At 38.3% G+C, this 144,179-nt stretch overlaps 9 protein-coding genes and 1 long non-coding RNA gene across 21 annotated transcripts; 6 read left to right on the plus strand and 4 right to left on the minus strand.

The window, feature by feature from the left end:
* Window positions 1–230: 230 nt before the first annotated feature.
* On the plus strand, window positions 231–28,042 carry LOC107219867 (vacuolar protein sorting-associated protein 13). 5 transcript variants are annotated; one of them, XM_046735723.1, is made up of 60 exons: window positions 231–899; window positions 3,393–3,479; window positions 4,280–4,477; window positions 4,772–5,004; window positions 5,155–5,299; window positions 5,382–5,628; window positions 5,862–6,096; window positions 6,155–6,272; window positions 6,809–7,055; window positions 7,196–7,450; window positions 7,559–7,658; window positions 7,799–8,038; window positions 8,160–8,346; window positions 8,627–8,712; window positions 8,972–9,098; window positions 9,281–9,525; window positions 9,603–9,740; window positions 10,013–10,154; window positions 10,695–10,912; window positions 11,132–11,284; window positions 11,371–11,505; window positions 11,764–11,936; window positions 12,170–12,465; window positions 12,618–12,754; window positions 13,170–13,464; window positions 13,623–13,897; window positions 14,018–14,140; window positions 14,263–14,365; window positions 14,528–14,674; window positions 14,801–15,000; window positions 15,086–15,223; window positions 15,301–15,420; window positions 15,583–15,759; window positions 15,912–16,094; window positions 16,417–16,578; window positions 16,641–16,798; window positions 16,932–17,052; window positions 18,158–18,334; window positions 19,451–19,675; window positions 19,790–20,005; window positions 20,680–20,724; window positions 21,039–21,104; window positions 22,052–22,255; window positions 22,427–22,564; window positions 22,640–22,786; window positions 22,861–23,009; window positions 23,093–23,204; window positions 23,403–23,641; window positions 23,791–23,953; window positions 24,089–24,305; window positions 24,443–24,618; window positions 24,998–25,117; window positions 25,225–25,337; window positions 25,581–25,894; window positions 26,034–26,155; window positions 26,357–26,526; window positions 26,846–26,960; window positions 27,137–27,268; window positions 27,366–27,533; window positions 27,737–28,042. In XM_046735723.1, exons 1-60 carry the CDS (start codon window positions 800–802, stop codon window positions 27,782–27,784), a joined length of 10,020 nt encoding a protein of 3,339 aa, XP_046591679.1. In that variant the 5' UTR covers window positions 231–799; the 3' UTR covers window positions 27,785–28,042. The 5 variants fall into 5 exon arrangements, with proteins under 5 accessions (XP_046591679.1, XP_046591680.1, XP_046591682.1 ...); XM_046735724.1 differs by lacking the exon at window positions 21,039–21,104; XM_046735726.1 differs by lacking the exon at window positions 18,158–18,334.
* Window positions 28,043–29,042: 1,000 nt separating this feature from the next.
* Window positions 29,043–31,970, minus strand: LOC124293705. The gene is made up of 2 exons (XR_006903584.1): window positions 31,848–31,970; window positions 29,043–31,761 (listed from the first exon to the last, which is right to left on the minus strand). It is a non-coding gene; the product is annotated as an uncharacterized LOC124293705 (long non-coding RNA).
* Window positions 31,544–36,461, plus strand: LOC107219869 (1-acyl-sn-glycerol-3-phosphate acyltransferase alpha). 2 transcript variants are annotated; one of them, XM_046735729.1, is made up of 5 exons: window positions 31,544–31,723; window positions 31,948–32,197; window positions 32,737–33,052; window positions 33,208–33,373; window positions 33,571–36,461. In XM_046735729.1, the coding sequence occupies exons 2-5, from the start codon at window positions 32,145–32,147 to the stop codon at window positions 33,735–33,737; spliced, it is 702 nt and encodes a 233-aa protein (XP_046591685.1). In that variant the 5' UTR covers window positions 31,544–31,723; window positions 31,948–32,144; the 3' UTR covers window positions 33,738–36,461. The 2 variants fall into 2 exon arrangements, with proteins under 2 accessions (XP_046591685.1, XP_015513698.1); XM_015658212.2 differs by lacking the exon at window positions 31,948–32,197 and having other exon boundaries at window positions 31,703–31,887.
* Window positions 36,462–36,717: 256 nt separating this feature from the next.
* LOC107219872 (calcyclin-binding protein) lies at window positions 36,718–38,238 on the minus strand. Its single transcript, XM_015658216.2, has 2 exons — window positions 38,028–38,238; window positions 36,718–37,763 (listed from the first exon to the last, which is right to left on the minus strand). Exons 1-2 carry the CDS (start codon window positions 38,049–38,051, stop codon window positions 37,095–37,097), a joined length of 693 nt encoding a protein of 230 aa, XP_015513702.1. The 5' UTR covers window positions 38,052–38,238; the 3' UTR covers window positions 36,718–37,094.
* Window positions 38,239–45,265: 7,027 nt separating this feature from the next.
* LOC107219880 lies at window positions 45,266–48,205 on the plus strand. Its single transcript, XM_015658227.2, has 2 exons — window positions 45,266–45,487; window positions 45,923–48,205. The coding sequence occupies exons 1-2, from the start codon at window positions 45,370–45,372 to the stop codon at window positions 46,381–46,383; spliced, it is 579 nt and encodes a 192-aa protein (XP_015513713.1). The 5' UTR covers window positions 45,266–45,369; the 3' UTR covers window positions 46,384–48,205.
* A 91-nt stretch (window positions 48,206–48,296) lies between these two features.
* LOC107219871 (target of rapamycin complex 2 subunit MAPKAP1) lies at window positions 48,297–52,082 on the minus strand. 3 transcript variants are annotated; one of them, XM_046734367.1, is made up of 7 exons: window positions 51,897–52,040; window positions 51,514–51,654; window positions 50,703–50,983; window positions 49,962–50,131; window positions 49,512–49,805; window positions 49,171–49,412; window positions 48,297–49,008 (listed from the first exon to the last, which is right to left on the minus strand). In XM_046734367.1, exons 1-7 carry the CDS (start codon window positions 51,907–51,909, stop codon window positions 48,806–48,808), a joined length of 1,344 nt encoding a protein of 447 aa, XP_046590323.1. In that variant the 5' UTR covers window positions 51,910–52,040; the 3' UTR covers window positions 48,297–48,805. The 3 variants fall into 3 exon arrangements, with proteins under 3 accessions (XP_046590323.1, XP_015513701.2, XP_046590324.1); XM_015658215.2 differs by having other exon boundaries at window positions 48,298–49,008; window positions 51,901–52,082; XM_046734368.1 differs by having other exon boundaries at window positions 48,819–49,008; window positions 49,167–49,412; window positions 51,901–52,082.
* Window positions 52,083–56,791: 4,709 nt separating this feature from the next.
* Window positions 56,792–73,694, plus strand: LOC107219891 (fatty acid synthase). Of its 4 annotated transcripts, XM_015658241.2 has the most exons (18): window positions 56,792–56,905; window positions 57,156–57,187; window positions 57,645–57,832; window positions 57,993–58,243; window positions 60,051–60,282; window positions 61,438–61,856; window positions 63,286–63,579; window positions 63,842–64,052; window positions 64,349–64,509; window positions 64,659–64,970; window positions 65,089–65,863; window positions 65,968–66,366; window positions 67,630–69,596; window positions 69,680–70,505; window positions 71,443–71,912; window positions 72,285–72,536; window positions 72,833–73,087; window positions 73,284–73,694. In XM_015658241.2, exons 3-18 carry the CDS (start codon window positions 57,649–57,651, stop codon window positions 73,413–73,415), a joined length of 7,140 nt encoding a protein of 2,379 aa, XP_015513727.2. In that variant the 5' UTR covers window positions 56,792–56,905; window positions 57,156–57,187; window positions 57,645–57,648; the 3' UTR covers window positions 73,416–73,694. The 4 variants fall into 4 exon arrangements, with proteins under 4 accessions (XP_015513727.2, XP_046589323.1, XP_015513728.2 ...); XM_015658242.2 differs by lacking the exon at window positions 57,156–57,187 and having other exon boundaries at window positions 56,819–56,905; XM_046733367.1 differs by lacking the exons at window positions 57,156–57,187; window positions 73,284–73,694 and having other exon boundaries at window positions 56,818–56,905; window positions 72,285–72,540; window positions 72,833–73,001.
* A 5,897-nt stretch (window positions 73,695–79,591) lies between these two features.
* Window positions 79,592–87,203, plus strand: LOC107219897 (high-affinity choline transporter 1). The gene is made up of 7 exons (XM_015658250.2): window positions 79,592–80,002; window positions 81,008–81,348; window positions 81,511–81,884; window positions 81,998–82,302; window positions 83,702–83,981; window positions 84,557–84,774; window positions 84,908–87,203. Exons 3-7 carry the CDS (start codon window positions 81,611–81,613, stop codon window positions 85,589–85,591), a joined length of 1,761 nt encoding a protein of 586 aa, XP_015513736.1. The 5' UTR covers window positions 79,592–80,002; window positions 81,008–81,348; window positions 81,511–81,610; the 3' UTR covers window positions 85,592–87,203.
* A 1,416-nt stretch (window positions 87,204–88,619) lies between these two features.
* Window positions 88,620–94,692, minus strand: LOC107219906 (loricrin). Its single transcript, XM_015658264.2, has 3 exons — window positions 94,511–94,692; window positions 89,778–90,822; window positions 88,620–89,587 (listed from the first exon to the last, which is right to left on the minus strand). The coding sequence occupies exons 1-3, from the start codon at window positions 94,587–94,589 to the stop codon at window positions 89,233–89,235; spliced, it is 1,479 nt and encodes a 492-aa protein (XP_015513750.1). The 5' UTR covers window positions 94,590–94,692; the 3' UTR covers window positions 88,620–89,232.
* Window positions 94,693–121,444: 26,752 nt separating this feature from the next.
* Window positions 121,445–130,292, plus strand: LOC107219894 (vesicular acetylcholine transporter). Of its 2 annotated transcripts, XM_015658247.2 has the most exons (3): window positions 121,445–121,572; window positions 122,524–122,712; window positions 125,408–130,292. In XM_015658247.2, the coding sequence occupies exon 3, from the start codon at window positions 125,552–125,554 to the stop codon at window positions 127,373–127,375; it is 1,824 nt and encodes a 607-aa protein (XP_015513733.1). In that variant the 5' UTR covers window positions 121,445–121,572; window positions 122,524–122,712; window positions 125,408–125,551; the 3' UTR covers window positions 127,376–130,292. The 2 variants fall into 2 exon arrangements, with proteins under 2 accessions (XP_015513733.1, XP_046590847.1); XM_046734891.1 differs by lacking the exon at window positions 122,524–122,712 and having other exon boundaries at window positions 121,481–121,572.
* The last annotated feature ends 13,887 nt before the right edge of the window (window positions 130,293–144,179 follow it).

The raw sequence follows: 144,179 nt of genomic DNA on the forward strand, positions 1-144,179 counted from the left end.
TGCTGCTTGATCGGAGTAATTGTTATATCTGTCATCGGTAATGACGGTCATTAACCGTTTATTTTAGGAATAGAGCGAATGAAGTGATGACTGGTGCCATCAGTTATCCGCTGATTTGTTTCACAACGGTGTTACCGACTGTTGTTATTTACTTGCCCAGAGGCGGTTTAGTTATCATTTGTATTGCTGGATATTTTTATACATGCCGCATCCGTCATCGCACGGTCATCGCGTCCATAAGAATATTATGCGTACATACATACACGCACCATTGACAGGGCAGTCTAGTTTTGTCGGTATTCTACATTAAAAAATAAATCCGACACCACCTGCAGTGAGTGCTGTTGCACTGATCGTGAGCCAAATTTTGGCGCATTACATGCGCTTAGCTGTCTTACACGACTTGATTTTATTTTTTAAGCCACGGTGAATGGATCGTATTATCAGCTGTTAAAGTGTACAATAATTTGTGTTTAAAATCGAGAACTGTTGACGGGCCATTGTGCGGTGTGTATGATCACAAAGAAATCGTGATCGCGTAATTGGTTAGAAATAACTTGGGAGTGAAACGCACAATTCGCGTCAGCCTCAAATTTAGAACTGTGCGGATGTGGTGCGGCACGAGTTTTTCTTGCATGAGTTAAAACTCGTGCGAAAATAATCTCTGTAACTTCCGCTTCACGCGTGAGTTAACCTCCACGGCAATGGGCGTTACTAATTGTTTTGCCCAGTGAGTTTTCTGCGGACTGTCGAGTATACTTTTGTGTAATCTGAAGCGTTTACCGAACATACGTCAAAAATGGTTTTCGAATCGGTCATCGCCGAACTCCTCAACAAGGTGTTAGGCGATTATATTGAAAATCTTGACCACAAACAGCTCAAGCTGAGCTTGTGGGGAGGTAAAGATAATTTCTAAACTATACCGCATCTTAACGTTTATTTGGCAATGCTTTTCTTAGTCCATTACAGGACTTGTAATAGAGCTTGTAGCTCACGGACGAGGAAACTGCAAGTGAGTCAACGTTCCGTGTAAAGTTGGTAGCACTGTAGAGTAGAGCGTTTTGAATGTCAAGAGAGCAAAGCAGATACGCGGAAAAACTATTTTGTTAAAATCATTATGCACACATACATGCAGTATATTATTTAACTAATAAATTATTTTCATGCACTGAACGCTGTTATGCAACGGAGATTATTGTTCTTATTTATATTTATATTTTGGCTGGCTATAAATTAGTCTTTATTTGTGAGGATAAAAACTATTTCGTTTTTATTCGTTTTACGTTATCACTGTCTAACCGTCATAATTTGTTATCACATACGCATGAAACTCATGCGTGATGAACGCTTTGCTTGCCGAATTTCACAAACTCAATTATTAACCAAAATTTGCTTCATTTTCTGGTACTCAATAAAATATATCATTTAATTAAGCCTAATATGTCATTCCAATGTAATCCAACCCAAGCCTTAATCGATCCTGACACGAGTGGTTTTAGAAATATACTACACGCATTGCAAATTGTTCTTTCTTCCTTTCTTCTTGTCACTGTATTAAACACAAATTACAGTACATAACCAGCAACATATTTCAGAACACATACCTTGTAGTTTCTTGATTAAACAATGTATCATGGTCCATGTCCTGCTAATTCCCAACACTTTTTTACAGATTTGATTGACAGGACAAGGACTTGAATTTGGGTTGAAATATATTTCCATTTTATTTAAAATATTCATTTTTTGTGTATCAACTTATCTCAGCTTTTGATAACGAAATTTATCTATGATCAAACAACAGGTTTTCCTTTAATCCTATAACCCTGTTATGATAATATACGATGAACTGCAGTACTCTGTCTTTATTACGATTTTATTTTGCTGAGAACGTAATTTTTCGAAACCAATATACATTTGTTAATCTATAGAATTAGGCAGAAAATTTTACCGAGAAAATAACTGTAAAATTTAAAATCAACCATAGCATCAGTGGTTGTTTTGTACAGCAATTGATGAAGTAAATGGAAAACAGATTTGAGTACATGACAATATCAAGGAAATGGAAATATTTTATTTCTCAATTTTACCTTGTTTACAAGATAGATGTAACTTGTACTCTTTTTCTAACGATAAAAGTTTACACCTATGTGGAATAAATCAATTTCCAGCATGTTGATGTGAAATAAATTGATTTATTTCACTTATTAGAATGATGTAAAAGAGAAATAAAAGGTCAAGGTCAAACCTAGATTGGATTAGTTTATTTGAGTATAAATCATATGAATGAATTACGAACTGCTATGTAACATTTTTACTATTAACCACTAATCTTTATATGTAGAGACTGTCAACACTTTGCAAAAATGCTTTCCGGCAATAGATTATCGAAAGAAAACTTAATTTATGATTTGGAGTGGTTCCTATGAACTCTAATCGTATCGTTGGCACAAACTCAAATTAAAAATAAATTGGTTATGTCAAAAATCAAGGCATCCTTAAATATCAAAGATAACTTACAACATTTCATCTCAAAAAAACTTTGTTAGATTTCATTTCAGAATTGTTACTGGACTATTGATTGTTTTATCCAGATCTTGAGTCACCAAATCAGGGCTTAAATTGAAATTCAGAACTTTGATACCATTTTCTTAACAGGCTTGTACGCACCATTGATGAAGCGTACTCGGTTTCATTCGCAGTTCTTCATTGCGTATACATGAAAAAATGATGCTGATAAAAGTCGGAATTCTTAGCATGTTAATGAATATGGCAATTTATCACCTTATTTTTACCTGCAACAAGAATCAAAAATCAAAACAAGCTTTTTCTGATTTTCATGTTGCCAATTATTCTGACTGGTCAATGTAACACGCAATCAATTTTGCAAGGATTATTATAATTTATATTTCATATTTCTATGATGTCTGCATTGTCAAAGGACAGATTCGCTCAACTAAATTTCTTTCTTCTAAATTTCTCTTCTAAATTTCCTACATGGTTTTTTATATATCAATAGATGAAAGAGATAATCCAATTTGTAAAGTTGGTAATTTTTTGTACCACCCACTGATTCCCGAACTTTCTTCCAAGCTTAAGACGACAATAAAGATCACGGCTTAAACTTTTTTTCACACATATCACTCTGTCAGCTTATCTTAGAAGTTTCGTAATAATATTCAGATATTTATGGTATAATACACAGAGATGTGAAATTTTAAAATATCAGGTTTAAGACAATGAAGTTCAGTTTTTTATGCATTCCCTCAGAATTATTTCAAAAGAATATATTTGTTTGAATTGGTTGCACTTGACATACTTTTTATTAAGAAATCAATCGTATAATAAGCACTTACAACAAGTAAATTTAAATTGATTATTGATCATTTTTTCAGGGGATGTAGTACTGAAAGATTTATTAATAAAGGAATCGGCACTTGACAAACTTGACCAACCCATCAAGTTAGCCTATGGCAGGCTGGGTAAGTACACATTAAAATTAGACAATAATAGTCATTCAGCATTGAATCAGTATGAATTGTAAATTTAAATGTTTGTATCAGTGCTCCAATAGTAAACAAATTCAACGAATACACCTTGAGCATTTAATGAATAATTTAGTTTTTACAATTACTGTAAGACTTAAAATATCGGCTTTACTCCCAAAATATTTCCACACAGTTGATAAGGTATTAATGTTGTAATCCAGGTGAGTCATAGGTCAAGAATATGTTTCATGTGTAGCTTGTAGTGCTACTCTTTATATGTGACGTCCTACCTTCGACTTAAGTAGCTTAACGTGATAACAAATACTAAGCTCATTTGGTACTCAGACATGCGGTGAATAATGAGTCAATAATTTCAACTACAAGTGTCTTCAAATCTTGGGCTGTAATATCAGTAAAAATTCTGAACTTCATTTTTACCAGTAATCATGGGAAAAAAATATCACCCATTACAGTAAGATTAAAATTTGATATCAACCATTAGTATGGTCAAGATGCATGTTTTTATTTATACAGATTATCGTCAAATTTGAGCCTAAGCTGTTCAAAGATTATTTATAATACAATAAACGATGTTGACATCAAACACTGATTTCATGAAGTTCTATGTAGCTAATAGCATGTTAAGAATTGTGGCTTTTCATTTAGATTTCAAGAAATATTTAGTTATATTTTGCACATGAAGTCACTGCATATTTAAAGATGTGTTCGAAGAATCTTTCTCGGTATAAACTTGTTATCGATCTTCACTAACGTTGACATTTTCAAATTTTAAGGAAAATTAATCCTGAAGATCCCTTTCAAGGATATGTGGAATGGCCAGGTGGATGCCATTATCGAAGAACTTTATTTGCTGGTTGTACCTGGTAGTCAAACGCAATATGACGCAGAAAAGGAAGCCAAAACCACACTCGAAGCTAAGCAATCTGAAATTGCCAGAGTAGAACGAACAAAACGAGAAGCTGAAGTTAAAGGTGTATAGAGTAAAAATTCATAAACAATTGACCAATACTGAAAATGATAGCCAAATCTACCAGTCAAATTCCTCAAACATAGAAGCATAAACAGTAACTGTTAAGAAAACGTTTTAACTGCTAGTTTTAAGTATTAGTTTGAATGTCATAGTCTACAAGTGCTTGAGTTTCTTTGTCTGATCAATTTCAAGTTTGAAACCTTATTAGGTCTACAAAGAAGTGATATTCTTGAGCACCTACTCTTCAGTGTTGAACATCATAGAATTATTATTCATACTAATTCAACTTTTACAGGTCCAGAAAAACTGGATGATTCAATGGTTGAAAAGTTGGTGGCTCGGATGATTAAAAATATTCACGTGGAAATAAAAAAGATACATGTCAGATACGAAGATCATACATCATTTAAGGATGCTCCATTTGCCATTGGTTTTACTTTGAGCAACTTTACAGTTGAAAGTTGTGACGAATCATGGACAACAAGTGGTAATCTGAAAGATATGCATGCCATCGCTCAAATTTACAAAGTTAGTTGAAGTTGTAATTCCCACTTCTATAGTTATATAACGTTATCGGTATATGTGGAAAGCCATACTCATTTTCAACCACTGTAGTATTAATAACATTAATAATATACAATACCTGTTCTTATGTTAATTAATAATTAACTGATCTAGTTATGCACTTTGGATGGGTTAGGAGTTTATCTGAATCCAACATCAGAGCAGATTAGTAACCAGCTTCAATACAATGAACGATACACTGAACTTTTTACACAAGGAATTGCTACAATGGATTATAAACCTTTAGGCTACCAATACCGTGAGTAATTATTTTTATTTTTATCAGCGACAACAGCATAATTTCATTGTATATCTCGATGATGTTTTAATTTCCATTTTAGTTCTGGGACCAATAAATGCTAAGGTAAAATTGAAGTTGAATCCAAAACCTGAAACCGATGGAAGTAATTATACAATTCCCAAAGTATGGATGGATGCAGAAATGCAAAAGTTGAAAATAGGATTAACAAAGCTTCAGTATCAAACAATAATGAGATTGGGCGAAGGCTTGGACAGGGCACAAAAAGCTGCCCCGTATAAGAAATACAGACCAAATCTAACATCGTACCGGGGTCATTACAAAGAATGGTAATGCCATGTATTTATAATGTTTTTTTCTAGTCTAGTGAATACTTTGCTATTACAAAAAGAATGATTAAATGAATATAAATTTCTGGGAAATTAATTTGCTGCCTTGAAAGTAATGAGGAAAAAGTTGTCCTTAAAGTGAATTGAATTAACAGAAACTGAGCGTTATGTTTTGGCGCCTTTATGTGCAACGAAAATTGACCCATACACCCACTGACAGTAATGTTATTTAGGTGGAAATTCGCATATACCTGCGTTTTGGAGGAAACAATTCGTAGGTGCCAAAGAAATTGGGATTGGAATCACATGAAACAGCACAGGGATACCTGTCGTAGCTATGCAAAAGCTTATCATGCAAAACTGACTAATAAAAAAGTGGCACAGAATATTTTGGATCATCTTACAGAATGTGAGAGAACCTTGGACATCTTTAATTTGGTCATCATTAGACAGCAAATTGAACTAGAGGTATAAACTCAATGCCTGAATAGTTTATCTTTTATGTTAATGTTGTATCAATCTCTAGGTCGAACGGCTAGCAGAGAAAGAAAAAAGTCTTAAGGCAAAAAGAGGCTGGTTCGGTTTTCTGTGGGGAAGCAGTCAAACAGAGGAAGAACAAGATCTTACTTCAGCGGCAGCTATTAGTGGGTTTAATTACATTGTTGTCATTTTTTTTCCTAATTGTCAATTCATATGTCATAACATATATTTAAATTCATAAATTAACATGAGTGAAGTCTATTAATCAAGTGCAGGTCCCTGGTACAGAGCCCAAGGGATGCCCCTCTTAGCATCGCCACCCTTTGCATAACGCTAGTAGTCTTGCATCCAGCTTGCATGGATAGCAAGGAGGAAAGGGCGGCGAAGGGGGCAGTGCGCTTGTCCATCAGTGCCAGATAATGCGAACTATGGTTGGCGACACTAAGAGGGGCACGTAAGAATTTTAGTCGAGTGGGTGGAATATCAGAGGCCTGCTCAAGTGGCAGAAGACGTTTGGTTTGGTTCGATAATTTTATTAATATCTTTCCCATAGCAATATTGGGAAACATTAATACAAAAATTGGAAGTTTGGAATAATTGGTGTTTGTAAAAACTGCTAATAAGAATTAAGATGTTCGACAAGGGCCACAAATTTCCTGTCTGAATTTTAAACAGTTAAATAATCTTAAATATTTCTCAGTGCGCAAATTTGAAGAAGCGATGACGCCGCAAGAGAAAGAAAAGTTGTATCGAGCTATAGACTATCAAGAAAACTCTGGTTTAACTCATTACCCTGAAACATACGAGGATGTTGACTGTCGTTTCTTTCTACATGGACTCGAGGTTTTTGTACTTGATACTGAAAAAGAATTCCCTCAGGTATTGGATTTGCAGTTCAATGGTGTTCAGGTTGGATTTAAATCACGACCATCTGGTAATGGCATAACGTAAGTGTAAATTTCAGGTTGTGAAGTTTTTCAATCACGAGAAAGTTTTAGCTTAGACGAATATTGTGATTTAATGAAAATTTTTGCGCTAATGCTATTTTATAAATGTTGATGTAATATAGTTTTACTAACAATTTTAGGGCTACTGCTTCAATCAACAATTTGAAGCTGCTTGGTGTTAGGCAACAGGAAACAGTTCCTGTGTTATTGTCATCCGAAGAAGAAAATTCTGACAGCATGTTATTTGCTGTTACTTACGAGAAAAATCCAATTGATAAATTGTGTGGAGATCGTGTTATAATCAAGTCTACTTCCGTACAAGTTGTCTACGACGCACATACCATTATTGAATTAGTTAGTGTATTCAAAGTACAAGATAATTCGACGTTGACTCAGTAAGTACTAAATAATTCACCATTGAATTTATACACACTTTGAAAGTTTTCGTAGCTTGGGCATGATTTGTTACTGTTCTGAATTATGCCTTGTTTTTTTTGTCACAGAATTCAAGCTGCAGCTGCTATGCAACTAGAAGGTTTGAAAGAGATGTCCGCATTAGGTCTAGAATATGCTATCGAGAAGCACTCTATACTAGACATTCAGGTATAAATAGTGACACAGAGTTTTGGATTGCGTTGTCACGAAATTTGAATGTATTACTGATTCTGAAGTACAGCTCTATCCATCGTGAGATGGCATTGCCGTATATAAATTGTCAATTTAAGTGTGATAATTGTTTACAGGTTGATCTACAAGCATCTCAATTGATTGTACCGCATAAAGGTTTTTATACAGGCAATGAATCGTTGTTTGTACTCAACTTGGGTAGCTTGAAAGTAAATTCCTTAGCAAAACCAAGAGATAGTGAAGCACCTGCTACTGTTAAACAATTAGTTGACATGGGAAAATCCGAGGAAGATATTTTAGCACAACTCAGAACCTACAGTTATGACAAGTTTATTATGAAAATAGTGAATTTTCAGGTAATGCTCCACACTCAGTGATCTATTAACAAGTCGATGGCTATATTATGCGATTTCATTATTGAAGAAATGCGTACGTTTCAATTTTAATTTTTTATGATTCTTATCGAAAATGTTACAGGCACTCGTATGTTTGCCAAATGAGAATTGGCGTGAAACTTTATCTACTGGTGTTGTGGGTTGCATGACTGTGTTGAAACCAACTACTTTGGAAATTCAGCTTGACAAATGTTTGATTCTTGACGATCCTTTACTGCCTAAAATGAAAATTCTGGGTCAGCTTCCATCCGTAGCTCTCAACATATCTGGTGGGTGGTTTGAAGCTTCATCTCGTCTTCCTTATTATCAAAAGTATTTATACGACTGTGCAACAAAACATTGAAAAGTTCTGTACACCAGTACTGTTCTTATTTTCCTTTCAAATACTTTAACAATCTATTAGGCTGTGAATGGTGAGCGATTATCATTGTATTCGTATGATAATTATGCAGTTACAGTATGTGAAATAATTAATGTAATGACAATAATAGCGGTACGCCTTTAGCGAGGCAGTATACTGTTAGCTCTTATAACTTGGAATATTTTCAGATTCAAGATTGTTAGAAGCGATCACAATTGCGCATAGCATTCCTCTACCGCAAAACGAAGATGTACCTGCACCACAACCATTGAGTGTATGTTATTCCATTTTGTATGTGACACATGCTACACTTTTATCATGTAGGACTTTCCTTCTTAAGAAATTTAAAAAATATTTACTCATAATTGAACGCTGTACATGTCATTGTTAAAAAAATTCTATCGAAATTAATTTTTCATTCACCATTTTCAACATTTCACTGAGTGAAGCAATCCAATTCCTAGATAATAGAAACAGACATCTTATTTATTTTTCCTGTCACCAAAGTAAATCTTTCATGTTTATTTACATAGACCAAATCAGCCTCACAATTATCCTTGAAGAAAGAATTGTCTGCAATTCCTTCTATGATTGAAAAAAAACAGTCAAAGGTTGCTTTAAAACAAACAACTGATTTGGAAGCCAAGTTTGTAATGAAAGGTAATGACATCAAGATATGTTTTTTTATGTTGTGTTACGTATAACTTTTTAGTGCCCGAATGAAGCTCTCTTTAATTGTAAAAGAAGAGTAGAATTGAATATCTAAAATATTGTAAAATCATCTCTGCGGCTTGAAATATTGAATGCTGAGCAATGAAATGTTTCATTCCTTTTACATGCAGAATTCGTTGTCACACTCGTGCAACAAGAAGGCTCTGCAGATTCTGAGATACAACAGCCTTTCCTTAAAATTGAAGTATTAAAGTTGGAGGCAGAGATGGTCCAGCGATCGTTTGACCAAGATGTAAAGCTAAGACTTGGCGGTGTACAAGTCACACAGTATCATGACAAGGGAGAGATCTTCATGATAAACACCCCCATGGCCAGTGGCATTGAAGAATATCTTATTATAATTCAATATGTAACTGTAAGTCGATTACTCCCGAGTATTAAACACAATCGGATTGTTCTAGTAGTTCTAATTAATGTAAATTACCTTTTCAGGTAAATAAGCATTCTCCAGAATTCTCCACAGTCCATGGTTCTGTTCTACAGTTATTACAGATGGAGTTTACCAAGCTGGATGTATTGCTTCACCAAGAAGCTATCATCAATGTTCTTAAATTTATCTCGAATGTTCAGGTAATTGTTTTCTACTTTCACGAAAAAAAATTATTATGAGAATCCAACGAACTTCTTCTAATTATAGAAGTTTTGTATCCAATACAGTTTATACACGCTGTTTAGGTTACTGAATGATTGAGTCATAAAAAATGGAACTGGCTTCACCGAAATATTCATATTATTTTATCACTTCAGCCTTTCCCTCCTAGTCAAATCAAGAAGTAATATGCTCAGATTGTCGTAGCTTCAGACAACTATTGGTCTTAATGTAAATCTTTCATTACATTCAGGGCAGGGTATCTGCAACTACTGAACATACTATTGAAACTGAAGCAGTTATATCAACACCAACTCGGTTTGCGACAATTCATGAAGAGGGACCTCATTTGATAAATGCAGGCAAACAGAAGATTCTTAAAGCAACAAACCAACGTGAGTAATTTCACTTTCAATCAATTAGTTTTCCTTGGAACATGTTCGGTACTGTACATGCGCACTATGTACAGTGTTAAGTACGGCCTAATTACAATTTATAATTATTTACACTTGTAAATTAGAAAAGACATTAATATTTCGTAAGTTAGACTAAATAAAATACGAATTACATTTAAACGTGAGGGAATAGTGTGAGCTTAGAGCACTGTCCGTACGTAAAAAGTACATTTTTAAATTATTTGGCAGAAAATGTATATTTCATGGTAGATGAAGTAAGGAAGTGATATTTAATTTCATAGAGTTTATTTAAATTTGAACAATTGAATTCGGGAGTATTTTTTACTTTCTCAATTTGAGAAATTTCAATTGAGATTAAAATCCTGATTTTACTCGTATGACTAAAAATTAACACGTTTAATCATAGTCTTGATTAAAAATTAGGAAATAGCTCAATACTACTGCATGCGATGCATCGGATAACCATGACCACTATCCGATTGTCCACGTGATAGCACCAATTCAATGTTTCTTCTACAGGTAAAAAAAGAATAGTCGTTGAATGCATAGATCTTAAAATTCAAGCAAGAGTCGGATTAATAGGAATAAAAATGGCCAGCGATGCCATGGACATCAGTACATTCCTCATAAAAAATGTAGTTGCTGGTTATATTGTGAAGACATCTTATTCACAAGCAAATGTGAATATTGGTTCAATTCAAATTGCTGATCACAGTTCAACGTCTATTTATGAGAATGTAAGTGTAGCTCATGCTTCAAAATATTTCAAACGAAATACTTTTGTTGAAAGAAAATTAAGATTGCCTTTTATTTTTCACAAAAATTTAGTAAGCATCTCTTCTCTTGTACATTAATTAACAATAAACATTTTTATTGCTTCCAAAAGTGATAAAACGCGGTACACTATTACCAAAACAGTGTAGACTAAAGAGCTACATTTTATATTTTGTTTCCAGATTATGTCAGTAACATCATCAGAGTCTTTGCAAGTTCAAGCTGTAATTTACAATGTTGAACCATGGGAAGTTGATAAAAATAATATGTCCATAAAAGTAGTTATGGGCTGCCACAGAGTAGTATTTCTCAATTCATTCGTAACCCGTGTCATGGTAAATATAGAAATATTAAGTCTATGCTTGTAGCTACGTGACCAATTGTAAAACTCAGTTAAGAGTTTATAAATTTTTGTTTACAGAACTTTTTGAATCATTTTCAAGCAGCGCAAGAAGCTATCAAGGAAGCATCGGCCGCTGCTGCCGAAGCTGCAAAAACCAATATTAAAGATGTACAAGAAGGAGCGACCCGGATTGAACTGGGCATTAAAATTAAGGTAATAAGGCAAAAAAATTTGATTGTGGGTTATTGTCAAGTATCTGTACATATTTTATTGGTACCTGTAACAAGCATATACTTTTCTGATCTAAGTGTTTCAGTGGATATTTGAATCAAACTCAGATGTACTTAAAATTCATACCTTTCGTATTTTGGAGAATTCAATCCATGATTTTCCATTGGTTTATGATAATTAGTGCATACGTAAATTAAAAATTTTACTGGCAGCAAGATTATTATTTTTGTAATTTTATAGGCTCCAGTAGTTTATATACCAATGAATTCTAAAAGTGAGCATGCGTTAATGCTTGATATGGGTAATCTGACAGTGACCAACACTTTAAAAAAGTTAGAAGTTATCAGCGAAGATGGCAACTCTCCTATAGTTGATGAAATGAAAATTGATCTACAAGATATCAAGCTATCAAGGTGTCAATTTTTTTATTCCATTACACGGTTCATCTTCATTTATCAATCTAACTTAATCCCGGCATTCTATGTTTTGGTGGTAATCGCAACCAAACACTCATCAGCATGTTAAGCCGTCAATAAGTGTTTTTTATTTTTAAATCGAAATTCACATTCTATATTCTATTTAACTGCAAATATCCACTGCATTATTATTTTTTACATAGCCACAATAATTGTTTCGTTCTTCGCAGGGTCAAGTTGAATAAAAACGAATTTGTCACTGATAATGAAGTTTTGTTACTGCATCCTCTTAGCTTCACTTTCCTAATTAAACGGAACCTGTCAACAGCATGGTTCACTGCTATCCCTGATATTGACATGTCTGGTAGATTGAAAAAAATTGAACTATCAGTTAGTCAGGCCGATTATGGAACAATAATTAAAGTTTTGAACGAAAACTTGGGGGAAACTGTAGACAATCCAGAACCTGATGTTGCCCAATCTTCTAAAGTCTCACCAGCAGTGGAATGGAATAGACAACAATCAAGTGAGAGAAGTTAAATTTATGTCCGTATATATTCACATATTGAATTAAAATAATGTATGATTCTTTTGATATATGTATTATTTAACTCTTTGCTTTTAAGTCTAAAAATACCAAGTTTACTAATTATCACCAATATCATAATTTATCCACAGTCAAACCAGATTTAGAAATTACAAGGCAAAGTGAAGTGACAAAACCACAGGAACAAAAACAAATACATACTCTCGTGAAATTCGAATTCATCATGGACAGTTTAGTTATCAATTTGTTTAGTGGTGGATCGAAATTGGTACGTAGCTTACAGAAATTTTCACTTTCTTGTTTTTTACTTCTCATTTCTACATTCTCAGATAACAGAGGAAGTTATTCTAATCACCACCAAAATGAAAAGTTGAGTTCTCACTAGATCTCCTCAGGAATGGATAGACCGATTTAGATGAAATTTGGTCCATTTATTTCGCTTTATCTAACTTACAACTGATTAGACTTTGGAGAAAATTAGACCAACCACTTGACTTTCTTTTGTAGTGAATTGCAACAAGAAGTTAAACCTTTACTTGTTTATTTCATTCAATTTGATAGCTCTGAAATTTCCCTTTCGACTATGTACGCGGTAATCTCCAAATACTGTACTTCATTGCATATGGTAAAATAATTCACCATTAATTTGTATTATTAATGCTCTCCATAATATTTGTTTTTAGCTCGCGTCTGATACGTCTCCTTTGCATCTGGCGGAAAACGGGCTGGCCAAGTTTAGTTTGTCTCATTTCGCTGTAAAGGGACGTATGTTTGGTGATGGTTTACTAGCAACGTCTATTCTTTTGATGAATTGCACTTTGGATGATACTAGACTAAACAGAGAAGGGTCTCTGACTAGAATAATGGAAAGGATCGATGAACCACTACAAAAAGACGAATCAAGTCCCGAAAAAGATGCTAAACCCATCAGAAGTATGGTGGACATGACTCTACGAAAAGGAATAAATGATACTTTTGGTATGTAATTTATGCCAGAACATGTACTAGGTTTATGTTTTAGTTGAATTGATTTAGTTTGAACAGAAACGAATAGTGTTTGCATGTGTCGCTAAACTTTTAATGAATTGCGAGATCGGTAAACTAAATATAATGCGATAATTTAATTTATTTTTCAGTTGACGTTCGAGTCTTTTCATTCAGTATAATAGTGTCCCTGGATTATCTAATGAAAATCAAAGATTTCTTTAATGTTGAACAACCACCATCAACCCAAACTCCCCCAGCCATTGTACAAAAGGGCGTCAATGAAACAAACACCAAAAAGAATAAATCATCTGTAAATGTTCAACCTACTGCTACGATGATTACATTAAATCTCCACATTGAGAAACCAGATATAATTCTTCTTGAAGATATGGACAACATTGACTCGAACTGCATCATACTAAATGTAAGGAAGAAAATTGATTCACGTGAGAATGTAGCATTCCAATGGTAGTGATTTTTTTTCTATAGTTATAATAAGTCCACAAAATTCAGCAGTATTGATTACAATTTTTTTCTTTCACAGACTGAGGTGTTGTTGAAGTTGCGAATGGTAGGTGATCATCAAACTATTTCAGGCTCCATCAAAGACACGTCAATTCTCACTGGAATCTACAATCCGTTACGGAGGTCAGAGTCCATATATCAGGTATAGATTGACTCTAAACTTTAATTCATCAACATTTTTCCACAAACTTAGACTTTGAGACACTTGTACAGGATAATAGTTCAAAGTCTGTCTAATCTAAAATAAAACTGTTATTTTTAAAGGTATTGAGACCCTGCAGTATTAGCTTGGCAGGTTCTACACCAGAAGGAAAGGGTTTACATGTCGATATTTGCTGCACCGACATACATGTTTCAGTTTCTCCTGGTAAAAATAAATATCAAACTATCTTGACCGTTATTAAGAGTTCAAAATATGGTTTTGTATTTTCATCAAATTACATATCAACAAGAATCTGTTTTTCGCCACTTCGATAAATGAACAAACTAAGTTTTTCGTATAAAGGTGCAAAAAAAATTTTCTTCACAGGTGTCATTGAGATACTAAATAAAGTCGTCCAGACAGTGACAAAAGCGCAAGATGATGACGAAGATTTGGTAAAGCCAGAACCAAATTACAGCGGAGTTTGGACAATCACTCCCTTCAGAGAGAATGATTATTGGTTCCTCAAAGCAGGTAATATACAGCTTATCTAACAGTAAATAGAAACAGTAACAGTAGTCTAGATAAAATACTATTTTATGTCACATTATGCCGCTTGAATCGTCGAAAGGTTTTGAAATTTTAGTTTATTATTTACAGAAACGGGGGTTGAAGCATTTGAGGATTTTACTATCAATGAAGGTTCAGAAACAGATTTTGGTTATAAACATGAACTTGCCGTTGTTAGCGCACCTACTATTCTTCTAACTCTGGAGGCTGGAGTTGGAAACAAGACTCTGCCTATGTTACTATTCTATCTCGGTTTCCAAAGCAACGTCAATGATTGGAGCACTAGGACTGTAAGACATTGTCTAATTATCAATACGAAATATCGATCGAAAGTGGTAGTTTAGTTACTGCTAAGTAAAGTTTATGAACTTGTAGATGAGTATAGAATGTACTATGACTTTGGCTGTGGCGTACTACAATAGTTGTTTAGCTTTATGGGAGCCCCTGATTGAACCCATGGAATCAAGGAAACATGGAAAGCGCATTTCATCGCCATGGGAACTGAACACCAAGGTAAATTATTACAAATTTTCTAATACCCAAAAGGGTGTCTCACTTTTATTTGATTCAACTCATTTCGTTTCATTTAGATTCAATTCCACGACCTTTCGATAGACTCACCATCTGCAAGTGTTGCAAGTCCAAGTACGGAGAGTGACCCAGAAGTACCTCAGCAATCAGCTAAAATGTCTATAGATGTTTCGTCGACGGTGAGTAATAAAAGTCTATAAAAGTGATTACAAACTTCACCAAATACATCGATTAGATTTTTGACAAGCTTCTCGTTACTTGCTATCACGTATCTAATATTTCAATCTAACGAACATGGTTCAGTAAGGTATTCAATACTGAATTTATGTACTTTTAACTAGGAAAACTTGGAATTAACCGTCACCAAGACGTGTCTTGATGTTCTGAAACAACTCGGCAATGCATTCTCGAATGCTATGGAACCTGGCAAAATGCAGGTAGTCAAAATGGCACCGTACCTATTGAAGAATGAGACTGGCCTATCAATGACTCTGCATTTGGAAAATGGTTATTTTAAGGTAGAGAAAAATAACTATTGAATTCCAATAAAAGAAATGAATCGCGTCTGTTACGAAGTTTTTTTGGTACTCCAATAATCATATGCAAAGACAACGATACTGAGTAAATTCATTAAAAATCAGAAGCCATGACGAGTTATTTCATTTTACAGGTTATCGACGATCCGTTAGCAGCAAGTAATTCTAGTACTGGATCTTACATGGAAGTAGTACTTGAGTCCGGAGCCTCTGTGGAATTGGCTCCTACAGTCGTGAAATCGGCAAAGACACATATTCTGGATGAACTTAAAGCTGAATCAGTGAAAATCCAAAGTGACAACACCTTTGTCGTATCGGTAATAATTTAATTTCCACTAATAACGGTTAATAAATTTTCGTATACTGTTTCAGTCAAGTTATAGTCTACAATCATAATTCCTTCAAATCTAAGTACTCTATTTAACTACCGGATTTTTGTCCCAAGTAATTAATTTAAAATGCTGATTTGTTGTCAATCATAGTTTTTTTTACAATTCGTATAATTTACTTAATTACACAAATATCATACGCTATGGACTGTTAATAATGTATTGAATTGTTAAGTTTATAATCAATATCCAAAAACATAGAGATTTTCTTCCAAGATATTTATGTACACATGTACTAAATAAATTGCAGTTTAAAGGGATCGAGAACAAACTTGAGGTACCAGTATTAAGGGCAGATAAAAGGTACTTCTCATTGAAGCATCGTGGCGATGGAGCCGATGAGTGGGGAATAATATCTGATGTAGTAGTAGAGGGTGGAAGCACCATTGTTACTCTTAGAAGTGTACTTCAGGTAAGCATTGACCGTTATGTACATGATCATTACTATTGTTATTGTGGCGAATATTGTTATAGGTACACAATCACTTTAGTGAACCGATATCGGTTTACTACATGACAAAAAGGGGAAACGAAGTTGAATGTGTTGGTACCGTAGAACCTGATCAATGTCTCAATCTTCCAATAGATGCTGTCTACACACCAACCAATGAGTTATTCTTCAACGTTGAAGGGTATCTAAATTTATCACCATTTTTATGTGCGGATCTTGTCAAATGTGGTGGAGATACCAATTATCATCGATTTTTTTGCAACTAATCAATAATTACCGATATTTGACATGTATTTGTAACCTCCTCATTACAGATATACAGTATCGATAATTCCATTTATCTGGAAAGATCTACAAAAAACAGTTTCCATGACAAAGCTTTTGCAATGTGAGCCCCGATCCCATCAAGAGTACGTCGAACCATTTTACATAAAGGTAAGACCTCCTGATCTCCAGATAACTCGCTTTCTGAGGTGTGTTCAAAACCACATTGGATATCATATCACCTTCAATCATGCCCGAAATAATCATTAAAAATATATCGGGATGCCATGTGGTGATATTTAGCAAATTGTAAAAGTAAATTCAATACTCTTAATATTCAATACTCTTAAATTTCTGATGTGGTTTCGATCCTTCAAGAGCATAGGATAATGTTTTCATTTTACTAAAATTATTCTTTGCACACTTGCATTCTGTCAGAGGCATCAGCTATATGATAGTTGCAGTACCTATGTATACATAAAAAATAATACATGTCCCGTAAACTATACCTTGAATATACCTGGGTACTTTTAAATACTTATACCTGATGCTCGCCAAAAACACCTTTATATGATCTTTCCTCGCTAAGGCATTATTCTTCTTCATATTAGTGATATGTAAATATGCTACTCAAAATGTATGTTGCTAAATGCCCTAAATTCACAATGACATATGTTACGTAAATCGAATGAAAGTTGGTTCATACTTAAGTGAAATGTGAATCGCACTAGTCTACAATGATACGTTGTGTACACCAAATCAGCATTTCGTAGTGTTATGGTGTTAAATATCTGTCAAAACTTTACTGAGTAATGTGAAAGTGATTAAAATTGTGTTAGGTGAACCAAACCAATAGCTCACTATGTTAGGCATGAAGTGCACAACCGCGCATCTCGAAATTTGATAGTTAAAAATGGAATGTATTGAATATATATTTTTATTTGATTTTATTTCCCGGCTTCTTATTTAATCATCTGCATTCACAAATTTATATATTGCTTAACATGAAATGCAAAAAATCGATATTGTTTCAAATATGTCAGTAATTGTTGTGAGAAGTGGTATTGTTACGTTACTTTTTAGAAATTTTTCTAGATGTAATCGAGTAATACAATTTACAGATGATAAATCGCATTTTATTGTGTGAGAAATTAATAATATAAACATTTATATCATTCAGGCCTTTGTTTAACAGTTGCGTGATAGCTTTCGTGATGAAAAAATTCTTTGTCAAAGCTTATTGAACTTCTCTACCGGTACTATTCTTCATTTTTAGATGTTTTTCATGATGATCATGGTTGGTAGTTTCCTCTGTAATAACAACACTCTTGGTTTATTACTAGACGTCATCGACTGGCACAGCATATTAAATCGTTCTATATCTTATGTCGAGCGTAGATGTTCAAGTATAAATAAATCAGAAGTACCCAAGTATCTGGAAGGACCTATCCAGGTACTACCGTTCGATAATCAACGTCTGTTTAACGCCTATGCACCCTGATTATCAAGTAATATAAAATGTGAAGTTTATGCATGTAAACAATTCCTCAAGCTGCCTAGATGATGATTAGACAATTTATATGAGATATTTAATAGTTCTAGTTAGCTTACTACAATTGTCTAATCTACTCAATAATTATTCCTATGCATGGTAGATTTTCAGTAACACTACACACATAGAATAATAGCTTTGATCGAATATTTTATCACTTTGATAACTTTTCTCTATACTTTCGGTGATATTGATCCCATCCATCCTGATATGTTGGTGAACATTCCTATGGATATTGTTAAGCCGATGATAATTTTTTTAAAATCAATCATATTTTAACGCATCACATTATTCCAAATCAATGACTCTCAATGAGACAAGTGAATATACAGTGACAAGGATTAGGGAAAATCATTGCAATTATAAATGCATTTGGGCATGTTTTGATAGCCTGCTGAATAGGCTCGTGTTTCACTTTTTTCCATTGCATCTTTTCGAAAATCAATTGCAAGTTTAATTGCAAAACCTTTTTTGAATTTTCAAAACTTTCAAGAGTTATTCTCAGTTTAAGACGACCAAATAATAATGTCACAATGAAATTCAAAAGCCTGCAACTTTTGTATTTTCGAGTGTTTGATGAAAAGATTGAAAATTATAATCAAAGTTGCATATTTTCATTTTTTAATATCGGTAATAAAGCAGACCAAAATTTTTTTAATGGGTCTTAATAGTGGGCCCTATTATGAAAATCTTTTCAATGAACCTTACTGCTCATGGCATAATATAGTTGCTTCTTTATGATACTAAATTAACTGAATCTTTTCTACATTCTTACTTTGTATCTACTGTGCACTTTGCTGAGCAATTGTGTTGCATGACAAAGCTTTCTTATTTTACAATTTCATATTATTTACGGAATAATATATTCAGATATTTAATTCTTAGGTATCTATAAACCAAACAGTGTGTAGTTGCTAGTGTATACATATGTTTCAGATTTCAATACAGCACCAACAATAGAAAAAAAAGAAATTGATTTGTTTAATTGTATTAGTTATACTGATATTGAATTTGCAGGCAGTCGGAGAAATTGAACAAGTTTACTTGGAGAATACAAGTCGACATACTATGTCGAGTACCTCTTATAACATACACTTATATCCTTCGGTGTATCTAAAAAATTTTCTGCCATTAAACATCGTCATTTCTTTGCCCGGTATTATGGATGAAAAACTCGTGGAGGCCAGCAAAATTTTACCGATATCTACAATTGAGCCTGGACGGTCTAGTATTGTTATAAAGGTAATCAGATTTTTAAGAGTAATATCATACTTACTTTTAATCATTATTTTATGAATAACTTTTCTAATGTATTATAATTATGTCTTTCTAATATATATATTTTTGATGCACTAGTTACCACAGTACTTAGAAAAAGATTGGTCATGCAGAGTTGAAATTCAAGCGAATCCACCAGAGTTCTCAGTCTGCTCATTTGAATCATACGACAGTCCACAAAGGGTTGTTATGGACTTAGGCATACATACGTCTTTCAAACACGGCTCTTTAATCATGGCGTTGTACTGCCCATTCTGGATGTTGAACAAGACAGGATTAATGTTGTATTACAGGGTAAGTTTATCGATGTTTTAATTATGCTTGCGTTTCAAATTTTGAAGTACACTAATATTGTATGACAAAATATTACATTTGAGGAATAACTTTATTCGTGTTTAATATTCCTTTCAAATCCAATTTTACGTCCCGTAGAACAATCTGCTGATGAATTTCCTAACATGTTGCCCTAATACTACATGTTACTTATGTATTAATGTATTGTTTTCACGAAATACTTAGTTTGAGGGAGAATTCAAGAGACAACGTTGGCTAACTTTGTCTGTGTACCCATTTTCCTGGAGATTCTAACAATTTAGTTGTAATCGTATTCATGACTCGTAAATACAAGTTGTCATTAAATTGTGTCACTTTTCGAGAAATTGAAGACCCAATCTTCTAACGAGTATAAGTAGATAATGATTACTTTTATATTCTTTTTAGCTCTGTATAAAACTTATCTTAATTTATCATAACTATTCAATTGCTTGAGCATGTCATGTAAACATTTTAAAGATAGCTCGTATGCTTATGAGGTTTGAAAATCAACAATGATAATAAATCTCTAACTTTGATTGTTACTAACTCTGTACAAACTTTAGTAGGATAAATTTATATCTGTACTTATCTTGTGGTTGTTGGCATTCGTAAGTAATTGATGAAAGTATAACTGTGTTACAATTATTTTACAGAAATCGAGTAAGTCCGCAGGCAAAGATCATTCAAGTCCCACCAAGGTAGAAATTAATATATTCTCTTCAGTGTTAATTTGCTTAATTTAGAATAGGTTGAGATTGGCGGCTTCTGCATATGAATGGTGTAGGTGCACTTCCTGGTGTAGGTCATACATCGTATTGTGCAATTGAGAAGTTGCATGTGGAGAAGGTGTTTGTGTCCAGAAACCAAGTCTATTATTTAGGTGGTACAATCGAAGTATTTTTTTAGACTTAATATTGCTAAATATTTTACTTCCATGTAACATTAGGCTCAAACATTTTCTCACGAACATCTTTTTTTCTGGGTGTAATTCATGCTGAAAGGTACATTTCAGAGATGGATTTCCAGTCTAAAACCTCATCCGCGTCGTGGTGAATATGACAAGAGAAAAGGAAAATCGGTGATTGAGTACATATGATTTAATTATGTTGGTTTCATTTTTCTTTTTGATTTAGTAATGGTTTTTTCATAACAGTCCCAATTTTCTGTTATTCTTCAAGGCAATTCGTATTCACATAGTTTGTAGTAGTTTGTTGAGTATTATTTATTGTTTCATTTGTTGCCAGAATGTTTGATTGAATTTACAGCGTTTTTTAGGGAATTGGTCAACATTGCCATAATTTATTACAGCTTTTCTTATAACACTTTCAACACCATCATCGTACCATCGACGTTTTAATTGCTGTGTTATGTAGATACTAATATCTTCCGATTATGTATAACAAATTGTCATTATATCTTAAGATGGCAGTTTGTTTCTCCAATTAGTTTTGCATACAGTCTTTTTCAAATATTCATTAGTACATTCCCAATTTTTCTCATTCAGAAAGCTACAATTGTCTACATAATATGAGCAAACCTGGTATTAGAATCACTTAGAAATTAAGCCTTACCATTTGCAGCATGAAGTCTAGTGGAAAGCTACGTAATGATACTAATATGTATGATTAATTTTTAGTACACCGGAACTTCTATTTATATTTGCATGTTTATTATTTTGGCAATTTATATGTTTTATCACTGCAACATATGCAATAATATGCCTAAGGAAATTCCAGTCTGTTATGAGCTACTGTTGAATACCGTGTGAAATCATCGTTTTTTATTACCTTTACAATGCTGTTATTTTATTGTTTATAGTCAAACAACCAGATGCTGTTAAATGATGGTTTTTTCATTGTTTTCATAATTTAATTCACTAACTAATTACATCACTATGCTGTACAAGGAGAAAGGCATTAAAAGTAAAATAAATTGAATTTTTACAACTGAAATATGATTTGCTTTCATAAGTGTGAAAAAATTTGAACTGACAATATTTTCTCAAATATTTTGTTTCTTTTTCAGAGTTCAGAGGACAACTTGAATGTTCTCTACCATCCGGAAACTTATAAGGGTATTATTTTGTTTTCGTTTAGTAGAAAAGCATTCTTTGGAAAAAAGAAAGCGATGATAAGAGTTGAAGAGGGAGAATGGTCAGATAAATTTTCTATTGATGTTGCTGGAAGCAAGGGCGTCGTTTCTTGCAAATACAAGGGTCTTGTTTATCAGGTTCGAAAAATTTCAATACAAATTGATGATGTTTAATTGAAATGAATTCAGATCTAAGATTTTTAATGTTCTAATAATAATGGCTCAACGAAAGAATGATTTTAATTAAATATAAATAATATAGGCACCTGAATGGTTCTGAAGTAATGTAATTTGTACATCTTCTTTCAGATTGGCGTCCATAACCAGCTGACTTACAACTCATTAACCAAGCAAATTACGTTTACCCCATATTATGTTTTGATAAATAACTCCGATTTCTTTATTGAATGCCAAGAAAGTGAGCGACCCGCTGACCCTCTCTTTAAGGTCAGTAAAACAACCTTTGAGAGAAATATGCATGCTTTTAATAACTACCAGCCAATAACATCTAAACCGATATAGATACCTCCTGGTGAATGTACTGCTTTTTGGCCTCGTTCTGAACAAGAAGTGAAAACGTTAAAAGCGAAAGTAGTGGGTCATCCAGAGACAACACCAGCCTTCATCTACACCGACGTTCACACAACATTATTAAAACTCGAAAATAAGGTATTAGTATTTCAAACCAAAACTTCTACTCTTGAGCACGAAATCTGATGAATTATTTTATTTTCATGTAACAGTATGGTGGGATAAATGTTGACGTGCAGATTAATGAGGGCGGAATATATATTTCGATGTCGGGTTACACTCCTGGAAATGCTCCCGCTCTTATCATCAACCATACTTCGCACACTATCAATCTTTGGGAGAAAGGATCCATGAATGTCAGGTACCTCAACTAACATAACATATATGACACAAATAATGCATTGTAAAACATTCTGTTCTGTTACTTAAATGTAATAATTACAGATCAATTCAATCATATAACCGGATGTTTTATACATGGGAAAACCCTGCTGGATCAAGAACGTTAGTTTGGGAAGATGGAAATAAAAAAGAAATTGAAAATGATCTCCGGCAGGTAAGCTCAATTGTTTACAAGATTTTAGGGAATGTATAGTGACATTCTGCATAGGATTCATTAAAAACAACGAAGTGATCCTATGAGGGATCAGTTTTGGGTTACGGAACTATAAAAAACAAACAGCTATTCCAGTGTTATTATTATTATTGTTGTTATTATTGTTATTATTAAAGTGCTATTATTTAATTTTTCTAGGATAAGCTAGGTCCGTTTACTTTGCCAGAAGTAGATGAAGAGGTATTTTACGTTACGTTTCTTGACGGCATTCAACGCGTACTGTTGTTTACTGCTAATTTGAAAATTGCCGAAGACTGTGAACTGGCTGGAGCTTTGGAAGCTAATGATCAAGAAATCACGCTAAATATTCATGGTGTGGGAGTGTCATTAGTGAACAATATAAGTAGAACCGAACTTCTATACATGTGTATTGCCAGGTAAGTTATAGATTTTATTGCATAGTTCAGTAATCAACTTTCAGTTTGCGCATACTTATATTAAATTATGAACACTATTTAGAATTTATTGCATAGAGATACAAAGAATAATCGATGATTACTACATGACCATAATAATGACTTCCCAGCTCTGGTGTTATTTGGGAAACGCGAAAATCTCTTGGGGGTCAGTGGCGCGCGTTGAGTACAAAAGATGTAATTGCTATCGAAGATGGATACCAGAATTATCTTCGTGAACTTCAAATTGGCAGAGACCCGCCGTATCGAATTATGCTGGAACCTAAATTAGAGGTCGGTATTTGCAATAGTTTTTGTACATGTACATGATTCAACCACAATATCATAGTATCTATAAAATTACACACGATTAGTAAATTTATTGTATCATAATTTTTCGGGAAATAACGAATTTCTATACATATCCAGGTTGACTACCTCAATATGCAGATGATGAAACCACATCGCCGATATATCCATCGCACTTTCCAAACTGGATTATGGATGCAGTATCGCTCATCTGTACATCAAGTACAGTTGCATGCCAAAATAAATCGTCTTCAGATTGACAATCAATTACATGATTGCGTCTTCCCAGTGATCTTAGCTCCAGTTCCACCTCCAAAGAGCATTGTTCACAGTTCGGGTAAGATGGCTACATAAGGAACAAATACCTCAGCATTTGAATTTGCAATTATATCTGCAGTATAAATGGTAGTTTTATTGCTGTGTAATTGCAAAATAACTCCGTTACCGAGTGTAACTACATACATACAATTTCAGTGATGAAACCGTTCGCTGAACTAAGTATTCTCAAACGCCTACTGGAGCACAGTACTGTGCAACAATTCAAATATTTCAAAGTACTCATTCAAGAATTCCACATCAAGGTCGACATCGGATTCATTGGCGCAATTACGGACTTATTCAAAGATGATGAGGCCAGTGATGCAGAAGAGGTAATGATACCGTAAAATATTTTCTGAAAACAAATTTCATTTGCACGTTCAACGGAGCCAAAGTATCAATAAAGTACTTTTTTCCTCTCAAGCATATAGCATTGGTATTACTCACTGTATGAAAGTGATGTACCCATCTCTGTACCTATTAAATTGATTAACTTCTCGAAATCTCTAAAGCTGTTGTATGTTGTTGCGAAATATATGTTGCTATTATTTTTACACAGTGATCACCAACATCGTTGAATTTTAAAAACAAAATAATTTCTTAACACTCTGAAATTGAGTATCCTAGGTGAATGTCTTAAATCCTTTGCAACGTTTAATCAAAATTTGATTTGCATCGAATGGTAATTACGTTGAAATTTTTCATCTATAGAGTGGACTGTTTCAACAAGACATGAAGCTAGTCACGGAGCCTCTGATGTATCATGTCAGTCAAATAACTACAGCCGAACAAAAGAACTTTTTCGATTTGTTGCATTTTTCTCCACTTAAGGTTTGCTTATTATTCAATAATTTGTAGACGCAGATCGACACAATTTGTCGTTATAATATCTTCGGGGCACATACTTTCATGAGCTCATGTATAATTTGTTATTGCAGATTCATATAAGTTTTTCAATGACTGGAAGTAGCACACAATTGCCACAAGTATTAAACGTATTATTACAAGGGATCGGTGTTACTTTGACGGATATAAATGACATTGTGTTCAAGTGAGTAATAGCAAAATCAACTTACAGCAAAGTGTGCAGTCAAAATGAGTTTGGGTTCTATACTTTTCTTGTCTGTTGATTGGCTGAAAACTAGAGAATTTGCACTCATCTTCACTGTGCATTTTTTTTTTGTAATTCGAATTCGCCATATATGTTGCTTTATATCATGTAAGTTTACAATGTCACTAATAATATGCTACATCGAAAAAGATAGAATAATACAAAATGAATTCATTATTACAGATTAGCATATTTTGAAAGACAATTCACCTTTATGACGCACAATCAATTGACATCAGAGGCAACAAATCATTATGTAGGACAAGCGATCAAGCAAGCTTATGTTCTTGTCTTGGGCTTAGACGTTATTGGAAATCCATACGGTTTGGTGGTCGGTACCATGAAAGGGATTGAAGATTTGTTCTATGAACCTTTTCAAGGTGCGATTCAAGGTCCTGGTGAATTTGCTGAAGGTTTATTGCTCGGAGTCAGAAGTATGTTTGGGCATACTGTTGGCGGCATGGCAGGAGCCGTATCAAAAATTACTGGAGCCATGGGTAATTGAGAAATGTTTTATTCAAGATAATTATACTTTTGATTTGATATGCCTCAATATTTTTTTGCATAAAAAAACTACTGCATTCAGAGTAAACATTATTTGTGATCTAGTTAATCACAACTTACAATAATTCGTAGGCAAAGGTATTGCTGCCCTCACGTTTGACAAAGACTATCAACGTAAGAGGCAAGAACAATTAAATAAACAGCCAGCTAACTTGCAGGAAGGTCTTGCACGAAGTGGCAAAGGTTTGGTCATGGTAAATATAATCTTTATGTAATTTAACACAATTTATCCAGCATATAATGTTAGTCATACATTTATATAGTAAACTTCAAATACGATTATAAATTAATGTATTATTGAATATCAAAAGCATAACACATAAGTAGTATTTTGAAATGGAATACAAAAACAAATTTGAAGGAAATGCAAAAATGAAAAGTATAAAAATTTTTAGGGAGTATTCGACGGTGTAACCGGTGTTGTCATGAAACCAATATCAGGTGCAAAAGAAGAAGGCGTTGAAGGATTCTTCAAAGGATTTGGAAAAGGTGTTGTTGGATTAGTTACACGACCAACTGCCGGTGTTATAGATTTTGCTAGTGGTTCATTTGGTGCTGTTAAGCGGTGACTATAATTTTTCAATAATTTTATGCTAATGTATGTAAATATGCGAATCTGTGTCAAATAGTGCCAAATTTCTGCGTTGTTTGATTTAAACACTTTTGCAAATGTTTTTTCCTTAGTTTCTTTTTTTGTATTCATATCTTGAAAAATAACTGAATGAGCTATGTATCATTCACAAGAACGTTTACTGCAAAAATTCGATATTTCAAGGACCATTGACATGAAGTAAAATTTAAAAAATTATGTGCGACGTGTGGAAATGTGCCTTACATTTCAACGTATTTTTCAATTGCACTACGGTTTTTCGCATTTGTTACAGGGCTACGGAAATGGGCGAAGAAGTGAAAAGAGTCAGGCCACCAAGGTTCCTACAACTGGATAATCTTGTTAGACCATATATTCGACACGAAGCGGATGGCAATAAAATTCTTCTTGTAAGTTATAAAATTCACTGGTGATTATCTTTAGATTTCATCACCTGAAATGTATATTATGTTACATTATAGATGTTACACACGTGGTTTCTAATCTTTTCAGTAATTGTAAATCAATGTTCAAATATGTGGACTGAATGATTAGAAAAATACGTGTAACATATATTTATTTTTAGGAATTAGAGAAAGGAAAATATGCCAATACTGACATTTATGTGTATCACGTCAACGTTAACAAGGATGTAGTTTTGCTCACTGACAAACGCATAGCCTTCCTTGTACACAACGATTTGTTTGGCGGCTGGCAGGTTGGTGCACTTATCTTATTTATCCATCATTTGTGTTCTAAATTTCAATATCGATACGAGGTGTGATATTAATCTTTTAATTTGGTTTTCAAATCAGGTTGAGTGGTCTTACACATGGACAGAAGTTGGTAATACACCAAAGGTAGTCGAAAGAGGAGTGGAAGTTCCAGTGAAAGAGACTCATAAGAAGAAGAAACTTGGAAATTTCTTTAGTGGCACTGATCACGGAAAAATCATATTAGTTTCAGACCCCGAAATAAAACAGGTTAGTGTTGAAAATTTTCTAGGAAAACCGTGTTCTATGCAATCTATGCAATATTATTGTCGATCAACAGAATTGGTTTTAATTTCATTACGATAATTTCATGCATAGCATATAATTGTATTTTAGTGTCTGAATATAGCATTTTAATTGTTTTTAGTGATAAAGCAATTTAACCACAAATACTTTTGTCCAAATCTGTTTAGGTTTTATGCAGGAAAATTGAAGAGCAAATCAAACAAGTTTCATCATAAGTTGAGCCTTACCGAAAATGTATTTCACGGCTGAGTTTATCCTATCTAGGTAAAGATGCGGAAGTAATTGTTATAAGACAAGCAGAGCATCTATTCTCTTTATACCGATATATAAGCTAAAGTTTTCTCTAATACAGCTATCAAACAATTTGAAATCTTTTTCTATTAATTCACCTGAAGACTGACATACATAATATATACATGTGTACGAAACCCAGCCCAGTATGACGAATAAATGCACTGAAAGTCTAGAAGTAATAGTAATATATTTTCAGTTGTATATTAATATAATTTTATCATGCAAATATGTAGGATACCTGCATACAAAAGTGCCAGAAGATCTTGTACCTAAATTATTACTGTTGCTATATACAATGTATCTACACAAAAGCTTTTTATCTAACTTAATATACAATTCTCGTATATTTATGAATTGGTACTAACGGTGTATATATATTAATGTAAGCGCTTTATAGAAATAGATTTATTGTTATATATATATATATAGTTATATATATGTATATATAACAATAGATCTGTTTCTATGAAGCGCTTACATTAATATATATATATATATATATATATATATATATATTTCTGCATAATAACGCAAGTACCAACATATATTCGGATGTATGTATATCATGAAATTGTTTCCATACAATGAACGTACGTATGGAGAGGTTTAGCTCAACTCGACCACCTTTCAGGCCTCAATGACGTCGATTTCCTTTTTCTTCTGAGATTCTGTATTATAATGTGATTTTGCGCACGATTTTTTCGACCTCTCATTTCGGAGTTTTCAATAGCCAAAATTTGGTGACTATTGACATCCAATAATTTTCAGTTCGGAATATTTCTGAAGAAAAAAATATATTTTACAATTTCGCAACGACGGTTTTGTTGCTGAAAATTGATTTAAAAGGCAAAAAGTGGTGTTTGGAAAATTAGGACATATCTTTAATGGTTCTGAAGTAATAGCTTTTTCACAACTAAAAAGTTGAAACACTGTATCCCACAAATTTAATATTATGCAATAAGCTCTAAAACTTATTGCCGGAAATTCTCGGCGATACTTTGGCCCTCTGACGCCCTAAAAAAATTATAACGACCAACCATTAAAGACACCTTCTTGCATTGAATTTAAAAATGTTTGGCTCGAAGAATTGCGGAAAAAAGACAACTAATTGATCTTTTTTTAATAAAGTTTTGGCAACCAACATTCAAGTGCAAATGCATAAACTTTTTTGTTCCCAACAAATGAAATCAAGTATCCAACATTATAATGTTGCATTTTCAATTTCGAGGTATCGGTAGTTGCAAATTATTGGTTTCCAATATTCGCTAAATTTTTACTGCTGAGAATGTGGGATTTAGGCTCCAAATATTAAGGAAAAAATTATTTCTTTTATGTAAGCCATGTTACATACTAAGTTATATTCCGACGGGTACAAATCACGAGTCGTTAAAGTCTGAAGAGTGGTCTAATTGAGTATATAGGTATATATACATACATGTGTGTAATATACGTATATTGTTTGTTGGACTATTCAAATTACGTACGCAACACGGAATATGTCTGTTACTATTTATTTGTCTATTTTACCCATATTAATGATATACCTAAAACAAACATAGTTTTGATAGTCATTTAGTCATGTATTATACATAATTTGTAATATATACAAATGTATTTGCGTTGTGTGCATCATAGACATTTGTTGTCTAGCCTATTTACATGTTAATAGGTATATTTTCTACTATAATTTTTGGGCACAATACTCGAATTTCAGATTCTCGTATCTCACTCTTCTCATTAGGTTGAATTCAGTTTCAAAATTAAAGTTTCCTAGTCAAATGCTGAGGTAACTTTTAACAGTCGTGTTTAGATCACGTGTGCTATCACCAATGTCAATCATGTCTATCAGCAATTGTACATTCTTTACAATCAAAGTTGGAATTGTTATCGAGATATAGTTGAGGTCAAGAAAAATGTTACAAAATTGTTACAAATAACACCTGAATATGTGTAATTGTACTTCAATTAATAATTTCAAATTGAAGTTTAATAATTGTGAAGTCATTGAAGGTGTGAAGTTCGAATTTTGTGCAAGTTTTATTTGTTTGAATTATGCTTTTTTTACTCAAATATATTACACTTATAGCGGTACCTTTATGTTAAATTTCAAAGCATGCTAAAGAGACGTTTGATTAAATTTTCGCACCCGAGAATGGATTCAGATTCATTGATTACCCTTGTGTTGTTCCTCAGGTTGAAGTTGAAATAAGATATATAGGAAATTATGAACGTAAAAATAGTACAGTTTCGATTCTATGTTGCTATAGGAAACGCGACTTTCAACTGGGGATGATATATACAGGATATACCTATGTCATTATCATTTGAGGAATTGCTCCTCTCGTCACACTATATGAAAACAATAGTACAAAAAGGCCAATAAAATAGAACACCGGAATTAACCGAAATCCTTTTGCGAAATACTTAAATAGAAAATGATTCGATCACCAAAAATTAACTGTATATGATGGAAGATCAAAGTTGGGCAAAAAATATTATAAGTCTAAAAATCAATTTTTTTGCATAAAGTATTCGATGCAAAATATGTTAGATATCTGATGGGATCAAAAAGGCTAGTTTCAGCAAAAATATTGGAAACTATTTTTTTACACCTTTGATTCCTTCTAATATTTCTACCTACATCACTTGCATATAAAATACATCGAATTTAAATGCAAGTAAATAAGTTTTACATTAAACCTTGCAATGACAAACGCAATTTTACGTATTTCAACTTACCTCTCGCTTGACAAATTGCTCTTTGTAAAAAAATCGACGACGTCGAGTAAGAAATGCAATTATAAATTACGTATATCATTCACCCTATCGCTTTACTTGAGGTGGAGTTCCACATGAGCCCGAGTGGTACACGTCATAAAAACGAGGAAAACAAAGGCTCACCAGCACCTAGCACACTGTATAAAGGTTGTTTATGTGCTTTTTTTTTAAAATTTAGATCGAGAAGCACACCTCGTTTACATTCATAAAAATTTCCAAATCGTTGCAAAGCTTGGCAGCCTACCACGCGTACCGAAGCATATAATTGAAAATTGATGAGGACAATTGGTGGTGTGCGATTAAATGAATTTTATTGCAATTCTCTCTGGAATTGATTTCCTGCCCCTGATTAATCAGTTGGGCGCAATTCTGCATCCGCTTTATATTTTTTACCTGTCTATAAAAATAGACATCGCACGGTTTGACCAACGGCGTGCATTTTGGAGGAATTACCTTCATGGTGCACGTTGGCAAAGCAAATTCGTCCAGAAAAATTTCGTTGTACAGCACTGTTCTTTTCCCACATATGGCCGTACTAGGTCTGTTAAAAAATCCAGATACAACATTGTTGTCAATTTCCCGGAATTCGACAATGTTACTACATGTTCTTATATTAATTTCCCAGATAGAGCGACGCTGTATTAGGCGGTATAAAAATGCGTCACCTTGTTAATGTTCTGTCTTTTGACCATAACTACGTTTGATCTTTGGCAGAGTCCATTTCGGTTAATTTGATGATTCGTTTACATTGTACTATTTACGATAAATTTCTGCTATAAAAATATATTTTTCACTAAATTCTCTGCTAGCCGCTTAAATTCAAAATTTGCCCGCCAAGCACTTGCCAGAATCCGAATGATCCGCTAAGTTGGCAACACTGGTTCGGCTGGCAATGCAACACGTAAAATTTGTTCCGTTTTTCACAGTTGTCACATTGGCACTTCAATCTCCCGTCCTGCGCGTAAAGGGGCGTGGTTAGCGAGTTCTTGGCACACCATGTAATCCTTCCACCATGTCTCGGAGTGAGATTAATGTGTGAACCGGTATTTTAGCAAGAAACAATGGCACCGTCTTGTTTAGAAGTATTATTAGTATTGTTTATACTTCTTCTGCCATTTCTCTATGAAACAAGCAAAAGTTTTAGATATTACTTCAAGTTTTTGATGTATTATGGTATCGTAATGGCAAATGCAGTGATGGTTATACCAATTATGATGTTTCGCCCGGGAGACGTCAAAAATCTATTGTTAGTATTCACTGTTAATATATGTTCACCTGTATTTATTTTTATTTATTTTCTCCGTAGACACAGTTTTTGTGGAACGTTCGTCAGTGACAAGTGACGTCGTTATTCAAAGTAATTTTCTTCGTAATTGAACACTCACACACACGACACTCGTACGCAAAAATAGTGTTTTCCCTATTGGTGTCTGCGATTTTGTCCCAAGTGACGCCGAGGTGGCGTTGATAGGGGATACTTTGTTTAGAACAATAAATACACATATGGTGGCGTTATATGATTTTTCAATACGGAACGCTCTATCGTCTTTTTTAAAGTAGGTATATTTTTTTACCGACAACGAACGGAATTAAATACAAACTATTTTTAATACTAACACGTACATCATTTTTGAACCATTACATTTAATCAATTACAAATCATACGAGTACACCTCACCCAAAATCATAGGTATCATGAACTGGACAGAGAAAACCTAAATCACAAGTCATATCACGTCTTTCTTTTATCATTATTTGTAACATTGTTGACAAGTAGCATGTTTGAGTTGTTTTCAAATAATTTTCACTACGCAATAATTACCATGTATAGTCATAGATCTCTAAATTGTTATACATTACATGTAGGCAAAATTTTTCTTTCTTAGATTTTGAATTTAGTTATTTGTTACATTATTTATTTATTCGTTTTTTTTTAAAATATTTTTTCTTTAAACATACTAGTAAAATAATTGACATAGCTTAGAGAACAGATAACGCTGCACCATTTACATTCATTCATATAACTAACAAAGTATTTATTCTTATTTTGCACGTCCAGCAACTTTACTTTTAATAATAAGTTTTATATTTTTAGACTGGCGTCGTCAGTATGCCATCACGTTAGCACTTTGCTTGGCCTTCGTTGGGAACTTCGTGGTCGTGAACATTTGGAAAAAGAACAAGCCTGCATCATTGTAGCAAACCACCAGAGCTCTTTAGATATTTTAGGCATGTTTGATATATGGCCAATAATGGATAAATGTACCGTAGTTGCTAAAAAAGAAATATTCTATGCTTGGCCGTTTGGTCTTGCAGCATGGTTGAGTGGTCTAATTTTCATAGATAGAATGAATTCGGAAAAGGCTCGCTCTGTCATTAATACGGCCACAAATCACATCATAGAGCAGAAGGTAAACAAAAATGCAATCTTGAAATTTGTATTATTCTAATGTAGTTTTTCTTGTTTTCCACGATTATAACTAGATTATTACTATTTATTATTCCTTACTCTTGCCTTATAATCAAGTATGTACAACATATCTAAAATTTATTCCTTACGTAACAGATTAAATTGTGGGTATTTCCTGAAGGGACAAGACACAACACCGGCGAAATACATTCCTTCAAAAAGGGTGCATTTCACGTTGCCATAAGCTCTCAGTTGCCCATTTTGCCTGTTGTATTCTCATCATATTATTTTTTATCGGCGAAAGACAAACGATTCGATCCAGGTAAAAAAAAGTTTCATTACCAAATTTTTCACGTAACACTAAACAATTTTAACACCCAGCTCTAATAACCAACATAATCCATCATACTAATATCTACATTTTCCGAATCATGAGAAAAAAATGATTCATGAATATGCCACACTTGAAAAGTGTTCCAACTAATTTGTAAATAATCAAATATCTGGTTTTAATCGAAGGACGTGTTGTTATAACAACATTACCACCAATATCTACCAAAGGTTTGGGTAAAGCCGATATTGAAGCTTTGATGAATAAAACAAGGAAAGCTATGGCAGAAGTGTTCCACGCTACAAGCCTGGAAGTGCAGGCTTCATGCTCATCCAATAAACGACATGTGAAATGAAAAGGTTGAAATATTAATTTTTTCTAATTATGCAAAATAAGTCAATTTTTAGGAAATATTTTTGTTTACACCCAAGTTATTTGCGAAAAATAATTATTCATGTACAATTTACTTGAGACCAAAGGTTACATTCTTTCTGAAGAATTCAATTATATTACCAAGAGAAAGATGGTACCCTATCTTTTGTAGTTTGATAAGTTAGTCTTAGGTTATACACAAATGACTTAGAAAAAGACTTGAGTACTCTTCGTTGCTTCGGGTTGATATGTTCCTAAATCAATTATAATATTCTCATACTTCTATAAAACTTTGGACTTATGATTTGGTATCATGTGTATGAATATAGTCAAGATAGAGGATTCTCTAGATTTAGAGTGAACCCCATTTATCTCAGGTCCAAAAAATACAATGTTAAGTGTTTCACAAAAGCAACCAAAGAATAAGAATCTAAGCTTCTGATTAGTACTATAATTTCCAAACTTGCGTAATCTTAGATAAACAATATAATGATTTTTCATTTTAGATCATTTTTATATATAACTTGCATAGTTCTGTCAAACTTTACAATGAATGATTTCAATTCGCTATAGTATAGTCGAAATATTAAAACGCCATCACCAAGTCGTTTGTAATTTATTATACAGTATATTGCTAATCGGATAAGAACAGTGGTTATTGAAAGGAACATGGGAAGTTTCAGTACTTTATTTATTTATTTTAAATGCGGGAGGAGAAAACCTTTACAATTTTCAAGAGAAATATTCTTGCCTTTGATATAGTAAATTTATTTCCACAAAGGTAATTGCTGAAATTGTTAAAATTATAGCTTTTGATATTGTTCAAGTACAATAACTCTGTTAAATTGATTATTATATTTATGTCGCTTGTTAAAACAGTATTAATTGATACATTAATTAATCAAAAATTAATTACAGTATCGAAAAATGAGTGAAAATTTTCATTTTGCCATTTTCAAATGAGTTTAAAAACCATCGTTTTCTTAGGGTTATTGCTTGTAAATTATTTACGTAACTAGTCTGTATAATTTTGATTTTCTGCCAAGAAAGTGAATGGCTAATACTTGTTTTTAGTACGTGGAGTACAGATTTATTTTTTTTAAATTAAGGATTAATAATTTTTGTAAGTCACGTATATACAATTCATGTAACTCTTATGACAACGGAGGCATTCCATTTTTAAGTAGTTTCATTTTAGATCAAGGTTGCTAGCAACTTAACAATGATTGTGTATAAAAATGAAAATTGACCTCAAATGTGCCAACGCCAGGCTAGCTATTTTATTTAGTTTATTTTCACAAATAATTTGTGATTCCAGGTATAAAATTTCTAAAATTTTGTTTTCCTGTAGAATAGATCAATATTACATTGGTAGGTTATTTAGAATGAAATACAGCTTCACATAAATAAAGTGAAGTTGAAAATGGTCTATGGAACAATTTGACAAATCGAAAGATGTGAATACAATATACATACACGCATGTCTGTGTATTTGACGTGTTATTTTAATTAGCAGACTATAAAATAATGAAAATGTTTAATAAAACATAAACTATCTCAAAATGGGGTAAAAATCTACGTCCATAGCATGTACCTCAAATTTAAAAGATCCTGTTCAAACCTAAAACTTCGGTCTTCAGTTATTTTGCAAGGCGACCACTAAAAATAGCAGAACAGAACGAGGTTGAAGTTAGTAACGCTAATGTAATGAAATATTAGAAAAAGTTCATTACTTTGCAATTTCAAAACAGTTTTGAAATAGACGGTTTTTCAAAATATGAGCACGTTATGCCATGTTAGCGCTTAATAAATTTCGGACATTCTAAAGTGGCAAAAATAACTATTTTCATATCAAGGGTGGTGATCGTCGCACACGAGGGACGGCGAAACCGGCCCGAGTATTGCTCGATCACATGAAGGGTCTTATAGTTGTACGCCCTTGACACGAACAATATTTTTTGTTATAGTAGGTGTCATATGTACGGGAGAACGTTCATCTTCCCCGGCGTAGAGTTGGATGTTACCCCTCCTAGTAGGCGACAAGTATGGGAAAATGTTCATGTTACGACTTTACACCCGCAAAAAATGATGGTTTTCCCGTACGCCTTTTATAAAGAAAAAGAATTTTTTCTAAATATGAATTGTTACGATTACTTTACTTAACTTCAACTTCATCGAAAAGATTTCCTGATTTTCTGTGACGAAATTATTATTTTTCCCTGACTGAAAATCAAAGTAATAGTGCGAATGCGAATATCTGATAAATGAAGTTCCGAATTAATCGGTGCTCTATTCGAAGGTCATGAAATACAGCATGGCGAAATAACTTAAAATTTTATTTCATGGGAAAAACTTCCTTTTTGTCCCATTACATCGCCATAACATGCCCTGACCATATTTCAAATTTCTTGACTTTTCTCGGACTTTCCGGTTTTTCCTGACTAGTAGCCACCATGTCTTGAATTGCGAATTTTTTTTATAAATCTGAACAGTGGTCTGAAAATGTAATTACACATAGGTATTTACATCATAAAAATATGAACGGTCGAACAGGATTTTAGTTTTTCTAGCTTGGTTAGATTGCGGAACAAAATACCATACTGCATCTATGTATTTTGTAAATTACAATTACACTAGCCATTAATTATACACCGAAGCGAATTGTATTTATTTGAAAACAAATAAAATCGCAAATTTAGAAAAACTACCAATTTCTTTTCCTTTAGCAATAAATTATTTAAGTATTCGAAACCATACCGCTGGTAACAAAAATTTGTAATTATCAAACTAAAGTAAAAAGGAAGTTATTTTAAATCCTCTAACATAGTTCTGCTGCTTTAAATTGCCCGTGTGTATCATTAAAATTTTGCATTTCTATAGGATTTAAGTGGTCGAATGCTGTCTGTGGCTCATGATCAAAGGAAGATGCAATAATACTCTCGGGGATATTAAAAACAAGGCGATTATAATTTTATAATTTATTTATTGTATTTGTCTTCAAGGTTACATATTCCTACACAGCAGAAACATATATTTCGCGATGCTGAATAAACGATAGTTATGATCATTAGAAAACCGATAAGAACTTATACTGCAAAGCGGTATACATTCAGAGAATCTCTAATGCAAGGTCAACCTCTGAACCACGCGCACACTGCCAGTGCCAACACATGATGAAGTTTTCAATCGTAGCGTGTGTCCGCTACGCTTAGCTCATGTCAAAGTTGTGCGTGGGCACGTGGCTAAGAGGTTACTCTTTCACCAGAGAATCCCTGTATATTATGAAATCTTAATTTCTATAGTATATAAACATAAGTTTATGACATTAACAATATATCATTCAAAGAGGTGAAACAGAAGGCAGGCCGGATGTTCGTTTGTCTTGACTTTCGGTCCATGCTTTTGCGATCGTTCTCTTCATATCGTCATCACCCTCATCATAAAACTTCTTCATAAGACTCATCAAATTTGAGCTTGGGTCACTATCCTCGCTCATTTCAGGCACTGCTGGTGTCTTAGATTCTTTTATTCTTTTTTCAACACCAGTAACATGGGACCAATTCTTAGGTGATTTTTTAGCCAAAAATATAGCAATCATATCAGTTTTAACTTTTGTATAGCTTTGTTCAGGAATTATTTCTTCACATAAATTGTTAATAGGAAGCTGATAATTTCGACTGTCCAATCCTAAGACGCGAAGATCAATAGATCTCTCCATGAAATCGCAGTATACCGCTTCTTTTGGTAAAGATTGAACATTCTTTAATGTAATGTATATTTTTATAAACTTTTCTGACTGATCCCATGCATAATTGTTCAGTTTAACTTCATAACATTTGTTACCAAACACTTGTGTTGAAGTTGGTTTAGTTTCCGGGTTTTGGTTTCCTTCTAAGTGCTTAGACAATTCTGTTTGAAGTTTTCGTAGCTCCAATGTGAGAATATCCTTTGTCTTTTGTCGAGTTGCTTGTTCCATAAACTTATTTAGCTCCTCGATATCCAGTTTGATCTGTAATGTTGATCATTTTTAACAGAGAATTCTCACAGAAAGTTTACCCAATGTATAAAAATGTTCAAATCAAATTTTTGGTTGAATATGTTGATCTAGTTTTTTTTTTGTTTGGGAATTAAATTGTATGTTCACATATTAAATTCACAATGATACAAATGTCACGAATTTGACAGCTAAAACCGAAACCCGTAGAACATTCTATGAACTTTAAGCTTTGTCGGAGTTTTTGAGATAAATTAGGATCGTAGGCTGTGCACTTACTTCATCGATTTTAGACGGTGACATTTCGTTTTCGAACTGATATCAAAGTCGAGTTAAACTTCTTAAATTGTCTTCGTTAGCAAGATTTTTTCTTCAAATTGCGTGATTAAATTTTCTACGTTTCACGTTGCTTCAAGTTCCAATGCCTTACACCATATACCATAGTCTTGAAACACAGGCAGTATACAGCACGGTCTTATAGGTATACAGGCTTAGAAACGAATCCTCATTTCAATGAGGACATGTGACACCGTTACGAGCTCTGAATATTCTTTTCGATCGCCGCCACACGCGTCGCTGCGGTCTAGTAGTATCTTCTACCGACGGTCTTCTCGGTGTCCCCCCCTTGCCCCTGTAACACACGACCGTCGGTACAATTTTTTTCTTTTCTATTTCATAATCCCCACTAACCACGGTCAACTGTAGTACGAGAATCTTGCGACTACTAGATAACATGATTGTAACCCTATCCAAAAGTATTATTTACATGTATTACAGTTTACTACGGAAACCCCCTAGATAAGGTTTTCCGGGAGAATAGTAAGAGCATATAGATTAATACGAGTTTAGTCAACAAAACATTAATGTAATATAATATAACTAATGAAATTGTTTGCAGTTCGTCTATAGATGATTCTAGTGCAGTTAGAATTATTTGATAGTTGACCAATTTTTTTTAAGAACATAATAAATTCTATATGTATCTAACCGACAATCATATTTAAAGTTTAATATTTTCAATAAATTCCGTAACATATCAATAGAGAATAATTTTTAGGGCAATAATTTATTGTTGCAATTGTATGATAGCTAACCAGTTCTTCTGTTTATTAAGATTATAAAATTACTAAGTTGAGGTTATCACGTCATTATTGGGCGACAGCCCCCTTCCGTGTTTTTCGTACAGGATGCAGGTGTGTGCAGGTTTCAATCATGTCTTTGTCATATGTAGGCTAATCTTTATTCTTTGGGCTGCGTATAACAATAGGCGCGGTGTGCCCGTAACGCCGAAGGTGGCGATCTCAGCCCAATGGTTCGAAAAAGTTCGACCTGCATATGACAAGGGCATAACCTAAGGGCATGACCGAAACCGTTGTTGACTGAGGATATACACCGTAAGTGGTCAGAGAATTCAAATTTTGCCTGTCGTCGCATGTTACGGTAATACTGTAAACATTAGGTCGCGTTGTGCATAGTTTACGTAGTGTTTTCACCCGGCTATTGAGACCATAGAGTTATTTATGTAAAATAGAGCGTAAGCTACGGCGTAAGCGTCCCGTGAAGGGATTTGGATCGGTTCTCTGAAGGACAGAAGATCATAATTCCCCCACCCTCTCTGTTGCTCTACCTGCGTAGTGGGGGCCACGAGAGGGGAAAAACAGCTAGGCAGACGCGTGCAGCTACCCCCACTCCATCGGAAGGACATCTTTGGTGGGTTAGGGGGGTGGGGGGAGGGGAGGAGTTATTATCTTCCGTGTTTCATAGCACCGACTTAAATCTCGTCCGTGCGTCGTGCGGCATCAGTCGTTCTCTAAGAATCAAACTGAAATCACGTAATTTCGGGATCAGTTCAACATTCAGACCGCGATGTTCAGGTCATGTCACGTTCGATCGGTGTATTTCCACCGTACTCATCTGTGAATAATACACGACGAGCCGCGTGTAGCCTGAAGAAAAACCGAGTTACTGAAATAAAAACATCCTGCGAACGTTGAAGGTGAATTTCGTGTCCCGAGTTTTCATTGTTTTGTGTAACTTCGGACTTCAGTGATGTGTATTTTGTTTTTGTGCGTCGAGTGTCGATTTTATTATCTTTTTGCCTGATTTTCGGCGAATGCGCAGTTGCACTGTTAGCAAATTTATTCAGTCGGTTCAAACAGACAGCTGCAGCACAAAAAGTGAGTTATTGCGGTATGGATTTGTGCATAAGAGATTAGTGATCTGAATTATGTGAAAAGTGCGTCGCTTTATCGATAAACCTGAGATGCTACAACTACTACATGTGAAAGTGTGGAACAGCCCAGAGTCGAGGTAACAATACTTATTTTAATTATTGATTGATAGTTCACGGTGGTCATTTAAAGCCGAACGAATTCGTAAATATGAAACAAGACATCAGTAATAATTAATTTGAAAAATGAAAAGCCAATTTCCTAAATTAATTCAAGTGTCGTGTTTTGTTTTTTACAGATTTAAGCAGAGACTTCCGAGTAACTTTCCATTTCTCGGCAACGTTGGTGAGTTTGCATGTGTTAGGTTATGGGTATTTCCCTGGGATTCCTCTGTCACGTGGCGTGGCGGTAACAATTGTTACACAAATCTTCGATTTCTTAGCTGCATGGATAGGCTCATTCACGATCGCAACGTGCTTGACTTTCAGTCGAATCATTATTTTTCGCAATGCAATTTAACGTAGCTTACTTGAAGTTAGACGTTTTACACGTTGCTAAAAGTGAAATGAGCATCGCGACAGGTAACCATCGCTTACTCGGCACTCGCGAGATCGAATTGTGTTTCGTAACTGATGTTAATCTACGTTTGAATTTACCGATGATGCCGTTTAAGTGGTGGGTTCACCTGAGGTTTCAAAAGTATTCAATTATCCACATTATTGTTAAATTGATAAAATTCCAAAGTCTGGCATAACGTAACGTAATCAATTTGCATCTTATATATCATTTTCAATCTTTTAACAGCCAACTGCAGGTTTAGCTCGCTTAGAAAAATGCTAATTAGCATTCAGGATGTTTAATCAATTTTACCAAAGGTTAATGTACCGATAGTCTGCCAACGTTTACTAAAATAACAAAGACAATATTAGAGTTGGCGGGATACAACCGCGATACTGCATTCTGAGAAGGCAGACTACGATACAAAAACATTTTGCTCCCAACAGGTAACCAACGAAAATGTAAGTCAGTGACCACGGCGCAAATGATGAAGAATGATGTGTGTTGGAAAAAATGGAGAATCGTTTAGGTCGAATATAGGAAACCGGGTAGGTAGGTGGACGTTTTGGGATCCGTCGCGGGGTTTATGCATGTGTGTGTGAGTCTCTTTTCCGTTGGGTGGTTTCGTTGGGATACAGGCGAGGGTAGGAAGGTCGCGATGTACCGTGATGTTACTAACTTTTGTAATCCACAGCGTCAAATGATCACAGAAATTTTTTCCCCAAAAGACTACGTATTCGAGTCTCTTGACCATATGTAAACATTTGAATATTAACAAGATTGAATTGCCTATTGTCACTCTGCAACCATTTTTCAATCGTTATTCAATTCAATTATTTAGTCATTACTGATCATTATTCCATCCAATTGATCTCTGTGATCGTCTGAATGGGCAAAACGCATCTCTGGACCATCTATCGCGTTCCGTGGTACGCTAGATGGGGAGAGATGCTGAGCTCGAAGACTTCGCGTCGAAGAGGACCGCCGACCGTCACGCCACACAATAATGCATGCCCTCCAACCTCCCTCCCGATTTCGATTCGATTTGCAATCTGAGAACAACAATCCACATAGCAATGTATCGAATTGAAAAAGATGCAGATGTGGATTGGGTTTCTACAGAATTTTTGGGACCAATCCCAGATAATACAAATTTTTTGACAGTTTAATCTGTCGCGCCTTATTGCGCGTAGATTAATCACGAGAATTGGACGCTGCCTTTTTGCGCGCAGATTAATCACGAGAATTGGACGCTGCCTTTTTGCGCGCAAATTAATTACGAGAATTAGACGCTGCCTTTTGCGCGCAAATTAATAACGGGAACCGGACATAAACAATATATAAAAGACTTGCACACTCTAGATGTGCTGATTTTTCAGCTTTTCGATCAAGTTTTTGACGAATAATAAAGTTGTCGAGTTCCACAGCGCATTTTGCGCGTGGACTTGATATGTTTCAGTTATGAGAGAAAGCGCGGTATTTAAAAACCGGCGCTCAACGCGCAAGAACAAAAATCTTTATGATGTATAGTGATATGGGGAATCTTGGCGTATATATTTATGAAATATATCTGAAATGTACAGAAATACTCGTTTAACTAATCGAATTATTTTTGGTTTCAGGGCAACAAACAATTTTTTAACAAATGCACTGAGAACTATAGAATGTTCAGTCGACAAAGATATTCACTTTAATAACTCAAAGAGCTTTTGGTTTAAAAAATTTAGAATATTTTTTATTCATCAATGTGATTAATAATCGAAGAAACTAATATTAAAGCGAATATCATGTTGGACTCGACCCATTTTTTCTCAGTGTATGAACTTATGTGCTGTGCTAACCATACCTTTGTCTGTTTCAGCCAATCAAACTTTTGCTTGTTTCAGATAATCACTCCTTTGTTCGATTCAGCTGATAGAACCTTTATCCGTTTTAGCTAATTAAACCTTTGTCTGTGTCAGCTAATGAAACCTTTTTCTGTTTCAGATAACCAAACTTCTTTTCTGTTTCAGCTAATCAAACCTTTTGTCTATTCTAGCTGATCAAACTTTCTTTCTCTTTCAGTTAATCAAACCTTTTGCCTGTTTCAGCTAATCAAAACTTTTGTCTGTTTCAGCTAATCAAACCTTTTGTCTGTTTCAGCTAATCAAACCTTTTGTCTGTTTCAGCTAATCAAACCTTTTATCTGTTTCAGCTAATAAAACCTTTTGTCTGTTTCAGCTAATCAAACTTTCTGTCTCTTTCAGCTAATCAAACCTTTTGTCTGTTTCAGCTAATCAAACCTTTTATCTGTTTCAGCTAATAAAACCTTTTGTCTGTTTCAGCTAATAAAACCTTTTGTCTGTTTCAGCTAATCAAACTTTTTGTCTCTTTCAGCTAATCAAACTTTTTTTTTGTTTCAGCGGGTTATTTAATCTGAAAAATTTCGAACAAACTGCGAATATATGCGAGTGAAAATGATTGGGAAAAACAATTTACCATAATTAACATGTGAAAAAAAGTCAATTGCAATTTTTCGAAGAACGTAAGATCGATCTTGCAAGTATTCTCCGTGGAGTAGGCCTACTGGGGATACCACGTGAAAAAAAACGCGCCTGGTGCTCTACCGCATGCGGTGGTGTGGAAACGAGCATAAGTGAACTTACTTTCACTGGTCAAATACTAACATATTGTAGTTTTTGAAGTGACGATTTTATTCTTGCGTAAATATAACTCATTGTTAATAAAACTCATGCTTCGATAATGTCTAACGCATGTGGAATCGCAATAGCTTAGAATTTCTCTAGTTTATCCAGATTGAGTTCCACGTAAATATATTCTTCTTTTTAGTAAATTTCGTTTCGCCATTAAAATCAACATGGTGCACACACCTTTGGGAATTTAGAGTTTGGCAATTCCAACATCTTTCTCCTCCGCTTGACCTTTCGCAGTCGAGACAAGTTATTGTTACAATAAAACACGATATTTGCACACCAAATAAGCAAGTCTCCTGTGAAAAACGATAAAGAACACATAAAAAAACGAAGCTCATTCAAAACTGGCTACTAAAAATGACAAAAAGATCGATGTTCAAAGTTTGTACGTTCGAGATACGGGTGATGCGTCTGAAAGACCCATTGATCAAGATGGAATACAGTAATATATTAACTTCCATCTCAACAAGTTCCTCGTAATTTTAACATATATAACACAACTCTGCATAAAAATTTTTTGTCCCTTTCCTAAAATTTATTTTATGATTTTTTTTTTCATTATGATCCAAAATAAAGGAAAAGCACCCATGTTCCATAGAAAGTTTGCTTTTGTAGTAGTTTCGATAGTAATACATTCTTTTCAGTTTTCGTAGAAATATTAAATAGTTCTGGTACATTTATAAATACCACCAAAAAAAAAGGTTGGAATAGTTTTAAAGCAGTAGTCTCTGGATTTTTAGGGAATAAAAAAGATGAAAATTACCAAGATCTAGTTGAAAATATGTTAAAAAACTTTATAACCATGGGTTGCAGAATATCTCTAAAAGTACATATGATGCATGCTCATTTAGATAAATTTGAAAACATGGAGGCGTGCTCAGAAGAACAAGGAGAACGTTTTCATCAAGATATTATGAACTTCGAACGACGTTATCAGGGCCAATACAGCGAAAATATGATGGGTGAATACATTTGGGGTTTAGTGAAAAAAAGTACTTATGAACATGAAAGAAAAAGTAATAGGGTTCACTTTCAAACTTTTTCCACTATTTTGCAATTTGATATGATAGTAAAAGTTGATAAAAATGACATACAAATATATTTGTTTCGAGTTATCAATAAATAAAAATTTTAACTATGGATTTTCTAAAATAACACTTCAACCGTTTTCCTGGATAGAAAAGCAAACTTTTTCAGGGCTCATACATTTTTTTCATCCAACTATCGATAAATCTATCGAAATTTCATACTCTCTTATCAAAGTCAAAATTCGTGTTGGGCTGTGTAATGTAACTCATTAACGTTCCAACATCTCTTCTTCACTTCGTGAAATTCTTCTTTTACCTAAGTCTGCAAAATTTGTGAATTCTGTTCGCGGAAATCTATAGAAATACTTCGATAGATCAGAATCTAGTTTCACAAAAGACCAATGGATTGTTGGAATGAGAACACTCTTGAAGCTTCCTAAAGGTCTTACAATCTGTATTTTTTTGACAGGGATATCGTAGATGAGAATTTGATTACAAAGAATCCGGATTATTCATCTCTACGTGATATCAATCGTTAGTTTCTGATATGCTATGAATAATATTACTAAACAATTCTCTGGGTAATATTATTATTAGGAGTTACCGGAAAAGTGCTGAAATCCCGGATAAAATAGTATCGACTTGTCCGGAATACATATTCATATTCACAAACTCGAAATTCCTCAATCAACACGGGCACTGCCATAAATGTATAATAAAGTGGATAGATATGAGTAATTATAATCTGGGGCACTTGATAATAAATTTCTGAACAATCTTATGTTTGGGAATCAGCGGACAAGGTCGCGATCCAACAATATAATATGAATAGAAGTTGAAAAAAGGAACCTTCGTCATCTTTAAATTTTTTTAAAATCACTTTTTGATAAGTAATGACTACAGTCATCCGGAACTCGCAACTGTTAATAACGCCACCTATACTTTGGTCCCATTGTTATTTCTACAGTTTTGTCTCCTTCTACTCCGCCTGCCGTTCTTGTGCGTACCCAAGTCATTGACTGAAGATATCCTCAGTCAACGCCCTAGTAAGTTTCCCTTCTCGGTGTATTCGTTCATCATGACTGTTTGTTTGAATTTCAAAACTCAAATGGTGTAACTGCTCGTAAACAAACAGCGTCGATGGGGTCAAATTTTAAACTTCGCTTTAATAATGAGTGAAGATAATACTGTTTCCTTTAGGATTGAAGAGGAAGAGACTCCGTGTCGGCCAAGACCTAATCAACGTCGATCCACATTTTTCCGACGACGTTCATCGCTTCGGGCTCCGGGTAAGTTCAGGAATCATCGGTATTGAGGTTACATTTTGATGGTTAGAAATCGTATTTAGGTCGTATGCAGTAGTTTTTGTCTTGATAATGCAACTAAAACACTGACACTTCATTTTACTCTGCGGAAGAAATGTATTTCTATATTTACCCGGAAGTTGTCCTAGGAATATGGTTATTTCGTTCCGTGCTGTGACAGTGTAAACCAGAGGTGCGTAGGGTGTATACAGTGTGTTTGTTCTTCAGCTTCGCAACAGGCATTCAGTACCCATTTTATTTTGGAGTTAAAATAATTTGACGTACCTTCACATTATAATTGAAATAAAATCTTGCAAATAACTTTCACTTATTACAAATTAGAAATTAGATTATAATTTGTTTTATTGATTTAGTCGAAGTGTTGGTACAATTACGATGAGACCTGTTGTATATTCTCAGGTGAGGATGGATCGACGAATGTGTGTGACAAAGAAAATAAAGGCAGACAAGTGGAAGAAAAAATGGAAAATGTGGTTCTGGACGATTCTGAGAAGAAAAGCGCGGGGACACAGTTTGATATAGAGAAATATATAGTTGATCTTGAAGAAGAAAGAAAAATATGGAAAGAAACTCTGCTGGATCGGAAAAGACAATATAAAAGTATTTCAAAACAAACATCAAATCTGCAGTGCTGCAAACAGGAAGTAGATTTGAATGTGTTATCTGAGTCTGAGAGAACGTTTCTGCTTGTGCGGCCAAACTATGAACATATATGTGAAAAAGCTAAAAAGTTACGTATTATGGCAGATGAAACTAGAATATTTTATAACCAAATGACACATTTGCACAACCAATGCATGTTAAAAGCTCGAAGAAGACTTGATGCACTTACAACAAAAATTATTGATATGGTGGACTAAATATTTTATTTGATATTCAATAATGTATCTACTGTTCTATGTTTTTTTTTTTTATCTCAGTGTAAATGGTCTTTGTGTAATCGAACTTTATATTGAGTATGTGAAAATTATGGCACATAAACCGCATAGAATGATTTCTCAAAAAGCCAGGAAACGAATTTCTCAAATGAAAGATTTTAACTTCTGTTGTTTGTAAATAGTAAACGAATGTATTCTACAAAACTATTAAATTTTCATAGTTGATAATTAAATAATATCGTTGAACATCTTTTTCATTTTTTTTTATAAACAACGTTTTGAATGATTAAAAAAAAATCTAATTGATCGATTGTGTGCAATTGGGGTCGTCAAAGCCTCTGTAATATTGTCATTGCCAAAATAGTAACAATGAAATAAAATACTGCTTTTATTTCGGATCAATCACGACAATCATGAAGTTTGAATAATAATTCATTGAATCAGATGTTCACTTGGTTTTATGCAAGGCAAAGTATTACGTCAAAGGTGCGTGTATAGAACTCAGAAAATACTCTTTATATTCGTCAGGTGCGTTGCAATACTATAGGATGGTCTAGTTTAATAAAAATAAAATGTAATGTAATTTTCCGGTTTGGTAGAGAGGGGGATTCATAGATTTCGTCTTTTAGTAAAATTACCAATTTTGTATAAGATTTTATAATTCCATTGACTTGTTTTTAATATACTTTATGCTTATTATAGCAGTACATTATTTTTCTATGTAATAAATGACATTGAGTCTAGGGTGACCATAGAAAATAAGATTCAAAGATACCTGTTTCAGGTTTTTCCAAATTAGAATTCAACTTTTTAGTCTCGATACTATTTTATAATGAGAATTTTTATCATATATGAATACTGAAGTGTGGATTTAAAAATTGTAGGTGCTTGAATAATATACCAAAAGAATTGAAGATTACTATTCAATTTTTTGCCCAGCTACTAAATTTTGATTACAGACATCAACCTTTGATGACGACTACGTATCTTATGTGACTGACAATGTACCAAATTACAGCACTTTATGTGTCTTCTATATGAGCATAGACATTAATATTTACGTTCATCAGTAAAAGATTGTGACCAGAATTCTGTCACCAATATGATAATTAGTCTATTTAAAATGCTTTTATGGTTTGAACTTAAAAATTCATTCTGTAGACCTTTTGAACAGGTTCCTGCTTTGTATTATCTACATTTCATTTCATATAGAAGTCTAAGTATTAAATAATGGCTTCGAATTCAAATCGGATATTATGGAATGCATCATATATCAATTCAATTTTGCATCTGATTAATTAATTGTTTAATTCCAAGTCAAGTACTGTTCTTTGAAGTTGTGTGAGTGATGAGTGTGATAATAAATATTGGGTAATTTGCAAACACAGGTATAGTGAAACATTTAAAGTGACCAACTGCGCACGTCTAAAATAGTTGGACTGTTATTGGTCTGGCAGATTGTACCATGGTAATATTACCGCCTGTGAGGCAGGGAAGCCAACTTATTCGAAACAGGGTATGAGATGTTAAATTCTCGAGTATTTAACAACAAATGGAAACGGTTTTATGATGGCTCGTTGCGGTCATTAGTCAGTTAAAAATATGTTTGCCAACCCTTCCCAAATCAAGATCTCAACTATTTGTCTTGAGATCTGCTTGGCTCTAAAAATTCGCGTCACCTACGTAACCGTTGTAAATTGCGTTTGACAGCTGAAGTTTGAGGTGGCCAGCCTAGAAAAAAAAAGACTAAACTCGCCCGTGTGTTGTTGGACGCCAATCTGCATATGTTTCACGATCCCTTGGTATGTATGTATTTATGTATGAACAAATTTTGGTCATAAAATGAATAATCTTTTATTTTATGTACAATTTTTTTTGTATAAAAATTGCTCTGTCTTACCAAAGGTAATCAGCATATTCGGTACAACTTTCATTATTTCAAGTAATAATTCGTGGAATCTGAAATGATGAATTAATTTCTAGTCGTAATATATCACAGGTGTTACAATAAAATGCAAAGTACATACATTAAAAATTGTGTTCCATATTTACAGCTATCTCAGATTATATCTGATATATTGATACTTTTATAGTATGGATTACTTCGCAAATCAACTTTACAATAATGCTTTTACATAGTACTAATAACTTATCGGGTATATTGCATTATACACATAGAATTCATTCACAACCTCTACCAAATGGTAATTCAGAGTCGTACATGGATTGTATTAGCAAGAGAGTTTTTCTGCCAATATTCAGAAATATCTTGTATTGAAGTGGCATTTCATGCACTATTTATTAATGACGTGCACTATTCTCATTTCTATCATGGCAACGTTGCACCCTATGCGAGTCAATTTTTTAGGTATTCAAAAATAAACCACAATAATTGACAGAGTTGTCATCTGTGCAAGTGGAAATTTTTTCGCCGGGTAGCTTTCCTTTCTCGTTGGGCCAGGTATTCTTTTCTCGATGTACCGCTCCGTATTTCCAGGATGTGATTAATTTTACGGACTATTTCCTCTGCTGTAGCTGAGTCTGCTTCAAAATCATGATTTTTAAATGACGTTGATTGCTGCAGAGAAGGGGTTTGCCCGGATGACCCTGTTTCATGAAAATTGGTGACCATTAAAATCAAATAGTTCTGGGAATGGTTAAATTGTTTTATAAATACAAATAAAACATGCATTCAATGAGTTGATCAAAAAAATTCACTCAATTAACAAATACACGTATTATTTTGTTAGAAATCTGATATTTACAAACCCGTATGGAATTCCAAATGATTCGCATGTGATGTGTAAACAAGCGTGAATGTCGTTTTTGGCCCTTTATGTTCGACTAATTCGCACCACGCGATGTTGTCTATGTGGTAACTTACGGCACGTTGCCGGTTCCAAAAGCGTGCAGCTCCCTTGCCAGTTATTACTGGGTCAATTTCAATTTTCTCTCCAGATATTCCTAAATGAATTTCAGCCTTTGCTCTCACCTTATTTATTATATGCACCCTGTTCAGATCCAACATATTATTATATTTCCATGTGTTTTCAAATTAATACAACTCGTGATTCGACAGTACTCGACAACGTTTACGCAGAAACCCGTACCTGTATAGCTGATACAAAGGAGCTTCCATAGCAGTTGTATGATCGTCCATCATTGCCATATCTTCAGCAACAGATTTCTGTTCTATATCTTTTCCCTTCGGATTTTCTTCATACCTCACAGTCTTGGGAACAACTGTATTATGACGTGCTCTGTCATTGGGTGTCATTTCTTTCAGCCCTAGGCACGTGAATCCAAATTTGGCAATTGTTTCTCTTGGATCTAAACAAGGTAAATCCCAATCTACTTCCCCATCATCTTCCGTGATGTACAGCCCATATTTAGTAATATCTGCCCTACACAAGATATTTCATGTTTTAGTTCCAAATAGCACTTGAACAACCTATATAATTATTGTTTGACTTATATAGGGTAATACCTGTGTTGCACCTGACACGAATAATTTAAAAAAAAAAAATAATAGTAATGGTATTAAATATTCTCTTACGAACTTGAGAGGATTATCAGGATGCTCAGCAGCATATTTGTAACATATTAATCCAATAAACTCCTGTACTTTGGCTGTAGCAACGACCACAATTTGCATGGGATACATACGCTGTTCTTCGGGCAACATAGACATAAATATTCTGTACTTCTTAGCTGGTGTACCAATATGTTCCTGAGATAATAATATATTCGTCAATGTTTTTGCATTACTTGAATGTGTGATACGGGTTTTACTTGGGAACTTGTATCATATACTTCAAATTCGGATTTTGATGGCTTTCGCAACCGAGAGATTTCTTTTCAATTATTTGTTCACCTATAGTCTCGAATAGACCACTGTGAACAGCATTCAGGATACTATGGGGAAATATATTTTTTGAATAAAAATGTCCATTATAGTTATGTTTGGTTATAAACTGTTTGACCAACTTTCTTGAATAATTTTACAAAACATATCTGTTTTATATGAGTGGTTCTTGAACAAATTAAAACAAAGCAGCTTTTCTGTAATGTCTGAGGCAGTGATTATTGAATTATTTTCTAGAATTTTGTATACTGTTAGATAATAACAGTGAAAGCTTATCAAAAGTATACCTTAAAACTGTGATAACTCTAAAATTATTAGATTCACAATCCGTTTCATCAGTGGTGTAGGCAATCCGAGTTCCAAGTATAAGTAGTCTTGGAGAATTATGAATAAAAATAGAAATTTGTATGATAATTTGAGTAGTTGAGAGACGTACACTGCCATCAAATTTAGCGTAGTCAGTGAAAGGATTTTGTGGAAGATTTGGGCATTTTTCCAATTGTTCCGCTAATAGCGAGTGGCGTTTATCAGCCTTGGTTTCTTTCTTTTTTCGAAAATCTTTTCTCTGGAATAATTCGGATTGGATTTCAACTGACATAGTACTCGGTTTATTTTCCCACTTTACATGCTTTATTTCTGCAGCTTGTTTTCGTTCAAGATCCATTTTCTCTAAACGCTGTGCTGTGTTTGAGCGTTGTCTGTGCCCAAATTCCATATCTAAAAATTACATCATTTTCATGTCAACTATCAAAATCACCCAGCAAGCTATGAAGTTTTGTTTGGTTGATTACGATCTTATCAGTGTGCTAAAAAATTTGGATTCCGTAACTTTACCAAGATACATTTCTCAAATGATCTCTTCTGGTAGACGAAAGAACTATTTTATAATTTGATATATTTGAATTAAAATCATACGCTTCGAATTGCATATTTTTGGGTATTGACAAGTTCATAATTTTATTTTGTCAATGTTTATTGATTTTAAAGTAATCATTGATTTTCCTGGGTAATTTGATAACTTGAATATAAACTCATCAGGTGACAATGACAATCCATACATTTAATCGAGTTTGATAATCCAGAAATTATATCAGCAGAAGAAAAGGGAGTATTTGAAATATGAAAAGACAACCAATTGATTCATTTGATCAGTGAACACCAAGTTAAAGAAGTACAGATATTAATATGTCACACGCTCTTTAAAAACTTGATTTTCGAATTGAGTCAACGTCTTAAACTTATTTTACCCATTTGTATATCGTAAGATTCAGCCATCGCATAGATATCTTCGTCGTCACTATCTTCCATTCCTGGATAGCAGTCAAGGACCCCGTTGGCTTTAAGTTGTTTTGGTAAATCTTCTCCAAGCATTACCATTTCACAGGCACCTTTGCAGCAGGAAAAACAGAGGATTGATTGCAGTAGTCGAAATATTCAATCAAATTTGGTTAATTGCGATTGTGAATATGACGCGATTGGTTGATTGCAATTTATGCGGTCACTGACAGCGATGATATGTTTACTTTGCCGTTAGACTGATTGCAATGCGAGTTGAAGACAACGTGTTATTTGGCTTCAATTCATAACCTAACCAATCGGTCCTTCCATTTTTCTTAAATATGTATCGAACCTACTCGTGTCATCCGTGAATATAAAGCTGTCTCGTATGTGCGATAAAAGCCAATGCTGGTTGTCGTATAATGCCATTTTTACGTCGTTATAAAACCAGCCTCGAGTCACTTCAATTATTTATAATAAATACAAAAGTTTACTCAAAGTTTTGGAGTCCCGTTGCTACTTCCTCTGTGTATTGATCATAAACTAACAACTTTTCTAGTACGCTGGCCGGGCGGGCCGTGACAGAGATGGCGCTTGCAGCCCTCGGGAAAAGAATGAATACATTTTCAAATTATCGAGCGATACGTAACAATGCCCATATTCCGAGGGTTCAAGTAAATCATCGTAAAAAAAGATATTTGTCGCGAGGATTTCTGTGCATCAACGTTCCAATTTAACTCATTTATGGATCATTTTCTTCAGAAAAACAATTCTGTCAAAGTCATTTGCGAATGAAAGATTTTTGTTTGTCGAGGAAAATTGTTCGTAGCTATATTTGATTTTCCGTTTCCAAATTGTCATATTTGAGAAATGAGAAATAGTTCACCGAAATATATAAGACGGCGAAAGGATAAATCAGATTATGGCAGGACCGACTTTATCGAAAAATGACGAAAGACTAAAATTTTTGTCTACAAATTTTTTCGATGTGATATCGAAGCTTAGTCAAGAAATAAGTCAATCTTGGATTATGTTGATTTATTTAAATTCGCTATCTTTGTCTCCGTGAAACCTTGACTTGTCTTCTTGACTGGTAATTACACGCAGGAAATGACGGTCATTTTTATTATTATTATTATTAATTTCCTGCTTATCTTATCTTGTTCAATTAATTTTGATTTTGGCAGAACCTATTTACTTGACAGATTAATTTATATTTATAGGGCTGTAACACATTACCGTGTTCTATCGGCATTGTATAAACGTCGCCTTTTATAATAACCGTTAGCTAGAAATGATTAATATTTCGTGACGCTATTATCAGTAATATAAATCGACCGCTCAGTGGAAAAGGGGCCATTTCAAAAATGATTAGAAATACGATCTATTTCGCGAGATGATTGAAACATGAGCTATTTCGCCTATATTGCTTACGGTATAGTGACACGGTAACTGAACTAACCAGAAGCGTAGTACACAATTTTTTCCATTCTCCGAGGTAACCCAATTCTTCCACCCAGGGGTCACTATAATGTGGAATGAAACGAAAAGAGAAAACAAAATCAAAAAATATCTGGGGATACGCCAATGCATTTTATTTCATTCGTGGCTATAGAAATTTTGTATTCTGTTTAGAAACGTGGGAGCAGCATTGAATTGTTTATTTATTTATTTATTTAATTTATTTATTATTGATCATGGAGATAATTCCCCTTTTGATCACAAATCCCATTTTATTACAAAAGTTGTTATATTTATAACATAATATAGGTAATAGTAATAATAAAAATTATAATAACCATAAACATAATGCTAATTAAAATATAATAGCTATAACTATGACTATAACTATAATCTCAAACATTAAGCAATCTCAGACGTTTTTTTCTCGCAATCAATATCTTATCATAATCAAACACTTAAATCGTACTGACTTTTTCTATTTCTAATAAATGCAAATGACATTTACAACGAAAGTTATCTAAAGTCTCAGCTGACGTAATAGCGACTGGCAGGCCATTCCAAAAATTACAACCCGTAACAATGAATGATTTATAATAACCAGCTGTACGTGCAAAAGGCACTTGTAACGAATTTGTTTTACTTAAATCACGACGTTCTGCAGCATTTGCTTTAAACAATAACTGATGACTAAAAAGACTTGGGCACATTAGACAAAGCGCCTTATAAAACTCACTAGCTATTAATTGCAATCTACGATTCTGCGGCTTAAGCCATCCAAGCGCCTGCTGATGCTCCGATATATGCTCCGCTCGTCGAATTCGCAAAACAAAACGCACACAGTTGTTCAGAGAAACTAGTAGCGATCTTTCAAGATCAAATGACAAATTCGTTAGCACACAAGCACAATAATCATAAATTGGTAAAACCATTCCTGTAATAAGCTTTCTCTTGAGCGCCACACTCAGCTGTGCATCATTCATTCGTATTCTATATAACGCTCCTGCCGCTCGTTTCTAAATATTAGCAATATGCGCATGCCAATTAAGAGCATTATCAAAAAATACGCCCAAATACTTGTAACTTATGACATATTCAATCAAACTATTATCTAAATACAAACTTAAATTATCTTTATTCACATTAAATTTGCATATATTTGCTGCACTACCAAATACCATCGCTTTAGTCTTTAATACATTTAAACGCAGGCGATTAATTTGACACCAGCCAGAAACAGACTTACTATCTTCATTTATACAGCGAACACACTCATCTAAATCTGCGAGCCTACAACGTAAATATATAACCATGTCATCTGCATAAAACAAATATAAACAATAGCGTAGACATTTTGGAAGATCATTTACAAAAATTGAGAATAGCAAAGGACCCAAAACGCTGCCGTGAGGTACTCCTGATTTAATACTAATCAAATTTGATCTATTTTCATTAATGACCACCGACTGTGCTCGGCCATACAAGTAAGAATGAAACCACTGTACCGTTCTCAACGAAAACCCCAACTTAACTAACTTGGACAGCAACAAAAAATGATCAACTGTATCAAATGCTTTAGTAAAATCTAGGAAAACAGCAACAGTAACCTCATCCTGATCTATCCCTAACCTTGTGTTATCTTCAAATCTCAAGACAGCCGATTGAGTCCTCATACTCTAAAACCTGTTTGCCTGTGATCTAGCAAATCATAATCTTTCAAAAACTTTGTAGCCTGATTATAAATAATTCTCTCTAACGCCTTTGATAACGCACATAGCAAGGATATTGGACGATAGTCGGAAGATGACGACGGGTAACGAACTTTTGGTAGAGGACACACTGACGAACACTTCCAAATTAACGGGAAAACACTATTACTAATAGATTCATTAAATAAGAACAAGATCACAGGTAATGTACCATTCAGAATGGCTTTGTACTCTTGAACTGAAAAACCATCAAGGCCTCTTGCATTCGTTGGAATTCGTTTGATTGCACTTTCAACACTGACAATGTCAGTATTACATAAATTAAATTCCAAATCCTTCTCAACAATATTTCCAAAATCAAAAATTGCTACACATTCTTCAAAGCTTGGCAAGATATTACCCGATGCAACTGATGAAAAGTAGGCATTTAACTCATCAGGAGAAATAGTAGGAACGTGATGAACTTGAGATCCTTTCTTTGTTAGCCCAAGGCTGTCTATCTCTTTCCAGAATAATCTGGTCCGACAAGCAAACTCAAATTCAAGCTGTAGATATTCACTCTTTGACAATGATAGCTTCCGCTTGAAATCGCGTCTCAGTTCTACATATCTGGTGAAAAGAAAGGTTGAGTTACAGCGCTTTGCAGCACGATAACATGCGTCCCTCTCTTTCTTCAATCCGCGCAGCTCTACTGTCAACCAAGGAACCGGTGGACGATTCACAACAAATGTTTTTTCTGGCCCAACTTCATCCAAAACATCTACTATCAATTCATTGAAGGCATCAAGCTTAGAGTCAATGTCCGAGCATGAGTCAAATGCAGCCAGATCATAAGTATCTACAAACTGCACTGTTTTCCTGTTTGAATTGGAGAATGATGATGATTGTGGGGCGATCAGTACACCACTAATCGCTGTACAGTGTGTCAATACTGAAAAAAGAATTACAGTTTCATTGATTTGTTTTGCTAAAGCGAGTTGTTCTTGTTTTGTGAATGTATAATTAAAAAAATCGGGCTGTCAAAACCATTTACGATCCACTACCTAACAATAAGCCTTGTTCGTTAGAGTGACTATTATACTCTACAACTACAGGCCAAACTTTGCATGTATCGAATTCTCCAATTATCGAAGCCACGAGCGCAGGTCGACGGAATTATAAAAAATAATTTACATTTTAGGTACAAGTATTACTAATACACGGATCATATTTCTGGACTCAATATGTATTCATAGAATCACTGAAATTTTAGTGTTCGTTTGTCATTGTTCTCAAGAAATTTCTTGTTCATATTCCAATTTCACGAACCTGAACTCGATAAGAAACATAAAATGAAATGCAAACTGATAGATGTTGCAATACGGTGTGGCAGCCACGAGTGGGGTGTGATATTTCTAAAGAATTGCGTTAAAACGTTAAAAAACTTGAAATGCTCTAAGCAGGTCTTCGATTCACCTCTAGTAGTGTCTGTTATTGAGGTCGAATACTTTCGTCATATCCTGTGGAATATCCGGTACAACATTTTGATTGCTAATCACTGAAGATACGTTGGTTGTAACTGTAACATTAATTCACGTTGCCGCCGTTGTACAATGGTGGTGGTGGTGTCGCATAACGGTGCCCCATTCTTGTGAATTAAATTATCACGGTCAATTAAGTTCATTTTCGGTATACCTTGATTTACTTGAATTGTTTCTAATATTCCAAAAATTTACATTGATTTTTTGTTAAGCCTGTAAATATATGATAATCATAGAAATTTACTTGGCTAACCGTTGCATAATCGATTCAATATGATCCATTCGTATTTAGATCGTTCATATATTGTATCGACAGCATACTTTATGCGTAATAAGAAAGTATTGGAAATGTCATAATTTACGATAAGGCCAAGGGTCGATGAATTTTTCCAGCTGATTACTTCATTCTTACGTATGTAGTCGACATTGCGAACTTTGTATCTATCTTTTGTTTAAGTACGAAGGAAAAGAGAAAACAATAGTACATGGAAAACTGCTATTTAAATGCGTTGTTCCCATGAATTAATGTGGTCCGAGTCATATATCTTGGCGGGGGAAATGCGTGTTATAAAAACACGGGTGTCTTTGCGCTAGATAACGATCGCTTCGAGGTTCTTGAGACACTCTTGACGGTAGTACTTTTCACTATACAGAAGCGGGCTCTTAAAAAGGTTTATAAATTTATTAAACATGTATAGAAAGCTTTATGCACGTACGGTTTAGTAGCGGGTAATACTATTGTTTAATCATATTACAAAGTAAAATTTTCATCTTCAATTTAACCGGTAGCTATATGAATGTACATTTGCGTATGAACATGGTGAACTGAATTTGCTGTACAGGTTTAGTATTTTCGAAAAATTAACGGTCAATAAGTAAAGTTACACATGTTTTAAACATTTTTTGTACATCCTTGAACAGGGTTCAGATCTGCGATTTGTGACAAGAAAATTGTAAGTAAAATAATGATTTCATTAAAAATGATGACTAAAATTAAGAATTATCGAGAAAATTATTTTGGATTGGTTCGGAAAGATTCGACAAATGATATGAAATTCAAATGGAATATAAAGTAATTTCTTTTTTTCATCGTGATTGTAAAATTATTATTCGTGTCATTTAATTTTTTAATACGCCTGTTTGGCACACTTTAAAAATAGAGAAATAAAAATTCTGAACAATTTGTACCGAATTAAGAAGCAAATTGTGTTCATACTACATGTCTAATAAATTTCAAAAGAAGTTGCGTATTATAAGAACAAGGATTTTGAAAATTCTGTTATTGTTATCAAATTTACAAAAAATGTACGGCGATTCCACGTTACTTCACAGAGTTTCACACTACTTTCTACTTCTTCACTCTTGCGTAGCAAAAATTCTGTTAAATCACAAACATTTTTAACACTACAGCAATATGTCAGAAGAAAGTGGAAACGACGTTTGGAGCAAGCGATTGCCGTTCCCAAAACCGGGTGACGAGGTAGTGATTTCTGGCATTTCCGGGAGGTTTCCGGAGTCAGATAATTTAACGCATTTCCGAGAGAACCTGTTCAACAAGGTAGACCTTATCACCGGTGACGATCGTCGTTGGAAACTGGGTAAAGCATTATTTGTATGTGATTATGTCAGAAGGTATAACGCAGTACAGCGAAACCTATTTCGAAATCTTCAATACGGTTTATCACATTCAATTCGTATCCAAGCATTATTTTTAGAATTGAATCGAGTCCCTCGCTTTAAATTTACTCTTATTTGTAGAAAATCCAGATGTTCCTCAGCGAACTGGAAAGATAAACGATATTAACAAGTTCGATGCACAATTTTTCGGCGTGAACGTCAAGGAAGCTCACACCATGGATCCTATGTCTAGAATGCTGTTGGAACACACTTACGAAGCTATCGTCGACGCTGGAGTTAATCCAGAGCAGCTTCGTCGAACTAATACTGGTGTCTTTGTCGGCGCTTGCTACAATGACTCGGCACACGAGTGGGTGTACTCAACATTGAAGGTCAGAATAATAGAAACTTGTAGTATACTTGATAAAATTGCCTATAACTTGACAGAAAAGCTTACGTGGGTTAAGATATATGAATTTGCACTCACTCGTCATCAATGCGTATTCATGGCATTTTGAGAGTGCTCTTGAGAAATGATCAAAAACATATTTTTGGATCCCCGGTACTTCCTGTTTCCTAGTTATGGAGAAAATTGTAAAATATTCGTTTCTCAGTAGCCCGTTGTCAACTTACTACAAAAAGAACCGAGTTTATAAGGGACAGGTCAAACTTTCGGAAACAAATATCGTACAATGCTCATTAATTCTCAGGATTTTGAAAAAAGTCCGAAATATTTCAAAGTACTTTCTCTCTCGATGACATTAGGAGATCAATCTCTGAATTTCAAATGGGATATAGGATTGATTGAGATCTTTCAACCCGAACTTAGTAGAAGACAACATCGATGCGTCGTGATTCAAGTTGGAAAAGACCTTTTTTTCCACGCTTTTTCTCATAAATTTTTAATCAGTGAGTCGCCAAATTATACGAATATATAAATATTTTAGTTAATGGGTGATGTAATTGTAACGATGATTCGCGTGGCTATCGATACGTTTGCTGGTGGTATCGTTGCATAACAATACGCCATTATCGTGAAAAAAATTATAACAGTCAACTAAGTTGATTTTCAGTATACTTCGTAACGTATGTATAAAGTATAATGAAAGAAATTAAATGGATGACTCTTGAAAATCTAAAAATATTAATTTTTTCCAGTAACTGGCTAATTTTTAGAGTTTCTTAGAATATCACAATCCTGACTTCAATTTCATCATCAGAGACTCTTAAAACATTGACTCTACGTCTTGTCAAGCTGATAATTATTCCAAATCCTATAAGATTTCGGGGTCAGGATTTGACACTTTGAATATTATTATAGTCTTCACATACATAGAATATGTCACAGTTACATCGCATATAAAAAGGAGACGAAAGTCGAAGTCGGAAGTTCCTACTGCTTTTCAGCACCAAAATTTTTCTTTTACTTATCATTCGTATGCCGGTACCGCTCTTTCATCGCATCTTGCAACTTGGATATCGTTGCCTCACGGCTCGCACTAAAACAATCTTCAGATTCAAGGTTTGATCGACTTCGATAAAATATTGTTTCAAATACATCTCATTTTCGATATCAGGCCATCTTTTATAAAATAACGTCCCAAATATGTTTGATTTCCGACGTCCAATCGGAAGACGTAAAAAAACATCTTTCATACGTCTGAGTTGGAACTTCATCAGAAGTCTAAGATCCATCGTCTTCGCGGTGTTTATCCCAAAAACCGTATGTTGACTGGGGTCGCTAATTCTCGGATGTTCAGTAGAAGTAGAAATTATGTATCTAGCATTTCCGAAATTTTTATCACATAACTTGGTTCCGTGACTGATCACTCGTGCTTTAGATACCAACTGTCGTCGATGTTGTTGCAAGTATATCAGGGGTGAGTCTGTTTCTAGTATAAGTTATTGCAATGCCAGGAATGCAAGTGATCGATTCATCAAAATGCGATGGTTTATCACCAGTTTTTATCGGTTATTAAGAGTGCGACCAATTAAACTATGAATTAGTTACTTCTCTCACTTATACCAATCGATCGAAACCGCAAAGCGTAAGATTAACTTCGGGCTTCAATTATTCGTGTCATTGCTTCTCCAAATATATAGAATAAAGCACTGTAGCGGTTGAATGCAGGGTGTATTAAGTATAGTTTACGTGATAATAAGCAATATGCACCGAGAAATACTTCAATAATTCCATAGGTGGACGGACTGGGTTTATTGGGCTGCAGCAAGGCCATGATGGCTAACCGAATCTCTCAATGGTTGGGATGTACAGGACCCAGCTACACTGTGGATACAGCGTGTGGTTCCAGTTCATTCGCTATGGATAGTGCGTACAGGGCAATTAGAACTGGCGAATGTGAAGCAGCCATCGTTGCAGCTGCCAACTTGTCACTCCATCCGAATGTGTCACATCAGTTCTTTCATATTGGTACGAAAAGTTGTGTCCAAAAAATTTAAACAAATAGGCCGTTTCTTCACATGTATAAGCGATTGTAATCTTACGATACTGAAACGAGAAATTCATTCAAAAATAGAAAGACTCGACAAGCCCAATTGACTCGGATTCTGCGAGCACAGGAATTGATCATTTCGTCTCCAAAAATGATCGTCGAGTCTGACATCAATATCGCTTGTTGTTTTAACGAATGTTGTACTGCAATATTTGCTGTCTATTTATTTTATCGGTATTTCATTGATTTTTCGTAAATTCAATTTCGAGAATTGCCTTTACGAGTTTCAATCATTCGAATGGCATCGGTTGCCCAAAATAATATACATCTACAAGTTGAACAATATAATTATCATACGTAACGATCTCGAAAATATTACACAACATATGAGTTTCCTTGCGCTACATTCATTAAGTACCCCATTTTAATCGTGAAACTGCTCAGGTAATGTATACATAATTTTTTGCTGTTAATCAGGCACGCAACAGTTACGTTTCCACTCATTTGATTTGAATCCAATTCAGAACAGGGGATCGGAAATTGCTTGCAGTCGCTTCAAATCGTTAATATCATCGGTGGAAGTCTCTCGAAATCACTGAATATCTCGGGAAATTGAAATCGTTTGAAATCGGTCAAAATCCCATGAAATCCAGCGAAACAAGTAAATGTTCTGTGACTGATCTGTGAGAAAAAATGGTGAAAACATTATTTGAACAGTTTTTTGGTTCAAATTATGTTGCTAAGATTGTTACGCATGATGAATACATCGTTTCGCGTATAGATGTCTATTCCTTTTGGCCACCGGTGACAATTGAATGACTGATACTAATCAGGTCAATTCTGAGAAGCAAATTTTGGAAGAATAGTGAAAAGACGCCAACACGGTTAGAATTTCGAATTCATAGATAGAATAATGGCCCATAAGATGGAATTAGCGGTCTGAGCTGCATGTTACAGCTCAAGAAAAGACCTCCAAAAGTTTGAATTATCTCTGGAGCTCTGGAGGTTCCATAAATTAAAACTAACAATAAGAAAATTCACACTTTGTCGACACTTCCATTGTGAATATCCAATATTTGCATCTTCCCAGTGATAATACCTCAATTTATATAATGCAAATTTCACCCTATCAGGTGTACTTTCTCCCGACGGACGCTGCAAGTCATTTGACAATGAAGCGAATGGCTACGCCCGAAGTGAAGCTGTATGTGTTGTCTATCTCCAGAAATCGAAGGATGCAAAACGTAATTACGCAAATGTCGTATACACCAAAACTAATTGCGATGGTTTCAAAAAAGAGGGCATCACGTATCCGTCGTGCACGATGCAACAAACATTACTTGAGGAATTTTACGTCGAGTGCAAAATCCCACCGTCGAGTATGGCATTCGTAGAAGCACATGGGACCGGAACATCAGTTGGTGACCCTGTGGAGCTCGAAGCTATCGACAAAGTATTCTGCCCCGGTCGAACTACTCCGCTACGAATTGGTTCAGTCAAGTCAAATATGGGCCATTCCGAACCAACAAGTGGACTTTGTTCTATAGCCAAGGTATGTCCCACGTGGCACAAAAACATAAAGTCGTTAAAAAACCGATCAAAAGGTGACTATTGACCCGTGTTTTGACCTTGAAAAGATATCTTTATATACAAAAAATATCTTCATGTTCCGAAGATTCCTTTGGTGAATTTTGGGCGTGCCAAAACGATGGAGTCGAAAAACTGAGTCATCATTTTCACAACTTTCAGTTTTATGCCATTATGAAATTTTCATAATACAATTCTCCTTCTCTTTGCGGGGCCATTCGAATATCAAGTCACGCCGCTTCGGCCATTTTGGACCCTTCCTGTTCCGTCCCCCACGTCAAACATCGTTAAGCAGTTTTTGATCCCCTCTCTCGATGCAACGTGATTTACTTCATTCACGCACGTCTCCTCCTCTCTTCGACCGTAGAATAAGAAATTTATTAATAATATGACGTATGATGTTAATTGTTCGACCTAAAAACAAATTAGTACGCATAAAAAGAGCGTAACGTGACGCCGCAAGTTTGTTCTCCTCGCCCTGAGAGCGTGACGTAATATTTGAATAGCCTCCTAACTTACATTGGTTTTCAATTTATTACGAATGTTTTGAGCCATTCCAACAATTCTCACCCAACAGTCTGGCATAAAAAAATTGATCTATGTGATAAGCTGATGTCATATCGAGAGTGATCAGGTGTGATGATCTGTCAAATATTAACCCTGCAACTCTATTGATCTTCAGGAAAACACCTAATCTTTATTTTTATACACAGAAGTTTGGACTTTGTTCAGAGATTTTTTAAACCTGTCAGGTGAATTGTAAAAAAAATAAAAATGCGTCATTGTTTCTTTGTAAAGAGGGCAAATTTTTCGTGAAAAATATCGATTTCTCCAGTAAATTAGCATTCACTGCTTAAAATTCATTGCTTGAAGAAGAATCTCTGAATTTTCAGATTCCATGGAACAAAAATTCATTCCTGTTTGTTCTCTAAAAAAGATAGTGGCTTGATTTCATTGAAATTGAATTTTGTGTAGCGGGGTTGAACCGAATTTCTCGTTCGGAGTCATGTCTTCGTTTATAAAATCATTCGTTACTCTTACTAAAAATAACCGTAAACCTAATAACTATCGTGTCATAATCTGGGATCTTTATTCATGAGATATGAGTGGGGCAAAATGGGGCATCTCCAAAAAATTGAAGGACACGTATTACATTAAATATTTCTAAATCGTTCTACATTTTAATCATGATGAGTCTTATGCTTATGGAAGTGGGTAGCGGAAGCTGGAGCAAAGTGGAGCATTTCAGGAAATAACGTACGATCATGGGCATTCGAATGATATTTCTATATTTCTATAATAGCAAATTAATCTATAATAGCAAAACAAAACCGTTCTGCTTTCGAAACGAAAAATGTTTTAAAATACTTTACGTTAAAATACTTTAATCATAGGTTCTCATTGCTATGGAGAGTGGATACATTCCGCCAAATTTAAATTATAATCATCCACATGAAGGAGTCGAAGCTTTGAAAACTGGTCGCATCCAAGTTATCACTGAACCAACACTGTGGGAAGGCGGTTACGTTGGCATAAACTCTTTCGGCTTTGGAGGTAGTAACGCACACGTGCTTCTGAAGTCGAATGTGAAAGAGAAGATCAGAAATGGCTCACCTGATGACGATATGCCCAGACTTGTTGTCGTATCCGGGCGAACAGTGGAAGCTGTGAATACTTTGTTGGACGATGTACGTATTAAATTTTTCCCACAACAACTGCATGAAAAACGCGGGTTTTCGAGCGTGTGAAGCGGGCCGAAAGTTGCAGACTCTTGACCGGGGAAATAGAGAAGGAGAAAAAACTCTTTTATTTTATTTCTCCCGAACAACATTTATGCGACAGAAAATACGGCATAACGATTCATGTTTCGCTCAGTCAGGGTTTATTTATTTTCACGCAATTAGTAAATTTCAGCACGCCATTGATTACACAAAAATTAAATGATAACAGCTCGAGAGCAGACCAGTAGATGTGGAATACGTCAGCCTTTTCCATGATTTACACGCTACAGAGATTCCCGGCCATCCATACCGTGGATACACGATACTTCCTTCCCGAGGCGTATCGAGGAAAAACGTGAGAGATGTACAATATTACTCGGGTGCAAAACTGTCGACTACGCTGATTTTCGATGGATTTGGTTCTGAGTGGGTAAAAATTGGTAAGTCTTATGTAGTAAACCGTGGAATAAATCCTGGATAATAAGCACGGCTTTGGTCTATCTTTTAGATATTGTATTATACAGAAATTAGATTAAAATTCATCCTATTACACTAGTATAGCGTATACCTTACAAGGTGGTTTTCTGTGCTGCTGTCGAAATCCACATATCCGTAAAAGTGGCGAGTTGCATTCACAGAATCGATTTACTTACAATTAGTACGAATGCCTGTGTGAACGTTAGTTTATCGTATCGCAACGCACAATAAGACGCGAACTAATTCAATGTTTGATCAGGTCAAAGTCTGTTGCAAGTCCCGGTATTTGCCAAGGCTCTACAGAAGTGCAACAGCGTTCTCAGATCTTACGGCGTGGACATTTTTGATATTTTCAACGCCAAGGATCTGAAATCCATCAGCAACATTACAAACTCGCTTGTTGGTACCACTGCAATACAGGTAGAGTGTTTACACGGTAACCTTGAATGTTACAAGATTGGCAAAGACATCGATATTTCTAGTCGAATAATATTGTTTCAATGAAATCGATAAAATAATGCAGATCTAATGAATCCTGGTAATAAATACATATATTTATTCATTTACAGATTGGTTTAGTCGATGTATTATCATCCTTAGGGATCGCGCCGGATTACGTTATTGGGTATTCAGATGGAATCTTGGGCTGTGCGTACGCCGATGGTTGTTTGACTGCGGAACAGGCAGTTCTGGTGGCACACTTCAAAGGAAATCTACTCACAAAAGGAGGAGAATGGCTCGAATCTTCAGCAAACGATATTTGTAATCATGAAGATTTGACGCCTCTGCCGAAGCCGAATTCTGAAGTCATTAATGACGTTGTTACGGAGAATTCTGCATCTGGCAAGCAAGAGAAATGTCGGAAAAATTTTACAACTAAGGTAAATCATAAGTAACAAGACGATTCAAAGAAGCGCTGAATTGGAATTTGAACATCAGATTCTCACTGAAGATAGCATGGCAACAGATATAAGAATTATCAGAAATACTCAATTGCAGGCTTACGTTGAATTTGATGGAAATGAGACCTACACCGGCATTACCAATCACGGTCAAAATATCGTAGCAGCTGGTCCGAAAATACTAACTTACTTGCGACGAGTTATTCCGAATCCAAAACCGCGTAGCCAGAAGTGGATGCAAAGCAACAAGTGCGAAAATAGTTCGGATCGGCTTTTCTCGCCTGAGTACTGCTTTAAAAACATAATGAACCCAGTTAAATTCGAAAATGTATCAAGCCTGATACGGGAAAATGCAATAACGATTCGAATGGGACCGCATAATTGCCTACCAATGAACAGAATCAATATCACTTTGACTCAAGGTGGAACTGAAAACTACCTGGAATTCTTACTTATTGCCATTGGGAAAATGTATGAAATCGGTTTGAATCCACAAATGAGTAAGTTTTACCCCAAGGTTCAATATCCGGTCAGCCGTGAGACTCCTACGATTTCCCCGTTGGTACGTTGGGACCATACCGAGGACTGGTGGGTCACGCGTTGTGATAAGATTGAGAAACTTACAACTGGAGAGAGAGTCGTTCATATAAACCTCGCTGAAGATGAGTTTGAAGCGATGGCAGGGCATGTTGTCGATGGAAGAAACTTGGTACCTGCAACTGGTTACCTGAAAAGCATTTGGCAAACAGTGGCAATGATGCAAGCACAACGATATGACGAAACTTCGGTGGTATTCGAAAACGTCAAATTTCACCGGGCTACTACTATTCCAAAAAAGGGTGATCTTACACTCGAACTCACGGTTCACAAAGGTGAGAATCACCGACGTTCCACGTGATTATTCCATGCTAACATAGTGCTATGAATCTTTTGAAATATCAGCGCACGTACTAACTTGAACGGAACTTTTTCTTAGGCTCAGGTAGATTTGAAGTCGTCGAAGGTGGTACTTCTGTGGTCACGGGGTTCGTTCGCACCGTTTTAAACGCCGCTTCAGAACGCACTAGGTCCGAGTTGTTACCGGAAAACAGCGATGAACTCGTCCTGACAAGTAGAGATATCTACAAAGAGTTGCGACTTAGGGGATATCAGTATGCGGGATTGTTTCGGGGCTTAAAACAGGCATCGGTCAAAGGAACCAAAGGTCTTATAGCATGGGAAAGGCATTGGGAAGCCTTCATGGATAATATGCTGCAAATAAAAATTCTTGGAATTGACACTCGAGGCTTATTCGTTCCCACCGGTATTCAGAAGCTTGTTATTGACGCAAAGGCGCATTCTGATCAGCTCCGATCAATGCCCGATAAAGAGAAAGGTAAGAATCACAATCCTTATTAAGAATATTAGACTCATTCCACATCTAATCTTTGTATAATTAATCAGGAATTAAGATTGGTGTTTTCAAATTTTCTGTAATTTTTTTTGAACATTATGTGGAAAATGTGAATCTATCTAGAAATTTCGTATTTTCTTACTCTCAACTTCAATATTTTGCTAGTTATACGGAATTTGCAATTATTAAGTGCGCTCAGAAATTGGAAACGTGCTTTTTTTTTAAGTGTTCATATCTTCGGTCGCCTTTATTCTAAAAATTTGAACAAGTAATCGTTTTGAAGCTTTTGGACGATACTTCCGAAATATAATCATTGAATTTTCGGGTATTGAGAAATCTTGATTGTTACCAAACAATTATATCTTGTGTTACTAGTGTAGATGTATTTTATTCACTGACTCGAATTTGAAAACGCATTACTATGAAGATCGCCGAAGCTGGATATGAATGAAATAAATTTATAAACTGCTGTCAAATGTCAAAGAATTGGTTGGAATCCGAAGTAGGTATTCATATTCTACCAATCTGGACATTTCCAACTTAGTTTGCTTTTTTCTCCGATATTTATTGAAACATATCTTCAACACTCAAGCACTCGCAAAAGATCATCTTTGTCATTATTTTTGTACAGTTTCGGTAGAAGCGTGGTAACATCACTCTGCAATTTAGGAGAATGGATGTTTTATCGCTTCCACATATTTTACAGTTTATGAGATACATTTAAAAAGGTAATAAGCTATAGAGCTTTACCCGAACATTGAGGTGCATGCAACAAACTTTCGTCTCATAAATATCTCAGCGATATAATAACATTTTCACTCACTAAAAAAATTATAAAAGGAAATCAAGGATGTAAAATTGTCGACCTACTGATTTTTATTCTACGCATAAATATTTGGTGACCAAACCGTGACTCTGGAACTCCAATAACTACGTTCTTTTTGTTGATATAACTTGCAAATTCCAAGAAACCACCGAATAAAAATTGTCGGACTTTAACAATCGCGGAATTTTTGTTCATGTAAGTTTCGAAATTGAACCTCACTATATTTCGGCTGAAATCGCCCACGGTACTTGAACATGATTGAACAAAATCTCACGACTTGACGAATGGGCGTCGTTGAGATCCAAAGGTGGTCGGATTCAGCGGCAGTCCTCCTTGCTTTATGGTTTTGCTGACACAATCGCATCAGTTAAGCGTCTCCAAAAATTCCTATTAATCGGGTGTTCATATTATCATTGCAGTATTCTCAGTGGAGTTTCACAAAGATATGGACATTATCATCTCAGGAGGAGTAGAAATACGTGGGCTGAAAGCTAGTGCTATTCCCCGAAGAAGACCGCATGGAGACCCGGTTCTTGAGAATTACAAGTTTGTAGCGCATCGCGATAAAGCTGACACGGAACTCCAAGTGGTGACGAACATTGCTACGCAGATAGTGCTTGAGAATCATTCCACTCTGAAAATCAAAACCATAGAATTGTTTGGCGTAGTCGAAAATTTGTTATCTGAATGTTTGATATCTCCTCTGATCCAGAAGGTTTTAAATAATTTACCATTATTACAAGCCGACATAAATGTCATCACTCCACTCCACGAAATTGCGATTGATGCAGTACCCGACGGTATTACAATCTTGGAACCTAAAAAATTGTCCGCCGAACTAGATGCCCTTCTAGTTGTTACCCATGGACTGCTTTGGCACAAGGATGCCAGAGTATTGAAAGAGGTCCAAGCGGTCATAAAAGACACAGGTTTTATACTTGCCAGAGAGCCACTGAATGCGAATGTTGATAGTCTTCGAAGTGTCGTGAGCGAAAACTTTGATGTCATTCTTGAGAAATCTACGTCAAAAGAATTACTACTTCTTCTACGTAGAAAACAACAACTGTTTCCATTGACTACCGTGGTAAGAGTCAACAACGATGAATTCACATGGATCGAGACTCTGCAAGCTGCTCTGAAGGGGGAGAAAGATAAAGCCGTTCGTTACAGAAACCGAGTACTTCTTGTAAGTGAAGGAGATTACGAAAGTGGACTCATAGGACTGGTTAACTGCTTGCGAAAAGAACCAGGCGGTGAAATTGTGCGAGGACTGTTGATTCAAGATTCGCAAGCTCCGAAGTTCTCTTTAAACGATCCATTCTACTCGCAGCAATTACAACTAGACCTGGCCCTCAATGTTCTACGTCCAGGAAAATTATGGGGATCTTATCGGTTTTTCCCGATGGAACCATTGGCACTCAAACCAGTTTACCATGCTCAGATAAATCAGTATACGCGTGGTGATTTGAGCACACTTAATTGGGTTGAAGGTACAATTCAGTCTGACGAACAGCAGAGAGATATTATCAAGGTACATTATTCATCGTTAAACTTCCGTGATGTTATGCTGGCTACCGGAAAATTAGTGGAAGTGGCCCCAAAAACGAGACAAGAGCATGGAAACTTAATTGGATTTGAATTCTCTGGACGAGATTCAAACGGTCGCGCAGTAATGGGAATGGTCCGGACCGGGGCCTTGTCAAATTTGTGTGTCTGCGACAGGGATCTTCTTTGGGCGGTGCCGGATAGCTGGACGTTGGAGGACGCAGCTACGGTGCCTGTTGTTTATGGAACGGCCTATTACGCGCTCATGTTGAGTGGTAAGATGAAGAAAGGAGACAAAGTGTTGATACACGCCGGAACCGGTGGTGTTGGACAAGCAGCGATAACTTTGGCACTTCACGAAGGCTGCGAAGTTTTTACTACCGTGGGTACACCAGAAAAACGAGAGTTCATCAGAAAACAATTTCCACAAATCGATGACGATCATATCGGAAATTCTCGAGATACGAGTTTCGAGCAACTGATTCTGCGGAAAACTCGTGGACGAGGCGTGGATATCGTGTTGAATTCCTTGGCAGAAGAAAAGTTACAAGCATCTGTTCGTTGTTTAGCAACGGGTGGACGTTTTCTAGAAATTGGTAAATTTGATCTTGCGGCAGACAATCCTATTGGAATGGAAGCTTTTCTGAAGGGCATCAGTTTCCATGGAATTTTCTTGGATACCTTATTTACCGCTTCCTCTATTGAAAAAATGAAACTGGCAGCAATGCTCACTGAGGGAATGAAGGCTGGTGCAATTAAGCCTCTCATTCGTACCGTATTTCCAATAGACCAAGTCGAAGCTGCATTTCGATACATGGCAGCTGGAAAACACATCGGAAAGGTTTGATCCGTGTGTCATACATTTAGAGTGAATGTAGCACACACGAATACATCGCGAACTTACTAAGAAAATCCTTTTTTCAGGTGATTGTAAAATCTAGTAACGATGCCAATGTTCACCTTCCTCTTGCACTTCCTCGTTACTACTGTTCAAAAGATGGCAGTTATCTGATTCTTGGTGGCCTTGGTGGCTTTGGTCTTGAGCTAGCAGATTGGCTCGTATTTCGGGGAGCTAGAAAATTAGTTTTCACCTCCCGAAAGGGAATTAGTACTGGGTATCAACGTATGCGCATTGACATTTGGAAAAGCTACGGAGTCGAAATTCTCGTAGTAGCGGGAGAGGATGCCTCATCCCACGAGGGCTGCGAGGCCATTCTGAAAAAAGCGGCATCGCTTGGTCCAGTATATGCTATTTTCAACCTGGCTGTTGTATTGAGGGACGCCCTCTACGAAGATCAAACCGTAGAATCATTCGAAGAATCCTTCAGAGCCAAGGCTAGGGCTACCAAACAGTTGGATAAATTATCAAGAACGTTGTGCCCTGAATTAAAGCAATTTGTGATATTCTCGTCAGTGTCTTGTGGCAGAGGTAATGTTGGACAAACCAATTATGGAATGGCCAATTCCATCATGGAAAGAATATGCGAGAGAAGAGCGGCAGAGAACTTGCCTGGTTTAGCCGTTCAGTGGGGGGCGATTGGTGACGTTGGCCTGGTAGCTGACATGAATGAAGAACACAAGGAGCTTGTCATAGGCGGCACCCTACAACAGAGAATTATCTCATGTCTGCAAGTGCTCGACGGTTTCTTACAACAGAACTGTCCAGTCGTATCCAGCATGGTGGTTGCCGACAAAGCTACTCATTGTCATGGAGCTGGAAATATCATCGAGACAGTCCTAAATATAATGGGTATGGAAATACAATTTTAGTCTTATCCGTTTTAGTATTTGGTTTCAAATAGATTCCCCGATGACAGTTTTTTCTTAATGATTTACGCAATGTCCAGTCCTATGTATCTTATCGTAGGTACATGCGTCATGGTAGGTCGTTCATAATTTGGATCGGCAGATATTTTAGTCGGGAGGATCTCAAACTTGTCACAAACCGTTCAAAAATAATGTGTCTGAAATTCCAACACCCTATGTCAATGAAAGCCCTTACACTGTCAAGAAAGGGTGTACTCTACGCAGGGTTGATCGCAGATGAGAAAATGGTTTGGGCGGACGAATATTTTTCTCATCGTAAAATGCAAATTGTTCAACAGAAAATATACACAATCCGCGAGTTAAAATTTTTAAATATAGTTTAGATCAGATAGGTACGAATCTTCAGTATGTGCGCCGGATATATCTGTTTCTTATTTGGTATAACATTTCGAGTATTTCTCTACGCGAAGTATACTTATATAGAAATATATAAAAAAAATATGTATGTACCTGTCTTAATTTTGCGGGGGTGAATTAATATTCACATATTGCTTCCAGGTGTTTTCACTTAATGTTCGATTCATTTCTTGTATATTTCTGTGTTTTCGTGGATCTGATGATGCATATCTTTAACAGACGATTTGAATTTCAAAATGAGAAAAACGAAAGTTACTTTTCTCATCTGAAAATCGTCCTTGAATAGGGGAACTCCAAATTTTATTGTTCAAGGGTTTTCATTAACGGCAGAGATTGAAAATTTAAGAACATTAGTTTCGAACAATCCAGTACATCTCTGGGGGGCGTTACGATTGAAATTATTCCAAATCCAAGTTAAAAACTACCCTATTATGCGTATGTGTACGTTGCTTTTCTCTTCGTAAACTCGGAAACTTGTCCAAACTGTATCTAATTTTTCGTAGGATTGAAGGACCTCAAAACAATCAGTATGCACACACCATTGTCGGAGCTAGGGATGGATTCTATGACGGCAGTTGAAATTAAACAGACTTTGGAACGTGATTTTGACGTAATCCTAACCACATCCGATATTCGTGTTCTCAATTTCGACAAGCTTCAAAAAATAGCTATGAAAGATAGCATAGAAAACGAAAGACAAACAAGAACGGTGCAGGAAATAGATGAGTTTGCTGGCACCAAGCTGCTTATTCGTAGGTTAGACGTGGACAAGCTCGATAAAAATATTTACGTGCACCTGACAACTGAAGCTGAGACTGGAAAAGAAGTCTTTATGCTGCCTGGAATCGAGGGAACGTGTACCGTATTCAAATCGTTGGCTAGTAAACTCAAATCTCCAGCGATTTGTTTCCAGCCTACAGCAGTTCCGACGAGTTTAACGTCGATTCACGAAATGACTGATTATTTTATCCCTGTAAGATACATTTACGCAAACTTTGATGATTTACAGTCATAACCGAGGGGTCAATTAGCATCAAAACTGTGTACACCACGTCTCCTTATCCTTAATATCTTTCAACATTCTCTTCGAACATTGCCTTGCAACACCTGAAATCTTATTTAGAAATTTTTTAACTTTCTTTGGTATTCGTGAAACCTCCCAGACATCTGAGAAATTTATCTGGAATCCAATAAGATCTCCCCGCATCATCTTTGATCATCTCCACACATCTTAAAGTATTATTGGCCCGTTGAATACTGAAATTCTCTCGTAATTTACCCCACGGTTACAACAGATTGATCGATCTTTTACTCGTGTGTGATATTCATTTTTGCCAATCCACAGCATATTAACTCAAAGAGCAACGAGCGCAGAGAATTTGTATTAGTCGGATACTCCTTTGGAAGTATTTTTGCCGTGGAGCTTGCAAGGCGTTTGGAAAACCAAGGGTTCACAGGTCGCCTCGTGCTGCTTGATGGTTCGCCTTTCTATACAAAAGCACTCGCCGGATCTTTGCTTGAAAAATCTGATGAACAGATGCAATTTCATACCATAATGGCGATGATGAATAGTGTGGCACCCTTGTCCGTCGCAAAAGTTAGTGAGTTTCCGCATATGAATAATCTCAACCTGGTCACAGTTATCTACGTCATGTAAATTTAATTGAAAAACGTTACTAGCTCGATATTGTTTTGATATTGCACTATCATAGCTGTCTCTCCATTCCCTCAATTTTATGACTTGATCTATTAATTTTGCTCTTTTTATTCTCGTTCCTGTAGTGAATGTTGACTTTGTTAGATGATGTACGTGATAAATTGTTATTTCCGTATTAGGAATATATTTTGTAAGTACGAACTGTCAGCATGCAAGGTGAATTCTTGTTGTTTCAGCTTACCTCAGAATTGCAAAATTGCAGTAGTTGGGATGAGAAATTAACAGTGTTTATGAGAAATTTGCCCGAACATTTGCAGTGGAATATCACACCAGATGATCAAAAAATCATTTGCTCATCTATTTATTCTCGACTGAAAGCTCTCAAGAGTTATGAGTGTTCAGAATTACCACCCATAAAATCTTCCATCATCCTCGTGAAACCTAAAATATCCGAGTATTCTGTTTCATCAGAGGACTACGAATTAGGATCGGTGAGTTTTTATCTGTCAACGATTTACTTCAGTGGACGTTGAAGCGACGTCTCGGACCTTTGACGTAAGAGAAATTACGTGTATGAAGCAATTTGATTTTCGTACGATTCGAACTGTAAAACGAGTGCTAGTGCATTATCAGCTTGTAACACTGTTTTCAATTAGTTCAGGAACTACAATCACGCCTTTCTTGCAGGTCACTTCGGCTAATGTGAAAATATACTACGCGAATGGCAATCACTTAACAATGCTGGATGATGATATTTGCGCAGCCGCTGTTAACGGAGAACTTGCAGATGATGTGATAGGTAATTCAAGCGATGCGTAATAGAAAATATATCATTTGGTCAGCAATTTTACCTGTGGATAAAGTAGCGGGTATACGTACCGAGAAATTCTGCCGTTGAAAACTATGCGTAAAATTTTTACTACGCTAGACGTTTTCAATCGTTTACTTATTGTTAGTGGTGAATTTATGTAGTAAATTTGAATTCTTGCAAAAAACACGATGTAGAACGAGGTATGTGGACATCGAAACATCAATATTGATTATTATTCAACGCTGATCAGCCACTATTCCTGTAATACATACGCGATATGAAAATGATATTTATTGAATTTTTTCTCCTGCCCTGCAACGTATATAATATAATATATTATACATATTTAATATAATATCTTTTGCGGAAACGTTGATTGTGGGGACAGCAAATCGAATTTTCGTATTGACATTCATCGATGTTACTTCCGAACAACTTGCATCCGCTGCTCAAAAGCCACAAAAAATAATTAATAGCTTAGAGGGTCCGTCGTGTCCTGGGTTACCCTATAAATTAATGTGATAAAAAATATTTCCAACGTAACATATACAGGGTGTTTTCGAATAAACACCGCAATATGTTGGGCTGCTTACCACCGAGGGAAACAAAAATCGGTAAAACAGATCTACCCAGTCACAATCACTTTAGTCAAGTCAAGTCACTTTACTCATTTTAAAGGACTTGAAACGTTCTACCTACCGATAACTGGTACAGGTATTTGTTCGCAACAGTGGTAGACAAGCCAAGATACGGCCATGCTTACTGGGAAACATCCAGTATGCTCATTTTCGAAAATGCGTACCGTGTTACATTCAACAGGATGATTTCGTCCGTAGTTAGACAACTGAAGATACACTTGGCGCGTACCCGCCTACATTTAGGCGATTCGATCTATTTTTATCGTTGGTTGAATGTTCTACGGTGTGCATACTCCAAAATACGCAGTATACCTAGGTAAAAAGCGTCATTTATAAGAATAAACAATCTGTTGTGTTATGTGATCGAATGAAGTTTTATTGCAAAGTCGTTTCTGATGTTCGATATTAATTTATTATTTATAGTTTGATAAATTGCGACGTAATAATATAACCACAATTATTATTAAATTCCATTGTCAATGCAAGAATCACAAGAAATAACGATCGTGCGGATATGCTAGAAATATCGCATTCATTGTTAATAATGATTGCGTAGTGGGGGAGAAACCATTAAGAAGCCAATGATATCAAATCTCTGACCTATACTTCTTAGGAATAAATGTAAACGAATACTAGAGTTACGAAGAATTCGCATACCTGTCTTCACGGCTGATTTTTAATTCAATATGACAATTAATTTATTCAAATTGACGTTTCTATATTTCATCAAGGTAGATTTATTTTATTCAACACGACTATTGTCAGTGCATACGAATTATATCTTATGCCATACCAAAATTTTCATATATTTATCAGCTAGTTCGGGAATCACCGGATTCTACGTGGTTTCATAAATTCGAAATTTTTATCTGGCCTTCGCTTCTGCATTTGCTTTACCGTGTAAATAGCTGTGTGAGTAATTAAGTGGTGACATAGGGTAAAAGTGGTCAGGTAAAGGAAGGGGTGAAGCTTCTGACCTAGTTCAGCCATCGAGGGCCACTTCCGTCTCAATGGGGTCACGATGTAAGATGGTATTCATTTCCTCCTGTAGGTAGAAGATCTGGAATGCATACTGGCTCAAAAATAAACATGATCCCAATTAGTATTTCAATTAGCTTTTGTAATTATAGCAGGAATAAACAGAATACATTCATGCTCAAAGCTTAGAAATATTCGTGGTTGTTGGCAATATATTGAAATTACGAACGCTTTAATTACATATTATTACTTATCGGAGTTGAGTGGCCAATTGCCGTGTATTAAATTTCATTATACAATTATACGAAACTCATATTCTGTATAATCGTGGTATGCTGGGTAATTTTTCTGTAGAAAAGATTATATCTATCATTTCAGATCGAATATTTTCTGTAGGGCCGCACTGTGTGGGATTTTCATTCCGCAGGTTCGCACTATCTAGGATAAAATTTCTGCTGAAAAGATCCTGTAGGATATTCTCTGTAGGATAAAGTGTAGAACGTGAGGCCTCTCAATTGTTCTACAGCTTTTCCTCGAAGTAACTTGAACATTTGAACAACCACCTTCTCACAAGTTTGTAGCTTAAAATATTTGGACAATCACTTTTTCAAACGTTTATATCTCGGAACCTGAATGTCAAATATATTTTTAAATTCACCTTCATGTCAAATCGTCAAAAATTTGATGTCACGTTTTGTCATTTCATAATTACTACAAACTAGTGAATAAATATAGTTAAATTCTGCATTTTTTAATACGGTTTTCAATCACTCAATTTACTTGATACACTTTATTGTTGAAACATTGGTGTTTACGTAAATCAAAGCATCTTGGGTACCATTTGTGGCCATACAAATCAATCACACGTAATGAATATAGCCACAATTGATGTTAAGGCGACGAAGACCGGTGCATCTGTCCTACGGTTTGACCCAATTTTCACCGCAGCCTTTGACTAGGATTATAAACATTGTTAAGATTAGTCGAAAATACCGGGTCAATCATAGTATACTACATAGCAGGAGATGAGGCTTTGAAGCAGCACTCGGCGTTCATATTCGCAAGCTACCATAACTTAATTTGCGTCGATTTGAATTTGCGACTTCAGGGACAGATGCTTGCGGTTGTAGGAACTATGTATAGTCTCAAAATGTTTGTGGGTTGACGGTCGTTTTTCACTTCGGTACATTACTGGTTTACTCGCTTTTCAAATCGTCTGAAGTAATTGCAGTTAGGTCTAGTTATTAAAATTTTATCATCTCCGCTGATTACGGCGTAAATTCTTTTAATGGTTTCACCCTAACAATAAGTTGAGACAAGTTTATCCATTATCTGTTCATATCTGGTTTATCCAAGTAGGTATACTATTTACGTGCCGGGTTCAATTGCGATGTTTAGACAATATCGAATCTTCCGTCAAAACAAGTGACTTAACAACCGACCTTTTAGTAACTCTTCGTTCAATTCCGAAAGGTGGCCGGTTCATGCGGAGTTCACCGTTCCTCGCTTTGGAACAACAGTGAATCAATAATAGGTACAAAGCTCACGAGCCCCGAATATCCCGCGTTCTATTCACTTCAAATGCGGGGGTTGAAGTTATCCTCTTACCTGCATATAGTGAGCCACGTGACTGTCATAACGCCACATCCGGTACTTCCTTGGTATCACCACTTCACCTGCCACGTGGCAGAATTCAATCCACGTAAGTTGACGGGCGGCCGGGTTCGATATCTTTGTCCACCAACGAGGACGATTTAGGGTCGGGATAGCGAGGGTTGTCCGACAGCTGCGCCCCGCGTTTGACTCTCGGCACGAACCGTCGCGGGTAAAAGGCACGCGTCAGACTTGGAGTTCGTTTTTTTGAACTTTGACCTGGGAGAAAGTCGCAGTCATGGCTTAACCAGTGGGGAACAAGACTCGCGACTAATTTCACTTCTTCAATTTGGATCCTCAAAGAGATTCAAGTATTCGTGGACCGTAATGTTGATAATTTTATTCCTTCCAAGCGTATCAAAAATACGCATCTTGGGTACAACAAACTGTCTTGGCTTAGAGCCTTTGTTGTGGCGTACAGTGGGAAGAGGAGATTTATTACAAAGCGGCAGGGTACCTGAAAATATGGAAACGAAGGTTCAACTTACAATTAGGCAAAAGACTCTTTAGATGAATGCATAATAGCGTTTCAAGATTCTTCATATTATATTTGCTTTACGTTGAAATTCACTGTAAGAAGAAAAATGTTGATTATAGTTCATGTTTCGAACATTACTCTTCCTTCCGAATGTGCTCGGAAAAATTCATGAAAATTTAAACAAACGGCATCGTTGCTTAGCGACTGAAAGCTCGGTAGGATGTATGGAGATTAAGGATACTGTGTATTTTAATTTTGTTGGTGTAATTTTGTAAACGTAACCAGGTCCCCCAAATTAGAGACTATAACCAATGCCATTAATTGAATTTTAATTAGTATAGATCACTAAGCTCCTTATTATTCATTCTAAATATAGGAGTTAGTAAAAAGTTCGTATAGTATTAATATAGAAGAATACTAAATGATTTATACAGATATCACGATTAAATTACGTTAAAAGAATGTAAATTCAGTCCACATTATGATTTACGAAATAAATTTTCCTCATGAAATGCGCGTCTTCCGGTCTCATGAACTCGCTACATGCTTTCTAAGTTTATTGCAAAATGAAATAAATGTATATGTTTAAATCCGAAAATAATTTGAGCGATCACTCCGGCCCTCCTTATGCAATTGTTCTTTCAACAATTAACGCGTACTGATGTTTGGCTATAAATTTTCGCGTAAAGCAGATATATGTGCAATGCAAAATTGTCATCAATTTTCTAGCCCGTCAATCTCCACGATTTGACCAACGGAAAATTTGCGATCAGAATAATTTCCAAAACCGTAATACCGTGCTCGCCTACAACTGTGATAAACACAGTTTCACAAAGTTGCCAGCAACTTAGACGTTGGAAAAAAATCGAACGAAAAACTTGCTTTTATATGTAAACCAAGAGTCGATGAGAAGCACAAGTACTAGGTCAAGCCTTATCGACCAGGTGAGCAGGTGGGCTTGAGGTAGCCTCACCAGAGTATTAATGGACAGCCTACGTCTTTTCTTTCTGATCGCGACGATCCGATATGCGATCCGTAGCTGGGCCATGACGTCAGTAGGACCCTGGCACTCGACCATACAATTCTATATCCGCATGCGATAATCCGAAGAGTGATAGCCGAGGAGAGTGGCAGGACTTCGATGGATCAGTCGCGATAAAAAAAAAATTCTAAATTGCCCCCCATTAGTTTTTGCTTTATACTCAAGGGCGTGATTTTTTTTTTTAAAGTCCTAACATCCTTGGGGGTTCGGCAGGTGAAGTATATCCTTTGGCATTCGAAGGGCTTGATACGGCGATTCGAATTCACGTGACAATCAGGTTTGTGCAAATAGCTTAAAATCCAGAACACGACATTAGTGTCTGGATGAGTTAAAAATAGATTTGCAAAGTTTTACCCGGGAGCTTGGGAGGCGAGCTTGTACGTCGCGCTTTGAGGCCACATGTGTTTAATATGTCATAACTCGCATGAGAGTTCATGTCGCTCGACTGTAAACTACCCCAGGGAAATAAATGTTTGTGGAACCCTTTCAGGACCTAAAGCCGTCGTTTTCTTATTCCTTGAATTCATCGTGGAGCGACTACTGCTTTTCACAAATGTGATACACTTTGCGTTTATTACAAATACATAAAGTGATTTTTCGAAATAAAAACTTGGCGGCCCGTTTACAATCGCGTCCCCCGTATTAAAAAATATTATCTCATCTTGAAGTCTTTGAATTTCAAGGGAATGCCAAATCTTTTCATATTGCAAAGTACAGGTCGTGTTGTTTGATCATATATTTATTTAAAAAACGAAGTTTCGCGGAACTCTGTATTTTATACCTCTGTAACAATCACTTCACGTGTCATTTTTATTGACATAATGTAGAATTGACTGCGTTTTCTGTGCTGGAATTTTTCGAAAAATGATGGCGAGCTACTGTTGGATTGCAGTTTTGTTAAGCAACATTTTTTATTTGTCACTCCAGCCATCGCCACCGTTTCGACGGATCGCACCTCTGCCGAAAAATCTATCCGCCAGAGTATAAAATTGGCAAATGAAGTCACCGTTGGTGAACGGCGTCGCCGCCATATCAGAATCTGAACCAGCGTGAGGAGCGATTACCGAGTGATGAAATCAGAAATAATTCACGTTTGGGCTACGTGCACATCGATATGTTTCGGTTGGTTACCAAGAAGAAATTTTAAGACATGATGGATCGAGACGTGCTGCAATAAAAATTGCAAGAAATCGACGAATTATGCGAATACAGGTAAAGTAATGCCGCCATGTTGGATTCGTCGGGAAATTCTGAAAGCGGTCTCCTTGGCTGAGGATCACAGACCTAGGGATTCTGCTCATTTTCATCACCATCATCGCGGAGGGCTACTTCCGGTGCGCAGACTCGAGATTCGCCAGTCCACGCCCCGCACCCCCTTCATTGCGTGGTAGGGGAAGTTACAGCTGTGACGTCACGGGGTTTGAATCAATATCTCGTTCCATCCGTCCGTCCGACGAAGCTAGCTGCGAGCTGGGAGCTATCAGTGCGGGGAGGCCGCCGCGACGCTAGAGACGACGACCCTACCGACGCTCCGTCTCTCCGTCGCCCGGGTACGTCGACGATTTCGCGAAAACCCGCCGCCGAATTTTAGTGATGAGGCAAAAAAAAAAACAAAAATGAGGAGTAAAAATAAATTCATAAAAACAGCTAAATGAGCGAGTAAAAAAGCGCTGCTTAAATTTTTTTTACCTTCGATTATTTCGTTTAAACATTAAATGAAATAAATGAAAACGTAATCGTACGTTAACTTGTGTCAAATTACGGTGATAATCGATTGTGTCCTCGCCATAGTTCAAGAATCGTAATGTAAGTAAATTTTTTCTCTAGTTTCAAATCTTATGTAAAACTTTTTTAACGTGTTTTTATGAGTACATATTTTATTATAATCTTTTTTTGTGTGTATTTTTCTCTACTCCACATATGCGTAAAGAATAGAACGTGGCTCATTTGATTGACAGTGATAGATATTTAATTTTTTAAAGTGAAATTATCGCAGACGTCAGGCACCGTTTACAATTTTTAATTTTGACGTCCACGCAGCTTCCGCTTATTTAACTCGGTACAGCAACGATTCCCGACGGCAAACCGTCTCGCGATTTTTAAAGATATAGCCACGGGCTGATCATGTTGTTTGTTTATTGTCCACTTTTCATTATTTACTGTTTTTGGATTCACACATTTGAACAATTTATTAGTCAATTTTATCGGTATATAATGGAATGTTTCACGTGGTTGTTGGATTATTTACACATAGTCTGAAGGATTCAAATACAAACTACTTTCGACATTCAGTAAATGAAGATGTGGTATAAAAAAATGGGTCATGTGGAAATATATTCATAAGGCGGTGATTACCAATTCGATGTGTGGAGCAGTATTAATAGTTTACAATCAGTTGCAACCAGAATGAAACTACCAAAACTCAACGAGCCGGTTATTTTTTATAATCGGAATAACAAGTTAGTGTATAAATAAGGTTCTTGGGCATTTCAGTGCGGTATAAAAAAATTTGAAATCACAGATCATAGTTTATATTTCATAACCCTAATAATCCTACTTCTACGCTAGCGGTGTTGACTAGTTACTCAAGTAGGGCGACCATTAGGTTATTATTGAGATTCTTGGACTTGGATAAATCAATTTACGACATCATTGAAATGTAATGAAAAATTGTACACGCAATTGAAAGGCTTGTAAGAATACGCAACTGCCCGTTGAAGTCGGGGGAAAAGAATTCGTCGAGACAGTTTCAGGCTACACCTAATGATGACCATGGATTGAGAAACTTATTTTCATGTTTCATGATTCCAGAGGTGCAATCTGAGGCCGCGTAAAAAGCTACGGGCATAGTTTGGTTCCTCTGATTATATCGATATTGGTAAGCGAGTGAGAAGTAAGAGATATAAGTTTGGGAGGAATCGATGGCCATCAGTGCCCATGGGCGGCCTCGCGTTTAGAACAAGGAACAGCCCCTCCCAGAAGACCTCGCTCAGGTGGGGCGACTGCTGCCCTCCGAACCTGAACCCCCCGTCGACGGCAGCATCCTCGTTGGCATCGGTCATACCCAAGAGCCGTCACCTGGCCATGCCACCTGTACCCGTGTGAGGTTGCCCTCCGCTGCTGCGCGACTGTACGCCCAGAGGTGCTCAGAGGTGCGTATCACAATCGAAGGTCACGTCTGCGTCGCGAATCACGACCTTGGGATTCAACATGGCGGACAATCGCAATTTCCTTGCGTGGCCATGTTGAGTTCGGTTTGGTAAAGAATCGGGTGGGTCGGTAAATGTAACGAACGAATGCTCGATATTCCGTAGGTTTCCAAACGTTCCCAAAACAGAGAACACACCGAACCTCTTGGACTTGCATCTTCATCAACTTGACTTGACGCCCGTCGATCTATCATCACCCAGCAACATGATCAACATCGCTGGGGTTATTTCCATTGTTTTGTTTTACCTTCTAATTTTGGGAGTGGGAATATGGGCGGCCAGGAAAAAAGAGGCTGGAAACGATTCCGAGGAAGAGGTGATGCTGGCCGGACGGTCCATCGGCCTCTTCGTCGGGATCTTCACGATGACGGCCACGTGGGTCGGCGGAGGCTACATCAACGGAACAGCCGAGGCTATCTACACCAAAGGGCTGGTGTGGTGTCAGGCACCATTCGGATACGCCCTGAGTCTCGTTTTTGGTGAGTTCAGACATTCCTTCATCGGACTGTCCGTCATTTAACGTCGTTGGCTCCGGCAGTCCCCGCGTCAGGCCGCAAACCCAGCTTTTCTAATTCGAGATGTTTCCTTCCAGGCGGGATATTCTTTGCAAACCCGATGCGGCGGCAGGGCTACATCACTATGCTGGACCCCCTGCAGGATGCGTTTGGCGAGAGAATGGGTGGTTTGCTCTTTTTACCGGCGCTATGTGGCGAGGTCTTTTGGGCGGCGGGAATTCTCGCTGCTCTTGGCGCCACCCTGGCAGTAATAATCGACATGGATCAGGGGACGTCCGTTATTCTGAGCGCGTGTATCGCGGTGTTCTACACTCTGTTTGGCGGCCTCTACTCCGTCGCCTATACGGACGTGATCCAACTGTTCTGCATTTTTATCGGCCTGGTGAGTAGTGTCGCGAACTCATTTTTCGGTGTTTTTGTTACGACGTCCTACCGAAAACAGATTAGAAAAATCCTTCGGGTATTAGTCTAACCTTGAGTATCCAATGGGATAGAGGTCGTATGAACCCAAGAAAATGATACCTGTAGGGAGCACTGAACGGAATTTGGATTTGCTTAACAAGATTATTTTGCCTAACGTGTATCGGAATCAGCCTAATGCAATTATTCCACTACCACATAGTAGTATAGATTATGCGCTAGCCAAATACCACACCTAGGATTGAAAGTCTAACGAAATCTACCTTGAGGTCTTTCTGGATAGCTAACATGCAGCGGTCGAGCGGGACTTGTCTGATGCAGGTGTTCTACATTGACAAAGTGATAACTATGTGCAATCTTTGTGAAGTAAAAGGCTAGCAATTATTCGTCGGTTCACAGTTCGTCGAGTCTTTATCTTTTTCTGTACCTTGAATTTATTAATAATAAGCAGTCACCGTTCACAACGACATAAATTGCTCAACTCCGTAGAATATAAGTCTTGTTCGCTACGAATAACTTTTGCTACATCGATTTTTTTCTATCGATTACGTCTGTACACCTATAAATAGTATTGACGATCTGGAATGGGTGACTCTTTATTCATACAGAGTGCAGGTATCGAACTTAACGTGGCGGTGTTCGGCAATATTGCGACGAGGTTTTCGGGTCGATAGGCGGGCTCGGCTTCTCCGTGCATTCAAATTACCAAGGTTCGCAGGACGAGATTTCACCCTTTCATTTTCATTTCACATTTAAATACACACCGTCTTCTGCAGGGTCACGCGATATACTTGAATACTGAAAATTATCGTGTGTCGGGTAGCTGTAATTTAAAAACATTACCATTTCAGCTGCAGCATCGATTTTCCACAAAAATTGTTGTTATTTTCGATAAATCTCGTTCGCCGTTCCTGCCTAACAATGAAATATTTTGATTATCGTACGTTGCGCGTAGCTGAATGGGTTGTATCGAAGGGAAACCTTTTAGGTGGCGCTTTTCAGATTAGTCTTTTCACGGTCGATCTCTTGGGTGCAGTTAGCGTTCCCTTGCCAGGAACATGAAAAGAGCCAACAGTTCGATTGAAGTCAAAGAAAGTTAATCCCCGGAATAGTTCCATTCACCGGGTCAGAGGGGCGGGGGGATTTCTTTCTCGGACGAAGAGATTTCCAAAGGATAAAGAACACGCGCCACCTATAGCCAAGTTATCGTGTTAGACCCACCTTCAACTTTTTCACCCTGTTCGAACATTTTGCGAATCAATGCAGTAGACTTGGTGTTCGATCGATCTGTCAGCTCGGCAATAGTAATGGTTGCCAAATGAAGGAAAGGTGTTTACACACTTCTGTGACGTCTGTTCCAGTGGATGTGCATCCCCTTTGCATGGATGAATCCCAAGGTCGAGTCGCTTAGTTCGATGGACGTGGATTGGATCGGCGAGGTAAAACCATCGGAATATTGGTACTACATGGACTACGGGCTTCTACTAGTCTTCGGAGGAATACCTTGGCAGGTGTACTTCCAGCGAGTTCTCTCCTCGAAGACCGCTGGCAGGGCCCAAATCCTGAGCTACGTGGCTGCCGTTGGATGCATCCTGATGGCCATACCTCCAGTTCTAATCGGAGCCATAGCCAAGGCGACGCGTAAGTTGTTTCCTCGGATGTTTCAACTATTCGGCAACACTCGTCCACGCAAGCACTCGCATATCGCACATGCGTAAAGAACGTACCTACCGCTTAAGGATACCACGGGAATACGGTCCTTTGCGTCGCAATTGTAACGGGATTAAATTAGCTTCGTTGCGGAATTGTCTGGGGCCAGGGGAGGTCGCGAGGGCTCGTGACCCTTCGGCCCGCCCCGCGGTATTTTGGGGGCTACTTGACATTTGGCGTGGGTGAGATCCCTGCTGTTGCGGGGGGTGCTGGTATTTACAATGTACGCAAGAGCGGGAGAAACGCGAGGGGAGATCGTGCAAGGATAATAGCACCGTGCTCGGCTGGGTGGTGAGCGTGGGACTGAGCCATGTGGCTCATCGCGGGGCGGTGGTGATAATGCGCCTTGGGGTGACGGGACATAAATATAAATAGTCGATACAAGAACGGTGCTGAACCGTGCCCCGGAACTAATTGGAAGTGCAGAAATATTTTTTTGGGTGTGACGAAGAACGCGGAAGTATTATTCGGAAGCTTAACGGAACCGTTTGACGATGGTGTTCCAGCGTGGAACGAGACCGGGTACACCGGACCTTATCCGTTGACGGAAACGGAAACAAGCATGATCCTGCCGATGGTTCTCCAGTACCTGACACCGGATTTCGTGTCTTTCTTCGGCCTGGGAGCAGTCTCAGCTGCCGTGATGTCATCAGCGGACAGCAGCATTTTGTCAGCGAGTTCCATGTTCGCTAGGAACGTCTACAAGCTCATCTTCCGCCAGAGGGTGAGTAGTCGAATGTTAGTCACAATCACAGAAATCCCGAACCACTTTCAAGCCCTCTCTCTCGCACAATTCACACTTCGTTCGTGGAGTCGCATTTCGGTTGGGGTCGGTTAAAGCTGATTTATCCGCGTAGGCTTCAGAGATGGAGATAATCTGGGTGATGAGGACGGGTATCGGTGTTGTCGGGATCCTTAGTACGGTGATGGCGTTAACGATACCCTCGATATACGGGCTCTGGTCGATGTGTTCCGACCTGGTGTACGTCATCTTGTTCCCCCAGCTGCTGATGGTCGTCCACTTTAAGCCGTATTGCAACACCTACGGCAGTCTTGCAGCGTACATAATTGCTTTCATGGTCAGAATCAGCGGTGGCGAGCCTCTGATGGGACTTCCGGCACTCATTCATTATCCAGGTTACGAACCGGAGACCGACACCCAGCTATTTCCCTTCAGGACAATGGCAATGTTGATGTCTCTGGTGACGTTGGTCGGTGTTTCGTACGGCACTCAGGTCGCGTTTATGACCGGCAAGCTTGCGCCTGGTTACGATATATTTCGATGCGTGGTCAACATACCCGAGGACGTAGAGCGAGTGGGTCCCGATCCCGCGGAAGGTGAACAGATGGCTGTGCTGGCCGGCGGGTCGGCCAGACTTTACGGCAGCAAAGATGAATCCAACGGCCGAGTGAATCAAGCGCTCGAGCCGGACGACGATATGGAACCAGGTTGTGGCGTAGGCGGAGGTGGCGGGTGCAGCGTTTTGGGTCAGTTGGAACCTCACGTCGATCGCCAGCCGCAATCCAGCACCGCGTTCTAACTCCAGGTTCCATGATCGGATGCTGTGACCAACAATAACTCCGGTGATGCGGTGTTTCTTCGTTTCTCCATTCATTCTTCTTTCGTTTTTTTCATTATTGCGCAACTGTACAATTGTATTGCGTCGATTCTATACTGCTATTTTGTATAGGATGCTTTCTGGTGCTCTTAATATGAACGGTTCTTTCATGCCACTGCGATTTCGTGTATAGTATAGTGATAACACCGTGCGATTTTTGTCCGATAGAGATTCAAGCACAGTGGGCTTGACCTACAAAATAATCACGATATAAATATCCTTGCGATTAGTTCGTGACGACGGTGATCGTGGTATGATTTGCACAAAGATCGGAAGGATACGCGGAGATGATTGCGGAAATTCCCCGGCGCGTTTTCAACGTCCGATCAATGGGTCGAAGGTCATCGCCGAGGTCATATCACTTGTGGTCAGGAACAGTTATCGTAGTCTCAATTAAGCAATAATTTTGAAGTTAACGCATTACATTTACATAACGTACTTGTTAGCTGTTTGCACATCGGGGAAATGAGAGCACCGCATCGCCTATTAGGCCTAGTCATTTTGTTTTTAAATATGTTTAGTACTAAATGAATATAAATAAATAAATAAATATATTACATGTATAGATACAAATTATATTGAATTCGGCTGAGTTTCAGGGCGGTTCATAGGATCTAAACTCGATCGCGGATCGCGTTGCGAAGACTCGTTTATAGTCGCTAGTGATCAATGAAACGTTCGGAAGTACTTATTTGAAATAAATTCTGCCGGTATAAATAAAAGTAGGGAATTCACGGCGGACGCTGATTGGAGTAGACGTGTTATATAAGATTCACGGTAGAATACCGAGCAGCCCACAGCGTGCTCCATGTAACGTGCGGTGTACATATGATCCTGTCATTTTTAATTACTTGTGTGGACTTTCGTGTTGGGCACCGAGTGTGTATATTGGCATTTATTTCGGAATTATTGCCGTGCATGCTGCGGTGTATGTATTAATATAATATACTGTTCCAAAATATCGATTATAGATCGATGCTTTTCTACGTAATCGTCGCATGATCGTAGCAATCAAGCTTATGTTATACGATTAGAGGCGGAAAAATTTCGGAATCTTTTGACGTGCAACAGTATTAAATTTGAAAGCTATACATAGAATTCGTGTTAATGATCGCGTGAGTGTACAATTCTAGGTTTTAGCCAAGCGTGTAATAGATACAAGGCCCCGAAAGTCAGCTGATCGGTTATATTTATTATATAGTATATATTGCCATATATAGTATATATATAGTTTATAATATAGTATATATTGCCATATTGTTTGAATGAAATAATGAATAGCCAGTAAGTATAACTTATGCATACCCAAGACAAGACTATACTACAGTATACATATTACCAACCGTACATATCAGTGCATATCGAAAATAGTTGATATTAGATTATACCTATAATGTAAGTAAATATGAGAGTTTTTATGAAATATGAATGAATATTTAATTTTCGTATCACCTTGTTACAAATGCTATTTTTTAATTAAAAAAAAAAAAAAAAAAAAAATCAATTCCAAGACACGGAAGTATGGGCCGTGCAAGTGCAATAGCATTTAATTGCGGTGTAGAAATAATTAATTAATTGTATAGCTGCAGCAGAATGATATTATACGTCTTATCCAGCTTATCTTATTTTCCGTAGGAATGTTCGTCATGCACGTATATACATTATACATAACGCATACGTATATGTTGAAATTAACTTCATGTTGCTGTATTTTACACTTATGACGAAAAAATTATGTATAGCGTTGTTTTCGGTAGCGCGCTGCAATAATAACACGTATATCTAGGTATATGTGTGTATCTCATAATTTTTAATAGTAATAAAACTGTGCAACATGACGCGAAACCCCGAACGCACATATTATCATGTGTCACCTACATATCAATTACATCAAATCAATGTAATAAACGGTATATACATATCATATAATAAGTACATAAAAATATACACGCATATCAATATAATGTATTTATGTCGCTGTCATAAAAGATGAATTAATCCCACTGGAAAGCAGGTGTTTCAAGGTTTATTGAGGGGGTTGAAATGTTGGTGAAAAACTAGCACACAGTATGTAACATACGTCAACGCATAGGTATTACTCATCCACGTGATCCGTTCGACTGTACGGCACTGAATCGAGTTATAAGCCGTTATACAGTTTGAAATGAAACTTGGAGTCTTTCGAACATCGTATCCGCAATTTTTCAAACGGATATTTTGAAAATTCATATATGTACTGTATACTATGTATTGTATTCTCAGAAAAACGTCGTATATATATATATCAAATGAATCCTGTATAAACCTAATACCAAAAGTATATTACACCTGTATACATATACATATATATATATAATATCGAAGTGTTACTTAATAATGTACTATTCGTAATATAGTTATACGACCGAAAGAAAAACACCTAACAAATAAAAACGTAAGCAAGATGTTGATTGTAAGTGTTAAAAATAAACGGTGTATAAAAATACGCGCCGTGCTTGGTTCTGCTTCCTCTACGTAGATTTCTTCCCGTGTATTTACTCTTATTACTCTTTATCAAAATTTTGACCAGTACCGTGATCGCTATTCTTACCTGCGTTCACGGTTGGTATGCAATTACGTCACATTACCCGTAGACAATCTTCGTTTGAAGAAATTCAGTGTGTGCTCATTGCGCGAACCGAGTAACGCAGTCTCGCTCAGCTTCTGCATAATTTTATTGCTCTACTTCGTCAATCCTCAATTCCAGGAAGCTATTTCACTGCAATACTTTCAAAAATATTTTACTTGCTTTCTCTCCGCCAGGAAGACGAAAAGTTTTCACTATCTAAAGGTGCAGTGTAACATGACTTACGGTTCGGTAGTTTTTAAATTATGAAGTAGCGTTAGTCTTACAAATATATTCCATGGAAAGTGGGGCAGGGTAAGGTGCACAAAATGTAATCCAAGTAAAATTCTTCACAGCAGACCAGCTTTATTGGTAAAACAAAAGCGTTTTCACAAAAATAATAAATAAATCATATTCAGTGTAAACAGTTATTTGTCTAACAGCTGGATTAGATAATTATTCTATTCTTTTCTTTTTCTTTTTGTCATGTATAAAAATATAAAAATGTACATATCTTGTTCCTACTGTGGAAGCGAAATGGTTTAGTATCTACAATTAATTCAGCTCAGTTAGTGAAATGGGGATCGAAGCGCGGGTTTCTCCTGATGGACTTCATTCGTCATCGTCAGGATTCCAGCTATAAGAGAGAAAACATAACAGGGAACCAAGGTGGAGACATAGAGATACACAGAGAGGGAGAAGGAGATAAAGAATATCGATTTCACGTTATAGCGCAGAGTTCGAACAAAATACTCAACCTCCCCGTGTACGATTCCTAAACAATCTGGCATTGATGTTAGAGTAGAAAACAATCGGGACGTGCAGTTTCGAGTGTCATGGTCAGAGCTGATGCCTGCAGGTTCAACAACTTATTTCCTGTTAGAGAAAAACCAGCGATGGAAGCAAGTTCATCGGTGATTACCCGCTTGTTGATGGGTTAATAGATCTTATAGTTAGCTTAATATTGGTAGCCGCCGTTGCTGGCGTAGCTCTGTCCACCGCTGCTACCACCGGAGCTGTAACCGCCTCCACTGCCGCCGGAACTGTATCCACCACCTCCTCCGGAACTGTATCCACCACCTCCTCCGGAGCTGTATCCACCACCTCCTCCGGAGCTGTATCCACCACCACCGCCGGAGCTGTATCCACCTCCGGAGCTGTATCCACCACTGGAGCCACCGGAGCTGTATCCACCTCCGGAACTGTATCCACCCCCGCCGCCTGAGCTGTAACCACCGCTGCTTGAAGAGGGTGCGCCATAGCTGGAGGATGGCTGACTGGCACCGCCGCCGCTGAAGTGTCCACCGCTAGAGCTGTAAGAGATGATTTCGTGATAATGCGATGCCCTACATGCCATCGTAGTTGGTGATTGTAGTTTTGATGGATTGAATTGACTTTGACGAAACAAGTAGGGGTCAGTGTTGAAAGCGTGGAAACGTTTCTTCACTGCTTGGTGTTTGATTTTTTATTGCGGTGTTTTTCGAAAATGAAGCTTTTGCTTACCCGCCGCCAAAACTACTGCCACCGAAGCTACCGCCTCCTGAAGACGGTGCTCCGTAGCTGCTTGAGGGTTTAGAAAAGCTGCCACCACCTCCGGAAGAAGGTGCACCGTAGCTTGAGGAGGGAGCTCCGTAGCTCGAAGAGGGTCGTCCGCCGCCGGAAGATGGTGCTCCGTAGCTGCTTGAGGGTTTGGAAAAGCTGCTACTACCTCCTCCGAAAGAAGGTGCGCCGTAGCTTGACGAGGGAGGTCCGTAGCTCGAAGCGGGTCTTCCGCCACCGGAAGATGGTGCCCCGTAGCTGCTTGAGGGTTTGGAAAATCCACCACTACCTCCTCCGAAAGAAGGTGCACCGTAGCTTGACGAGGGAGCTCTGTAGCTCGAAGAGGGTCTTCCACCACCGGAAGATGGTGCTCCGTAGCTACTTGAGGGTGCACTGCCGCTGAATCCACCTCCGAAACTTCCACCACTGCTAAACCCGCTGCTGCTGCCACCGCTGAATCCACCGCCTCCCGAAGATGGAGCTCCATAGCTACTCGATGGTGCTCCGTAGCTGCTGGACGGTGCACTGCCACCGAAGCTACCTCCGAAACTTCCACTGCTGCTTCCGCCGCTGAATCCGCCACCACCTCCTGAAGACGGGGCTCCGTAGCTAGTCGATGGTGCTCCGTAGCTGCTTGACGGTCTGCTGCTTCCACCGGATGATGGCGCTCCGTAGCTGCTGGACGGTGCACTGCCTCCGAATCCACCGCCGAAGCTGCCACCGAAGCTTCCGCCTCCAGAAGACGGTGCTCCGTAACTGCTGGACGGGGCACTGCCTCCGAATCCACTGCTGAAGCTTCCGCCTCCAGAAGACGGCGCTCCGTAGCTGCTGGATGGCGCGCTGCCTCCGAATCCACCGCCGAAGCTGCCACCGAAGCTTCCGCCTCCGGAAGATGGGGCACCGTAGCTGCTGGATAGCGCACTACCTCCGAATCCACCACCACCACCTCCGCCGATGTTGGGAGTTCCGTAGCTCGTTGATGGTGGCAAGTAGCTGCCGGTTAGTGGAGCTGTTGAAGAATGAGTCAGTTGGTAAATGTATCCTCACGGTCAATGTGGGATGATTTCACAAAGTTACTCGATCTGGATGTTTGACAGATGGTCAAAAAATACGACATCACTTGGATTTGGTGAATATTTGACTGGATGCTCCATTGTGTCAACCTTGAATTCGTGACAGGAATGATGATGATGATTTCCTTATTTGACGCTGTGTGAGATATAACAAGGGCTCAAGGAATAATGGATACAGTAGTCATTTTTCACAAACGTGTCCTTATACCGAACTAAAACTTTCCATCTGCGAACTAATCTTTACAGTGAATCAGCAGTACGTATGCACATGCTTGTGAATTGTCTCCAGATACTTTCTTCCATTTTACGGTTACGACCGTCTTCTTAACGTCTCATGATGTTCGCATGGGAGAAGGAAAGTTTTAGATCAGCATTGTACGTCACATCACCAGAAGATGTGTTTCACCACTCAGCTTCATCTAACCCCCTAATAAGTCTAAGTAAACTTGAAATATTTACGCAGCTAAGTACCCGACAAAATAGATATTGCTAGTAGTAACGGATTCGCTAGATCAGAATCATTCTTGAATTCGATTTCGATGCAGAACTCAGATTACTGATTTGGGACCCCAATTCATCTTGGAGGAGCGACAGACATACGTCGGATACGAATTTCATAATTGAAAGTTAGCTGTACGAAATCGAAAGTACCTAACCGACAATTTAGGTACGGTAGTTTGTAGCTTTCGTGTAGATTGTAATTTAACCGGTAAAAGAATTATCGATAAAATTTTATAGTTTTATCCGAATTCTACTATGCTGAATAGCGCATAAAAAAACTTCGAACAGCCACTAATATTTCCGGAAGAGTAAAAGATAGCGTTCGCGCCTGTGCAGGCTCAAACGAATTCTTAAACGAGTATTGAAATTATCAACTTTCAAGACCGTTAACACTAAACTGCTAATTGCCAGTAGATATGGTGAGCGTAGATGATTATCTCATTTCCACAAACCTTTTGGAGCGTAAGTTATACGGCGCTATTCTTAGAGCTACGATTGCGGAAGGTCCGGATACTATTTATTATACTGAACGATCCTCTTTACACGTTAATGCCGCGGGCCATCGCACGTGGGCAATTCGAAAACAGAGAAAAATACCAACTGTGGAAGGCATGGCGCAGCTGTATCTGTAATGCATAACCTGTCGTAACTTGCAACTGGAGAGCACCAAATGAAATCGAATTTTTCTCGACGTTGCAGTTTCGCCACGAGTGGTTGATTACACTGAGACGCTGAAATGATTGAAGATTGACTGCACCAAACCAGCGAATACGAAACGTGACTAGCCGAGTTATGGAGAGTGTCTGGTAGACACGAGTGACGACCGCGAATTAACTAGGGCGAAAGTGCTCCGAGATCGTAAAGTGTCCGAGGTCATGCGGGAATTGGAGATTTAAATCTTAGGAATGGTATCAGAAATTCACGTCGGTCATAAACGTTTCTTTTACTTTTGAACCTTCGAAATTTTACTTTTATAGTTAACAGTTCGGAATTCCGACAGGTAAAGCTTCACACCGAAATATTAATTCCAGTACCGTCGTGCAGGTCTCGAGTCGAGCGTGATGTGAGAATTCTAGTTTTACCGTAATGACACTGTTCATGTGGCAATTAAACGCATCGTTTCTCTAGGTTCCACTACGACTTCCGCCATTGTGTGCTAATGAAAAAGCGACATTTACTTGTTTGGAAAGAGACCTTGCCCAGAAAGAAGCTGTCTGTAATGTATGGAATAAATCAAGTCTACTGCTCTACATGCGCTTTGCTATTGTTCCAACTGTAAGAACGAAGGTTACCACGGAGTTCATAGTGGGTTCGCTCCTCAATGGTTTGTAATGTAGTTTACATGTGCCGTACGAAAGACGTCTGTTTCTCATTGCATTTAAATGTTGACAGGATCACGAGTTACTTGAGGATCTATAAAACGGAAGAAGGAGTTTATGTTTAAGGAACTAGAAGCTGAGGAGAGGCTCGTAAAATTTATGCCAAAGTCGATTGCTGGGTAAGCACAGGTTGTGGGATTTAGCAAGCTAATTGTATGAAATCTTGCGGAATAGAATCATACCACAAAGGGGTTTCAGCGGAGTCGGCAATTTCACAACAACTTCTGAAACTGTCTATGAGGCTGACAGTCATTCGTTGTGGAAGAAAGGCTGTGGAAAGCGGTTTGATGAATTTTTCGAAAATGTGAACTCCAGCCAAATCGGTTCACATAGGAGTACGGATAACAGATTACAACTTGCTTCGGAATTAGATGGATAACGGTGCAAAAGTGAACCGAGAAAACGTCACGGGGATGCCACGAGGGGCAGCAGTTTGACGGAGCGAATCGCAGTGAAAGTGTGGGAGTCGCGACTGAGTCTGTACTTGCTCAGAGGCGCAATTTTGCCGTTGTCGTTACCGCGATTATCCCAGTCCCTTCAATTCCTCTCTAGCCTTCGCTCGACTCGAACTTTTATGTGTTGTTCCCCCACTTCTCCTGAAAAGTCTCGACTCCTGATGTACGGAAACGCGCGCGATCGCGGACTCTGTGTTAAACCTTTGTGGAGAAATTCACATTCGGACGATAGTCGCGTTGATGTGATTTTTTTTATCTCTTGTATACTGATTGATTGAATTTAAAAAAATTATACACTATAGTTGGGGCGATTCGAAGAGTGGATTGAAACTCTGATTTAAATTGGCATCGTTGGTACGATTCTCTCTTCACTGACACATCGAATGTATTCGTTAATATTTCGGCTAGCTTTTACCGTAATTAGCACTCATGAAATGTATACCTGTACCTTCCGCTGCAGGTGATGCCTAATAAATTCCTATTCAGATATATATCGTATCGTAATAACTCGCTTAAGTATTTTTAACGTTCAACGGTAATTATCATCTACCCGAATCATATTTTTATTCAGTAATGCTTGCTCGAGGGGTAACGGTTAATTAACTCTTATATATGTACCTATGCTTACACAAAGCTGGTCAATCTCATCATTTATGATATTATAACGACTTCATATGAATATACGTATACATGGTAACGATTTTTAATATTTTGTTTAATAAAAATTCAAAGAATTCGAGTACTTCAGTACTAACGAGCTTCGAATAAATTAGTCACAGTGTGCAGTAAGCGAACAGAATGTGAAATTCGTCGGGATTTGTTTATGCGTGGTTTACCTATTCGCCTTATTCCACCGCGTATGGATCATCGGACAGTTTTAATAACCGCGTAACACGCAAATACGCGGGTGATTGTCAAATACGCACGATAACGAAAGCGAGAAAGAATAACGAATATTGGCTGTTCAAGGTCTCTGAAAGTCTCACGTGATTACCATCTATTATTTTCACAGTAATTTCGTTTTCAACGAGTTGAGTAATCGCCGCATGGTCGTATAAATTTTTGCTCAGAAAAATATCTTTCAACGCTACGAAAAATCTCAAAATTTTCTCATTATCGCAGTGGCGATAATAAAAAAAATTTAACACCAAATCTATCAGTGCAATTTCTCGGCGACCGTGTATGCCAAATTCGCAATTAGGACGGAATTCTTACTGGCTTCGTACTTCCGTAACGGGTTTATTTTTTAATCGTCAATCAGCGCGATGGACAAAGTAACCAATCCTTACCTTCGGCGTAACTGGAAGGTAGAAGTGCGGTGGCCACTAGAGCAGCAGCCACAAGAGCCCACATCTTAGCAGGCCTCATGCTTTAAACTTTTGGACGCGTCGACTTAGAAACCTGACCGAATCACTTTTCGATATAAAAACTCGGTATTATCCTCCACGTGTTTTCGAAGCTGCGTTTAGTTTGCTCTAACATGCTTCAAAGAGTTCGTATCTGGCTTTTATAGTTGGCTGTCTTTCGGAGAAAGTCTTCGGCGCTACAAGAGGATGCCACCTCCGAGAGTGGGGCGAGGACGCGGGGCGTCGAGGTGTTTGGACGCCAGAATACCGGGGAAAGATGCGCTCCTTACGCTCGAATCATGCCGCGTTCAATATTCCACACTCTGGTTACGCTGCAGGGACGATTGACTCGTCTTTTCTTTCCTGGTATTCCGGTCAAAATGTCCACCTAACGAACCGGCCGGAATTTCTGAAAAACTTACGTCCAAGCTAGTTGAAACACGGTCAAAGAAACAATAAAACAGCGCAGCCTTGGCGCTGATTAAACTTTAACCAGGCTGAGAAAAATTGCATCTGTTTAAGTTACGTACGAAATTCTAGAAAAACGGGTATCGGTACGAAAACGGTTTTATTTAGGCAGTTCTGGAACCACTGGAAAATACGATCCAACTAGGAACCACTTGGTGTGATTATAGATTTTAATATTACAATTTATGATTATTGCAATGTCAAATCTATTCCTTCGGTTGGCTAAAATTTTTTCAAGTAATTGACACAATAACATCAATTTGTTGTTGCATCAATATAAAATTATCGCAATAGTCTGAACTAAATTTCTCAGTTGTGGTGAACAATGAAAATATAGTTAAAGATTGCTTGGCGAATGCATAAGTAAAAATTTCTTTAAGTAGAATCAAAGCTTATTCTCGGGCCGTTGTATTAATTTACGGAAGATGTGAGCAGACGCATTATAGACTTTGTGTCAAGTCGTCGTTGCAAGTTATTCGTTTGCTTGAACTTGACAGACAGTAGAAATTCGTGGAGACGGTGCTTTCCGGTATTTTACGACACCAAGAAGGTATTAAAGAACATGAAATGGTCAAAAATAGGACTAAAAAAAAAAATCCAACTGTCGCACCGGTCACGCCAATTTGCCAGGTATAATTTGCTACCTGACGTTATTAAGGCGAACTGCCAGGAACTGAAATAAGAGAAATACGTGATTTGCATTCGGTACGAAGTTAGCGTATGTGCCGGCTTACCTGTGTCAGCTGCGAAATGAAATTTTAGGATTGCTTTACGAAAGGGAAATTCTGGCGTACGGGCACCGGAACAAAGTGTCGGCTGTCTTCAGCCGTGACACTGCCGAGACCGAATGAAATTAAAGGGAATGTGTCTTTTTCACCATTCTACTCGTTATTTCCACCTTTTTCGCGCTCCGTTATGCTGTTATTCAATATAATAAGCTCTTCGCTCTCTAATGGCAGCACCGACTGCTTGTGCTACTGCAGCTATGTATCCATAATGCCACAGAACTGTTGTCTCCGAACCGCAGAGGTCATTCACTCCTAATTATCAAAGCGGTTTGGCATTTTAATCAAGATTTTCATAAACTAGAGGCAATTTGACGAGGAATAAAACGCAGCAGGCATACGTGTCTCTGAAAGCTCGTCGCGATATATCGAGAAATTATAGAGTCTTGCTCATCCATGGTGGTTCCAGATTCATTACCTTCTAGGATATACAGTAGATCGTGATCGGTTTGCTAACGGTCGAAATTTGTTTTACAGTCTCCCATTCCAATTCGAACGCAAATGAAAAGTAAAATTTAAGTTTGCACTTGGTAATGCTTGCGTAACGTCCTCCTGTATTCATCGCAATATGTATGCGCGTCGTGTCCTCGACCTAGAGAACAAGCCATCACACATTTCACTGCAGCTTCGATCTAATTTCAACCATCACGCAATAACGTGTCGAGCGTTTTTCTCTCCTTTTTTACTTTAGCGTGATATTCGAATACCGTAGGAGATCATGAATAAAGCGTGTCAAATTATTGTTTTGTTGTCTTTGATTATCATGCAAATGTATGACAATTAAGAGCGAATTTTCACTTCGTGACTTTCAACGAATAGTTTGTTACCTAACGCTTCCAGTTACGGAACATTTCGAACGCATAATTATTACATCTGCAACTTCAAGATTATATCTGATTATAAAAAATCCTGATATCATCTTGCCGGTCTCTTAGCATCCGTAAAACATGAATAGAAAATTTTTTTTTATCTTGATCAAGTTAACAACCTGGTTCTGCCGGTTCCTTAAGTATCCGAAGTAAGCACTATGGGTAAAATAAAAAAAAACGAACTCCTTGCTCTCAAAAATTCACCAATCAGTCAAGGAATTTGTACATGTGCGTGTATTACAAAGATTTCATCTCCTATTCCAACTGTTCGAATGAGTTCAAGGCATGCCGGCCAGTATCATCAGTCAAAATTCCGCGTGAAATAGGTTTCTCCATCCTATATTATAAGAAAAAAAAAGAACATTAATATGACAAAGCGTGAAAATCCCGCCTGATCTGCTCCTTTTTTTTGGCTTACATCTCCTCACTGTATTTTGAATCCATAAGATCGGTATTTACTTTTAACACAAAGGTCTTGATCCGTATTATTGATTACGTACAAACAGATGTATAGTTTTTAATTGCTACCATTGCTGAGAGTCCTGGACAAACGTTGTGCTAAATAATACGAGGGTCATCTTCGTTTCAACTCTTGCCCATAAACAGTTCGTAATCTGCCGCAATAACTCGTCAAGTATTCACCCACATGCAGCCTTCGTTTGTTGAGTGAAAAAATTAATGTATTACAAGACTGTGGGATAGCGGGTTTAGTTTACACTAAGACACAAGCATATACGTCGGTCTTAATGAGTTTGCGCGAGCAAAACAAGCAAGCAGGACTGATGCAAGTCGTACGTAATTAGTGATGTTAGAAAGGGTTGCACAGATCTTCGGCATTTGTTATCCGGATTAATATTCAACTGCTCGGCATAAAACTCCCCCGTCACTCGCAATCGGTACGTCTGCATGACTTGGCTGACTGTGGAGGCTTTCTGCTTACAGGCGGATGCGAAATCCGGTGAGTCACCGATGCGTTTTCCTGCAGCAGGCGCAATGTTTCAAATTCGCTTTAGTTCTACAGGTCAACGTTTTCTCTAGACACCTAATCGAATCGGTTATCCGTTAGGTTACGCAACTGAGAGCCATCGCATAGGCGTTTGATATTCCTAACAGCGAGTCGAAGGTGCGTTAAGTTGGAAATTCATCATCGGCTGCATTCGGTCTGCTTTGCCAGATCACGTCGCGTTCTATCTATGTTGTGTCAAATTGCGATTGGGTATATAGAAATTACGGTTACCACGAGAAGAAAATAAGTATACGTAAAGTGCTGTGAAAAAAAAGAATGGGAAACAGAGTGACTGAATGAGTTGAGGCAATGTGAAATAAGTCTAGTCGGTCTTGTGTGCTATGTAATTAAAATTACCGCAGATAATAACTATCGAAGTTTAATCGTACCTATAGTATTCCCAGCTCATCAGAGATGCGAGCATAATGGGGCCCAATTATAATTGCACACATTAATTAGCACTATTTGAATGCGGAAGCATTCTCTAAACAGGTCAACGAAGAAAAACGAGAGCTCGAACATCAGGAGTGGATTATCTCATGTAACTTAACGGGCTTATAATACGGTCTATGACGACATTTCCATTCTTTCCTTACGACGTTTTAGTCTTGGATTTTTTTACCACTTGACTAATTCGGCCGACTTTGCATTCGTACCTTTCAATTACAAAACGCTTCACCGTTGCATTTGCAGGATTCTATAATGCAGTACCTACGCGTGATCTATAAGTTAATGTTTCAAGAGTCTTGAGGCAACTGGTCGCAATTGGGTTGCACAGAACGGTGTCGAAACGGCAAGCTGCTACATATACTCATCCGCGATTTATTATAAGTACCCGCAATGCATTCACTATTCACATGCGGCTTTAATTAACCGTGTGCAATATCCCGAGCTATTCGTAATATATAATTGAAACAAATTGGACCGAGACACGAGCCATTGTCAGAGCTAATACCTTATTTAATTGTCCTGCATCTATGAAACCACACTCTCGGTATCCCATCACGTGCAATTTGCGTCGAATATTTTATGACTCTTAAATAATTGCCGTAATTACTTATGGCCATACGTCATATTCAAACATTTGCTAAGATTGACGTCCCGTAGACACTTTACGTTCAATCAATTACCCCGCGAGTGTGGAAAAATTATCCGACTAATCACCCATCTTCGGGAAGTGGTTTTTAATCTTTTTCGGGCGGCTTGACCGTGAACATTCTCCCAAAATAACACTCACCGTTAATACGTGAAACGTTATGGATCGTTTCACTACGAAGATCACGTCCAACCGTGATATCTATATGCGTTTTGCATACCTCATGGACCTTGTTCCCATGCACCTTCACTCAGCTTGACAGAAGGAAGACAGGTGCAGTGGACAAATGACCCGGAGTAAAGAGATCTTAAAAGAATTATGTCACCGTTGGGCTGTGACCTTGTTCGGTAACAAATTTAGCCCAGGTTGCCGTACATAACATGCTTACTCAACCAAAAGTCTACCGACTTGAGTGCACGAGAAATGCATTTCTATCCATTTTCACTCTTAAGATTTTCAGCGTTATATCAATTAATTTTGTTATTGGAATTTCGGTGAAGTGGCCACTTTACGGTATAAACCTGAGTAAAAATAGTAATTGTTTTGGTACGTTCGAGCGAACCCGGAGCAGGAAATGATTATGAATACTTTCAAGCGTGCTTGAATTTTTTCCAGCCATCTTTTCACGGATATAGCAGTTTACAATAACAGTCGAATAAAAAAGGATGTACCTGCGAGTACTTAACGATGGGAGATGGCATTGAATCGAGTAGAAAGATGAATCTGTGGTCAATCTTGAGAAGAGCAGACACGTAATATCGCACGGTCGCCACTCGTCAAATAAGTCAGTCAAGGCTTACGGATGTGCTTAAGGTACCTATAAAGGTTTATTAGTGCCTATCAACTTGAAGATTTATATGCACCAGTGAATATATATTCCTTGAAAATCTGGGGAGTATAGAAGTTAATCCCTGTAATTGCCTGCGGGGCGCATGAATTCAGTGACATAATCCTTGCCTTTTAATCGATGATTGCAGCTCGTTGGCAATCCGACCTCGTGTAAAGTTTGTTAGAAATATGTCCTGTCTTTTCTAATTTGCACGAAGAGAGGAATAAATGCAGTAGACGTGATTAATTTATTGATTAAAAAATCTAAATTCGATACGTCAAACAAGTGTAATCAACAACGGACTCTATTTTATATTTCGTAAACCGTCCGATTAGACATTTAATATTTTCCCACCATCTATACCGTGTCAAAATCTACCTTCTTGTATTAAACTTTAAGCAGTCTTCTTTTATCCATCGACCCTGAACTTTACGCATCGTGACTGTTAATTATTAATCTCGGATATCCACGTCCATAGACAGCTGCAAAGTTTATGAAATAAAGTGAGTATATAATGCAGGATTGCACAAAATTGTTGGCATGCTGTGAAAGACGATCTGTTCGATGGTTTTTCAACAGACATTAAATGATGTACCGAATATTTAGACTTGTATCAAAGAGGTTTGTTGGTCAAAAGTTGATACTTTTTATTAATTTTACTAGGAAATAGTCGCATGTAGAATATTTTTCAAATAGTTACATTCATCAGCTACGAAAATCAAGAATACTAGAATCAAAAACAAAAGCTTGTATAATACTGCTTCATTTCAAATCGCTTTAAAATGCTTAAAAATGTATTAAATTTGTTCGATATCACTGTACGATGGTTCGTTTCGTTCAGTAGACTATTATTTGCTACTAGGTTACTGAAAAGGATATCTGTTTTAACAGTAATTTCGATACAGCCATTTGTCGATCATAATCATCAATATCGGTGCAATGTTTTAAAATCGATTATCTAACGATCCCGACACGACGAAAGAGTGGATTTGTAGAAAATAGTCATCTGATTTATCATCGTAGATCGATAGCAAGTCATTAAGCCTTTTCAGCAGCGTCGACTATTAGCGTTGGTAGTTATTGCTGTGTTGATGCTAATGAGTTTTATTGATAAACATCACTAAAATAGCGACTGATTTCTATTTTTCACGCCACATGACTGGTACAAAAGGTTCAGGAGACAGTGCACGATCGTTAGGAAATTCTTTATTCACATAATGAACAAAGCAGATTTCTATCTGGTGAGAAATGAAAAAAGTGAAGTAAAACAAATTAACCTCGATGATATAGAAAAAGAGGAAAGAAACACTCATCAGCGGCTGAGATGAGGATGTAAGGAAATGCGGGATTTAAATCATCGCTGCTGTATCGAGAATCTTACTGCCTGCCGCAATACAAAATTTGTGCAACGTAGAGAACGAAGAGATAAAAGATGCGATTACTGCTGCTTTGGCACGAGGCTCGATGGGTGCTTGAATAACGTCCCAAGAGTTTCTCAAGTTTGTCTTATCTCGACTCGAAGGAACGTTGCGTCCGGCCGCTGTGGCAGTTTCTGTTATAAGGCGGTAGGTAGGCAGGCATAATGCGTCGAGATTGCCCAAGAAACTTTTTACTTTAGACTCGGTAAGTAAGTCACCTGCTCTCGTTAAGGAGCACAATGGCTGCCTCTCGAGTGCGCCGCGGTACGTCGGAAGAAAGATTCATTCGCGATGAGAAAATGCTGACTAACAGAGAACTGCTCACCTCTCAAGGTTTCCCTCGAATAAAACCTGACCTGCGGACGATTTCGTAACGCAGCTTAATTGAACAAGTCGACTTTTGCATGATCCGATACGTAGCGCGCAACTTTTTATCATACCAGACGCACGTTGGTTACACGCATGATTTGTTACACTTGCCCTGACATTCGGAGTGTTGAGAAACTGAGTTACAATGATTTTCAGAATCCGGAGATAATGTGCGTATATTCGGTCAAGTCATCGTAGTGTGAAATTTATCATCGATTTAATTGGATATTAATTTTCATATCGAAAGAAGTCCGGTGTGTAAAATTCCGTCGACAAATTTTCAGATTGTCGCCGCGTTCGTTTGCGATTAAGAAAAAACGAAAGAATCCGGTTCGGAATCAGCCTTCGGTTATACGAACAGCTAACGAATTCAGCAGCCTCGGCGCGATCCTTCAAATAACGTAGAACGATCATCTTTTGACAGAATCTTTCATTTCGATCCAAACAAAGTTTTTAGGCTGTGCCACGGTGGAAAATTGTAAATTATTTTTTTCTGAAACACCATAATACATGCATATATCTGCCGTAATCTAATAATTTGTCGAAAAAATTCTTTACTTTACTTTTCTATGTATGAAAAACCGAAATTAAGAACGACAAAAGTTGACTATTGCGACAAAGTCTCCTATCTCTTGATCGCAAGACGTTCGTTTAATTCTGTTCCAACTACACAGGTACTTGTACAAATCAGTTTATACCATGTTATAAACCCTCCGGCGTCTAATAATTGGCTTATACTCGAAGAGTCACAAGTTGGGAGCACAGTATCGTTTGGATCGTTGAAATGAGGTACTAATGTCTCTAGGTCGAGCATCAAGGATTGCGCAACGTTGTTATTGGCCACGATCAGCATGTCATTCACAACGTCGAATCACCATCATCGTGATCCGTCGTGAGTGTCTCAATTTTTCGGTAAACGATATTGATGCGATTTTTCAACCGTATGTTTTACACGAAAAATTACATAACCAGTCATATAACGTGTAACATCGGAAGATTTGAATCGAGCGGAGGAGAATGAATCGTCCAGTAACAGCCGTCTGGAACTGACGTGAAATGACGACGTGAGATTTTGTTGCGTGCATCGGGGCCCCTGCAGCGACTCTGCACCAACGCATGGCAAGATATACGTGGCATGCACTTCTAGCTGTGTACGTCGTCTATAGTTCCAAACCGAACATCTGCACGAGGCAGCATGCGAGGTTTCGTGACGTGCAATTAACGGACCTAACGTAAATCCGTCTGCTCTAGCTGACAATGCGAGCGCCGTGCAAGTTCTAGTTCAGTCTTTGATCTGAAGGAAGTCGATAATTTAATAGCTGTTGGAAATGAAATTGTACACCAAAGGAACTCGAATTACTGAAATATTCTTAGAAATCAATCGAGGCAGCTGAAATCATCAGGAGTTAGTGAGGATTACTTGAGATCACGTCATGATGGTGTTGAAGATATCGCGTGGCAAGCTTTGCTAATCATAAAAATCATTTTGAGTCTTGAGGTGAACGCCAAATACCTTCGATTCGTTCATATCTTATCGATATCTATCTCATGGTGTGATTTCATTCAATCGCTGCTTATCAAGTAATCATCGTACCATATTCATACATAGTAGTATATTAAAGTTCGAAACCAAATTTTGGATGGTCGGATGTTCAGAAAGTGACGTCACCCAAAATTTCTTTTCTCTTGACGTCATCGAACTACAGTAACCGTCACGACCAAAATCAGCCAACCGAATTTCTCAGTCTGGAAACAACCGCGCAGTAGAGCGGACGGATGAGAATCGCGCTCCGCAGATTTCGAGTAACGGGTTCTCTATCTCCTGGATCCTGCGTTCCGGGACCGCTTCCTGGTGAAACACGATTTCCAGGACAAGCTCTCCGTAGTTCTGGCTGTCCAGGTCCATGACCTGGTGACTTTTGACCTTCAGGACTAATTTTCCGTAGTTCTGCCTGTCCAGGTCCTCCATCTGGTGGATCTCGACCTCCAGGACTCGGACTCCGTAGTTTTGGTTGTCCAGGTCCTTGACCTGGTAACTTTTGACCCTTACGAGTAATTTTCTGTGATTCCTGCGCTCCAGGTCCGCTACCTGGTGAAGCTCGACTTCCAGGACAAGCGCTTCGTAGTTCCTGCACTCCAGGTCCTTCACCTGGTGAATTTCGACTTCCAGGACCAGCGCTCCGTAGTTCATCATAGTTCCTGCTCTCCAGGTGATTTACCTAACGAATTACGACTTCCAAGTCCCTACCTGGTGAATTTCGACCTCCAGGACGAGTGCTCCGTAGTTCCTGCTCAGTGCAGTGAAAAATATCGTTATATAGAAAAGAACAATTTCAGAGGGTAACCTGGTCGATTTCGACGTTGATGCATATATCTTTAAATATCGAAGTCCACGTACCTCAACCATGAAAAAGAGCTGAATGGTTTACATGGATTTGGAACGGCAAAAAAAAAAATCAAAGAAAAAAAAAATCCGTGCCATTTATATATTTCCATGTCGGATGAAAATGTATGTCAGCGTTTTTGTTCAGAACTGTGCGTAGAATGGGACTGTTAAGCCTTTTTTCGTTTTTGAGATACGAGGACTTCGATATTTGGAGATATACACGTCAACGATGAAATTAACCAGGGCGTCCCATTAAGGATAGAAACGGATTGTTGGATGAGACCAGGCGCGTAAAAGAAGCGAAGTAGCGCAAACTGCACAGATTTAAGGTTCTCCTCACAATCAGTTTGAATTCTATAAAAATAATTATCGCCTCTGGCAATGATCAACAACTGGGCATTCTCTAATACAGCTTCCGTCAACGCGTCACTGCGTCTTTGACAGAATAATAGAACATTCCTCACGCTAACCGTCGCTTCCGTCTCATAAATCTTGTTCGATTCGGTTCAGCGATGCTACTGCACGGAGATGTAACGGTTTGAATATAAGCATCAGGCGAGCCCATCGGCAGTGAAATTGTACGTAACCGTGCGGTTCGGAACAGGAAATCCTACCGCATTAATAGTTTCTTTGGTTTTCTCGTAGAGATCGGTCCTCGCTTGATCATCACTTTTTAGTTGAAAATTAAATTTCACACGCGCTGAACCTCAAGACTGACAATGAGATGACCGTAGAGTCGAGTTTACATTTTCGACGGTGAAAAATAGCTGGAAGTATTTCACAGTTCACGTAATATGAGACGTTTTAGTATTGGTTCAAGTGACATTTGAGAATTCTTTTGCTGAAAATAGACTCGATAATTTTCATCTTAAATTTCACCTCCGCAATCTGATATGTAAAATTACGATCACTGAAATTATTCTGTGATATTTATTCACTTAAAGATGACAACCGAACAGCTTACGTAAAAATTTTTCACATTTTGAAAGTCCCTCATGTGTTATGAGTGAAACTCGAGGTTAGTGAAAGAATTATAAAACAGTAAAACGTAATTGAAAACGTATAAAAAAGTACGAACGTTGATGTGAACTTGATCAAAAGCTATACTTTTTTCAACCAGAGTCTACGTTTATTGTTCAAAAATTATTTACAAATCGTAATCAAGTGTCAGATATGTATAACGAGACATTGGGGATTGATACAAAATTGAAAAGTTCTCTGCAAACAATATTTCTGACTCATTGATTCAAAACGTCAGAACGAAAATTGCGGTAAATGCGTCTGGAAAAATTTCCTCCAACAACGATCACGGCAACTAGCGATTGATTTCGACGCCGTTATTTCACCCCGACCAAGGCTGGGGATATTATGGAGCAGAACACGCGTGACACGTGTTACGACCTAAGAATATACACACAAGAATACTATCCGCGGAGGAATAGCTTCTGCCGCAAGTTACTTTCTCCGGAGAGGACTGGCAAAGATATCTCCGTAGCAGCGATATGCGGGCCGAAGGTACATCGTACAAAAGAGGACATTGATCAGAGAAAGTATTACGATAATTGACTATGCACGGCTAACGGTGTATGTAAACAGTGCACGGTGTATGCGTTTACCACTTATTACATGTTTATATACTCATACTGCATCATTATACATTATACGTGTATACGTATACGTATACCTCGGGTCGAGATCAGTCCGAGGAACTTCTGCACCCGGGAAGACTTGGCATGTACAGGTAGATGAAGGATGAAACGTATTTTGTACTTGGGCAAAAATCTGGGGTATAATTTGTCGTTGGAAAGCTTGATCGGTAATTAGATTGATCCAAGGATCGATTCCGACGACGTTTATTCTTCCGGCTTGCACGCGTCATTTCCCACAGTGCAGAAACGGTGTATGTTTCAATCACATTCCTGTAGGAATGCAGCTTCTTCGCGACTAATGACGTAAAGGCTTCTTTGCCCGTTCGATGTACCGTGCACACCGTAGCATTCATCCATAAATAACGTCGGATCGATGAAGCTTATACCATTGAGTATAAATTAACGTCACGTGCGTCCAGCGCGGCGGAAACTTCTGTAATGTATAACAGGTGACCGCGTGGATTTCGTAATGGAATATTGCGAGGAAAACACGGCAGAGTTCGAAACCTTTGCTCGCTGCGGATCATTCATTTTATTCCTTCTTCAGTATTATCCGCATATATATGTTTCTTTCTTTCGAATGTATTCCTGTGAATATAAACACTGCCGTTGTATATTTCATTTTATACGTCAAGTTCAGCTGACATTAATCAAGAAGTTTCAACGCGACTGTTAATTTTATTTCAAAGACGTCCTGCACCTGGCATCTTTAAGCGAAATTGAATCTGAAAAGTCGTCTAACTGTTGTTCAGCCGTACAGTTAGAAATTGTTGAAAATGGTCGATGTCAGGTTTTTGAGGTGTAAAAAGTTTCGAAAACAGATTAAAGTATAGAATTACAAATATTTATTATCGAAAATTAAAAACTTTATTAGCGAATCGTAAACTTGATCTGGCACAAATTTGTGTAGGGAGTGCACATTGTAAGAAAAATTTCGGACATTTATGGACTATGTACAGTGTCGACAATATTTGATGTCGAATTGCCGAATTGACCGTAAAAATTCCATTATAATAGTCCTACAGTGGTAAGTTTCAAAAACAAGATTCTTAACAGTCGGGAACGAATGATCAAAATCAAGCTAAGCAATCTCGGTAGAATCCGGCGAGGAAAAAGAGACAAAGAACACGTTCACGCCTTTGGGCGTGAATAATTGTGCTAATTTGTAACCTAAATTAGTCCATGCCAAGATCGAAGCCACCGGTGAAGCCAAGTACTTTGCAGAGGAGGCTATTGGAGAAGAAGATCGAGTTAAGGGGATCCGAAGAGAAGGAGAGAAAGGATGAAAAAAAAAAAATGTAAAAATCAAGAAACCGGAATCCGGCCGTTATCTCCGGTTAAGAGAAACGGAAGGGTGCAAGACGAGCCCTTCGACTTATCAGAACCGCTTAGCCTTTTCCCGTGGCTCCTCGATCGGGACACCGCTCAAGCATCACGAATCCGTGTTACAAATTGGCGCTGGAGTAGAAAAGAAGGAAAGAATGAAAGAAGAGCGCGACGAAGAGGGGAAGAAACTCATTCGACCCTCGGCCGCCCCCGTCATCCCTTGAGGACAAAGAGGCAGGGGGCGTGGCGTGGCAGGGGTGGTGGGCGTGGCTTACCCGATCGATACACTCACCCCCTACGCTTCGTGTACGTGTGCCCTCCAGGCACCTCCGGCTGCCTTCAGGGCCCGTCATACCTGCCGGCCTCAACGGCGGCGGAATACCTATACGAAGGGGCGGCCGGGGGTGGAGGAACAGTCAATGTTCATGGCCTCTGCTGCGCCGCTGAATCGATTGCCGAGAGGGAGTCATGGCCTCCGTGACGCTGAGCGTTCACCGCCCGGTGGAGACTTCATTCCCTGCACGCGACCCCGCGATTATTATACCCACCTATACACCACCCTGCTCAATTTTCATTTTCGGATGTCGCGATATTTTTAGAACCTCGGCCCTTGCCGCGGTCGCCTTGTCTCCGCGATTAACAACCTTTCGACCTCTCCGAACGGGGAACGAGATTTATCGAACGGACGAATCCGCCGTAGAGGGTGAATCAAGGGTTGTAAGGGAAAAACCGTGTCAAACAATCCCCGTTCACGTGTCTCCGATGGTGGTGAACGTGAGAAAATTCGAATAACTCGGGCTTAACGACTCTCGAGGTATCGACAATTTGAGAAAAGGTTCCACAACTGGGACGTTAGAAATTATTACACTCCGGTAGTTTTGGTGCGAGTATAAGCTTCGTGGGCTCGTTCCGTTCGACGTTAAAATCTCGAGATATTGGGAGGAAATTTTTTCACAAATAGTCACGTCGGGAATTATGTAAAAGTAGGGTGCGACAGATGTTCGCCGACGATTATAGTCCCACGTTATAACTGTAATCCAATGTGAGATTCTTGATTATTCATTAGACGATTCGACGTATTTTCTCTTTTCCTAACCTTGGATTCAGGCAGTCCATTGGATTCGTTCTAAACCAGATACAGGTTTCGGAGTATTGGAAAGGCTACAAAGTCGGCTAATATTAAAATAAATGTATGCAATTTTCCGGCAATTAGCTCAGGTATACCATTTTCTGGATTCGTGGGAGTTTTCAAGGAGTTGGGTTTTATATTTTACCCAATAAAGTGGAAGGGTCTGCAGGTTTTTCATTCGAGTTATACAATATCAATTAGAACCAGCTCATTTATATTTGCATCGTAATAATCTGTCCACGAGAAAATGTGAAAATTTTACCTTCAGAAATATTTTTCCGAGGATCTACTTCGAGCTGAATTTCCTCGCCAGGCTAAAACTTTTCTCGCATAGTAAATGCGATGCTTTCTATTTCGGCTCACGCCGATAAGAATTTCGTCAGAATTTGAATTAATGTGAAATTTCTGCGGTATGAAGAGGCGAATTATAACACCTAGAATCCGGCCACTTGTAATAAATACTGGAATATTGACAGTGTCAAGGATTAAGAGCATCTTTTTTGCCGTAAGGTAGGTGTTCCTGGCCCTTTTATATTTCCATGCGGTACGGCAAGTGGCGAAGATTTGTCAAGCTTTGGAACAGCGTCGGAGCAGCAGGTGAACCTCGTCGATGTGTCTTGGCTTTCCGCAAGGGCCATACGATAACATCTCCGGAGCATGTTTGATCGAGATAAGAAAAATAGGAGAAATTTTTTATACGGCGTCAATAACGGCGCTGCCAGAACCTGAATAAGAGCGATGAAATTTCTCCGGTTTTAGATATTCGACGCGAGATACGCGATCGGCTTTTCTAAATGTAAATTGCCGGATACATTTCACACCTTATATACATACGCAATATATAATTCGTTTTCCCGAGTGCCAAAACTTTGAATACATTAGCACGTAATTGGCTTGATCCGCGTTTAAAAATTATTCCATCCCACGCTCAGTTCGGTAAACAGAAACACAAACACTCACAGCCTTCGGAATTTACACCTTGAGAAATCACAGGTTGAATTGTCAGCGGCTTACATCAGTCACGAGCTGAGTTTGCTCTAATGACTTTGGGCCCAACTTTAAGAATGAAAAATTCCGTCCAGAAGTTTCGTAACCGCGAGACTGCTTTGCCGAGCAGGTGATCATCGCTCATTTACGGTGGAAATGGTCGGGGATACTTTTGCACTCGAATAACATTTTGTTTCACTTATCAGTAAGCATACAGTCGCTAACGAGCGAATTAGCGATTGATATGTTTGCCGTTGATATTTCGCTAGTTACCGCCGCGATGTCAGTGTCACTATTTGACAGAGCTGGGAATGCGAGAAAAACTCCGTTTGCTAGAGAAGTAAAAAATTTTCGCATTCTACAGCTTTGAGTGAAATCCATCCAGTCGACTCGATACATTTTGGTCGAGGATGAATTTCTGATTCGACACGCTGTAAATAATAACAGTTATCCGCAGAGGAGTTCATCCGAAGAAGTTAAATCGCTTACGGTTTCTCATCTCGATTAAAAACCCGCGATAATTTCATACCATTACCAACAACGATTTGCCGTCAATTCGATTATCATAAAAATTACTTACCGATTATATTTAGCGTCATGCAAAAGCAATTAGGAAGTATTAATGACGCAAAATTTTTCAGTAGCAATTTTTAAGTCGGTGAACAAAGCTTCATTCACAATTCGCAGTTAGATCGTGCGTTCACCGAAATTATACGTCAATTATAGAGTTCAGAGGTTTCTGTAGTTCGTTCCTAACGAAAAAAAAATTACCTGGAAACCGGTTTTTGACGTCTGACGAGTGATTTTTAGCGTATATTAGGATCGCTCGGGTTAATCAGTAATCAAATTTGACGTACTCAATTCCCCAACTCGTTTTTCTACAAAATTCACGCACGAGTCGCTTATATTCTTTGTGTGACGACCCATTTTCACAGAGATTCCGAGTCTGCGTGCGGAGAGCTCGTCTCCGCAATGAAAAATAAAATATTCAGGAATTCTCTACAGCGCTGAGTCCCGCAATTGTACAAAGTGAATACGTATATACGTTGAAGCACAAGCAAAGTCTGCGGGATTTCAAACACGTACTTCTCGCATCTCAGCGACCCATTGTCACACTGCGAAAAATTTATACACATCTATAACATGTGATAAAATATGTAATAACATCTGCATTGAAAAGGGAAGGTCATGTAACACTTTTCAAAAAAATTTATCAACAATTCTGAGAATTATCAATATTTTCGAAGTCGAGCTGCTACCATTTCATAATCGGAAGTCGATACAGATTCAAGAAAATTTTGTCAGACTTTCATCGAATAATTAATACTTTTCCTGTATTTCAATAGAATCGATTCGACCGTTTATTCGGAATATTGTCACATTATAAATCTGAATTACCAATGAATTTCAAAATATTGAAGAATTTTATTTGTTATAAAATTCAGGGACATTCAGTAATTCTTTTTCGTCATCCAAAAACAAGTCAAATCAATGCCTAAATGAGACGATAATAAGCAGTGAAAACTCTTGCAAGAGTTCGTTATAACGCAGAGTAAATCTTACGTCCAATTTTTAAGAAAAGTAGATAAAAATTGGACTATAAGATAACCGAATTTTATTAGAAAATTGCGTATTCTACGATTATCGTTTTTGCCGTAATTATTACAACTGGTACAAGTCTACTACTGTGTTCGAATGTAAACAAGAGAACGTGTTCGCCATTTTACCAGAGAGAGCCGGCAGACACTCCGTCCGAGTTGCCTGGCATGAAATCACACGAGCGGCTAGAAAATCAATTGTCCGTGAATTGCATACGTAATTCAAAAGCGCACAGCTATAATGCAACGTTTTGCGTACTCGGATCTACATACACGTAGATGTTACATGTATTGGCTCCGAACGCTTTGTACGCGCCTCTGTACGATTCGAGTAATATATTATATATCTAGGCGATATGTTGCAAACACTATTGGCACGCGATTTGCCAACATTTCGCATCTCCACTTGCACGTGTATGTATAAAAATATATGTATATTATATCCTGTGCACCGCGTGGATGAAGCTTGTACGAGGCAAATTGTTCAAAGCTGCAATGCAATGGATTTGAATTACAGGTATAATTACACTCGTTTACAATGAGACTGATCGTCAATCATTTGGTGCAATGAATTACGTTAATAAAAAAAGAGAAAAGAGAATGTTGGACTTTTTCAGCAAATGTAAGTATACCTGATTGCCGAAAAAAATCTTATTAAATAGACGTTTCTTGATCATTTCGTATGATCATGTCATATTCAGTGTTTCGTTAGTAAATCAGCAAAAACTGGACTTTTTTTACCCAGTGGAAATCTGTTTGCACTTCAACCATGTCTAAATCCACAAATTTATGTTTAATTAACCATAAGAAAAATTTCAGGTAAGAATTCTTACGAATATACGAAGTACATGATGAATTTGAGTATTAAAATTACACCCAAGAACCGAAGCGTATGGTAAGTAATTTAATTCAACGTAGAAGATGCACCGCCGATCTCATGGGACGAGCAGTTTCTCCGATACATATATATGTGTGCCTCTGTAACGAAGTCGTAATATGCTAGGCGATTAAATTAATTGCAGAGATGTTCGTGTGTGTGAAAATTCCGATGGGTGAAGAAGAAAGTCGCGATCGTACCTGGAAGTCAAATACAGGCGAACGTATCACGCTATTCGGTAATTTTTAGCCGAACATTATTACAGTTCGTTAAAATTACATTCGTGATTTACCAGATCGACATTTTTGATTAATTTTTACGTAGATCTATCATTCATACCTTATAAGTGTAACTTCCAGCGAATCGTTTCACCTTTCTCCGAAGTCTGAGGATGCGCCGCGTCTCGCTGCAACGCAACCATGCACTAGAGATTGGGAAACTCTCCAGGTTTAGAGAGCAAACGGATCAGATCTCCCTTTCCATATATCGCTGGCGTTGCACGTATATCCCAGTTCCGTAAGAATCCCACCAGACGCTAAACAAATGCATGGACGATGTACAGGAAGAATAAATATCGAGTGCAAGGCTGCGAATACGCGATCAGTTTCATCCTTAAGCATGCTGCAGTTTCGCCAACCGCACGCATCTCCTCGACTATCCTTTCGCCGATGAGGTAATCCAACGAGCTGTTGCTCGTGTGAATATTGATACTCAAATGAGGAGTATAAATAGTATTTATTTGTTCTTTCATTCTACAAACTAATTGTGTGCATTTATTTTACAAAGAGTAATAAGTTTCATATATATTTAATTCTTATATTTCTAGTGTCTGATTGTTCCGGAATTTCCAAAAGGTCTAACGTTGATTTATCCTTCACTGGACGGTTATAAGCTCTCTTTTTTCATTTTCAGTACGAGCATATTACGTATTGCCATTTGACCGAGTACTCGGTAAGTCTCCGAAATTCAAGGCAGAACTTAACATGGCAGCAGGGAAAGATTGAGGGGCCCGCTTTTACACCTTGAAGTAGAAAAATAGTTCCGACTTCGTTAAGTCTGATGATAAAATCTGATTTACCCGACTTCGTCTGTCTTGTCGCCCACAGATTGACGTCGCCGCTGGAATACGGAGAGAAAATGGTAAAACTTTACACATTGATGGACCGACTGCGCATGCGTAAGGTTGTTCGTCTTCTCACGCAGTCCGGCCACCTTAAGCTTCAGCTGTCAACCCAGAAACATTTATTGTTAACTGACCGATGACTGTTATGAATCATTGCAGCAACATAATTCTATTTTACCACTCGACGCGAGAGAGTTTGACTTCTCATAACCCGTTTCGAATAAGTTGGCGCCCCTGCCTTGTGAACCAAAGTGTTGCCACCGTACGATCTGGCTGACCAATAGAGTGAAATTATTTTGCGCATGCGCTATCAATTACTTAGCCTGTCGCGTCGTGCTTCGCGGTATGTATTTAACGAAAAATTGCGTGTACCTTGTACTCGTCGCGTATTGAGCAATGCCAAGCTGCGTCACGCACTGTCATATCCCACGCATCCTGCGGCCTATTCCGAATACTCGTAACTCGATGCTTCACGGAAGTTGGATGTATCTTTTCTCTCAAATTCACTAGTGACATTCTGCGCCTAGCGTATCTCAGTTGTTCATCGTGGGACAGACAAGAAGAGGGACAATTCTCGACAACAAATAAAGGTCGGGTCCCTGGGCACTTGCAGAGTTTTAACGTGTTGGTGAAGAATAAGTTTTTTGTAACGTATTGGTCTTGGTGACTATTATTTATCAATAATTCAATACGCAATTTATGGGATCGAGGGTAAGTGAGTTTCGATCGGTGGAGAAATAAGAATTTGTTCCAATTATCGTATTAGACGATCTAATTCTCGCAAGTTCAGAGAAAACCACAATTGTCACAGTCACGCGATTTTTTGCCGGAAGAAGCAAATCATCTAATCAAATTATTTGAACACAGTTATTCTTGGAGCAGAGATAATGTTTTTCAACTGTTGTACATCTGTCCAGTTATACATTTTTTCTTCCCAAATTGAAATACCTTGGTGAGAATTGAAAAATAGTAATCATATCGTGTCTAAGTTACGTGTTGAAATCTCTGTTGTCGAAGAATCGAGAGTCCTTAAAACCGATGGATTCTTCCTGAACCTAAATACGATAATCCTGTCATTTTACTGTTCGTAAGTTACGGTTTCTTAATTATTGTATTCCAGTGATAGGTCAACGAAAACGATCTTTAAATACTTGTCACTCTGTTCCAGGTACTTAACTGTCTTCTCTCTCGGAAAACAATTAACTTCTCCGAAAACAATCACAACTCGATAAAGTCTGCGCGTTTCCTGTTTGTCGACGCATTTTACAAGCATTTTACATCTAAGGTAAGCTAATGTGGCGTGAATTACGCACGTGGATATAAAGACAGAAAGACAGGCTCGACGATTATCCAATAAAATTAGAAGTCAAGACGATGCTTTCCATCATCGACTCTGGGACTGCCGAGTTGTCGTAAAAAGACCGTAAATCTAATTCTACGTCAGTTTTGGAATGGAAAGCGACGCTGACGATGGCCGAAGGCGAATACTTTTCAGCATTTTTTCCATCGTCAGAAAACGCCGCCCGATTCTTTTCATTTGATGCCCAGAAGCGGCGTGAAGAGCGGGGACAAGGGGTAGCCGAGCAAGTTCCTCTGTTTGATCCGCAAACACTGTAATTGCCTGGAATATTATATTATAGGAGGGGACGGATTGGGCGCTTTGGGTGCCGCCGTGTTTCGTCGAACCCCGCAACGTACAGCGGGATAATAATTCATTTTTAACGTAGGAGGGAACTCCTTTTCAGACGCCCCCGCCGGACGTGAAATGAGTTTGCTTTCGGACCGTGCATGTGAGAATTCTTATCGTTAACAGGCTAGACTACAACGTGCCTCGTACAAGGTAGAAATATACGTGCAGGTAGCAAAACTCTACTTGCAGTTACCGTAATACACAGTCCTTGCGTTTTAATATTTACCATAACTGATGAATATACGTATATCTCTTTATACAAGATGAATAAGAAGCTTTGTAGATGTTGCCAGAAAATCTAGTACCTGTTACCTACTATTCGTTCTTTCAGATATTGCGATAAATTGTTGTCAAGAACATATTGAATGAAAAAATTCGGCAAATTGAACAGCCAGATTTAAAGTTGCAAGTGCCACATTCGGTAGTATTAATAACTATAATTATCATACTAAACTGTTGCCCGTACTATATTTTCTCGTAATTCCAACAATATTGAAACTGTTATTGTAACCCTACCAATTTTATAAGAACTTTATATCAACGTATGTTTGACATACGAAATTTTTCTCAGTCTGTCTAACATATCTATGCTTTTATAGGGGCTGTAGAGCTCTCAAATCCCTCGTTGCAGGAAAGAATGAGTCGAAAAATTGAATGGTAAGTTGTGGAAAGACTTTGCTGATATCAGTAAATCCTGTTATTGGTGTCCAATTGATAAGTTAAATCATGCGAATGTATCCCAATATATCAAAATTTAAAATTTTCCGAATCTTTTCCATTTGCCAAAGTTACCTCTCACAATTTTCCTGCTGTAGAAAGCAACGCGTTAGCCAAAGTATAAGGCATCGCAAAGTCTGAATCTTATCTCGTTAATTCTCACAGCTGATCTATGTATAACATAAGGGAATTAGATCGCATGTAGTCTGATTTTTCGCGACATGTCGGAGCGAAAACCGAGTCAGTGGTATAAACGTCACGGATATAGGTACGTATAATATAAATCTAATTGTAAGAAGTTGTCTTGTTTCGCGGTTTCTTCGGTTAAGTGCGCACCTAGACTGTCGCCTAGTTCCCATGCGATTACGTCACCTTTATACCTTGTGTCCGGGATGTTTCGCCGCGGTTCTGAGCACCGTATGACTTGGGACGCACCTCCATCGATCGAGCAACTTATAGGTAAGTCGAACTGAACGTTGGACGAACATGCAGACTAGTTTACGTCGCTGCGAGATACCGCAGGTACACACAAAGCAATTTATCGTAATAGGATCGAGTCCGCAGGTCTGCACGAGAAGGAATCGTAGCTGTACGTCAACGTCAGTTAAATAAATCAAAATCTTTCGCAATTTTAAGTCGCGTAGTAAGATAGGCGAAAGATTGGCGTCGAGAAAAAAAGCTACGTAACGTAACGAACGAGATGTTGAATTCGATCCAACGGAAGGTTAAAAATATGTTAATCAAGGGGACACGTCGGCAAAACATCAAGCTTTTTCGATTCATGTGAAAAGTCAACCATCGATGAGGTTTCGTGAAACTAGTATTTTTCTTGCTGTTAGATTTGATTGTACGGAGTAAATTCCTAGAGACATAGGTTTAAATATTGAAGATTGGCAAAAATTGGCGTTCCTCGAAAAGCTCCTCGTGTTACACTTATTGTTGTACCAAATATTGAAATTTGATATCAAAATTGTTTTTCAAATTGAATTTTTCTACATCATTAAAGATTTTGCAATACAAAATAAGTAATATTGTAAATCGTATACCAACTTTCGGTTTCAATGCTTACAGATAGCTGTGAAACTGTGTCAAATTTTTATGAACAAAAGCGTGAAGAAAGGAGCTTTGAGAAAAACGTGCCTAAATGTTTCTAATTATTTGTAACCGATGTCTAAAATTATAGTAAATATACAATCGATCCACGCATACAGAAAATTAAAAAAATTCATTTAACGAAACTTCATCGACATAGTTGATGTCAATAAAAAAAAAAATAATTCGAATTTTCAGTGATCTTGCCCTTAAATGTATTTCTGAATTCATAATGAAATCTCCCCGTTAAAGCATGAAGTCGTGAATTTATTCGCAAGCTTGCACGAGTTGCAGCAGTTATCGGGTAACAGAATCGGAGGGTCGGCTCAAACCGGAAGTCTTGGCTACAAACAAGATTTTTTTTAACCACGTTTCGTGAGAGATTGAGCCTTGTGCGCGCGTGAGTGAACAAACGGTGAACGGGCAAGCAGGCGAACCCTTGTTTGCCTGGAATTCGATCGCGTACAACGAAATTAACCTACTTGGTATTCAACGTGTTATCGGCCTCCTCAAAGTTCCCGTTTTTTGGTGTGTTTCAATGAAAACCGCCCAAGATATTTCAGGAAATTCAATCTAACTTCGGGACTTCGATTCGGAACATATAATCAGTTTTATCCAAGTTTACTGCATTTGGCGAAACTGAATTCGGATAAATAAGTACCTTAAGGAAAATGGCGCGGAATGTTTTATGCATAATTCAATTACGATGGTAGATTGAGGGAATAAAAAAATATTTCTTCTGTTACTTTTGTCGCTGTTGTAATTGAGGTATTTAAAAATATATTTATCTACTTCGTTGAAGTAACGTATTCTTTCGGGTCTATAACTTCGAGTATCAAACTCATTGAAGTTAGATGTTCATGGATGCGAATATTTTTTTCACGAAACATTATACCGGTATTTTAACTTTAACCATGACAGTTTCAACGCTTAATGTTCGGAAAGTATTGTAGTCAACAGTAAACGTATTACTATTCCGTATTGAATATTATGATCAGATTGTACGACGCAAATATTTGAACGAAATGAAAAGTTTGTAAAGTTATTTGAAAGTAAGTTTAATCCACTAAACGGAATTCAGAATAGTAATATCTGAATTGATAAAATGGAGAAACTTGAATTGAAAATTGACAACCAGGTTATAAAGGGATACGAAGAATATTCACGTAATCAATTTCTCAGTTTGAAAAATGTTCAAAGTCGTAATCGAATGCAAACTAAAGTCCTAGAAACATTAATTTCCAAGTCAAACTACCACGAGATATTTTACACGAAATATATTTCAGTCAGCGACACAAAATTTTTCTCACACCAAGCACAAAATACTCAGACAAAAATAAATCCGTACGCCGGTATGCGAGACGTTATTTCTCATCCATGTTTCAAAGTTTAACGATGGTTTTCGGCCCTAACCCGTGCCATTTTTATTACCCACGTTGTGGGCGCAAGGCGGGATATACAAAGAAGTGAATACTGCATGGTACAAAACGGAATCGCGGTAGTTTACGAGATTTTTGCAAATCCCATACGGGCATATAAATAGAGACAAAGATGGCTCCGAGGGACCGAAATGCCTGGTAGAAACCTCGCGTTCCTCGGCTTTCCTGGATTCTCGTTCTCCGTCTGCCGTCGTCGCGTTCCTCGTTATTGATCCGCACCGCGAGCAGCAGCCAGGTGTTGTTTCTCCTTCTGGTGGTTCTCTAACCGCGTCGAACACGTCCGCTGAACGATCATCCCGAGGGTCCAGGCATTGTCTAAAGGCGAACATCTGGAGATCCCCCCATCCTTCATATTTACCGGTAAATCGGATTTTGCCAAGGAGAACAAACCTGATGAGATCCGAGGGCCTGATCGCCTCGTTCAAGATGTAAAAGTGTTTCTCAGGTTCCTAATGGCTTGATTCCGCTCAAAGTGCCTTATAATAATGCCAATCTGCCACCAGATGAAAAAGAAAAAAATTAAACGCCTTTACGTGAGTTCTCCGCAATATGTATATATATATATAGTTATGTATGTATATTCATACACAGTCAATCAACCGCAGCACTCGGCGGTGTGACGTCATCGGATGCTGATCGGAGTGCTCAGGTATAAAGCTAATCATCATGGACCTTCGTCCTCGGCTGCAGTAGTAAAGGAAAGACTCTAGTCGGCCACGTGTCCGGCCAAACTTCGAGCTGCAGAGGCAATATCGTCGGACAAATTGACACTCCTTTCAATCAATTACCGATCGCCACCTCAGTCCGTGTCTCGATCAATTATTATTCAGAATGACTTTGGTTTTGCGTGTGAAGAGAAAGTGTATGCGTGTTTCGAAGAAGAACTGTCGGAACGACTGCACTGAGAGAAAAATTTACTTGTTCTCCCTGATTTACTTAATTCGATAAGTCATTTTTTTATTTCTTTTGGTTCTAACAAGACGTACTGGAGTCGAGTGAATTTACTAGGATCAACGGATTAGTCGATTAATTCGTTTTTTTCCCTTTTTTTGATTCACAAGGCTCTTTGGTCAAATCGGGGAAATTAAAATTTTGGGAACTCGAAGAGCCTCAATTATTTAAACAGTGCTGATATGATGTTCACTTATTGGCAAAAAAAAGAAAAAATTTTACCGAACAACGAATGGCTTGATACTGGTAAATTTATTTTATGTAAATAGTGCGCCTTATTTGAATCGAACAAATTACTTATCGAATGAAGCAAATAAAAAAAAAAACAAGTACATGTACTTACTCTTGAACGAGTGAATTTTTTTTTCAGTCTGTAAATTATACGCAGACGTTTATAACACTGTCGACTTTTGATACGGGCACGTTTCGCATCTTTCAGATCCTTGAATGACAGCCAAGGTATTAACGTGGGTGAGCCAGACGCTTGGTTAATATTTAAGTAGCCTCAAGCTCTTGCGAAATTTGGTGTATTTAACTTCTACGCATCTTCAAGTCGGTATAATAACGCTTCACTTTGAGATGTAATATCGCGACTGTCTGCCGCGAAAGAAGGGCATCAAGAATGCATCGCACGCTGTTCATATATACGCTAGAAATTGCGAAACAATTACGGAATGTACGTTGCCGTATTATTACTGTTATATACTTATTCGCGAATGCGTAATGCGAGTTTAGCAATAAAATAATCGTAATCAGCGCTCTTTATGCGTTCACGAACTCGTACTTTTCTGACGATTAACACGTCCGTGAGCGTTTAAGACGAGGCTGCACTGTTATAAGTGAGAAATTACTCTTTCCTAGTTTGCGGCAAAAGTCAGCCAGAGGATTGCACATCGTGTAGTTTCAGTCCCGGTAAAAGTGATCGAATGCATTTCGATCAACAAGCCGCATCAAGAGCTGCTGCACGTGCATTTGAACAGTTCAATTGTCTCGTTAAGTGGAATAATACCGTAGTCAGGATTTTCTAGATGTTCGTTTCGTTACCGTGAGACAGTTAAGGTAAAAGTAGTTCTCCTGAGGAATCGAATGAACCGTTTTTCACAGAGTTTATGTCCTTGCAGCTATCTGCGGTTTGCGTTCACAAACGTCAATGCATAATACCCGATTGATTCGTCAGAAGACAATAGGGAAATCGCGGATTCACAACTTTCCAAGTTTTTATCATTCAATTTTACTTGCACTCTCAGATGTAAGGATTCGCACACTGTGAATGTGAATCAAGCTCAACCGAATCAGCAATAAATCGCGTAATCAACAAACTCTTATTTAGAAAATTCACGTCCGGCAAGATATCTTCTTGGAGATATCGATTACACCTTATAATGAACGTTCGGATTTAATTAGGTACCGTGGCAACGAGCTCGAACAATACGCACATAAGGGATGGTTGATAATTTATTAAGGACAGATCACGTAAGGTTCGCATCTAAATATAATTCGAATAGTTTGGAAGTAGAAATGGGGCATGAAGTAATTAAACAGTTGGGTACGATTACGAGAAATCGGATATCGTGTTCCGCAAACTCGTTGTATTTATTAGTGTAATGAATCACTGATCTTGAGGCATCAGCCCTAAATTTTGTTTAACGATTTGTCCTTAGGGTGGGTCAGAGGGTGTCCCAAGTTGACACGCCTATCGTTCAGCTGTCACTGGCGTGCGACAAATTATAGCAGTTAGCTCGTCAAGGAAACTTCACCGACAGACAGACACGGGGTTCCGACCATTCGTGGTTAGACCCGAACGATTCAGAGCCGCGCGAAATCTCCGAGCATGGAGAAACCAGCGGAAAATTCAATGCCTGGAAGTCAAGAACTCGACAACATTGCTGGGTAGAGCTTGCGGTGCCGACGGATTCAGACTGGAGTGAACGAGAGGATAAAAATTCGAGAGGTGGATTCCTCGACGGGTAGAACGGTGAGTGAAATTTTTAATCATCATCAATGATGTAAAAAATGTCTGAAGTATTTTCAGTTTCAGTTCCTCTTCGACTATCAATTAACTGCACGTTTCTGCGATTCTTGAAAGCGTATTACGAGTGAAATTAACTACAATTATTGGCCCGCTTTTATTTGATAGCGGAAGAGATTGACGGGGTAGGGTAAAACGAGAAAAAAAAAAAAAAAAACCACTTACCAGTTTAAAGTCATTGGTAATTGCGGAGCGGAATCGAAAAAATGTTGCACCTAATTTTCGACGTAGGATGAATCTGTGCTTATGACACCTTTGGAGGTCTCTCCTGTGATGCTGATCTTCCGAATAAAGTGGTAATATAAGCCACAGGCCGAAATTTATAATCAGATTTAATTATCGACGATGTAAAACGGAGTAGCCGTGATCCAGGGAAAAATTTCGTCGCGTGAGGTTCTCCGCAACGCTTTTATGTTCTACCGTGCAACGGATCAGACGAGATATATGTTTTCTGAAAAGACGAAGGTAGCTTCGACTCGCTGAATGAACGGGACTCGCTCACGCTCCCAGCAATTTCAATGGTCGCCTTGAATGACCTCTTCCTCGTCTTCGCGCAAGCCCTTTAAGTCTGCAGGGGACATCTCGACACCCGAGACAAGCGAATGGATTGATGTTCAACGGACTTGGATGACTGGATTTCCGGTTGCCCTTCGGCCGAGCTTTTGTACAAGCATGGGCCGGTGCACGAAGAGCGATCATCTCTTTTCTGGCTTCGAAATAAGGCCGACCTTGGCTGAATCGCGATTCGAAATCGGGCGTCTCTGCGATCGCGTAAGCATCGCCGGGGTCAACTCGAAGCACTCAAACCCTCCAGGTTGAAAAACACTGCGCCCCCGAACCTCTTCCCGCCGCCCACGCGCACCACTTCACAGGTGAGAGGTATCGACCTAGGTACAGAAATACTGGGCATCATCGACCGGCAACCCTCGTACCTGGCCACCTTCCTCGCACCGAGGGGCTGACGTACGAACTCCGAGCCAATCCCGGGCGGCTCCTGGCGGCGGCTGCGCCCTCGACGGGGGTTGCGAGGGCAAAAGGGGGGCGCGAGGGGTGCGGGTGACCCGGTGGCGGGGACACCTTCGACGACAGACGTCCCGACGCTACCCCGAGGGAGAGACACGTCGCGATACGCGGTGCCCGCGTGTTTTCTTTGCCGGGAGCTTTTGGTCTACGTAAGTAAACACATCATCCTCGATATTCACACCCTGTGCTTTTCGCTCGAGCTAATTCATTCGCGGTTGTGCAATTTGTGATTAATTTTCTTTTCTTCATTCTTTCTCTCTGTATCCTATATCCCGTTCTCAAAATTGATGAACCGTTTGTTGATAGATCGATAGTGGTGAGTTCTCGCTATAACTTGAGGTAAAACCCCGTCTCTCTCAAATAATCCTGCCCTTAAAATTTTCAAAGATTAGAAGATAGCGGATCAAACTTTGAAATATTTTGTCATTTTTAAATTTTTAGAACTTTGCGCCTAACAATTTATTCAATTTACTCATCGCCGGTACCACGATGCTTGCACAATCAAAGATTTTAAAGTCTCACGAATTCATCCCCTCCGTGCAGATGTTCGATCGATTAATTAACGATGGCTAATTTGGTGATCCGTTGCCGCGTGCAATAAACTTTCCGAACAATGAGCATCAATTTGTTTACCTAATGAGGAGTAATTGGTATTTACGTAAAGTCTGAGTCGAGCCTTTGTAACTTCTTGGGTAAAGGATTATTTGCGGTTTTCGAGACATAAAGGACGTCTCGATATTGAACTCAGCAAATTACCAGATTCAATCGCTTACACAAAGACCAAAATTCTTGTCGGGTGAATTTGCGGCTCCCGTCGAACTGTCAGACAATTTTGCGCGATGTCGATTCTCCGAATCCCCAACCCTCCGTCGGGGGGGCGACGATATCACGTGTCAATTTCTCCGGCTAAGCGTGTCCTCGACCCTGCGTATATGGCTTTTCAAAAGCTCCGGAGCTACGTAAAGCATGAAGCCAATTCATGGTTGCCTAACCTGCAGAAGCTGAACTTTCTCTTTTCACTCTCTCACCTACGAGTATTTTGGAAAGAAAAAAATTGGTCGGGACTTGTCGGAATTTAGCATTTTTTCGCCTGATTGCAGGCGCGGTAAAGGTCGCGGCTTGAAAGGTGGAGGGCCAGGGCACGACAAAAACGACGGAGACGAGAAGCGGCTCGGACGAAGGCCCGGAAGTAACGGGCCCCACTCTGAGCGGCCTGCTGGCGAATCTGCCGTTAGCGGGCCCCCAGCGTCTCGCCAACTCTCTGCGACAAAAATTTGCTAACAACTCTGGTGAGTCGCCTTTTACCCTTTACGTAAATGCCTCGTAGTAAGAACTTTATTTTCGACTATCAGATCCGTCGGCTATTTATACAGGGGTTGTAAAATGCTCCGATTTATAGCTTAAAAAATAGTAACTTGAAGGATAGGTCACGTGAGAGATGAGACCAATTTCAATAAAAAAATTTAACACAATTTTATGAAGCTGAAACAAAGATACTCATGTTTCGCTGTTTCAAGGAATAGGCATTTGTTCGGAAGAGGAAGAAAATTAGATCAAAATTTGAAGAAAAAAAAAAAATTGTTTTGGTCGAAAAATGACCAATGCAATTTGGAAATATTTTTAGAAAAGTGGAAAGTCCATCAGAAGACGTCGAAAAAAAGCTTCGACTAGTTCCTCACATTTTGCAAAACGCCGATACACGGGTCTCTTTTTTTTTAGCACACAAGTGTGTCAAAAAAGTTTTGATGAAATCGGCTTTTACTACTGCACGAGTTTTCCCGGTTAGAGGGAGACAGAGCAACAAACAACAGCAAAGAACTTATTTTCAACAAACTTTTAAATTCATTTCGTTACGTGGTATTTGGTACCGGATAAAATTTTTTTCAGCCGTATGTTTAATTTGAAAATAGAATCTTCTTACGATACGCTTGATCAAAATCTTGTGAATCACGACATGTATACGTTACGTTACCAGGTCTACCATACGATCCGCTTATTTTTCTTGACCGTTAGTCAAGCTTGAAAAAATTTGACTCATCACCGAGGAATTCGGGACTTTATTTCAGTCCTGTCCAGATTACTCGTACCTGAATTACGGATGAGCGATTATATATTCGGCATTCGTTTGGCTTCGGTTTCGTTGGAAAATTGCAATGTTAGCGGTCACCGCGACAACGTTGAAATTTGTCGTACAACGGCGAGGGCCGATCTAACTAACCGATATTTGGACACCCTTCGCCCGGCATCCATCCCCTACAGAACCTGTCACAACCCTGGCGATGCAAAGCACCGGAACAAACAGGAACCCTCGTTCATTCGCTAAGTAAATACTTTAAAACATTAAAGCATCGACGGGCCGTCGAGGCACAATTAATTAAGCAGGGACCGGCTTGCAGTATTATTTCCCCAGAGGTCTAACCGGCAAGTAGGTCTACATACAAAATCGCGCTCATACGTATGACGCTCGGTCTGTCCAAGTCGGTATACGCGACTAATTTCAATGAAAGGGTGTGCAGTTATCTCCTCAGCCATCGCACAGTGACCACCCACTATCTAGCGGAAGATAATCTATGACCTTGTGCCTGCATCATTCACGCGACGAAATGAACGAAACGGTGAAAGGTCAAAGGGACTCTGTCACAGTGTCGGAACTCTTCGAGAACTTTGCAGTTCGGTTATTCTTCGCTCTTATTTTATCACTCACCCGAATCAATACCTACCTACGTTTTCACCTACGAGTGGTAAATTCCAAAGCGAGTCATTGAAACGATTTCTTGCTAGCATTGCAAGGAAATTTCGAATTAATTTGACAAGGGGAGGAGCTTTAGTGTTTACATTGATGCACAGCCATATCGTTGTATAAGCTCGTATACCTGTATTGTGCAACTGCGTTTACGAGCGAGCTTTTACTTTATACGCCCTATTTGTGGGTAAATTAGCAAATATATTCCAGGACCAGAATCACGTCTTAGACACACACGTTCGATCGACAACGACGAGGTCGAGCGTCGCGGTGAATCAGTGGTGCTTCGGATCCACCGACGAGGGAATAAAACTTTTAATGGCTGACGTTAATTAAGGATTTTCGTTCGTTCTTGTCAAGCGATAAGCCGGGCGCGCGTCACTTCCTCGACTTTTACGGTCGAGTCCAGTGACGGTGCGATTTGATATTTCACCAATTTAGCGAAGTAAATGAATGCATATTTTTGCATATTGCGAAATATTTTCGCACGGTTCACGTCTTATTCTTATACCGTACTTGGGGTTCGCTTATTCGCGTGTTTCGTTAACGGGCACCGCCTGCACCCTCATCCGCTGCTCATAAAAGTCACGCGATCGCAAAGTCGACGTTATTTTATCCCGCGTACTATACAAGTATGAGTTCGTAAATCGCATTCGGTATCTGATACAGTTTTAAATTATTACAACAGCGAAAACATTTCGAGGACACGGCCGTGTCTCGCTCCTTTTCCAAGTGGCTGACAATTTCTAAGAACGCAGAATCCGACGAATCAAGCATTCGAGGTTAAAGCATGAAATCTGTAGATGTATGTTAAACTAATAAAAAAACTGTAAAAGAAATTAGGAAGACAAAAAGTATAGAAAATTCAAACATCATTGAGTCTTCGAGGGGAGCCTTAGCCAGCACCGTCAACATGTGCAAGCGTCGAGTGCTTGATTAAACGCACGCGAGTCACGCTGCGGAAGTAAAGTGTGAAGTGAGACAGAGAGAGAGAGAGAGCTGAGTAACATGTGTGACTGTTTTATTTCAAGTTAAAGTAAAAGACAAAACGGCGATAAGTCGTTGCGACGAGGTCGGTTGCGCTGATGGCCGGGCCAGGGCTCCTCTCCTAAAAATCCATAAATTAAAAAAAAAAACAAAAAAAAAGAAAGAAAAAAGAAAGCCCCAAAAGCCTTGAAACCCCTAACGATGATTTCTTTAGCTGTGGGCTAACGGACTTGTTGTTGCGCTATTTGTTGTAGGTAACCCCCGACCTGGCCTGATGCGCGCCGCCACCTCCGTCGAAAAGCTCGAGGTCGTCGAGGTTACCGCCTATTGACCTGGCCCCTGGGGTTAGCGAGTCACCGTGGGCCCAGGCGCTTCGCGCCTCTTGGGCCTGTGCAGCTATGACCACGATACCGATAATCAACATGGAGTTCGGGGAGCTGAAGGAGGTCGTTTGGACGAAACTCCAGGAGCCGAAGTCGCAGCGTAAATTGATCCTCGTCATCGTCTCGATAGCCCTGCTCTTGGACAACATGTTGTACATGGTAATCGTGCCAATTATCCCCGATTATCTTAAGTACGTCGGAGCATTCGGCGACGAGCCAGAGACCAACAGCACGGTGACGGGCCCACCCTCCCATCACGGTCAGGACTCGGCGACCGGTATCCTCTTTGCCTCGAAAGCGATTGTCCAGCTGATGGTGAACCCCTTTTCCGGCGCGCTGATCGACAGGATCGGCTACGACATACCCATGATGATTGGACTGACCATAATGTTTCTGTCCACCGCCGTTTTTGCCTGTGGCCGAAGCTACGGAATCCTCTTCTTCGCCAGGAGCCTCCAAGGCGTGGGATCCGCATTCGCGGACACAGCTGGTCTCGCCATGATAGCCGATCGTTTCACCGAGGAAGCGGAGCGGTCGAAAGCGCTCGGAATCGCCTTGGCTTTCATCAGCTTCGGATGTTTGGTAGCGCCTCCTTTTGGCGGGGCGCTCTACCAGTTCGCCGGCAAGGAAATGCCCTTCCTCATCCTCGCCTTCGTCAGCCTACTAGACGGTTTCATGCTTCTTCTCGTTATGAAACCACTGAAGGAACAGCTGAAGGACAGGAACAGAGACAGGGGTCCGACGATTCCGATCTGGCGTCTGTTCATCGATCCCTATATAGCGGTGTGCGCCGGTGCTCTGATGATGTCCAACGTCGCTCTGGCGTTTCTTGAACCAACCATATCCCTGTGGATGGAGGACAACATAACTCACGACAACTGGAAGATGGGGATGATTTGGCTACCCGCCTTCTTCCCGCACGTATTCGGGGTTGTGATAACCGTCAAGATGGCCAAGCAGTACCCTCAGTACCAGTGGCTGATGGCAGCCTGCGGACTGGCGCTGGAGGGACTGTGCTGCTTCATAATTCCATTTTCGACCTCCTACAAGGTCCTGATGATACCGATCTGCGGCATCTGCTTCGGAATCGCTCTGATTGACACGGCTCTGCTTCCAACCCTTGGATACCTTGTCGACGTGCGATACGTTTCGGTTTACGGTAGCATCTACGCCATCGCCGACATTTCTTACAGCGTCGCGTACGCGGTGGGTCCTATAATAGCCGGTGGTGTCGTCGAAGCGATCGGATTCACCGCGCTTAACATCGGCATTGCCTTTTCCAACCTGATGTACGCACCGGTTCTCTACTACCTGAGGCACATTTACGACTTCAAGCCCTTCCAGGACGAGGCGAATGTCCTGATGCAGGATCCTCCGGACAAAGAGTATCAGACGTACGTACTTCAGGAGCAAAGACCGGTTAATGGCGAGGTGGGAAACCACTTGACCCAGGGTAGAATCGAGACAAACATCGATCAGGCGTCGGACTACCCCACTGATCAGTATAATCCGTCCCAAAACGGGTACGAAGGAAGTGGATACAACCAGAGCAGAGGCTACGATCAACAGCCGCAAGGCTACGGCCAGCAACCAACGAGCTTCGGAGGTCACAGTGGATACTCGGCACCGCCGCAAGCTCCGCAACAAACAACGCAGCAGGCGTTCGGACAGCAACGAAGCTACGGCCAGACGGAACAGAGCTTTGGACACCAAACCAGCTACGGTCAGCCGAAGCAGCCTCAGCACGAGCCCCAAGGGGACGCGAATCCCTTCAGGCGGTCCGTTGAGCCCGAAAAACCTGCCGGGGACAGCAATCCGTTTAGGCAGGGGATGTTCTAGTCATTCGATGCATTTCGAACTCCCTAGTAAACGTTTCAAAAGTACTGAATTAAGAACCAGAGAGCAATAATCGGACCACGCCGGAACGATGTTGGACAGGTATGATATTATGCTGGTTCGAAAACCTCGGGAAGAGTTCTTGTTCTTCGGGTGTGCGGAAGCAAGATGTCTTCTCCGGGAGTACGGAGTGCCTGCCGAGAGTGAGTGTGACGAGAAAATATCTTCACGCTGTTTATGCTTCCCAAATGAATGTTACGATTTTTTGTCAGGATAGTTGCATTATTAGCATTCACTGTGTCTCATGTTGTTTGTTAGCTTATTTTTGGATGTTTTAGGGAATAATTTATCGTTGGCAGGTTCTTTTGAGTTCCTTCGCTTTTTTCAGCAGAGTGCTTTTCAAATTATTTCAAGATGAATGGTGGAGAATCTTTGCGTAGGATAAACTAACGAATATTCTAAAAACTGCAAGTTAGCTAAATTATATGTAACGAATGTCAGTTTCTTTTTTTGGCGTGAACGGTGCAGCGATGCGAGAAAGTAAAAGTTTTTTAATGAAATATTGTTCCGGTATATGGGGGATGGATTGACGGCCTTGACAAATGAACCTATCGAGTTCCGAGAGATAATTCGGGGCGTAATTTTAGGGTGAAAGGTATTTGTGACGTATAAATGCGATGCACGTTAGTCCCGAGAGTGGTGAAGGACTGTTCTTCCGGAGCAATCCAATTCCCTCGAGGATCAAGCACTGTTTAGTTTAGAGGGATTTGAACGAACGAGCGAGTGAGTGTGCAAGAGCTGATAGATATGTATATAAATGTACGTTACTAAACGGAGCTCGCTCGCAAGGCCAAAGTTGGACGGTCGAGTTTCCCAGTCAGCAAGGGATCCTCTTCACGACATCATTGGTCGAGCGAGTTCCGTATTACTTATTGTTAGTTATATCTTATTTTCGTTGCGTTGAATATCTCAGTTGCTGAACCAAGATAACATATCAGGGTCCCAGATCAGGGGCCCGAAACCCTAGTCTGTAAAGTGTTATAGGTAAATAAATAGACCGAGGGTCACATCTTAGTTTCACAAACTTTTTCGGAACAACGTCACGAACTTTTAGTTGAACTTTATCGCCTATGCCAAAGCTCTGAAATCGAGATGTCACACTCGGTTAAATTACTCATATATTTAGATTAATGAAATGTAGCGCGTACAAGCATTCGGTATGTAATGTCAGTTAACGATTAAAGTCCAGTGAAAAGACGTACAAATATGTCTTTATTTTTACAGGCATACTTTTCGCTCTGGTATTGATTTGAATTCAATTGAGTTACGTGCAATTTTATGCGGAATTAACACACGTCATCTGCATGATTTATCTGGTGGAAAATGAATTTAGAACTTTAATCCATTCCGGAATCACAGATTATAAAAATGACGCATACAGCGTGTTGAAGATTCAAACTTATACTCGCAGTCCAATAAAATCCGTTGAACGCGATTCATTCGAGTTTTGTAAATATTTTATAAGCTACATATTTTTTTCGTTGCCATATATTTTGTTTATAGAAGATATATTCTCTTTACTATATATTTTATGAAGTCTACGATTATGATCTGACTTTCGTTTATAAGGTAACAGTGGTGTTTGTCCTTCGAGCATAGAACAACCATAAAATTCCCCTGATTCGGTAATCGTTGATTTAGATTTCTGAGTATTATTTTCAAATGTGATATTTTTTTTAACTGGACACTATATATGTATACGCTCATCTACCATATGCGTACTATAGGGACCATTCAAATATTGAATACCTCTATTTTGTCCTATTTCAGATCCCCAATCACCCTCTACGCATTTCAAAATTGGTCACGGAGACTTTCATTGATCCTTCCGTGATAAATTTTCCACCTTCCCAAGCAATTTTCATAATATTCCGAAATTCGCGAGCTACCGTACAAGTACAAAAGGGAATACAGGTTTTTCTAAAATTGAATTCGTCAACGGAAAATATAGTATAACCGTTAATTTTTAAAGAAACTAATTTTGATGTCATAAGCTTTTGTTTGACGGAATAAAGCTTTCAAATTTATTCAATAAACTTTCTATTTTTGGAATACAGTTAATTTCGCGGATAGTTATAATTTGCAAAATAAAGCATAACCTGGCCTTTTCGAAATTCTTTATTTCACTCTACGTTATAGGCGCGGAACACTCCATTTCCTAGTTTTTGATCTTCTATCCTCCAAAAATGTACAATAATATTTGAATGACCCCCTGAGTAATTATTATTATATTCGATATGCTAACCTATAACTATAGATATTAATAATAACACAACAATACTGAATATAACTTGATATACCAATTACAGTCTAACATATAAATAATTGTATATTACAAATACATGATACACATAGATATATGTATACATATATATTAATATTAGCTGTGTTAGCTTCTTTTATCTCTTGTAAATATTAGCGTTAAATTCCATCGTCCTGTACGATCTAATATCTGCCTGCTGTATTATAAAAGTATATTATAACATATTGATTGCGAATCATGTCGTATACATTTATATCTATCTAATATAAATGTATCTGCATGTGTATTGTTATGAAATTATTTACGTAGAGTAATTATAATTTCGACATATCACGCAATGAAAGTCATCGATGAAAGTACTTAGAAATCCGAAGCGTATATCATTCCGTGCTAGATTTAAATATACATATATACACAAATATTTCAAACATATATTATATTAACATTTATTTACTAGTATGATATACTAGTATTCACAAAACCGTGTCAGATTCAGGTTATATGAAATATTAAAAACTGTGAGGATGTATGTAATTTAATTATACGCCACTGTAACGTTGTTGAACCAGTTATTAAAACGTCATTGTTACCGAAGAATATTATATTGAATTTCATCCAACGAATCGTAATTTGTGGATCACAGCTGATTCTACGTACAAAACTGATGTCAAATTTCTGTTATGAATCGGTCTCTCCATTCAAAACGTCCGGTACTCTAAACTCTATCCGCTTTGCGAATCGTTCGGTACCGGTCCTGATCCGTGACCTGATAGTTTATGTAACAGCTCCGAGCCGAATTCCGCTTAGTAGCGTAAACCTTTTCGGAGCCACCACAGACTGTGAATATTCAATCTATTTTACTTGAGATTACTGAATTGATTATACATGTAATATCGGGACCGTGACGCCCCAGGAAGCAACTTAAACTCCATACTGTATGCTGAAACACAATGAAGTTGACGCGTTAAGTTTAGGCTTTACATTAATCACAGGTATCGGTGTGTGCGATGAAGCAATATTCGTTTGCTCTTTCGGCAGTCGTTTTTTTTTTTAAGATCGAACGGTGAACTTTTAGTAAAGGATTCCTGGTGACTTTGGCGTGTTGAATTTCATCTAAGTACGCAATATTAATTTCTTGACAAAATCAAAGACACTGTATATAATCATTTTCATTGACACCAAATAGTTTGATAAGTTTTAGACTGATTTTTTGGTCTTAAATGCACGATACATGCGTGCATGCATTGAAGTTTGCTTTGGGTTAAGCGCGGCAAATTTTTCAAATCATAGTACCGATAAGACCAGGAATTCAATATTCTTGAAGGATTTTAATTATCACAGGTTGAGGAAAAATGAATTTTGGTGAAAATGGTTTTGATTTTCTTTGCTGTCTAAAATCCCAGATGAAAAAGTTTCATCGTTTTTGATTCACATTGACGACCGAAATGAAACAGAATGAATTTTGTTTCGTAGAAGGTAGTTGAAAAAAACTGTACCGGTAATTTGGTGGAACCGAATTCCCTCGAATTGTATATAAATCGAACAACTCTTGGATGAAGCTTAGGAAATAATACAGTTTATCGTCAGGTCGAGGAATTCATTCGAATATTAGAAGACACGTGAACTCTTCAAAAAATAAAAGGGACTGAATTTTTCGCTCTGCTATTTTAATTGGAATGCACCGACTACACCGAGCGAGTTTCTATCTGTTTTTAAGGAGTCCGGATGACCAAAAACCGATACTTTTTACGAAGATCTCTTTAAAAATACAAAAATAAAAAAAAACATACTGCAATTATAACAAAAAGCTTTGATATGTCGGTGCTTCATTTCAAACCGCATCAAATACGTCAAAACTTCAGCAGTTTCATTCATTTTGATTCTACAATGCATTTTTTTTTCTCACTAGTCAATTCATAAATATTGTCATTTATTGATCATAATAATCAGTGTCAGTAAAACGTTGTACAATTAAATACTTAACAATGCCGACATGATAAAAAAAACTGTTCCAATAAATTTGAAAGAAATAGTCTTGCGAATAAAACAACCCGCCGTAACACGAAGTACAATGAATTAACAAGGTTTTAACAGTTTTCAAGCAATTTAAAATGTAGCATCGATATAATCTAACCTTCTGCTTATAATTCCACTATTTTCTATCTTTGTAGATACTTTGAGGGAGAGAAAATAATAACTTGATCAATACTCAATATTCCTGTCATAAAATTAACGAAAAGTTTCAATCTTTGGTTAAGCAACCTCTTTAACCGTAATATGTAAAAAGAGATTTCGATTTACTGCAGAGATAAAATTGCCAATAGTTTCGAGTTTCATGTTTTCCGAATCGGTTCCATTATGAAAATTTCATTTCATCAACGTTATATTCGAGATCTATTTAATACCATGGGTTCAAGTTTCAACAGGTTGAATATACCTTCGTTCTGTAAAACCGATTATTCCAGGTTGCATCCAACCTCTGTTACCGAGTCCCATGCAGGTTAAGTCCCAGGTATTATCTCGCCACGTGACCGAAGAGCTTCAGGCTGATGAAAAAGTTGAAAGGAACGGTAACCCCTTCCATCGGAAAGCCGGCCCAGGGACCAGTGTCAACGTAACCCCATCAAAATGTAATAATATTTATATTAGGGAGCGGTTGGAAGGGTGGAATGAACTAGTAGTCGAAGTGCCTTCGTCCCCTTCGTCGGCTATCTATGAGGGGGAAAAAATATTCGAGGAGTAAAGCCATGGCCCGTTTGGCGGGCCGTGATGATGTTTGGAAAACCGTCGTTTGTGATCTATGAATAGATAAAAAAAAAAACATGCAATAAATTGAAAAAAAAAAGAAAAAAATAATGTCAAGACAGTAATCAGGATCGAGTTACGTCTGGGAAAAGAGAATTGCCAAAATCCATGTATGGGCGCAACCACTACGGCAAACTCGGAAAAAAAAGTACAGGAGGAAAACCGTCGGTTTATTCGCCGGAAGACCCCAAAGCTTGGTGTTGTAGTTGGCCAATGAGGCGTCTAATCGGATTACCAGCTTTTCGCACGGACTTACCTCACACTCGACGCATCGGGCACTCGGTTCACGACACAGATTCGATACACCGGAAATTCTCCGTCGGATATATCATGACACAAGAAATTCAGAGCGCTTCTTTTCGTTGGGACTATAACCTGTGTGGAGTGACTGTGGCATTTGGAATTTCATTTGGTCATCTTCTCACGTTTTTTTGATTGTAAATCACGCATCGAGAGAAAATTTGAAGCGATGTTGATGTTGGGAAAGCGCCTAATTCCAAATCATTTAGTGGTGAAACGCGAAGTAAAGAAATCAAATTTTTACTCAACAACAAAGTTTCGAATGGTCGGAAGCCCGACAGCTAAAGACTTGCGAAATGAAAGATTCTGATAATTCAAGTTACGATAGAGCAAAGTTTCGATAGAGTAAATTTCCGGAAATCAAAATATACTCACACAGCGTAGTTTACTCAACAAGTGGGTGTAAAAAAACGGAGAAATCGAAAATCAGAATTACCAGGATTCCGAACATAAAAATATCGAAAATCAAAAACAAAGAAATATCAAAGTGGTGCAATTTCACCAAGCCAAAAATTCATAGAAATGAAAATCTTCGATAATACAAAATTTCGATGTTTCAGATTTTTAAATGTTCTCATTTCCGCACATTCGGAACTTTGACTCGTCGGAGTTACGCCCTTTCGGGATTTTGTCCATGTGGTAATTCTACTCCTTCCGACTATTTGAAACTTTGATGTTTCGTCAAATTTTGATTTCTTCTATCAGTTTCGCCACCAAAAAATTCGGAATTCAGCACCTTCGGAACTTTTCGAATTCGGAATTTCAACCCCGCACCGTAAATTTTAGTACGAATTATTATACAGTCATTTAAATATTGTAATTCTTCACCATGCATAACGAAAACTATAATTCTCGGTGAAAAATGAAAATGAATTTTGCACCCAGGTGACCCGAAAATCTAGTGTGCGTTACAATAATTTTTGCTTATCTTAAGGCCTTATTCGACTGAAAAAAATATAGTCTACCAAAGAAACCGATTTAATCTTACAATGACCACAAAATGTAGTATCGGCAACGATAATCACACTAAACATTTATTAATACCACATTTTCTTGGAATGTCAATAATTTTTGCTTGACTGTGGTCAGAAAAAAAATCCAGTCTATAAAAGTTGATGATATTCTTTTTAGTTTAATTTTTACCCAATCTATCGAGCTTTGACGAATCGATTTTTTTTTAACCAAAAAAGGTAAAACTTCTCGAATCTTTTCATTCTCTTTCATGGTCCTGATAAGATTTCGTAATTATTTCTCTGGAATTTCTTGGAATACATATAAATCTGGATTACAAAAGTTCAACTTAGTAACTCAATATTTTGATCTAGATATGGTAAAAAGCTGAGGAGTAAGACCCTCGATGTGATTGAGAAGGTGAAGTCTGGCTGATAACCTTCTCAACATTATAGGAGAAACCTTTTGATTCTTCCAAATAAGCCCCCAAATGGATTACCACAGTATAGATACGACGGCAAACGGGGCTTGAAATCAGATTGCACAAACCTACCTCAACAAGCCACGGTTGTGGTTCACGAGAAACGGGATTAGCCTGCGTTGAACCCCCCTGGGTGAAGATTCGAAGGACGTAGTGCTGACCAAGCTCGATTAATGGACATGGATGGTGTCGGAGACGGGGAGTCCCTTCGAGGGCAGGCGATAGGAAAGGAACGTGTCGAGACATCGACGAGATCCAATTGCCGGGACGCAGCTGAGGCGAGGAAGAGGAAAAACTAATGGATCGTGAAATTTCGAGTGAATTCGAAGGCGATCATTTTTCCGGTCATTTAAGGTTTGTTTCACACCTGTATATTTTTGGGGCTTTGGTACACCAAATAAGTCGCACATTTCACGAAACTGAAACTCGCTGCGAAATTTAAGAGTTTTTTCCTCCTCTGACAAACATTATTTATTATACCCGGGACTTGTTGTGAGTTAAACATTGAGACACCGCTTACTTTTGCTCTGACACAAGAGTGATCTTATAAACGAGAGATGTTTGGATTGGAAAACAATGTTGGCTGTCCAGTTTATCGATACGTAATGGTAATTTCTGTCACTTGTCAGTGCAGAAGATATTTGCCAAAATATACAAAAGCTGAAATGACGTCGTATTTTTAAATTTGTAAGCTGTTACGGTGAAAATTTTTCCGATGGTTTCAGTATAGTGTTGATAAAAATTTCGCTGCTGTATTTCTCCAAAAAACGCTTTGAAATAGTACCGACATAATTTTAACAGTTAAAACTTATCCATGAGGTATCGAAATTTGGATTAGTCGGAATGCTGTAAGTAAAAAAATTCAACTTACGAATATAACAATTTGATCAATTCTCGATGTAAATCTTAATCATTCTGACGCCCTATGAGTAATGAATCCATGTGTCAATTAGAGTGAAGAGGATGCATCAGCGGCGGCTGATTATCCTCCGAAAACTTAATTCGAGATGAATTTTTCCGAGGAAGAAAAATGGTCCACCTGTTCGATCCTCTACGAATATATTCGCGTTGGTATTTCGCATCTCGATCTCCCAGGTTTAGCAGTGTTGCAGAAAAAAGTTGCGGGTGACCGAGACACGCGACGTGACCGAGCTTGGATTTGGGGTCGTGGTTTCAGGCTTGTCAGTCAGGTTGTAGAGGCTGGGGATCGTTGGCATGGTGACGTGCCCCCCGAAGTACTTATTTATTCACACGTTTTGCCTCCGGGTACGGGGATCCTCCGAATCCAGTAATGTTGCTCTTTGTAATTACCAGACCCCCGAGAAACAGCCAACAGGATTGGCACTGTCGGCCTGAAGCGATCACGTGGAAGAAAAAATCGAGAATTGTCAGAGAAAATCGGGGAATATAGGTGGATCCACGTTAGGTGATCAAAGCGATCGGAATGCCGTGATTTTGCACCAGTAAATTAGATTTTCTGAACATCTTTCACCCTAAAGAAATTCCATTTCTCTTAAATGATTAAAATAGAGCGTAGAACGTCTTGGGACATTACTTTTGGTTCGGATACTTATTCGAAAGACAGCGCAGTGAAAGTAAACCAGGGTGAGTGAACTCGGTCGTAACGTTACTCTTGGATCGAGCGGATCAAAAGAATTACAAATTGATCCGGCTGACCTTGACGTTCCGAGATCGGAAAACATTGTCGAATGCAATGTTTGGTTATTAAATTTTGTTCAAATAAATGAAACTCAAAATCTGATCTAAGTTGACAAGAGCTTCTTGGATCGAGATCATAACCATAAAAATCCATTCATTCAATCTCGAGATGTTTTCGGGACAAGATTAATCATATATGCACACACATTCAAAAGTCTAGCTTAAAATGATCTAAGGTGATTCTCTAGTCATGGTGATTTGGAAATTTAGTGAAAACTCAACTATCATTTTCCGTGGTGATGAAACATCAACTTTCGCTGCTTTCTGAAAACAAAGTAGTAAAAATTTTAAAATGTCGGTCGACTTCGTCGTAACGTCCTGATAAAAGTAACATCGACGCACGCCCGCAACAATTCCCGTTACGACTTTATCATTTACTTCCTTATGTGCCTACACAGCTACTCCGGTCTATTATATCTCGATTTGTCAGCACAGCCCGGAGGGGTCGGTCTTGTTCCGAAACAGGGGTGCTGCGTGGTCGCAGGGTGCGGTAGAAACAGGGGTGCAGAGGCGAATGGCGCGGCGAGGGGGGCGAAAAGGCGGGGGGGCGGAGGGGGGGGGGTGAAATCCAAGAGGGGGCGTGAATAAGATATGAATGGTCGCTGATGGGTTTCCGGATAATTGTGGATTTTCCTCGAAATAAGCGAGCCTTGCGGGGCTTCATTCATAGAACATAACGCACAGGACTGCAGAACGTTGGCTGTTTTAGTGGCTGGATCGTGTCGTGTGTTCCAATTCGAGTAATGAGTGTCGGATGAGTATGCAGGGTGTGTTTTCCGGAGTACTCGTTAAGCTCACTTTCCCGAAAGCAGCTGTAACAAGCAGCTCTGCTATTCACGACTACGATCACACTAAATACGTACTTGTGCCATATATTTTTTTAATATCGACAATATTTGATGCGTTATTGTAACGACACTCGTTACATTAGAATTTTATTTTCACTGTAATACCTGAAATTTTGTTTACTAGTACGGCTATGTCGCGAGAAATGAAACCGGAGGACCGAGATTCTTAAAGTGTTCGAAAACTGTTTCAACCTGCTAAGCTTTGATTCTCGGTCGAGGCTACAAGTTTATACCAGCATTTAGGTCAAGGTGATGAAATTTAATCAAGGGTGCAGATTTAATTCCCATCATCCCTTTTAATTCTTCCTAACGCCTGTCTGGTATCTGCTCGTTCGCCTGGAAAGGCATGCCGGTAACACGTGCAGCTTTTGCTACTACTGCTAACCTCGCTTCACCCTGCTTAACTGTGTGCATACCACGTACGTTAGCACTGTACACACCCCGTGGCATTTTTTTATTCGTAGAAAGGAGCCTCTACATCTTGTCGATGATTACGCCAACTCGTTATATGCTCGAAATTATTGTGCGAATTCAAAATTTAGTGAACAAGCGTTGCGGATATCTCAACACTAATATCCGATATGAAATAGAGATGATTTCAATACTGAAAGAGAATTATTATGCCTTTGTGAGATTTCTTGATTCAGTGAGCTATTACAAACTGGTAAAATTCAACACTTCAATAATGGTATTCGCAAACGAGACACTGTTTGAGAAATCATGAGTACATGTTTGCATTTTTATTTCCTGGATTTTTACATTATCCGTAAAATAATGCTACGCTTGGTATTGTTACGCTAACCCGTTATGTTTTCGACATTGTTATGTGAATTTAGAATATTTGAAGCCTAACGTCGCGCTGGAACTTAAGATGATTTCAATAGTAAATGAGAATTATTACGCCCTTGATATGATTCCTGGTACGGTGAGCTATTACAAATTGGTGAAATTCAATACTTCAATAATGGTATTCGCAAACTAGACACTGTTCGAGACACCGTGAATACATGTTTGCATTTTTATTTACCGAATCTCTACATCGTCCGTAAAATAATGACGCGCTTAGTATTGTTCGACAAATGACTGGTAGTGAGTGAATCGCGGTAATTTCAAATGAAATCGAGCACCCAGTCACGCGTCACGCGAATACAATCCATCCGCATTTGTGCACGCTACACAAGCCGAAGGAAAGAACAGATGTATCCGTCTCAACAGCCACTGATGTTCACCCTTGCTGCCAATTTGTCACGTTCTTGCTCGTCCGCCTCCGTGTCGCGATAAGCTTGAATTTGATAAATCGTGCGATAGAAGCAGGACATTGTAGACCTTCCCCATAACGCCCCAAAATCACAAAGAACCGAGGGCAGCACTCAGTTCTTTTTCCTCTCCTTGGAGGATTGCATTTTTTTACACAACGCCGATGTATTAATCACCCGAGAAATCCACTAACGATCTATACTTCAATTTATAAGGTGAATTAAATAAGCTGACACGCGATTCTGAGTCGAAAATCGAAGAAGAAAAAAAAGAAACTAGTAACCCAATTTCACGTTACGGATTTTTCTTTACCACTTCTACCGTTTTTCTCGCTTCCTTGATTTGATTTTTACGAATAGAATAACGACTCTTGGCGAGGCTCCGTTCGTAATGATTCTCAATTCTCCGCCGGGAAGAAAAAGTAGACCCTTGAGGGAAAAATCCCGAAAGACGAAGGGCTTACTTGACCGTGCAACGCCATGCAGACTCGGAACTGGAGATGGAGCGATCCCTTTTTCCCGGAGGCTCTGCCCTCGAGTCGGAGTATCCACCGTGCTTTATCTCGTACACACTGGCGTGGTGTCCGCATTAGCCGCCTCCGTGTAACGGGACTTCGAGACCACGAGGGCTGAGGGGGTTCAGGAAGAACACGGACGAACGAAGGCGAGGAGAGGCTGAGAGGAGGAATAAAACGAGAGCGCGCAAGGGAGGAAAAAAAATTACTACATCAACGATGGCTCCTGGAACACGATCCGAAGATGAAAGCGATGAGTGGTAGATTCGCCTCGGCTGATTTATTCTCCACTCAAGATATCTCGCTAACCCACCTACGGTATTTTCTTACTCACAACTTTCACGAGCATCCAATTCAACGAAGATTGGTATCAGCTCTTCGAACGTTATTGAAATGAACTGATCAGAAATGATAAGCTTCCGTTCATAGTCGAGTCAAATTGGCAGATTATTATCTACGAGTCGGTATAATCGCCAATCGACATTCTCCTCGTTAACGAGACACGTTTCGCACCTCTTTGACTTACGGACAATATCCCAATCCAGCGTCTTCAGACGTTCGCAAATCACGCGAAGAAGTAAGAGAGAAGCGATGTGTTACGTCGGTCTCAGACCGCAATGACATTCCCCTATCCCATCACTCGGGTCTGATGTAACGAACGCGTATTTTCCTAGTAACCCCGGTACGGATGTACAAGTCGCAAAGTCGGCGAGCTCAACTATAGAACCGTACAAAACGGAAGAGACCTGGCCTCTGGTGCAAAGGACAAGCCCCGTCTAAACCTTGATAAAAGAATGTAACGTGCCTCGGGGTTGAAGGGGGTTGAAGGAGGGTCGAGGCGGGGGATTCAGCGGGCTGCTCAGACAAAGGGCCGTTTGTAAAGTGGGCTGGCGAGCATTGTGACGCCCTTCCCAGGGGATGACCCAAGAGTCTGTGCGGAAACACTTGGGAACACGAAAAGGAAGCGAGCTTGTTACAAATTTCCTGTGCCGTTCGTCCGCACCTCCGTTTGTTCATTCGGGCGATCGTCTGGCCTGTAACGGCGCCGACCACTTAACGGAATTCGTCGGTGCACCGCGGCCATTAGCCGCTGGACCTTATCGGCGTCGAAGATCAAGGCGGACGATGAGCCGCAGGCCCGATGAATCTCGTGATGTATTTTTTCATCGCGCAAAGGGGACACGTGTGCGCTCGAGTTGGTTCGAAGTTACGTCAGGAAGCTTTTAGGCAATTCGTCGCATCGGCATGGAAGTAAATAAGGAATGGATGCTCCATTTCTTGTCATTCTACCATTTTCTTTCGTTGATTGATTCGTGACGAAAATTCGATTTTTAGCAAGTTTTGGCCATCTCTATAATCAGAGTGTTACGTCGAATACAAACGCCTGTTAGATATAATCGTATATATATATATATGTATAAGATATATATATATATATATATATTATATATAAGATTATATCTAACAGGCGTTTATATTCGACGTAACACTCCGATTATAGAGACGGCCAAAATGTTGTTTTGCCTGAAATAAGAAAACTTACGTAGGTATCGTTTTACATATATATAACATATAATATGTAATCGGAGTGTTACGTGGAATATAAACGCCTATTGGATATAATCTTATCATCTAAATAGTAAATCCAACGTTTTGGTCACCTTAGTAGCTGCAATTGTGGCCAGATTGTGCCAGATATATATATATATATATATGGAAATAAATTTTTTTCTCTTTGGGCGGTGACAAGTGGGGTGCAGACGGCGTTCAGCACACACCTTCATTTTTATTCCATACGCAAACCCCGATGCAATATTTTCCGTCGCTAATACGTGGCTGACAACGGTAATACAGATTGATGGTCCAAGCAAAACGACATCCTTCCACCGGCTTACATGCACAGATACACGCGCGCTGCACCCTTGCAGCTTGTCATCGTACACAATGTCATTGTCCGGACACGTGGTTAAAGCGATTCGCGAGTAACGGAGGAATTCGCGAGGATAACTAGAGGTCGGTTTTTTGACGTCCTGCTAGTCGGGAGAGTCTGTCGTGCGCGTGAAAAGTGCATACATACCTGTTTGAAAACCGGATGGAAAAACGACCGGCGAGCAGGCAATACGTAATATATGCTGATACTCGTAAATGTTGCGACGACGGTGCAAACGGACGGGGTTCCGATGCTCCATCATCTTCATCTCCCATCATGGCGCGAGGAGCTATTCGGCTAAGGTCTTGCGATATAAAGTTATCCCATCTTATGAATAAAGTAGCGAGATGACACCGGGACCAGTTCTGCACCGAACCCTCGCACCGCGTTATTACCACTTCTCGGGGGTACCATGTTGCGTTATGGGTATCTGTGTGCACATAAAACCGCATTAGCACGTCCCCCATATGCTGAGTTGGGACAATATATTTCAACTCCGTTTAGGGTGTGACGTAGCCGCTGCACGGGGATAAACTTTGCCAACTTATTTCCGTAACGGTGATGCTCAAGAAAATTGTTGCCGTGGGAATTGGCCTCGCGTTTCTTCTCCCTAACGCTCGTCCAGGATTATTACTAGCCCTGCAGTTACTCGGCTACCAAATTTAGCAACGCACTTTCTTTGCGTACCGCAGCCTCGAAATCTAGACAATATCGCCGCTTGCGCTTCGGGCGAAAAAGGGAAAGAGCTGGCGCAAGATAAACGCAGGATTTATGGCTTAATTCGAGCGCCACGAACTCTTAATAAAACCATTTACGAGCTCTTAGCCCTTCCGGTGTCGCCTGATCCTCAAAGACTTAACGACGGACATTTCGGGGCCGCGAAATCAGGACGAGTCCTGTGCCTTGATTATCGAGGAACCAGCGCAGCCTCCGTTGTATTTCGTTCCTCGAAACTACTCGACCTGTCGAAGTCACCGAGAAATGTTTTCAGTCCTTCGAAAGACTGACGAACAAACCCAAACGCCGCAGAGATGGGGACGAGAAAAGGAAGAAACTGAAGAACTTTCGACGCGGCAATTCGATCATGGTCCGAGGACGGAATGGCTTGATTAACTGACAACGCGTCGTTACACTGGCCACCCCAACCGTCTAAGCCACGGTCTGCAGGAGGGGTGAAGTAGAAGAATGGGATTGTGGCCGTGGCTGTGGCCTGCGGGGATACAACCGACCCTGTATCCCTGTGTGGGCACATACAGAGCGAGAACTAGGGGGTCGTTTTCCCGAGCAAGAAGAGAAACGGGGAAAGGCACCGTATTTTTTTTACCTAGTAGATGCAATCACGTCTGCCGTTCCATTCTTTTCTCTCTTTCTCTCTTTCTCTTTTTTCGGGGGTGGATTCCTTCCCGTATTTAGATTCGTCCTAGGCGCGATAAGACATGTATTCGATGGTGTCAAAAAAGCTTTTCATTCCGTAGATAGTAACACTTACGTACGTTTTGTGTTTACCGTTGAACTATTTAAACGAACCGCACTTGGAATAATACGGTCATCGGGCAGTGTGCAACGCATAAATATTCACCATATTCAGTATTTGGAAAAATACTGTCGGCTCGGCAGGCTCGATTTTATTTGTTAACGTGTCGAAGCTTCCGTTAATGTGAATTATAATTATTTTCATTCGCTTTATTTTTGTCGGATACCTAAACACCAGAAAGTACAGTCCTCAGTGCAGAAATTTCCGCCTTTAGCCGAGGCTTGAAAGCGAAACAGCTATTTTGCGACACATCTCTGGCGTTTCTTTGTTCTGTAATTGAAATGTTAATCAGTGTAAATTATTAATTTTTTCTCCGCGAGGAGTTTTGCAAGTTTGTTGAAATTTTAAATTGAAATACGACTTTAATACAACTTCCAAGCATCATTTAATTTCTTCGCTTTAATAAAACTCTTTGCATCGAGTCGCAATACCGAAGTAATTCTTTAACTTTTTCTTTCGTGTATTTCTTACAGGTTATTTTTCTCTGTTGAAATACTTTACTTAAAACTGTACAGCAACTGATGCAATTTTCAAAAAACCGGCTTGCTTCACAGACTCATGTCGAAATTAAGAATACAAGAATCAGTTAACCATGGCACTTACAATTAGACACCGAAAACACTTTTCAAAACTCGTATCACGAATTATGTATTCACGATTAATTGCCTCTCTCAGTTAAATATCTATAATCGTAGTTATCTAAATCCTGATACGACGGTGAAAACTATTAGATATTATACCATTAGACGTTGACTGTTAGAGTGAATTTAGGTTTAATTGAAATGTCCACGGGCCTTGCTAGGCTAGCTTATGGTCGAGGGTGTGATGTCATCTAAAATTTCTACATTGTAATATATTTAGTATTTACGGCGTAATGACGTGACCTTTGGCCTTGCCTCATAGGTGTGGCTGCATTTTCTGTAAATTTTTAATAGTCTTTCCCATGCCTTCAAAGTGTCAACAGCGCTCATTTAATTTTTCTGGTTGAATTTTTTAAATCATTCGAGGGGACATTTCAGTTAGACTAAAAATTTTGTCGATTGTTACGTGAAATTTTGAATAACATCAGAGTCTTATGAGACAAGTATTATTCTGCCTGTTTCGGTTGATTGAATTCAGTAAGTTCGTAGATATTGGCTCATACGACTTAAAAATTTGATGTTCTTCAAAAAGCTCCCAATTGCTTCCGATTATGATAGAGAACAAAAATTGGTATCTAATTTGCAATAGGATGATGAAATTGTTATTATTGAGATAAATTTTCAATTGAAAAATGTTTAATAGTCTAGAAAACTTTAACCTTGGGAATAATTTTACTGCTACATTTCGAGATTTTTATCATATTCTTTTCAATCCATTTTCGTTTTTTTGATGAACATCAATTGCTTACGCTATTCGTACCAATATATAAGAAACTCATTGAATACAATTTACTCAAACAAGTGAGAATATTCTTGTACGGATAAATTTTACTTCTTCATTAACAGTTAGAATTTCGTGAAAATGAAAAAAGTTTGGTATTGCAATGATCTGACTCTTTAATTTAAAAGTATTCACAATTAAATATATTTATAAATATAAATTGCACAATTCAAGTGTGCAGTTGTGAAAAGCTGTGAGAGGAATGCAAAGACCAAGAAAATATTAAGTACAATGAAAAAATATGGATTTATTTCCTCAAACTTATCGAAAACCAAGTCTGCAGATTTGGCATGCACAATATGGTGGTCTTTATATGAGGGTCGGAAAATTTTTCATCAAAAAACCCCCCAGATCTGTTCCAAATTATTCAAAATAAATCTGTGTAAAGTTTAAAGTCTCTCCGTTAACTGGAACACGTGCCGATAAGCTTTCAAAGTTTTAAATCTAAAATACATGTAGTTTTTATAACCAGTTATTTTGTTTTCTATGACTTTGGTATATATATTAAGAGACCGATTTGAAACTTGACAGAGTTGTTGATTACAATAAAAGGATAAATGCTGGTCGAGTTTGAAAAAAAGATCAAGAAATGTCCAGCAGTATTGATAGTTCAGGCTGAATTGCAAATTCGCAGTTGGTGATACTAGTCCAAGAAAACGGACTTTTGACAATGGTTACGAGGCCGAGTGCTGCTGACTTAACAACTTCCGCAAGGAGTCTGCT

Source organism: Neodiprion lecontei, chromosome 3 (genome assembly GCF_021901455.1).
Source record: "Neodiprion lecontei isolate iyNeoLeco1 chromosome 3, iyNeoLeco1.1, whole genome shotgun sequence".
Classification (NCBI taxonomy): domain Eukaryota; kingdom Metazoa; phylum Arthropoda; class Insecta; order Hymenoptera; family Diprionidae; genus Neodiprion; species Neodiprion lecontei.

Excerpts from the sequence above, each read along its gene's own strand:
- LOC107219867 (XM_046735723.1), top strand. The coding sequence starts at position 800 with ATGGTTTTCGAATCGGTCATCGCCGAACTCCTCAACAAGGTGTTAGGC. Across the intron at positions 12,466-12,617 it reads ATGGAATAGACAACAATCAA|TCAAACCAGATTTAGAAATT; the intron begins GTGAGAGAAGTT and ends ATTTATCCACAG. Across the intron at positions 20,725-21,038 it reads ATCATTCAAGTCCCACCAAG|AGATGGATTTCCAGTCTAAA; the intron begins GTAGAAATTAAT and ends GGTACATTTCAG.
- LOC107219869 (XM_015658212.2), top strand. The coding sequence starts at position 31,703 with ATGGCACCGTCTTGTTTAGAAGTATTATTAGTATTGTTTATACTTCTT. Across the intron at positions 31,888-32,736 it reads GGAGACGTCAAAAATCTATT|ACTGGCGTCGTCAGTATGCC; the intron begins GTTAGTATTCAC and ends TTATATTTTTAG. Across the intron at positions 33,374-33,570 it reads AGACAAACGATTCGATCCAG|GACGTGTTGTTATAACAACA; the intron begins GTAAAAAAAAGT and ends TTTTAATCGAAG.
- LOC107219872 (XM_015658216.2), bottom strand. The coding sequence starts at position 38,051 with ATGTCACCGTCTAAAATCGATGAA. Across the intron at positions 37,764-38,027 it reads CACCGTCTAAAATCGATGAA|ATCAAACTGGATATCGAGGA; the intron begins GTAAGTGCACAG and ends TCAACATTACAG.
- LOC107219880 (XM_015658227.2), top strand. The coding sequence starts at position 45,370 with ATGAGTGAAGATAATACTGTTTCCTTTAGGATTGAAGAGGAAGAGACT. Across the intron at positions 45,488-45,922 it reads TTCATCGCTTCGGGCTCCGG|GTGAGGATGGATCGACGAAT; the intron begins GTAAGTTCAGGA and ends GTATATTCTCAG.
- LOC107219871 (XM_015658215.2), bottom strand. The coding sequence starts at position 51,973 with ATGGCATTATACGACAACCAGCATTGGCTTTTATCGCACATACGAGAC. Across the intron at positions 49,806-49,961 it reads CATCCTGATAATCCTCTCAA|GGCAGATATTACTAAATATG; the intron begins GTTCGTAAGAGA and ends TATCTTGTGTAG. Across the intron at positions 49,009-49,170 it reads TCATTTGGAATTCCATACGG|GGTCATCCGGGCAAACCCCT; the intron begins GTTTGTAAATAT and ends TTCATGAAACAG.
- LOC107219891 (XM_015658241.2), top strand. The coding sequence starts at position 57,649 with ATGTCAGAAGAAAGTGGAAACGACGTTTGGAGCAAGCGATTGCCGTTC. Across the intron at positions 71,913-72,284 it reads TGACTGATTATTTTATCCCT|CATATTAACTCAAAGAGCAA; the intron begins GTAAGATACATT and ends GCCAATCCACAG. Across the intron at positions 72,537-72,832 it reads CACCCTTGTCCGTCGCAAAA|CTTACCTCAGAATTGCAAAA; the intron begins GTTAGTGAGTTT and ends TTGTTGTTTCAG.
- LOC107219897 (XM_015658250.2), top strand. The coding sequence starts at position 81,611 with ATGATCAACATCGCTGGGGTTATTTCCATTGTTTTGTTTTACCTTCTA. Across the intron at positions 82,303-83,701 it reads TCTGCATTTTTATCGGCCTG|TGGATGTGCATCCCCTTTGC; the intron begins GTGAGTAGTGTC and ends CGTCTGTTCCAG. Across the intron at positions 83,982-84,556 it reads AGCCATAGCCAAGGCGACGC|CGTGGAACGAGACCGGGTAC; the intron begins GTAAGTTGTTTC and ends ATGGTGTTCCAG.
- LOC107219906 (XM_015658264.2), bottom strand. The coding sequence starts at position 94,589 with ATGAGGCCTGCTAAGATGTGGGCTCTTGTGGCTGCTGCTCTAGTGGCC. Across the intron at positions 90,823-94,510 it reads ACCTTCCAGTTACGCCGAAG|CTCCACTAACCGGCAGCTAC; the intron begins GTAAGGATTGGT and ends ATTCTTCAACAG. Across the intron at positions 89,588-89,777 it reads GGCAGTAGTTTTGGCGGCGG|CTCTAGCGGTGGACACTTCA; the intron begins GTAAGCAAAAGC and ends CATCTCTTACAG.
- LOC107219894 (XM_015658247.2), top strand. The coding sequence starts at position 125,552 with ATGACCACGATACCGATAATCAACATGGAGTTCGGGGAGCTGAAGGAG.